Here is a 144,179-nt window from a genome sequence, read left to right as displayed (position 1 = left end):
AACTCATATAATACTCAATTGTTCAAACAAAAATGGAGCACATGGCTCGGACGCCAAATTAGAAAACATAGATAATACAACAAGAAAGATATAGAACAAAATAGTGGAAGAACTCAATGCAATACTATTGACTAAATAATGCTTATTTATATAGCAGTGAAGCCAAATAGCTTCCCTACAAATATGATAAATAAACTGACAACTAACTGCTGAATAATGACAGCTAACTAGAGAAAAGAGGATAGAAAACTAAGGTCTTTGAAATCAAATTGACCAAATCAACTATTATAGACACTCTAGTTTTATTGTTCAATTGGAGCATTATATTCTAACATTTGTCCCACTAGGTTTTCTCCTTTCCTCCATTTGTGAGAGATTGCATTGCATTTGTACATAGGTACCTAACATGGCCTAGTTGTCTTGATGCATATTGTATTGTTAGCCTTTGTGCACATCTCCCTAAGTTGCACTTAAGGGGGGGTGTTGGTGTAATTAAGGTATTTTACCTTGGTTATTTCTCACCTAGGTCCTAATTACACATCACTTAAGCTTACTTAGGGAACCACATTATAGTTGTTGGAACATCTCCACTTTAGGTGGACATATCACTTTATCACTTTATCATATCCACCTTTCATGGTTGCACTTTTCCACCTTTGGTGGGTGATCAACCTTTAGTGGTGTTATCATGTGATCACTTTTCCACTTTGAGTGAAACGATGGGTTGTAATTTTTAGTCCCATGTCACAATATTATGACACTTCTCATAATATTATGCACTTCTATGTTCTCACCTTGGCTATATAACCAAGGGATCTCTATTGCAAATTCATTGCATATCTATTGTATGAAATCCAATTGATTCTATTCGATTGCATCATTGATAGGAGTATAGTTTATATTTGCCACACTCTTTCTCTCTTGTTTATGTGCTTTCCATTTGGTCTCTAGATATTGGGTGGCTACCTTTATATCCAATTCTTACAAACAAAAATAACATGCATACCACAACACAATGATTTACGTGGGGAAAGCATTTTCAGAGGAAAAACCCCACACTTCGAAAGTCGCCCAATATATTCTTAAGAAATCAATAACAAATTACAATCTACTTGTAGAGAAATATTTTCATAGGAGTATCACCAACTAAAGATTCAGAGGTAACTCAATAGCTATAAGACTCTTACACCCAACCTCCATCTCACACACCTCATATATAGGAGATATAATACATGAAACCACCAAATGCTATTATAAAACCATGGGCTAAAACTACCTAATAAAATGGCACACATCTTATATAAATTCTTTGATTCCCTATAATGTGTCAAAACACACATCAAGATGTGTACTTCCCTTTTACCTCTCATTTATGTGTCGAACACATTATATGTTTCTTATTTCAGGAGACCCAACTTTTGGAGGCCATAACGTTTGAACCGGGTGTCCAATTGATGAACCGTTTGAAATGTTGAAAATATCTCTACATTCTCTATCAAGATATATCTTGCTATGTTGATTAAAAATACTTTAGGGATGTTTAGAAGCCTCTAAATCTCTCAAAATTGACTCAAAAACTTTTTTCCGCAACTTTCGAAAATAGAAACTAATATTTTCAAATTTAGACATGATATTGCAACTTAAATTTGCCAGCATGCTTACCTAGACAATTCAAATCTTTGGGTAAAATTTTAGACCAATCTATGCTCAAATGAAAACTTACTAAAAATAGTAACTTCATGTATACGCAAGGTTGAGACAACATTTTCTTAACAATATTTACTTGCATGTTTGATATGTGAGTTGCCCGCATAATTTTATCTTAACAATGATATCACAATGATAGGATGATAGCTTGATACTTGATACTTTACAAATGATAGAATACTTGATACTAATTATACTTTAGGGGAAATAAATGTTTAGGGTTTATTTATATGCTTCACTTAGCATTTGATCAATGGTGCGGATCAATTCAAAGATCAATGGATGAGAAAATTCAAGATAGGGTAAGACCTAAAACTAGCACACATATTAATTAGATGACATAATTAAGAGGGATCAAATGCATAGATCATGGTTAAAGAAATAAATAAAATAGTAATTTCATTTTGTAGAATGTGAAAAATGAACTGCTACAAAGAGTAACCAAACTCTTTGAAGATCCATGTCCAACTCTTCACTAAAAATAAATATAAGAAATTTATGTAGTGGAACAACATCCTACACTAACCTTGAGAGGAGGGTAATGCAAAACTATTAAAAATCCTTACAACAATAACAAAAACATAACATAAATATAAATAACATGCATACCACAACATAGTGATTCACGTGAAAATAGATGTAGCCCATTTTTTTTGTTCCAGACCAGTACTACTGAACATACTCCTAGCCTCCTCCATTAGTGACCTCTTCAGTCTTTCTGCAACTCCATTTGGTTTTGGAGAATATGAAGTTGTCTTTTATCCGTGAATGCCACAATCTTTACAAAATATATCAAAATCATTAGAGAAAAAATCACTTCCATTATCACTCCTCAAACATTTTATTTTCTTCCTAGTCAACAACTCAACCATTTCTTTAAATTCTTTAAATCGCCTAAAAAAATTATATTTTCTCTTTAGAAAATTGTTGGGCATAGTGACTATGTGTTGTCATTGATGTCAACACTATATCTCGGTTGGATTTGGTTCTTTCCCGGTTGGTTGCTGCTATCCTGGTTGGACTTGGTTTTAGCTAATTCTGATCTGGTATGATCAGATCCGTGGATTCAGTTTTGGATGGTTATTCAGGATGGTTACATGCTTGTCATATTCAGTTGGTTCATGATTTGGTGCTCCGAAAGCTATCATTTATGTTCTCGATTGATATTTCTTGGTACCGATTAGCTTTACCGGTTGGCCATATTTGATGATTTGGTTAAGTGATTTTGGTCTGGCTTACTGAATTGGTTCCTAATGCACTGAAGGTGCTTCTTGATCATGTCCTAATTGTTTGGTGGCTTTGCATTGGCTGGCGTGATGATTTGGTGGTCCTATTTGGATTCAGTTGGTTATTCTGTGTTATTTCACTCAGGGTTTCTACCGGTTGGTGAAATGTGTTGAAGATTGGTCTTAACGTGATTTTCAACAGATATAATTGTTTGGTAATTTGAATAAGGTCTGTGCTATGTAATGTAAATCATAATATTGATCCGGTGGTATCATGTGAAGTAATTTTTGTAATTATAGGTTTATGGGTTTAAGGTTTAGTCGACCTTGTTATCAAGGTTGATGATCTATATTTATAGGTGTCTTATTCATGTAATTTTGGCATCGATGGTTATGTCTGCATTATCAAAGAAAGGCTTATGTGTGAACAATGTTAGATCATTCAGCGAAGGTTGTGAAGGATTTGGTATTGTAGGGAAGACATTTGTGCTTAACCGGAACTGTATCAAGCATTAGGAGATGCTACTTTCACAATTCATTTTCTTTGGATTGAAGTCCGATGTTTATGTAAGTCAGTGAGACTTCTTTTTGTGATGAGAAGTGAGCTCCAGGCGGTTGACTTGATTGCAAGTGTAGTCCCCATTGTAATTATTTTAGATACTATTGCAGAAGTATTATCTGATTGTGGGTAGGGTTTCCCATCATGGTTTTTCCCTTTTTCGGGTTTTCCACATCAAAATATTGGTGTTGTGTGATATGTACTTTCATGTTTTATTTTTCACTATGTTGTTCTTATCTTGCTCTGGTAAGAGGTTTATAATTTTCTTTAACTGTTAAACTTGTGGAAAACTGATTCACCCCCCCTCTCAGTTTTCCTCTGGTATCCGAACATTCTAACAATTGGTATCAGAGAGCGGTCCTCTCTATAGAAGCTTAACCTCTTGAGGAGATCTGATGGCTTCAAATTCTACATTTAATTCACACCGGAAGGAGATTCCTAGATTTGATGGTACAAATTACAAATTATGGAAGGAGCGAATGAAGATTCATCTGAGATGTCTTGGAGCTGAAGTTTGGGAGATAGTGGAGAAAGGGTATACACCTCATGATCCTAATTCTGGAACATTGACACCTCCTGATGAGCAGAAGAGAGATGATAATGATGTTAGAGCGAAAGAAGCATTGTTGAGTGCTCTATCTGATGAGAAGCTATTGAATGTTATAGAATTGGAAAATTCAAAGCAAATCTGGTTGAAGCTTGAAACTCTTTATAAGGGTGACCAAGTAGTAAAGATTGCAAAACTTGAAGGTTTTTGGGTGAGATATGAAACTTTTAAGATGGAAGAAGATGAAAAGATAAGTTCTTTCATGGATAGAGTGAATGAGATTGTCATGGGAATTAAATGCTGCAGTGGAAATGTCACTGAGGATGAGGCCGTGTCAAGGATACTAAGAGTTCTACCTCCGGCCTACAAAATGAAGGCTATTGCAATTAATGAAATCCAAAAAATTTCAAGTACCCCTATTACCAAAGATACATTACTTGGGAAGTTGACTGCTTTTGAACTTGAAGAACTTGGAGATCAGAGCGCTACTAAAACTGAAACTGCATTTAAAGCATCTGCCTCCGGTAAGCAGAAGATAGACTGGAAGGAGTTATATGCTAAATATTTTGAAGACATTGAGAGAGAAGACAAAGAACTTGAAGAGTTGGAAGCCCTAATTGCTAGAAGAATCCCTAAAAGACTGAATGGAAGTATGAAGGAAAAGTTCTTTTTAAAATTGGTCATTTTTCTTCTAGATGTCTTGAAAGAGATGCTAGGAATCAAGAAAGATTTATGAAGAGTTATAAGCCTAATCCGAAATATCAGAGAAAACCCAGATTTAGAAGAAATAAGGATAAACCATGTTACTATGTTGGTGATGATGATTTTGGTATTACTGATGATGATGATGATGATGATAATGAACCTGTAAGTGGATCCAGGAATGGAAGCTCTCGTAAAGATTGGGTCTTTATTGCTATCAAGGATGATTCTCTAGAACTTGTCATTGATACAACTCATACTGAGGAGAAGGCTTTAGCTGCTAAAATTGAAGAGAAGGATGATTGGGTTATAGACAGTGGTTGCTCACATCACATGACTGGTGACAAGAGGAAATTCCCGACTCTGCAAGAATTTGATGGTGGACTAGTCAGATTTGGAGACAACAAGGCATGTAGGATCAAAGGAAAAGGAACTATATCCTTGGATGGTAAGACTAATACTGATAATGTTTATTACGTTGAAGGTTTGAAGCATAATCTGTTGAGTGTAGGTCAGATGGTGGATAGAGGATTTCATTTACAATTCAAAGATGAAAAGTGAAAGATTATCAATAGATCTGGATTGGAAATTGCCTCTGAAACTCAGACCAAAGGAAATATTTTTGATTTGAACTCCGGTGAGAAGGATTGCTTGATTTCTCAGATTGATGAAAGTTGGCTATGGAATAAGAGGACATGTCACGTTAATTTTGAATGCATAGTGAAGATCAGTTCAACACAAGATATTAGAGATTTGAGCAAGATTGTTAAGCCTCATAATCCGGTATTTAGAGAATGTCAAATGGGTAAGAAAGTTAGAACATCTTTCAAAAGAATAGATGATAAATCTAATGAAATTCTTGATCTTATTCATATTGATCTATGTGGATCGGCAATGACTAAAAGTTTTCAAGGTGATAGATACTTTATGTTTCTTATTGATGATTATTCTAGAATGATGTGGGTTGCATTTTTGAAAGAAAAATCAGAAGCTCTTGAGAAATTCAAAATTTTCAAAGCTATGGTTGAGACAAAAATAGGATTGAAGATAAAATGTTCAAGGTCAGATCAAGATGGCGAATTTACATGTGGTGAGTTTAACAACTTTTGTGAGAAGCATGGAATCAAAAGACAATTTGCTGCACCTAGAACCCCACAACAAAATGGAATAGTGGAAATGAAGAACATAACTATCTTAGATGTTGCAAGGTTAATGATGATGGAAGCCAAATTGCCTTATATCTATTGGAGAGAAGTTGTCAATACTGCGGTATATACTTTCAACAAAGTGCACATAAAAGGTGATACTGGTAAGACTCCTTATGAATTATGGTTTGGTCATACTCCCACTGCCAGATATTTTAGATTTTTTGGAAGTAAATACTATATTAGAAGAGATGATGCATTAGGGAAATTTGATCCTAGATGTGATGAAGGAATATTTTTGGGTTATTCTACTAAGAGTAAAGCATATAGATGTTATAACAAAAGATTGAGTAGGATAATGGAAAGCATAAATGTCAAGGTGGATGAGCAAGGTAACAATCATATCAGATCATATGACTATCAACCGGAAGATGAATTTTTTAGATTAGAACCGATAGTGCATGAATTAGTTTAGAACATAGATCTAGGTGCTCTGGTAACATAAAAAAATTCCATAGTGACTGTTGATGAACATAAAGAGTCAGAAAGTCAAGATGATCCAAAGACTCCCAAGTATGTAAAGTTGAATCATTCTGAAGATCAGATCATTGGAGATAAGAGGAAAGGTGTGATGACAAGAAGAAGGTTAGCTGCTGAAGAGGTATGTTTAATTTCTCAAATTGAACCAGAATCTCTTATTGAAGTTGTAGTCACATAAATATTTCCACTTAATTAAATGAATATTTACTATTTATTTGATTAATAAACCATCAGTCACCAGTTAATTAAATTGATATTTAATTAATTCATCCTCAACCTCTTCTCCTACTAATTAAATAAATTATTCAATTTATTTAAATTAATTCAATAGGCCACATTCTAAAACAATCAATTAAATGAATAAACATATTTATTTAATTTAACCCCCTTTCCTCTTTTAATAAATAATTACAACATTTATTTAAATCCCCTTCTAGACTCTTCTAACCACTTTCTAAATTCTTCTAATCATTCCTAATTAACCTAAATCCATCTCCTAATTATTGTCACATTCCTAAGCAATTTGAAGTCACTTCTCAAAGCCTCCAAAGTCTTTGAAAAGCATTCAATGCTTTGTGTCTCCAACAAGTTAACCCTCAAAGTCTTCTAAACCACTTATGGCTCTTACATGACCATTAATGGTTAACTCAACTCACCTACATAATTAGAGAATTTCCCTCTAGCTCAACCTCCTTTTAACTCATGGGTCTCTTCAAGAATTCATTTCTTTGACCATGGTTATCCTCACTAACTCTTGCACAAGATTTTATCCATTGGATAAAGGCATTATTCATTAGATAATGGTTTTATTCATTCAACTCAAGACTAACCTTACCTCCTAAGATAACCCTCATGTCATCTCAAGCATTTAATGATTATTCCCTCTCCTCTCAAGCCATCTCATGTTGACATTTGTCATCCTGGGATTGTGTTGAAAGCCCTCACATGGATCACAAACCCATCAATCCTGGCCCTTGTTGAGATTACTCAATCTCAATCATCCATTTCTCTTTTTTTCTTATAAATAGAGCCCATTCCTTCATTATCCACATCCAGAAATCTTGTATGCATCTAAGTTATAGTGAATTTAAGAGACAACATTTAGGAACATAGTTACTTTGTTCTTCTTTTAGTTAAAATTAACATAGCTCAAATTAACTCATTTCTCTTATATTAAGCTTGTATTTTCATAATCTCATAATCGTTTTCAATCTTGAATCTCCATAAGACTTCCATAGTAGTGCAAAGATGAGAGCTACAGTCATGTGGAAATTTGAGAGGAGAGGAACACGGGAGGAGCATCTATGAACATATTGGCTAGCATTTGGAGGAGTGTAGTGTATCTCTTTTGTATTTGCATGCTTTCCATTACATGTTTAATATCTCTCTTGATATGCTTGCTTGAGATAGTCTTTCATTTCTGACACTAACACTAACGTTTGAATCGCTTCTTGTCTCGTGTTGTGTGTGTCCCTAACAATCCTTTTTGCAGAGCATCAGAAGCAAGTAAAGATGAGAACTGGATGAAAGCTATGGAAGAGGAATTGAATCAGATAGAAAAGAATAAAACATGGGAATTGGTTCCTAGGCCTAAAGACAAAAACATTATTGGAACTAAATGGGTTTTCAGGAATAAATTAAATGAGGAAGGCCAGGTTGTAAGAAACAAGGATAGATTGGTTTGCAAAGGTTATTCATAGGAAGAAGGAGTTGATTATGATGAGACTTATGCTCTAGTTGCAAGAATTGAAGCGGTAAGACTATTTCTTGTCTATGTTGCACACAGGAACTACAAGGTATATCAGATGGATGTTAAATGTGTATTTCTGAATGGAGATCTTAAGGAGGAATTATATATTGGGTAGCCTGATGGATTTTATTTATCAGAGGACAAGGACATGGTATGCAGATTGAAGAAAGCTTTATATGAACTGAAACAAGCCCCTAGAGCATGGTATGCTAGATTAAATAAATATCTTTCAAAGCTCGATTTTAGCAAAGTTAATGTTGATAGTAACTTATATTATAAGATTTATCATGATGACATACTAATCATTGTAGTCTTTGTTGATGATATCATTTTTGGAGGAGAAGAAAGTTTATGCATGAAATTTGTTGATGATATGAAGAATGAATTTGAAATGTCTATGATTGGAGAGATGAAATTTTTCTTAGGTTTGTAGATTACTCAGACTAATAAAGGTATTTTCATTTGTTAAACTAAGTATGTGAAGGAATTGTTAAAGAAATTTGGTCTTGAAAATTCAAAACTTGTTGGTACTCCTATGATAACCGGTTGCAAATTTACTAAGGAAGATGAATCCCCTAGAGTGAATCCAAGTAGATACAAATCAATGATTGTTGGATTGTTGTACTTAACTTAGACCAGCCCTAATATAATTAATGTTGTTTGCATTGCTTCTAGATTTCAGTCTGATCCAAGAGGAAGTCATGATATTGTTGTTAAAAGAATATTCAGATATTTGGCAGGAACAATAGAGTATGGGTTATGGTATCCAAAGGATGACGATTTCAGATTATGTGCCTATATAGACTCTGATTGGGTAGGTGATGTTAATGGAAGGAAGAACACTATAGGTGGTGCATTATTTCTTGGGAAGAAGTTGGTCTCATGGCTTAGGAAGAAATAATCATGCACTTCATTATCTACTACTGAAGCTGAATATGTAGTTGTTGCAACAAATTGTACTAAGATTTTATGGATGAAGAAGATGTTGAAGGATATAAGGGTAAGTAATGATGAACCTATTGTTATTTACTATGATAATACTGCTTCTATTGATATCTTAAAGAATCCATTATTTCATTCAAAGTCAAAAACATTTCTATAAGGTACAATTTTTTGAAGGAAAAGGTTGAAGCAAAGGAAGTCAGATTGGTTTATGTGCCTACCAAGGAACATTTTGAAGATATTTTAACAGAACCATTTCCTAAAGATACTTTTGAATATCTCAGAGATCAGTTGGGGGTCACCACCCCTCTGATAGATACTTAGAGATGTAGGGATGCACCAATCTGGTGAGCTTATCAGACATATATTTTGATTTGGGTTGATGAGATGATGTTGTTGCTTAGGGGGTTAGTCAACTGTTTGGTTCAGTATTTTGGTTTGGCATCAACCCTTTGTTGTTGATGTCAAAGGGGAGATAGTATTCATGGGAAAAACTAATAATCTTAGGGGGGAGATATTTTGTTGGTTCTTGATTGTTTGGGGGAGATTGTTGGCATTCCTTGGCACTTGGATGTTTTTAACATTTAGTGTTTCCATTAATACCAAAGGGGGAGATTACTGGCCATAGTGACTATGTGTTGTCATTGATGTCAACACTGTATCCCGGTTGGATTTTGTTCTTTCCCAGTTGGTTGTTGCTATCTCGGTTGGTTCCTGGTCCTTATTGGACTTGGTTTTGGTTGATTCTGATCTGGTATGATCATATCCTTGGATTCGGTTTTGGATGGTTATTCAGGATGGTTATATGCTTGTCATATTCAGTTGGTTCATTATTTGGTTCTCTAGAAGCTATCATTTATGTTCCCAGTGTTAGATGCTAGGACAATCCCAAAGACACTGAGAGGGGGGTGAATCAATGTCTAACTGGTAGATGAAAGATTTAAATTTATTTGCAACTTTATAACCCAAATTAATATACCAGTAAGAAAATAATGCAATAAAGAGAAATAAAAGAATAAGCATCAATGCACACCATAACACAGATATTTTTGGCAAGGAAACCTGGTAGGGGAAAAACCTCGGTGGGATTTGTGACCCACAATATTTACTCATTGGCCAATATGAATAAATATTACTTATACAATAGGGGCCTGCACATGCAAGGAGGCCAACAACCTAGAGCTCACTGCTCAACACAAAATGGAGTCCCAATGACTACAAATGGATGAATAGATCCAATGATAATGTACTGCTCAAAATAGCATCTACAATGCTGGATTCAGTACCAGTTTAAGCTCTAACTGATACCTCTTCCATAAACCTTGCTTCGCTTTGTTCTTCTCTTATTTGCTCATAAGATAATTATATCAAAGTGCATATACAATTATTCGCTCTCATATACCACTTACATACATTCCTAATTATATTTCAAAATGACCTACAAGATCTCATACATATATGAGTCTTTACAATACATCATGTTGGCTATGCAAATATAATTACAATATAAAACAAAATTATTTCTAAGTCGGCTAGGAGTGTCGGTATGATCTACTGCCTGCGTAACTAGATGCCGGTGTGAATAACCTTTGTTGTAACTTCCGGTGCCGGTAGGTGATGTCTATTGCCGATATAGCCTATGAACCATGTTACCAGTTGGTTGCCATCAATGACAACATCAACTATTCTCATCTGAGTGTATAATGCTAACAATCTCCCCCTTTGGCATTGATGGCAACAATCATGAGAAAAATCCAAAAACTGGTATCCAAAATTGAAGTCTAAAAATGAGTGTGCTCCCCCTGAGCAAGTGATCTCCTTCTGTACATTTTTCTCATTATACCACTACTCCCCCTTTGACATCAATGAAAAAGGATGTCAAAAGAATCAAAGGAATTCAAAATTTACCTAGAAACCTGTAACCGGTTATGTACAATTTGAAAAATGTTTGCCAAAACTAAGTTAAGACCTTGCAAAAACTTAGTATAATCAGAAATTATGGTCTTAGTCTGTCAGATCATTCCAATCAGATAATGCATTTGTTTCTTCGGTGATCTTTGTCCTTGAATAGATGCCTTAGAAAACTCATTCCGGTGTGTTAATAAGTTGTCCAATCTAGGACCAAGCTTGTTCTTCAACTTCCGGGTTTTCATTCTTAGCCTTGCTTTCTCCCTTTCCAATTTCTCAATCTTCTCTTCATAGATTGTCATTTCGTGATCCAAAACTGAAGTGAGTTCTGAAGAACCAATCATATTATCAGCAATATCATCAATTTACTTATGTGTTTTCTTTATATGCTCATCAATATCCTCGGTTAAATGGTGTGGTTTACATGCTTCCCTGTACAACTCTTTGTATTCCAGAATGGTGGAATTAAGTGCCGGTAACAAAGAATCAATTTGTCTTGTACAGTCCTTAATTATTTTGTCAAAGAAATTAGCCTTCTCCTTATTTACCCTTTCCTAAATTTTCTCCTCATTTATCTTATCCATATTTTGAATATTTGAAGAAATGAATTTGGACAATGTGTCTAATTTACCTATAGATCCATCAATATGATCAAATTTACATGTTAGTGCAATCACTTGCAAAATTGGTAAAGAATCATCAATGGCCTTAAATGCTAAGGTATTGCATTTAGTAATCTTCTTTATTGAATCTAAAAGTACATCTGTAACATTCTTTGGTCTATAATACATAGTAGAAGTGCTAGGCGGAGTGCTTGGTTCTGCAATTTGTTTCTTTTCTTCTCTGGATATCTGTACAGTTGCCTTGACCACTTCTTCTGTCTTGTCCTCAACCTTACTTTCAGCCTTATCTATAACCTTATCTTTTTCCTTACTATCTGTCGGTTCAGATATATTCTGTTCTTGTTCCTTTTCTGCTTCTATCGGTATCTCAATGTTTTGCTAAGAGTCAACAGTGTTGACCAGTGACTCAAAGACCTCAACTTTTGTAGCTTCAACTTTCTTTACTTCTACAGTATCCTTATCCATCACAATATTGATATCCTGAGTGTCAACATTCATGGTAAAAAGAATGTTTGACTCCGGATCAACATTATCTTCTTTTACTTCCTCTGACTTGTCTTCTCCAAGCTCATTTTACATTTCTGTCGGTGCCTCTGTTACTACTAGTGGGGTGTCCTATGCCTGTGGTGGTAAGTTGTCCTTAACTGTAATATTTGGTATATTGCCAATCTTACTCTTACCCTTGTCTATCTTCTGATATACTTTAGTGAATGATTTATCCACCTTTTGTCTGTCTTTCTCTTCTTTCTTCTCTCTCTCAACAAAAAATATATCTCATTTATCAGTTGTTTCATCTGCAATTTCTTTCACTCTGCCAACCATAAGACTAACTTTTGGGTGACCACTCACAAAAATAGTTTTATTGGCTTTATATATAAGGTCGTCAATTTCCTGCATGGAACTAGCAGGATGCACAACTAATAGAGCTTCTACCTTCAATTTCGTATCAAGCTCCATAATAGACATTCTCTTTGCTTCTAGTATTAAGTACAAATCATTAGGTAGAACATCTATCACCTCAATAAGAACCTTCTTATATATGTCTAGATACAAAATAATACTTTCCTCTATAGTATCCTTATCTAAATCCTTGAAAGAATGGTAAAATTTATTTACATTACTAAGATTACCATCTTGAGTGATTTAATTGATTAACTCTTTTGGTGAAAGAGTATCCAATTCCTTTGGTTCAAATTTCTTCTTTGGAGTAACTTTCTTCTTTTGACCACTGGGCTCTCTTACAGCCCATTGCTTCTTTTTGAGTGTCCTTGATTTCTTTGGAGATGGAGCAGGTACCGGTGAGGGTTTTCTTTTCTTTCTATCCACTCTTTTGAATTCAATTGCCCTATCATTGTCAGAATCAGGCGAGGTAGCCATACGAGAGATATGTGCTATCGGTTGTTGTTCTGATTTTCTTTCTTGTCCAACAACATCCTTCATCGGATTGAGTTTCAATAAGCCCTTCTTATCAATTTCAACAAACTTTGAAGCATATTTCATTACCTTTTCTCTTATCTTCTTCTGATTCTTAACTTCAACACCTTTCTCAATAGTTTCAACATTACCAAATATCTCCTCTGTCGGTTCCGGTGGAGCATCTAGGAGTATTTTAGCATATGAATCCAAGATGTATGAATCTACCTCATAGCCCATCTCTGTTATCTAGACAGTTCTACATCTAACTGCCTCCATCCATACTTCATCTCTTTTGATCACAAAGCATATTTGTTTGTCATAATTATCAATAATGCTTTGGGGAATCCTTTCCATTTTCCTCATTTTTTCTTGAAAATCTTTGAAGTACTCTTTTACTAGTTTGTCACTATCTGAGCCCATGCTGGTAATTGCTTCCTTTATCTGTTTTCCAACAAAAACATCATAGGAAAATCCTTATGTCCGATACCGGGAATCTCCTTTGAGAAATATAGCATTAAGCACACAATTAGGTTCCCAAACTTGAAAGTTCCCTTCTTGTCACCTTTGATCTTGTGCAAATTTTCTAACAATTCATCTTTTAACCATTCACAGATGTCAATTTTACCATTATTCATAATCATCTCATAGGCACTACGAATGCATAAACTAGATACAAAATTCAATCTATTAGTATGAGAAACTCTATATCCAATGACCATACTTGAAAATTTAACATTGTTATCTGTTATATCATTAACCCTAAGTGATCTGTTGTCAAATGTTGCATCAGTTAAGCTCATAACCTTTTTGTTTGGAATTTTCTTTTTCTTGTCAGGCATAGTGCTAGTGAAGGGTAAACTAGTAACAACCCTTATAGCTTCCTTAGTGATCTTAAAAAATGAGTCTAACCACATAAATTCACCGTGAACTCTGCTAAGAACATAGCGTACAGTTTCATCTAAAAATTTCTAGCATATGAAGGATGTCAATGAACCCTAAATCCTCAACAATCTTGTGTTCCGGTTTCACTACACCTTGTTTGTTAGAAATAACATTCATGAACATATTGAACATTGAATATTCGGACCCTAAACTTTCAATGTAACAATGTATGTATGCCCTAGGGTCTTTAGCAAATGCAACTCCCTTCGGAATTTTAAAAAATTCACCAGTGGAGTCATCTGATTTTGCTATCTTAGAGATTATCTTGAAAATGGGTCTAGGTCGTTTTATGTTCTCCACAATAGTAGGGTTTGCAATGAGTTCAAGAAGGGAGGATGAAGAAGCCATTGCATAAGATAAATACCTTTTAGCTGAGAAATCCTTGAATGCTTTGAAAAACCTTTGCTGCTTCGCCTTTGGGATGTCTTTGCTCAATTTCACTCTTCTTTGAATGCCTGAATGCTTTGGTAAGTCGAAATGAGAAGTTACCGTGCTTTATGACCAAAAGGTTAACTTACAACCACAATAAATGCTTCGCCGGTGAAGTGAATTTCCATTGTAACTCAACATGTTTGTCGGTAAAGAAGAATTATAACTTCTTACCACCAACTGAGGGTAAATGCATATTTTTCAATTTGTTGCTTTACCCCTAAGGATTATTCCTTAGTTAGATGAAGAATCTCTTGTCAGTGCAGAGATAGATTATGCAATTCTCTGATCTCTCTTCCCGATCCATTGTTTAGAAAATTCTTGCTTGATTTCATTTACCTTTTCTTTGCCTTTGTCATTAGATCCTTTGTTGTTCGCTGGTACAGTCTTTCTTCTACAAAATTTTGCAATATGCCCAATCTTGTTACATGCATAACAAGTTACATTGTTCCTCTGAATAAATTTTCCATAACCTTGACCAGTTTGAGTTCTGCATTGATTAGATAAATGTCCAAATCTACCACAAACATAGAATTTCACATTCATTCTGCAATTTTCTGAGTTATGTCCATTTTTATTGCATTTGGAGCATTGACCTATGGATTAGTTTGTATTCTGATTATTCCTAAATCTGCATTGATTTTCTCTATGACCAAATTTGTTGCAATTAAAACATTTCCCATTGAATTTATAAGCATTAAGTTGCCTTACCGGTTTGTTGTGATCATGATCGTTTGCAGTCCCGTAACTTTCTCCATGTTCAAATCCAAGTCCAATTGTTTCTCCATCAGGTTTCTAAATTTTTAGCATATCATCAAGCTTATCTGAACTCTTCTTGAATTTTTCTTTGTATTGATTTGCAGTGACCAACTCACCTTCCAAAGTGCTAACTTGTCTCATAAGTTCTTCTTTGTCATGTTGCATGTGAATCAAATCTATTTTAAGCATATAATTTTTATAACTAAGCCTTAGAGATTCATCTGATCTTTCATTAAGTCTTCTGGCCAAATCTTCTTCATTCTTCTTTCTATCTTCAATATCCTTGCATAGTCTCATGGTTAAATCTTGCATCTCATTCTTCATGTTATTGTTCTCTTGTCTCAGTTTGTCTGCAATATCTCTGAGAGTTTCCTTTTCTTCATCATCTTGATTTTGCAATTGCACATTTAATTCTTTTCTCTTATTCTTTGCTATGTCCAGGTTTTCTTGAAGTGCTTGGATGAATTCTCAAGCAGTTCTGAGTTCATCTTCTAGTTTGATATTCTTCAACTTTTCAGCATCAAAATCTTCAAGAGCTCCTTCCAACTGTTGTCTCAAACTTTCCATCAGTACCGGTTTCAGAATCTTCCTCAAGCTGTTAGGCTTCTACAAATAGAGGACTAGGCTCTGATACCAATTGTTAGATGCTAGGATAGTCCCAAAGACATCGAGAGGGGGGGGGGGTGTAAATCAATGTCTAATCGGTAGATGAAAGATTTAAACTTGTTTGCAACTTTATAACCCAAATTAATATACCGGTAAGAAAATAATAATGCAGTAAAGAGAAATAAAATAATAAGCATCAATGCACACCATAACACACATATTTTTGGCGAGGAAACCTGGTAGGGGAAAAACCTCAGTGGGATTTGTGACCCACAATATTTAGTCACTAGCCAATATGAATAAATATTACTTATACAATATGGGCATTTTTTCTTGGTAGCCAACTAATTTCATGGTTGAGCAAGAAATAGAGTTGTACAAGTTTATCAACAGGACAATCAGAATATGTTGCAGCAGCAACCAACTGTACACAGGTATTATGGATCAAGCAAATGTTGAAGGACATAAAGGTGAATTGCAAAGAACCTATCACTATTTACTGTGACAATACAACAACAATTGATATATCAAAGAACCCGGTACTTCACTCTAAAACTAAACATGTTTCTATCAAACTGAACTTTCTAAAGGAGAATGTTGAAGCAAAATAAGTGAAATTGGTTTATGTGAATACTAAAGAGCAGATTGCAGATATTTTTACAAAGCCTTTGCCTAAGGAAATATTTGAGTATCTCAGAGAGCAACTTGGAGTCCTACCCCCACCGGTAGAGACTTAGACAGTTGATGTTTGTCATCAACCGACAAAATTAACAGAGAAATCTTTTATTCCGGCTTTGATGAGGAGAGCTACTTCTAAGGGGGAGTAGTTGGTATATTGAATGAATTGGTATTTTGTATTGCTTTGGCATTTGATGTCAAAGGGGAAGAGATTGATATGGAAAAACACGTGAATAACACATATTATTCCTAGGGGGGGAGACTTTATCCTTTGGGAAGAGATATTATGTATTTTTGATTTCTGGTTAATAATCTCTTTGGGAGATTGTTGGTTTTTGGTATTTGGCATTTATGTTTTCGCACCTTGATGGTTTTTCCATCTTGTGTTGCGATCAATGCCAAAGGGGGAGATTGTTGGTATTTTGGATATGTTGATATGGTTTTGTCATTGATGTCAACACTTGTCAAACTTGTTATCACTTGTCAACACTTATCAACACTTGGAGATTTTGCTTATGTTCACCGGCAAGACAAAGAATTATGCAAGAAACTGGTATTTGGTTCACTGGCAAATTATATTGTTCACCGACACTTGGAATGACTTGGAAACTACCTGGTTATGTCGAAGACATTATTCGATCACTTGGTTTTGGTGATTTGGTTATTTGTTTATTCGGGTTTGCATATTTGTTGTTACCGGCAAATAGGTCCAGGATAAGCACAGACAGACTTATCTATTCCAGATCAGCACGACACTTTATGGAAATGATTTATTATTGTTGTAAATGCATTTGAGCCGACATCATGCATCAGATATTGATTTTATTGTAATATCTTTTAGTGAGCCGACCTATTCAATTGGTCTTAGGTTATGGTATATATGTAAGATAGATATGTGATTGGGAAAAAGAATTTTAATAGAGTATATGCAAAAATAAGTAGAGCTATACACGCATACATCATTTGAAGGTTGGAAGAGGGTTTTGTGAAGGCAATTAGAACTACACCAATACTGAATCCAACATATGAAGATGTTATTTTATGCAGTACATTATCATTGGATTTAACCATCCAATTGTAGTCAGTGTGACTCTCATTTTGTGATTGAGCAGTGAGCTCTAGGCAGTTGGCCTTTCTGCATGTGCAAAATCTTTATTGTAAACACATACTATCTATAGTAGTATCATTTGATTGTGGGTAAGGCTTCCCACAATTGTTTTTCCCCTTACAGGGTTTCCACATACAAACATTGGTGTTATGTGTTGTGGATGTTGTTGTCTTTCTGTTTCATGCATTAATCTTTATCGATATTGCAATTAACAGTTAAGACTGTCTACCGACATAAAGTTTGGTTTACCGGTATTAAGCATTAAGTTTTGGTTAAGTTAATTTTGGTTGAATTTATTGGACAGCTGATTCACCCCCCCGCCCTCTCAATTGTCTCCGGGACCTAATATATACAATAGGGGAACCTAGAGCTCATTGCTCAACACAAAATGGAGTCCCACTGACTACAAATGGATGGTTAGATCCAATGATAATGTACTGCTCAAAATAGCATCTGCAATGCTGGATTCGGTACTGGTTTAAGCTCTAACTGATACCTCTACCATAAACCTTGCTTTTCTCTGTTCTGCTCTTATTCGCTCAGATAATTACATCAAAGTGCATATACAATTATTCGCTCTCATATACTGTTTACATACATTCCTATTTACATTTCAAAATAACCTACAAGATCTCATACATATATGAGTCTTTACAATACATCATGTCGGCCATGCAAATATAATTACAATACAAAATAATATTATTTCCAAGTCGGTTAGGAGTGTAGGTATGATGTGTTGCCAGTGTGAATAACCTTTGTTGTAATTGCCAGTGCCGGTAGGTGATGTCTATTGCTGGTATAGCCTGTGAACCATGTTGCTAGTTGGTTTCCATCAATGACAACATCAACTATTCTCATTTGAGTGTATAATGCCAACACCCGGTTGATATTTCTTGGTACCAGTTAGCTTTACCTATTGGCGATATTTGACGATTTGGTTAAGTGATTTTGGTCTGGCTTACTGAATTGGTTCCTAACATGCTGAAGGTGCTTCTTGATCATGTCCTAATTGTTTTCTAGCTTCACATTGGCTAGCGTGATGATTTGGTGGTCCTATTTGGATCCGGTTGGTTATTATGTGTTATTTCATTGAGGGTTTCTACCAGTTGGTGAAACGTATTGGAGATTGGTCTTAACATGATTTCCGATGGATATAATTGTTTGTGAATTTGAATTAGGTCCATGCTATGTAATGTAAATCATAATATTGATCTGGTGGTATCGTGTGATGTAATTTTTATAATTATAGGTTTATGGGTCTAGGGTTTAGCTAACCTTGTTATCAAGGTTGATGATCTGTATTTATAGGTGTCTTGCTCATGTAATTTCAATGTCGATGGTTATATCTTCATTATTAGAGAAAGGTTTATGTGCGAACAAGGTTAGATCATTCAGTGAAGGTTTTGAAGGATTTGGTGTTGCATGAAAGACATATGTGCTTAACCAAAATTGTATCAAGCATTAGGAGATGCTACTTTCACAATTCATTTTCTTCGGATTGTAATCCGATGTTTATGTAAGTCAGTGAGACTTTTTTTTTGTGATGAGCAGTGAGCTCTAGGTGTTTGGCCTAATTGCAAGTGCAATCCCCATTGTAATTATTTCACATACTACTGCAAAAGTATTATCTGATTGTGGGTAGGTTTTCCCACCATAGTTTTTCCTTTTATCGAGTTTTCCACTATTAGACATCTCAAATAACCAGAGGGCAACTGAGAAAGGGGGGGGGTGGATGAATCAGTTGTCACTGGATTACAAAACTTTAAGCATTTAAATCCTTATTAGCGGAACACATAAACTCAATACCGGAATGCATAAACCAAATATGAGAATAACTGATATAGCAATTAGACATAAATCACATCACAGTTACCATCCATCCAAAACACATGACACCAATATTTGTATGTGGAAAACCCAGTAAATGGAAAAACTACGATGGGAAGCCTACGCACAGTCAAATAATACTTCTGCAGTAAGTATGTGATTACAATATGAGGGGCCCGCACATGCAGGAAGGATAATATCCTAGAGTGCACTGCTCATGACAAAAAGGAGCCCCACTGAACTGTAAGTATAACATCTCCTATTCCTGAGTACAGTTCTGGTTAAGCTCAATACCAGAGGCCTTAAAACTCTCTTACACACCCAATTTGATCACCTATGATCGACCAAACCATCTGCATATGATTACAACTTTATTTGCACACAGATAAACCTATAACCTTGACCTGTATATCATAGATAGAGATCTTACATCATATTTATACCAGCCCGGGACCTAAACAATTAGGTAGGCCACCAAAAAGATAATACAATAAGTTCAAAACATAAACCCACAATCCAATGATCAAACAATTCATCTTAGGCCAAAAACAATATAAAACAATTATTAAATCCTGCCGATAATGCATCAGGAACATCCTCCAACACATTATAGAAACCGGTCCATAACCTAGATAACACCGGACCCAAAATAGGTTGGCAAAAACCAAATTCAACACCACCAAAGAAATGGAACATGAACATGAACATGATAACCAACAACATCTTGAAAGCCATCTAGAAGCCGTGCCAACACCACTTATCACGTGCATCAAAAGATCTTCAACAAAGCTTTGTCGATAAAACCATTATCGGTGACCAAAAGGCTTACTAGAACAAATGATAGCTCCTAAGTTATCAAATATCAAACCAACTAATCATGATACACATTGAAATAGCATGAATGACAGATCCAAATCAATTCCATGAACCAAAGCATACCGGATCCTATCGGATCAATAACATAAACAACCACTCAACCAAAATCAACCACTCTACCAAAATCAACCAGAAATTGGTAAACAACCAAAACAACTGGTGTTGCCACCAATGACAAAATATCAATGCAACACATAATCAATTCCTCCAAATTGCCAACAATCTCCCCCTTTGGTATTGATGGCAACACTAGATGTGAAAAACATCCAAGTGACAAGAAATGCCAAACAAGTCTCCCCCAATGGAAGACAACCAACAATCTCCCACAAAATGATATATCAATGAAATTCTGAACCAAACTCTCTTTTGACTGATATTTTATTATTCTCTATTTTTCACATATATCTCTCCCCCTTTGACATCAATGCTAAAAATATAGCATAAACATCAAATAAAGATGATAAATCCTCTGAATCTTATAAGTGACTACTCCCCCTAAGTAGTAGCACCACCACATCAATCCAGAATGAGTAATAACTCTGATAATGCATACCAGATTGATGCCAATCAGCATCACTCAGGTCTCTACCAGAGGAGCTGAAACCCCCAATCAGTCTCTTAAGTACTCAAATGATTCTTTAGGAAAAGGTTTAGTAAAAATGTCTACAATCTTCTCTTTAGTGTTCACATAAACAAGTTTGACTTCATTTTCTTCCACCTTCTCCTTCAGAAAGTTATACTTGATATATATGTGATGGCATTTTTGATGTTTATGATGTGATTGTCATTGATGGACACACACTTGCATTAAGATCATTTTTGTATGTATTAGTTAAAGCTCAACCGGTATATGTTCCAACCGGTATGATGCATTATAGTCCTTAGACTATTGGTGTTTTGCAGAAACTGTTTACCGATCTGAAGTGGTATGTTAACCCCAAGCGGTTCAAGGATCTCAAGCGACACGAAGGATCAAAGCGGCAGAACACATATTTCCCAGTCTTCAATTTTGTCAAACCGGCAACCGACATTTTGTTTGAACCGGTATTTTGTATGAACCAGTAATACTCTGTGATGAGTTACCATCCACCAATTGTTTGACAGTGCTGACACTTTAACGGTGCTTTTTGTGTCATGTTACCAAGTATGTCCAGGTTCATTGAACCTAGGTAATTGGATTATAATCCTATTGGACCGACATGAAATCAGATTCTTCTATAAGAACATCATGTCTAGGGTTTTAGGTTGTTGTTGCGAAAGTTAATGTTATTGCTAGGGTTTAAGGTGGTTGAGGAGTCAGAGAGAGTATGAATGTGTAGAAGACTGAAGTAATGTTGGAATGCATTAAAAAAGAGCTATTAAGGATCTAATCAAGCAATATGTGCTATTTGCTAGATCACTCACTTGTTGATTACTCACATCTTCAACAAGTCTGTAGCCCTTAACTGGGTAGGCCCAAAAGCCTCTTGTAAATCCTCTAACAAGGTGGTTCACATCTATGGATCTAAAATCCTCTTGCAAGGTAGTCTTTAATTGGACTTATCTCCTAACAGAGATTGAGATTCCTAATAGGATCTGTTATGGTAAAGAAGATTGTAAGACCTTAACCGGTCTGACCTTAACCGGCCTGGTTCCTATTCTGTAGATAGTTACTTATGAGTTCCATCTCACCGTGGTTTTTCCCATTTGGGTTTCCACGTCAAAATCTCATGTGTTATGGTGTTTGTGATTTTGTGGGTGAATGCATTATTTTCTATTTGGTTTGCATGTGTGCTAATCGGTTTGTCTGCTAAACTATTTTACCGGTTTACTGTTAGTCTTGCAAAGTGTTTAAGTGCAAATCTTTTTGGCATACTAATTCACCCCCCCTCTTAGTATTCATCAATTGGTATCAGAGCCTACCTTTCTATAAGTTTAACCACTTGGAAAGAGATATGGGGGAATACACATTGAGGGAACTTACTCATCGGCTCACTCAATCTGAGAAAGCCTATGATGATCTTATGGTCAAATACAAGGCATCTCAAGAAAAAAGGAGAGAACATGCAGAAAAGCTAATGGAGCTATCTGAAAATAGTTCCTCTGATGAAGCGAACATGGAAGCTTTGATTCAAGAAGTAGAAAAGATGAATGAATCCAATTCCAACCTGAGAAAAGAATTGTAAGGACTGACTATTTGAATGTGCCAAGAGCTTGAGAACCAGAGGAAAGCTGAAGATCTGGTCAAAGACAAGGATCATGAAATCTCCAAGCTGAAGCAAGAGATCAGTGCCCTAACTGCTCAACTCCATGTGAGCAAAGCGGGAAAGGAAGACATGCAAGGAGAACTGAACATTGCCATCTCTGAGAATGAAAACTTGATGGAAACAAATGCTGCTATTTCCAAAGAATTCTCTGAGTCAAAGGAAATACTTGCTAAGTTCAACAAGAGTACTGTCAAGCTAGAGCAAAAGCTTGAATCTGCCAAATTGGTTAAGAATACCAATGGACTTGGTTATTCCGGTCATGAGGAAGCCGAGACCTCTGGTACAAATGCTGGAACATGAAAGAAACAACTGACATCAAAGGATAAAGGTAAGCAAAAGTTTAAACCTATTTGCTTTAACTGTCTTAAAGAAGGACATACTGCAAATGTGTGTAGGAGTAAGGCTTACAACAATTTTCCTTATTTCCTAAATGATAAGTCTAGATCCTATAGATTTAATAGTAACTGTTATGCATGCAACAAGTATGGGCATAGAGCATCTAAATGCAAGTAAGTTATGAACAACATTGGTAGATATCCTTAGAGGACCCAAGGAGTTGGTCCTGAACCTTTTGTGAACTGAAATCACAACCGGTTTAATGCTTTCAATCATTAGTCAAGAAGCCGTGGCTATCAAGCGGCAACCAGATGGAGAGAAAACTGTATGGTCTGTCATGGTCATGGTCACACTGCTGCAACATGCAGAAGGAAGAATGACAACATGAATAATGGACCTTGGAGACCACCTGGATTGGTCTGCTATCATTGCAACAAACTGGGTCACATTGCCAGATTTTGTAGATCAAGAAAGAACATATCTGATGATATATTAGTCACTCCAGAAGGAAACTGTAGCGTCCTAAAATTGCGACACTTGCAATTTCGACTGCATTTCGGTCTTCACGATGGCGATGCAACACGCAACCTGAATGGAGACCCCGAAACCTGATTATGACACCAAAAACTGCATTTTCTTGCACCCCGGCCTGAACCTCCTTTGCACCCTGCTGTCCCGGGAGGTGGGACCAGAGCGCCCAGCACCCTGGTCCTTCAGGACCAGGGCGCCCAGTGCCCTGGTCCTCCAGGACCATGGTGCCCAGCGCCCTGGTCCCTGGGTCCTATTTTGGGCCCGGTCTCTTTTGGACTTCGGGTCTTTATGTTTGCAAATTGGAAAATTATCTTTCCTGGTCGGCCTAAGGTTGGGAAAATCAGTCTATCAGCCCTAAATGACAAGTATATAAACTACATTTTCCTCTCTCATTTGGATAGATACATACATGAGGGAAAAAGCGTGGAAACTATATTCAAGCATTCAAGCATTCAAGCATTCCTTCAAGCAATTGATCATTTCAAGTCTCCATTCAAGGCTAAGTGTTGCATTCAAGACAAGGATTCAACCATTGAAGAGGAGATCACTTACAACATACAACATCTATACCTTCGCACATAAGGATACAAACATCCTTACAACAAGGTATTAGTACTTGTTTTACATTATAGACATTTACATTTACAGCATTGCTCATTTCTTGGTTAATTCCAAAACTGGGGTTTGACCTAAAGGCAAACCCCTAATCCCTAACCCCCCAATCGTCTTCGCTTTTCTGTGTGTAGGTTGCAAGTACGCGACTGAAATTGAAGATCTGGAATCCTTGTGCAGAGACGAATAGATCCCCCTTCGTTTCGCGGATTTTTCGGAGGACCGTGGCGCTCGGGCGCCATCGTCCCGGCACCTTTCGCTCAAATTTGCAGGACAGCGCTGTATCGACATTTTACTACTAATTCCAGGTCCGCAGCTTCATACTATATTCCTATCTCAGTTTATAAGCGAATCTTTCTCACTTTCTATGCATTCCTAGCTTAATTCTTCTATGCACATTCTTTACAAAAGAGGGTAGCCTTGCTGTCATAACCCTTGAAACTCATTTAGCATCCAATCTTGCATTGCGTGGGATTGGATCTTGTGGGTTTCAACCCCTCTTTTGAATGTAAAGTCCCTCCTAAGTGAAAACCATCAACCCTAGTGAATCTCCCTTCTCTCTCCTTGGAGTTGGAAGAGGGGAGAGCAACTAGGGTTCGATCGCGATTTTCCGCTTTACATTTTGGTGAACCCGACGTGAACATCCTTTCTGATTATTCATGGTTAGATCTGAAAATTGGATTCCTTGATTACATTTCCATGTTGATCTTTTGGCAAAATTTTAGAGGTTGATTGCATGAAAACCCTAAATTTTCTTTTTAGTAATTAAGCTTGTGAAATGTCTAAATGTTAATGCTTGTTTCAGATCTACCCTTCTATTACAAATTATCAATTCATATCTATGCTTTAATTTTGAAAATTAAGTGGTTAAGTGTCAAAACCCTAATTTTTGAAACCCTCTTGATTCAACCTTTGTCCGACAATTTCACTGATCAAAACATCTCCAAATCAGCTGTAACTTTGGATTCCGCAATAAAATCACAATATCTTTCATCCCTGAAAATTTGGAAAAAAGTTGCGAGGACTGTGTGTACTCTGAGCGCCATCGTCCCCAACATTTTTTCTGAAATTTCGGGAGCGAGATCTTACTGTATTTTTCTGCTAAAATCCAGAATTTTGGCTGATTTTATCAATTATAACACTTTCAAAATTAAAGTCAAAGTTGGTCTAGGGATTGCTTGGATTAACGCTTCTAATCATTCAAAAATCATTGAAACTGAAATTTTGTGTCAAAATTGTGTTCTTACTGTCCTAAATCTGAAAAGTGTGTTTGCATTCATTAAAAATTTCAGTGCTTTATTTAAATTCTTGCAATTTGTGACTTTTGAAATTAAGTGCTTAATTACAACAACTTTTATTTCCGCTTCCAAAATCTAATTTTGCGTGAAATTGAATCAACCTTCAAATTTCGAAACTTACATTGCTTTTGGTATTCCCTCTAAAATCATAAAATTCAAAATTTCAATTTCCCTCTCTTTTTCAAAATTCAAATTTTGCATTTTTTGACAATCTTGGTAGGGTTCAATTTCGAGATTGCAACTTTAATTTGGCCTATCTACAAATCGTAAAATCACTCAATTTTTTCAGATTAGCTCTAAAATCATCATAACTTTCATCCCTGCAAATTTCGAAAAAAGTTGCCAGGACCGTGTGCACTCCGAAGCGCCACGGTCCCTGACATTTTTTCTGAAATTTTGGGAGATTGTCCTGATTATATTTAACAGCTTAAATCCAGAAGATTGGCTGATTTTACTGAAAATTGCTACCTCTAAAATTCAAAATCTTCTCTCTCTTTCTAGTGCATGAGTTTTACAACAATAAGCCCTACCTACACTATTCCCGTTAGACGAAGCCTTAGAATTAAGTCCTTCCAAGGTTTAATTACTGAGGAGATGGAACCTAATTTGAATGGCCTTTTTAACGAGGACATGGGTAATTCCTCTAATCCTCCTAATGATGAAGAAGCTCTCCATGAGGTTTCTGAAGAACAACTTTCGAAATTGGATAACCAATTTGACGATTTTCGACAATGGATGTCTCAAGAATACCCTGATAGTCAAGCTCTTCCTTTAATTGAGGGTCTAAAACGTATTCTTCAAAGTGATAAGAATGGATTTGATATTTTGCGTGGTATTGCACACATTGTGGATTCGAATGTGATGCCTATGAAGAGTTGTGCTGAAAATTTGGGTTATACACAACCTCCTACTCAAGTCAATCATTCTATTCCTTTGATGACTTCTATTGCTAGCATACCTACCTTTACATCAAACATAATGGCTACTTCAACACAAGACATTCCTCCTATGATCACCAGTCATGGGGGCAATCCTTCTTCTTCAATTAACTCTCTTCCTTCATTTAATCCGACTTCTTCATTCATTCCTTCAATGAGTGTCCCTATTATATCTCCACAAATGAACATGACGCAAGGGGGCAATTCGTTTAACCATTCCATTCCTCCTTGTAGTGTTCCTCCTGTCCAATCATCTCCTATGACTAATTATCATAGAGTCCCACCACCTTACTCTTTACCTTCTTTCAATAACATAACACCTCCATCTCAATCTAACACATCTAATATGAATTCTTCAACTGAAGTGACCATTAACAATCTTGCACAAACTGTCTCTTCTTTACAGCAACAAATTGCCTCTATGAATCAATCTAAGTTTAGTGTGCCCACATTTGGTGTTGCGAGCCCACTTTTTCTTGACATTGTTCGAGCTATTCCCCCTAAACATGTTGAAATTCCACATTTGGAGCTTTATAATGGTAAGGGTGATCCTCTAACACATGTTAAGACCTTTCAAACAATATGTACTGATTTTGCTTATGACCAAAGGTTGCTTGCAAAATTGTTTACTAGAACATTAAGAGACAAAGCCCTACAATGGTATTGCTCGTTGCCTTCCTATTCTATTACTTCTTTCGAACAACTTGCAAATGCTTTCATTCAACAATTTCAAAACAATATAAGTCCTAAAGTTACTTTGATTGATTTAATGCATTGTAAACAAGGTGTTAAAGAGAAAGTGACTGATTTCATTGGTAGATATAAGCATTTGTATGCTCAAATTTCTTTTCCAGTGCCTGACAATGATATTCAAAGAATCTTTATTTCTAATTTACAAAAAGATATTCGAGACAAACTTCTGTTTTCTGAGTTTACTTCTTTCCAACAGTTGTGTGCAACTCTTCACAATTATCAATTGACTGTGAGTCAAATGGGACAATCACATCCTATGGCTCTAAGTGATAAGGGTGATAGCAGTCAACAACCATTTGGGAAGTTTAAACCGAACAGAGATTCCATCAAATTCAATGAAAACATCATCAACAACAATGTGAATGCAGCATTAGGTGTGCCTCCTATTTCTAAATTTTTCAAGAAAGAAAGAAAGTATACTCCTTTGAATGAATCATTGCATAGTATTATGAATAATTTATTGGAACAAAATGTGCTTACTCTTCCTCCTATAAGGCAAATTGATCCTGCAAAGATTACTTCACCTTATTTTGATAACAAAGCTTTTTGTCAATTTCATCGTTAGCCTGGGCATGATACTGAAAAATGTTTTTCTTTAAAGGGTAAAATTCAAGATTTGATTGATAATAATACTATTTCAGTTTCTGGAGTGAATGATAAAGGCAATACATCTGTAGCTCCTCCTAATCAAAATCTTCAGATTTTCACTGATCCATTACCTTCTCATACCTCTAATGCGATTGAGACTAATGATTCCTCTCTTTCATCTGATGGTCTTGTGTCTATGACTCCGAATGTGATTAACTTTGTAGAGCAGCAAGAAAACCCTAAAGAACCTTCCATCACATTTGATTCCAGTGAAACCATTAGGGCACCTGATGGTCCTTTATACATAGTTGCAAAAGTCAAGAATACACCTTGTTGTGGAGTGCTTATTGATCCTTCGTGCATGGTTAATGTTATTACTGAAGAATTTCTTTTTACTTTGCAATTGAATCAAGTGATATATGACAAAACAGATGTGATTGTGAAACTATTTGATGCATTTTCTTCTCCTGCAATTGGTTCTATTACATTGCCTATTGAGGTCCATAACAAATCCCTTGATGTGAACTTTGCTATTATTCCATCTTCCGAACAATTTCGTGTGAAGCTTGGCTATCCTTGGCTATCTTCCATGAAAGCTATTGCTTCTCCTATTCATAAGTGTTTGAAATTTCCCCATAATGGTGAAGTTGTTACTGTCAATCATAGTCTCTTTAAACCAGCTGAAAGAACTTCTAGCGTTCCTATTGATTACTTTTGGCCTAAACAATTCCAATCTCTTCCTCCGCGAAGTGATCATCTTTTCAAATCTTATCAAAAGTGGAAAAAAGATATGATCCTATCTCTAAGTGAACCTAGAACACCCAAACTTGACATTCCTATCATTCTTGAGAAGGAAGTTCTTCCTTTGAAAGATAAAACTAATGTCTTTCCTCAAGAAGATTCCCAACCCATTCCTATGGATGTGACTATGTCTATGCCTAATAAACCTTCTAAAAGTAGACCTATACCTCCTCGTCATGATGGACTTGGTCTTCTTCCTAAACCAAAAATTCCTCCTTTATATGGAGCAGTTCCTCCTCCTTTCTTCTATAGAGAGAAGAGACCTTCTTCTTCTCCTATTATCCAGCCTAAGAAACCACAACCTAAACACCCAAGTGATAAGGATGAGAACATTCCTCCTCCTTAATCTTCTCCACTTCCTACTAAGACTAGACGAAATCATTCTGCACGTGAACGCCAACGAAAGCGTCGTCTTAGAGCTCAGGCAACTGCTTCTCAAACTTTGCAATCTCCAAAAACACCTTCAACAAGCATTATTCCATTTTCTCCTCAGCCGACGATTGAGCCGAAACCTCCTAAACATAAGATGCATGATGGTCTTGATCCTATGCGAGTTAAAGATCCTATTTTCATAAATCTTGATGATGATATGGATGAAAATGTTATTCATGATGCAAATGTTACTCCTGTTCATTCTGATAGTGAATATGAACTTGTTGATATTGATAACCATTTATCTAATGAATTTTCTAAAACACTTATCCTAGCTCCTAGACAAGAACAACGTGGCTTGGAACATGAACATAGCCCTTGTTTGGATCTTGTGATGGCTCCATCTGCTGTGTTGGATGTTCCTCCTCTAGCGTGTTTCCTACCTTCCCAAAATATTGATCAGCAAGATCGAGGGGTAGATGACATGCTAGACTAGTTCATTAGCATAGCAGATTCTCTCCTCCTCTCTTTTGTCACTTCTTCTATGTGTTATTCTCATTCTTCTATTTGATGTCCTTGGTGTTGTCTACTTGAGGACGATGCAAAGCATTGAGATCTCTTTTAGTCTCTCTCATGTTGACTCAAAAGACACATGTGTTCCCTTCTTCTAGGTGACCTTCCTTGATTGGGGAATGAAGAACAATTATGCATACATACATATGATACACATGAATTATCATACAGCATACTGACCCCGAGGAAAGCGAAGTCACCTTGTGCGTTGTGTTTTGTGTCTATTATCCTTGGGCTTATCTCACACTTGGGGGCTAAATCCTTGTGATAACGTACTCCTTTCCCTTCTCATTCCTTATATGTATCACTACCTTAAGGCAATCACCCCCGGTGAGGTGTGTGCGATCGCTTTAACGTAGGGGGGCATACATCCCGTTCATATCTTTTCAAGATACTTGAGAATTTCTTGGCAAATTTAGCCTTGCCTTGAAAATTTTTGATATCTTTCTTGCATGACTCATAGTGAGGGAACCTTACTACTGACAGTCATGGTTCTCCCTCGTGATCTTCCCGTTTACTTTATCAATCGAAGTCGTAAGATCCTTAGTCCACTGGGGGCTTGGTGTGTCTTGCCTCCTTGACGTGGTGAAAGTCTTTCAATATTATTTCCTTGTACTTTACCGGAAGTATGAGCATACATACTCCCGCTAAAGTGGGGGCTAAATGTAGCGTCCTAAAATTGCGACACTTGCAATTTCGACTGCATTTCGGTCTTCACAATGGCGACGCAACACGCAACTTGAATGGAGACGCCGAAACTTGATTGACACCAAAAACTGCATTTTCTTGCACCTTGGCCTGAACCTCCTTTGCACCCTGCTGTCCCGGGAGGTGGGACCAGAGCGCCCAGCGCCCTGGTCCCTGGGTCCTATTTTGGGCCCGGTCTCTTTTGGACTTCGGGTCTTTATGTTTGCAAATTGGAAAATTATCTTTCCTGGTCGGCCTAAGGTTGGGAAAATCAGTCTATCAGCCCTAAATGACAAGTATATAAACTACATTTTCCTCTCTCATTTGGATAGATACATACATGAGGGAAAAAGCGTGGAAACTATATTCAAGCATTCAAGCATTCAAGCATTCCTTCAAGCAATTGATCATTTCAAGTCTCCATTCAAGGCTAAGTGTTGCATTCAAGACAAGGATTCAACCATTGAAGGGGAGATCACTTACAACATACAACATCTATACCTTCGCACATAAGGATACAAACATCCTTACAACAAGGTATTAGTACTTGTTTTACATTACAAACATTTACATTTACAGCATTGCTCATTTCTTGGTTAATTCCAAAACCGGGGTTTGACCTAAAGGCAAACCCCTAATCCCTAACCCCCCAATCGTCTTCACTTTTCTGTGTGTAGGTTGCAGGTATGCGGCTGAAATAGAAGATCTGGAATCCTTGTGCAGAGACGAATAGATCCCCCTTCGTTTCGCGGATTTTTCGGAGGACCGTGGCGCTCGGGCGCCATCGTCCCGGCAACTTTCGCTCAAATTTGCAGGACAGTGCCGTATCGACATTTTACTGCCAATTCCAGGTCCGCAGCTTGATACTGTATTCCTATCTCAGTTTATAAGCGAATCTTTCTCACTTTCTATGCATTCCTAGCTTAATTCTTCTATGCACATTCTTTACAAAAGAGGGTAGCCTTGCTGTCATAACCCTTGAAACTCATTTAGCATCCAATCTTGCACTGCGTGGGATTGGATCTTGTGGGTTTCAACCCCTCTTTTGAATGTAAAGTCCCTCCTAAGTGAAAACCATCAACCCTAGAGTGAATCTCCCTTCTCTCTCCTTGGAGTTGGAAGAGGGGAGAGCAACTAGGGTTCGATCGCGATTTTCCGCTTTACAGAAACATTGATGTTAACACTGTTCAAGCAGACATGAACAAAACTTGGAAGAAGAGACCAACTGTGTTACAAGAGGAACCAGTTTCTGCACCTAGTGTGGAAATCACGGAACCGGCAAACTAAGCTTCATAAAAGCTTAGGGAGAGCAAACGGTGAAATGTTTCAAACCCCCGGTTTACACCAGTAAAAGACCTTAACTGGTATGTGATACCTATCAATAGGCAAAAGACCAGAAATGGTAAAAGGCAAATTAGGGTTTATGCCCTAATGGTGGAGCATTAATTGTGGTAGGTGAGGAATATGTTTAAAAGGATTTTTCAAATCATTTCTCACTATCAGTTTTTGAAGTGAAGGAGGTTTTCGAGTGCAGAGTGATGACAAAGTGATTTGTGCTACGATTATGAGAATTTAAGGAATCTTGAAGGAGATTCAAATTCAAATTGCAAACGGTCAAGTGAAGAACACAAAGCGGTGATTCTGCAACCAACAGAGTGTGAGGTGGAGAAGAATCTGAAAGCCCTAAATTCACGATTTTCGAAAGGTATTTTTTGAGTTTTGAGTTTCTATCATGGCTTCTGCATCCCATACTAGCTCTAGTACATCTGTAGATTCAACAAGCTTTATTCAATGCAAGTCTAGATATAATGCCCTATCACAAGTTCCAACCGGTGTGATAGTAGAAGAGGGAATCTCAGATTACATAGATTGTAAAATCGAAGACCTAGGGTCTCTAGCAATTCACTCGCAGCTAGGTTTATTTTGTGGGCAAGATAAAAAGATCAAACCGTAGTATAGTATCTTGGAGAAGAAGAAGCTCCACAATGCTATTTATTTCTTGAAGGATTTCACAGATGATCACATTAGGATCATTCTGAGCAGAGTTCATGGTGACAAGATGTACTTGGAAAGAACGCATGATATAACACCACAAGCAATTCATGTCGTCACCGGTTTTTGCAATACAAGGGAAGTGCTAGCCCTAAGGACGGTAAGCAAAACTGAAATGTCCAAGCTCACCGGTTTAGTGAGCGACTCACGAGGTATGATCATGAATTCTAGGAAGGACGATCTCGTGAAATATGCATGTATGGTGATTGGATACCGGATGTTCTTAGCCAGCAGAATTAACTCTGTATCTATTGTAGCAGTATCAAGGAGGATGCATCATTTGACCTATGCACCGGTATGCAAAGGCAACTCCTATTGAATCTTAAATCAATCAAACAGGATAATGCATTGAGGTTCAAGTTTGGACAACTACTGGTTGGGTTGTTCTTTTACTTCCAAGGCTACTTTCCAGGAGTAGGTGATGTCCAGTGGTTTGCTGACCAACTGGTAACCAAGCAAATCAAGGAAAGCATTCAAGTAGTTGGAACCAGTTACCCTGAAGTTCTGAACAAGTACTTTGATGATTTCAGATGCAAAATGAGTCAGAGGGTGAGAATATCAGGTGATATTGTCAAGAAATATGAAGATGATATCTGTTTCACTATTAAAGTGGATCAATGCATAATGGAGGCTGTTGAGCCCAGACATGAGGAAATGGAGTCTATGGGCTATGAGGTAATGAATGATATGCTAGAAGGATATGCCTCTACCCTTATTGCCTCATCGCTTGATCCAAAGGCAAAAAGAACCAACACCTACCTAGAAAGGATAACATCGGTTGAGGAACCCTCAGCAAAGAAAGGAAAAGAACCTTCAGTGAAGAAGGCAAAAACAGTGCCTTCAACATCCGCACCAACTACTACAGGCAGTCCTACAATGACCAAGTGGTCACCGACTAAAAATAAACCTGAAGCAGCACCTGCTAAAGTGTTCAAGAGAAAGAGGAAGACAAGGAATACCTCTCCAGACTCAGAAGAAACTGTGTCTGAGGAAAAACCAAAGAAGACACATCAAGCAAAGAAAAAGACAAAGAATGAACTGGCATCATCGACACCGATAAATATTGACATCTCTTCCTACAAACCTTTGACACATTGTCAAAGAACTATCAAAAACATTAGGAGAAAAGTGTTGAATGATTTGATTGATTGTTTTGATTACTTTAATGATGATGAAAAGGAAGCGGTTGAAAAAGAAATAATTCAGTATTTATGTGTTAATGACCAGTCACCTTCAGAAATTAGATCTGAGACACCAGTTTCTTTGTATAAATCTTTAGACAATAAATGGCGCATTGCCATAGAGCAGGATCAGGAAATGAGAGAAAAAAAATTTGCTGAACACTTTCCTGATGTATCAAATTCAGAACTATTTGATGTAATGAATAAATACAAAGGCCTCTTCTTCATGAGAAGAAGAAAACTCCTGTTACTGGAAAGGAAGGGTAAAGAAGTGCTCAAGAATACACACACCCTTGCTCTAGAAGCTCTGAAGATGCATAGAGTGGCTGAAGCCAACAAGAAGGCTGATCAAGAACCGACAATAACTAAACCGGATGAAGTGTTTGATGATGAAGGAAATCCGGTTGCCGAACTGATCGACACTATTGATGTCGATGCTCTGGATGGAGAAGAAGTTGCTCAGGTTACACCATCGGAAGTTACAGAATAGGAGAAGCAGGCAAAAAAGGAAGTAAAGCTAAAGGAAACAGAGGACAAAAAGGAGGAAGCGAAGAAGCAAGCGGAGGAGAAGAAAGATGAAGAGGAGAAGAAGAAGAAAGATGAAGAGGAGAAGAAGAAGAAGGATGAAGAGGAGAAGAAGAAGAAAGATGAAGAGGAGAAGAAGAAGAAGGATGAAGTAGAGAAGAAGAAAAAGGAAGAAGATGAGGAGAAACAAAAACAGGAAGAAAAGAGAAAAGAAGTAGAAAAGAAAAGAAAAGAAGAGGAAGAAGAGAAAATGAAACAAGAAGATGCAAGGAAGAAGAAAGAGGAAGAGGATGAGAAAAAGAGAAAAGGAAGAAAGAAGAGGAAGAGAAGGAAGAGGAAAAGAGAAGAGAAGCGACAAGGAAGAAAATAGAGGAGGACAAGGTAGGAGAAGCAGCAAAGAGCACGCAGATGGAGACACCTAAGACAACTGGTAGTCAAGCCAAACTGGCTGACCTCACCAGTCCCATTGACCTCCAGTCTGCAAGTGAAATGGAGCTACTCCAGAGCATCAAGGTTGCTCAAGAACGCCTTGAGGTGTTAAGGAGAAAGAAGGAGGAAGATGTGATCCAAGCTGTGGTGGACACTCTTATCAGTTTGTTACCTGGTACAAACCTTCCCAGTACCGACTCATCATTGGCACAACTAAAGCTCCTATGCACAATAGTAGATGATCAAGTGTAGAGCTTAGAAGAGGTAGCAGAGGCAAATTCTAAGAAAGAGCATCAAAAGGCTCTAAATATTGCTCTGGTGAAAAAGTTAAATGGGTTGCGGACTGAACTCCAAAAAGCACAAAAGGATATAAGGGACGCTCTAGATGAGGGGAATCTTCTACTCAGCAAGATTTACCAACCCCATCTATTCTGTGATGATGTGCTTGCACAGAAGCAAAAGCTTTAATCTAATTTGCAGTTGTATATGAGTAGCTTCAAGCCGCCATATGACTCTTTTACAACTTATGGGAAAACCGTTCACTGGTTTCACATCCAGACAGCAAAAATGGAGCATGAGATCAGCACCCGGTCTTGAGATTTACAGGACCTACAACTGGTTCTACTCCCATGTCTGCAAATTCTTCAGAAGTACTATCTAAATCTGGATGCTTTAACAGTGACACAGGAGATGAGCACAATTTACGCCATGGAAGAATAGGTCTCCCAGATGAAGATAGAGAAAGAAGTAGCCACCTCCCTACTTGAGTCCTGGTCTTTATCTATGAAACAATTCTTGCAGGACTTTAAATCTGTTTTTGACAAGTTTTATTCCTTATTGTCATAAACTTTTGTTATTTTAATACCAAATGAAAATAGGGGTTGTTCAGCTATACTTTGTCATTGTTGGCAAAGGGGGAGAAGTATTCTAAGGAGGAGAAGTATCTGGGTATTTAAAATATTGATGTATGCTCTGATATCTCTTTGTGCAAAATAGTTATACATTGTATTCTTAAAGGGATAGTGTATATGCTTAGGGGGATCAATTTTGCTAATGGCATGATTTTGCTGTAAAACACTTAGATGTCAAAATTTTATTTTCCTAAGTGTTGCCATCAATGCCAAAGGGGGAGATTGTTGGCATTTTTGATGTTTATGATGTGATTGTCATTGATAGACACACACTTGCATTAAGATCATTTTTGTATGTATTAGTTAAATCTCAACCGGTACATGTTCCAACCGGTATGATGCATTATAGTCCTTAGACAATTGGTGTTTTGCAGAAAGTGTTTACCGATCTGAAGCGGTATGTTAACCCCAAGCGGTTCGAGGATCTCAAGTGGCACGAAGGATCAAAGCAGCAGAACACATATTTCCCAGTCTTCAATTTTGTCAAACCGACAACCGACATTTTGCTTGAACTGGTATTTTGTATGAACCAGTAATACTCTATGATGAGTTACCATTCATCGATTGTTTGATGGTGCCGACACTTTAACGGTGCTTTGTGTCATGTTACCAAGTATGTCCAGGCTCATTGAACCTAGGGAATTGGATTGTAATCCTATTGGACTGACATGAAATCAGATTCTTCTATAAGGACATCATGTCTAGGGTTTTAGGTTGTTGTTGCGAAAGTTAATGTTGTCGCTAGGGTTTAAGGTGGTTGAGGAGTCAGAGAGAGTATGAATGTGTAGAAGACTGAAGTAATGCTAGAATGCATTAGAAAAGAGCTATCAAGGATCTAATCAAGCAATCTGTGCTATTTGCTAGATCACTCACTTGTTGATTACTCACATCTTTGACAAGTTTGTAGCCCTTAATCGGGTAGGCCCAAAAGCCTCTTGTAAATCCTCTAACAAGGTGGTTCACATTTGTGGATCTAAAATCCTCTAGCAAGGTAGTCTTTAATCAGACTTATCTCCTAACAGAGATTGAGATTCCTAACAGGATCTGTTCTGGTAAAGAACATTGTAAGACCTTAATCGGTTTGGTTCCTATTCTGTAGATAGTTACTTGTGAGTTCCATCTCACTGTGGTTTTTCCCATTTGGGTTTCCACGTCAAAATCTCACGTGTTATGGTGTTTGTGCTTTTGTGGGTGAATGCATTATTTTCTATTTGGTTTGCATGTGTGCTAACCGGTTTGTCTGCTAAACTGTTTTACCAGTTTACTGTTAGTCTTGCAAAGTGTTTAAGTGCAAAGATTTTTGGTATACTAATTCACCCCCCCTCTTGTATTCATCAATATGTGCTTTGTCTTAGAATGAAATACCGAATTTTTGATATATAGATAGAAGTAGAGTTGTCACAGTGAATAACTACTGGTTCATTACAATCCACCTTTATATCCTTCAACATTTGCTTCATCCATAGAACTTGTGTACAATTAATAGTAGCAGAAACATACTTAGCTTTAGTAGTAGATAAAAAAGTGCATGACTACTTCTTGTTGATCCATGATGCAAGTTTCTTTCCAAGAAAGAAATCTCCACCCGATGTGCTCTTCTGGTCATCAAAATCTCCAACCCAATCTACATCTGTATATGCATATAATGTAAAGTCATCATTTTTAGGATACCACAAACCATACTCAGTTGTTCCCTGCAAATACCTGGAAATCCTTTTCACCGCACTCTCATGATTTTCTCTAGGATCACTCTCATATCTTAAAATAATACAAATTGTATTCATTATATCTAGTCTAGTCTGAGTCTGATATAACAAACCACCAATCATATAATTATACCTAGTAGGATTTACCGATGTAGATGCATCATTCTTTGTCAATTTCTTACTTGTAACCATAGGGTTACTAACCGGTTTACACTTTTTCATACCAAATTTCTTCAACAACTCTCTAGCATACTTAGTTTGACAGATGAAAATACCTTTATCAGTTTGAGTAGTATGCAAACCTAAGAAAAAACTCGTTTCCCCAATCATAGACATCTCAAATTCATTCTTCATATTGTTAGATAATTGCATACACAACTTATCTTCACCTCCAAAAATGATATCATCAACAAAGAACTCAATAATTAAAATGTCATTGTCAGTGATCTTATAATATAAATTACTATCAGTATTACCTTTAGTGAAATCAAGCTTCAAAAGATACTTATCCAGTCTTGCATACCAAGTTCTAGGGGCTTGTTTCAATCCATAAAAAGCTTTCTTTAACCTGCAAACCTTGTTTTTATCATCTAAAAGTGAAAATCCATTAGGTTGCTCAATATAAACTTCCTCTTCAAGATATCCATTCAGAAATACAAACTTAACATCCATCTGATAAACCTTGTAATTTTTATGAGAAGCATAAGCAAGAAATATTCTCACAGCTTCAATCCTAGCTATTGGTGCAAAGGTTTCACCATTATCAATTCCCTCCTTCTGATAATATCCTTTACAAACTAATCTAGCTTTATTCTTCACAACTTGTCCATCCTCATTCAATTTATTCCTAAAAAACCCATTTAGTTCCAATAACATTTTTATTTTTTAGGCCGGGGAACTAAAGTCCATGTGTTATTCTTTTTTATCTAATCAAATTCTTGTTCCATAGCTTTCATCCAATATTCATCTTTACAAGATTCAATTACTAATGTCGGTTCAAATTGAGAAATAAAACATACCTCATTAGCTGCCAACCTTTTTATTGTCATCACTCCTTTGCTCTTGTCTCCAATGATCTGATCTTCAGAATGATTCAACCTTACATACCCAGGAGTCTTCTGATTTTTTGTTTCTTTGTCCTGATCTTTAGTTACTGTTGAATTTTTTGATACTGCCAGAGTAACTAGTTCAACATTTTGTTCAGGTATAGGTGCTATCGGTTCAGTTATAATAATTTCCACTGTCGGTTCTCTCTCATAAGTTCTGATTTGACTTTTGTTCTTCTCGTCCACTTTGACATTTGTGCTCTCCACAACTCTCTTCAATCTTTTTTTATAGGATCTATATGCTTTGCTTTCATTAGAATAACCAAGAAATATTCCTTCATCACATCTAGGATCAAACTTTCCAATGGAATAATCTCTTTTGATATAGAATTTACTACCAAAGATTCTAAAATACTTAACTGTTGGTGTATGACCAAACCATGACTCATGAGGTGTCATACCGATATCTCCTTTGATATAAAATTTGTTGAATGTGTATACTAGTATGCTTACAACTTCTCTCTATTAGATATGAGGCAAATTATCTTCCATCATCATGTTTGTAGTAGTATCCAAGATAGTTTTGTTCTTCCTTTCCACAAATCCATTCTGCCAAGGTGTCGGGGGTGAAGACAACAATCTCCTTATCCCATTCTTCTCACAATAGTTGTTAAATTCACTGGATATGAATTCTCCACCCTGATCTGACCTTAAACATTTAATCTTCAAACTTGTCTTAGTCTCAACTTTAGATTTAAATATTTTAAACTTCGTAAAAGCTTCAGACTTCTCCTTTAGAAAAGTAACCCACATCATTATAGAATAATTATCAATGATTAGCATGAAATATCTATCAACCTGGAAACTTTTGATTCTTGCAGGACCACACAAATCAGTATGAATAAGACCAAGAACACCATTAGATTCGTCTTGTATACTCTTAAAAGAAATTCTGACTTGCTTTCCCATTTGACATTCCTTACACACCAGATTATAACATTTTACAATCTTAGGTATATCTCTAACTACTTTAGTAGAACTGATCTTCACAATGCAATCAAAATTCACATGAAACGACCTCTTATGCCATAGCCAACTCTCATCAATTTGTGCAATCAAATTTATCTTCTCATCATAGTTCAAATGAAAAATATTACCTTTAGTCTATGTACCGGATGCAATTTCCAATCCAGATCTGTTTATAATCTTGCATTTTCCATCCTTGAACTGTAACTGAAATCCCTTATCCACCAATTGTCCTACACTCAAAATATCATGCCTTAAACCTTAAACATAATAAACATTATTAGTGTTATGCTTACCATCCAATGATATTGTTCATTTTCCCTTGATCATACATTCTTTGTCATCTCCAAATCTAACTAGACCACCATCAAACTCTTGCATAGATAAGAACTTCTTTTTATCTCCAGTCATATGATGTGAACATCCACTATCAATTACCTATTCATCCTTGTCTTCAATTTTAGTAGAAAGGGCCTTCTCTTCAGGTACTAGATCATCTTCCTTGATAGCCAAAAATACCCATTCCTTTCCATTGCCAGATCCACTAGCTGAATCCTGTGTTGGTTCATCATCAAAATCAGTCACACCTTCCTCATCCACATAGTAGCATGATTTGTCTTTGTTTCTCCTATACTTATACTTGTTCTGATAATCATGGTTAGGCCTAAAACATCTTCTAGCTCTTTCTTCAAATTTTGAATTCCTTTCAAGACATCTAGATGCAAAATGACCTATCTTATTACATTCAAAGCATTTAAAAGGTGTTTTTCCTTCATAAGGTCCTTTAGATACTCTTCTAGCAAATAATGCTTCAAGTTGCTCAAATTCTTCATCTTCTTTCTTCATATCCTCTAGTTGCTTCGCATATAAAGCTTTCCAATCACTCTTGCCAGTATATGATGTAGATGCATGAAAAGAAGGTTCAGATTTCATAGCTCCAGAAGGTCCAAATTCCTCAAGCTCAAAAGAAAATAATTTCCCAACCAAGGTATCCCTATTAACAGAGGTGTTTGCCATAGTTATCAACTCATTAATTGTAGTAGCCTTCATCTTATAAGATGGTGGCAAAGCTCTCTGTACTTTAGAAACTATTTCATCTTCCCTCAGAGATCCACCACAAAATTTAATTCCCAAAACAATCTCATCAACTCTCTCCATAAAACCAATAATCCTTTCATCTTCTTCCATTTCCAGGTTCTCATACCTTACCTGGTAACCATCAAGTTTAGCAATTGTAACAATAGGGTCATCTTCATTCAGAGTCTCCAATTTGTCCCATATACCCTTTGCAGTTGATTTTTTAGTTAGTCCCATTATTTGTTGATCAGAAAGTGCACACAGAAGGGCTTATCTAGCTCTACAATCATTCTCAATCTCTTTATCTAGACTCATCAGAGGAGGATTTCTAGATGTCGGATTAAATGATGTAACACCATTCATAGTTATCTCCCAAGTCTCCTTTCCAAGACATCTCAAATGAGTCTCCATCTGAATCTTCCATACCCTATAATTTGTTCCATCAAGCATAGGAATTTCTCTCTGAATAACAACAGATGAACTAGATGAACTTGAACCGCTAGATGCCATAGGATCTTCCTCAAGCAGTTAAGCTTCTAAAGAGAAGACCAAGCTTTGATACCAATTTTTAGACAACTGAAATAACCAGAGGACAACTATGAGGGGGGGGGAATCAGTTGTCACCGGATTATAGAACTTAAAGCATTTAAATCCTTATTATCAGAACACCTAAAATCAATACCAAAATGCATAAACCAAATACCGTAATAACTAATATAGCAATTAAACATAGACATAAATCCCAGAACAATTACCATCCATCCAAAACACATGACACCAATATTTGTATGTGGAAATCCGAGTAAAGGGAAAAACCATGGTGGGAAGCCTACCCACAGTCAAATAATACTTCTCCAATAAGTATGTGATTACAATATGAGGGGTCTACACATGAAGGAAGACCAACAACCTAGAGCACATTGTTCATGACAAAAAGTAGCCTCACTGACTATAAAAACATCGAACTACAATCTAGAAAGAAGAGTGAATTGTAAGTATAACATCTCCCATGCCTGAGCATAGTTCTGGTTAAGCTCAATACTAGAGGCCTTAAACCTCTCTTACAAACCCAATTCGATCACCTATGACTAACCAAACCATTTGCATATGATTACAACATTATCTGCACATAGATAAACCTATAACCTTGACCTGTATATCATACATACATATCTTACATCATATTTATACCAACCCGGGACCTAAACAATTAGTTCAGCCACCAAAAAGATAATACAATAAGTTCACAACATAAACCCACAATCCAATGATCAAGCAAGTCGGCTTAGGCTAGAAAAAATGTAAAACAATCATTAAATCCTGTCGGTAACGCATCAGGAATATCTTTCAACACATTACAGAAATCGGTTCATAACCTAGATAACACCAGACCCAAAATAGGTCACCATAAACCAAATCCAACACCACTGATGAACTGGAACACAAACATGATAACCAACAACATCCTAAAATCCATCTAGAAGCAGCACCAACACCACTTATCATGTGCATCAAAATATATTCAACAAAGCTTTGCCAGTAAAACCCTTACTGGTGACCAAAAGGTTTACTAGAACAAATGATAGCTCCTAAGTCATCATATCCCGAACCAACTGATTGTGATACACATTTGAATAGCATGATTGATAGATCCAAACTAATTCCACAAACCAAAGCATACTAGATCCTACTAGATCAATAACATAAACAACCACTCTACCAATCAACCGGAAATCGATAAACAACCAAAACAACCTGTGTTGCCATCAATGACAAAACATCAATGCAACACATAATAAATTCCTCCAAATTGCCAACATCCACGTCAAAATATTGGTATTGTGTGATCTATGCTTTCATGTTTTATCTTTCACTGTGTTGTTCTTATCTTGCTCTAGTAAGAGGTTTATAATTTTCTTTAACTGTTAAACTTGTGGAAAACTGATTCACCCCCCCTCTCAGTTTTCCTCTAGTATCAAAACATTCTAACAAAAATTACCCATGTCCATCTACTATAATCATCAATAAATGAAACATAATATGTGGATCATGGAATGGAAGAGACATCAACATGAACAAACACATCAAAATATATTAGATCCAACACACCATACGATTTATGTGAACTCCAGTAAAACTTAATGTAGTTTGGTTTTCTATAACTCCAATGCTCACAGAAATCAAAATCAAGATTACAATCATTCAAACCTTCAACAAGGTTTTTCTTTTTCAAGGTCCTTAGACCCTTTTCTCGAATGTGGCTAAGTGTCTATTTCCATTACATAGTTTTGGGTTGAAGCTATTGGCATTACTTGCTAGCTGATTAAGATGTCTCCTACATCAACTCTTGTTGAAAAAATTCCTATGTAGGCATGGTTAGGTCATAAGCCTTCAGTGGGACATCTTGGAGATTTTGGTTGTGATACATATGCACATTTGCCAAAGGAGTGTTGGAAACTTGAGTTATGTTGAGTTGTGTTGTCATTGATGTCACTATGTGTTCTAGATAGTTTATAAGTGAGTGTTCTAATTTTTTTGTAGATTGTAAAGTAAACTAGCTCAAAATCTATTGTTTGTGAGAAAAGTAATAGATGTGGGTGTGTAAGTAGTCTTTTTTGATGTAGGATGCAAAATGGTCAAAGGTGCTATGTGATTTCTAGAGGTGTCAGATTTGGTAAACTGTATAAGATAGATGCATACACTGTTGAGTGTAATAGTTCTTTTGTGAAAAGTAAATTTGTGAATACTTCATTGGAAGAGGCTTTTGGGTACCTCTAGTAATCACCATAACACCTCTAACCATTTTTCATCCTACATCAAAAATATTACTTTCACACCCTGATCTATTAGTTTGCCCATAGATAATAGATTTTGAGGTAGTCTAGGGATTTGCAACACACCACAAATCCTTTTTATTTTACCATCAAGGACCTTGATTCTAACTTTACCACAACCCAAAATATCTAAATGAGAATCATCACCAAGTACACCTTACCTTCATTAAATTCTTCATATTTAGAAAACCTTCTCTATTGGAAGTCATATGAAAGATAACTTAAGTCAATTAACCATGTATCATTACTTGCATGAGTGGTGAAAGCTTCAATCAATGCATCACCATCTTTCTTCTTGGACTCATAATCAAAATCAAACTTCTTATTTTACTTCTTTACTTATTTGCAATCCTTATAGTAGTGTCCTGATTTATCACAATTTTATCAAATGACATTAGACTTTCCATGAGATTTGGATCTCCCTCTAGACTTGGATTTGTCATGTTTTTCATTCTTTTTGCCTTTTTCCTTAGGTCTTCCACAAATATTTAGAGCTTCCTTTGAACTAATAGATACATTCCTCCACATCTCTTCATCAAGCAAGGCACTCATCACATCTTTAGACTTCAAAACAAAAAAAAGTACTACCGATAGCCATAATAAGAGAATCCCACAAATTAGGCAAAGAATGAAGCAAAATCGACCATTTCTCCTCCTCATCCGTCTTGACACTAACAAATGCCAATTAAGCCACTAATGTATTGAATGTTTCTAGGTGGTCTGTAATATGTTCACCCTCTTCCAATATCAATAAATACAATTTCTTTCTCAAGAAAATTTGATTTAATAAAGATTTTGCTTGATACATCTTACCAAGATTATTACATAGCTTTTTTGTAGATATCTCTTCATGGACATTGATTAGAAAGGAGTTTTCTAAGCACAATATGATTGTATGCTTAGCTTTACAATCTATAATATCATACTTAACAATCATAGTAGGATCCGAAGGTCTTGAGACATTCGCATCAACAACATCCCTTAGATTTTGATGTATTAGCTTATCCTCCATCTTCAATTTCCACATCTAAAAATTACTTCTAGAAAATTTCTCCATCTCTATTTTATCAATTGAAATTTCCATCTAAATTCTTTAGGAACAATATCAAAAAGTATTTTCTGCACAATTTCTCACTCAAATTTGGATTAGCTAAAAACACCCAACAACCAACAAATGAAACTAAAGGTTATTAGGCTTTGATGCCACTTGTAAGGAGGTTAAATAGTGAAACAACTTCCTACACTAACCTTAGAAGGAGAGTAATGCAAAAATTTTATAGATCTTTATAAAATTTACAAAAAATTAACTAAATATAAATGCCATGCATAACACAACACAATGAATTACATGGGGAAAACCTTTTTAGGAGAAAAATCCCACACTCCAAAAGCTGCTCAATATATTATTCAAAAATTAATAACGGTTACAATATACTTGCAAAACAATCTTTTCACAAGATTATCACCAACTAGAGATTAAGAGGTAACTCAATATCTATAACACTCTTACACACAACCTCCATCTCAAGCATCTCATATATAGAAGATATAATACATGAAATCATCAAATAGTATAAAAAACCTATGGGCTAAAACCATACAATAAATTGGTGCAAGTTTTATCTCCAATCCTATATGCCCTATTATGTGTCAAAACACACATCAACACATGTGCCTCCCTTTTATAGCTCATTTATGTGTGTGACTCATTTTTTATATTTCCTATTTGAGGAGACCCAACTTCTAGAGGCTATAACTTTTGAACTAAGTGTCTGATTGGCTAATTGTTTGAAGCACCGAGAAGCTAGTAATGTGCTCTATCAACTATAATACACAAACTCAACTAAAAACACTTTTGTAGCCTTTAAATCCCTCAAAATTGACTCCAAAAATTTTGGTTGCAACTTTAAAAAATAGAAACTTTAATATCTTCAAATCTACACTTGATCTTGCAGCGAAAACTTACTAGCATACTTCTCTAGACAATCCAAGGCTTTTGAGAAAATTTCGGACCAATTCATACTAAAAAAAAGATTACTATAAGTAGTAACCTTATGTAAATGTTGTTGGAATTATGCAATAATTGATTATGTGTTGTCATTGATGTCAACACTACTCTGGTTGGTTGTTGACTTGCTCCGGTTGAACATGGTTTTGGTAGAGGTTATCAAAGATTTTGCTCCGGTATGTTCGGGGTATTGGGTTCGATTTAGGTAGGATATTCATGATGATTCTGTGTATGTCATATTCAGTTGGTTCATTTTTTGGTTCTCCAGAAGCTATTGATTATGTTCTAGTTTGTTGGTTGATGTTTTTGGTCCCGGTTGATGATATTTGATGAAATGGTGAAGTGGTTTTGATCTGACTTCTAGAAATGGTTCTTAAAATTCTGAAGGTGTTCTTGATCATGTCCCAATTATTTGGTGGCTTTGCATTGGCTGGCATAAAGATTTGGTGATCCTATTTGGGTCTGATTGGATATTTTGTGTTATTAACACTGATGGTTTTTCCCAGTTGGTGTATCATGTTGCGATTCATCTTGGCGGGATTTTTGATGGATGTAATTGTTTGAGAATTTGAATTAGGTCCATGCTATGTAATGTAAATCATAATATTAGTGTCTGGTCGATCTTCGTATTAGGTGATGTAATTTTTGTAATTATGAGTTGAGGGTTGAGGGTTTAGACGACCTTATTATCAAGGTTGATGATTTGTATATATAGGTGATATGCTAAGGTAATTTTGTATGGGATGTCTTGTCTGCATTATCAAAGAGAGGTAAATGTGCGAACATGGATATATCATTCAGTGAAGTGTTGTGGAGATTTTGGTATTGCTGGGCAGACAAGACTGTGCTTAATCGAAACTGTAACCAAGCATTAGAGCTAGTATTTTCACAGTTCATTTCCTCTATTATAGTCCATTGATTATGTAAGTCAGTGAGACTTCCCTTTCGTGTTGAGGAGTGTCCTCTAGGTTGTTGGCCTGATTGCAAGTGCAATCCTCTTTGTAATATTTTCACATACTGCTGCAGAAGTATTATCTGACTATGGGTAGGGTTTCCCATCGTGGACCGGGTTTTCCACGTCAAAATATTGGTTTTGTGTGTTGTGTACTCTCATTCTTTATCTTTCATTGTGTTGTTCTTATTTTGCTTCAGTAGAAGGTTCATAATCTGCAATAATTGGCAAACTTGTGGAAAATTGATTCACCCCCCCCCCCCCCCTCTAAGTTTTCCTCTGGTTCATTCCAACAACTGAAATCAGTTATTGAAGCCTGTAAAGATGAGAATTGGATGAAAGCAATCAAAGAAGAATTAAATAAGATAGAAAAGAATAACACATGGGAATTGGTTCCTAGGTCTAAAAAATAAAAATGTTATTGGAACTAAATGGGTATCCATAAACAAATTAAATGAAGAAGGACAAGTTGTAAGAAACAATGCTAGATTGGTTTGCAAAGGATACTCACAACTAGAAGGAATTGATTATAATGAAACTTATACTCTGGTTGCAAGGATTGAAGCAGTAAGACTATTTCTTGCCTATGTTGCACACTGAATTACAAGGTATATCAAATGGATGTCAAATGTGCATTTCTAAATGGCGATCTTGAAGAAGAAGTCTACATTGAGAAACCTGATGAATTTTCACTGTTAGAGGACAAGGACATGGTTTGTAGATTGAGGAAAGCCTTATATGGATTGAAACTATTGGAAATTGACACTCTATTGGTTGGTTTCACTATGTTGTCACTGATGGAAACATGATTTTGTGTTTTGGCTTCATATGGTGTACTGACAGACACTTAACAGATTCTACATTGACACCGACAAGACAAAAGACTTCTTTGGTCATCGGCAATGCAGGCCGACATGGTATAGTAAAGGTCATCGGGATTGGAGGCCGACATATCTTAGATCCAGCATCGACAATTTGTTTTAATGTTTATACATGTATGTTATCTAGCCGACATGTAATTTGATATTAAATATATCTTTGTAAAAAGACATAAGGCATAAAAGTTGTATAGGGTATATAGGTCAGTTTGATTAGATCATTATGAATGGATGTAATGGATCATGATGCAAATGTAATATGATGCGAAATTATTCAGAGAGATTATATATGTGAGGAATTTATTGTAAGGGTTATTTTGGTAAAGGGGTTTAGGGTTTCAAACCAAAACAGACAGAGCTTAAACCAGAACTGTATTCTAGCATAGAAGATGCTATCTTACTAGTTCAGACTTCTGCGGATTGTTGTCTAGAATTTTGTGTAGTTAGTGAGGCTCCTTTTGTGATGAGCAGTGTGCTGCAGGCTGTAAGACTTCGTGCAAGTGAAGGCCCCTCATATTTTATAATATCTCTTCAAATGGCCAGTGGATTGATATTGTGGGTCACAAATCCCACTGTGGTTTTTCCTCTTTGAGGTTTTTCATATATAAATTTGTGTGTTATGGTTCTCATTTATGTGTTTGGCTTATTGGTTGCTTTACTTCTTTCAATTCTATTTATACCAATATAGTGGTTGGTGTATGAATGTTTTGTTAAAGCTAAAATATACTATTCTAGTATAACATTGATTCACCCCCCCCTCTCAATGTTATTGGTTTCCAACAATTGGTATCAAAGCCTTGTGCCTTGAAGGAAGTTTAACAGCTTGAGGAAGATCTTGAAACCAGAATCAATGAATATGGCTTTGGAGAAACAACTTGACATGGCACTTGAAGATTATGATGTTGAAAGGTTGAAGAACTTAAAGCTACAAGATGAATTGAATTTTGCTAAGGAATTCATTCTTGTCCTACAAGAGAGACTATCATCTGTTCAAGCTAAAAGGAAGGAAATTTTGCAAAATTAGGATGATGAAGAGAAAAATGCACTTAAGGAACAATGTTAGAAATTGAGTCAGGAGAACATGGTTATGAAGAATTAAATGCAAGTTATAACTATGAGGATGTCTAAGGAGATTGAGGACAAAAAGAAAAAGGAAGAAAATCTTGATGTATCCCTGAAGAACAAGTTTGAAGAATGTGGTAGGCTGGTTCATGAAAATGATATGTTGAGAACTAATTTGGTACAATCCCAGAGTAATGAGCAAGAGCCTGAGAGACAAATGATTATACAAAGAGAAGATTTAACTAGTGCAAGTGAGTACAAAGAAAAATTCAAGATCAACTCAGCATAGCTTGATGAGTTATTGAAGAGACAGAGGTAAATTGGAGATTCCAGTGGATTTGGATTTGAGCAAGGATAGAGTTACGGTACTGCTAATGAAGATAAAAACCATAAGGCACTGGTAAGACAATTCAATGCTTATAAATTCAATGGTAGATATTTTGTTTACAATAGATTTGGTCAAATGGCTAGGCAATGTATAAACAGAGCAAATCAAAACCCTGATTCTACTCTCGGTAAATGTTCTAAATGCAATAAAGTTGGTCATAAGATAAAAGATTGTAGAATGAATGTTAAATGCTATGCTTGTGGAAAATTTGGACATATGGCTAATCAGTGCAAGTCAAGCAATTTCACCGGTTTTAGCAAAGCAATTCAAAAGAACAATGTTACATGTTATGCATGTAATGAGGTTGGACATATTGCTAAGTTCTGTAGAAGAAGGAATCCACCGATTAGTAATGGAGGATCAAATGAAAAATAAAAAGAGAAGGTTAGTGAAATCTGGAAAGATCATACTCAGAGATGGGTCAGGAAGACTGAAGAACAATCATCAGATGGGAATGTCCTGGTTACTTATCTGATAGAAGAGGCTTCTCCTGCACTAACATTGAGCTCATCCGGTAACTAAGGTAGATGCCTTAGGGGTAGGAAAAATTCATGAAGATGGTGCATATGCCCCGGGAAGAGGTTTTGAAAGATGTTCCAGATATTGGAGAGGGTTATCTGGCATGGATATGTTCTGAGCGAGATCCGGTATCTTTCATCAGTAGTCATTTATGTCAATGGAAGATTAGGGTTTTTCTCGAAGAATAAAAGGTCGAATACACTTCATTGTTAATCACCCTACATTCAAAGTGATTTTAGAGTGATTCAGAGTGGCTAAGTGTGATAAAAGGCTATTCAGAGGCAATCAAATTTCTTCTTGAGCGATTTCATCGGCATCTAGAAAAATTTGTTGAAGGTTTTCACCGAGAGTGATCAAAAGGTATTTATCTTGAAACATTGAAGCAGGATCATCTTCTATTCCTATTTTTGTTGCAAACCCAACTGTAGTCAAGGTCAAGGACTACCCCATGCCATTTGTCAAGCGGTATCCACATGTGGCTACCTTGGAAGATTCTATTGGAGCATTTCTTGTGTTTCGAAGGGAGTTATGTATGTATAGGATGTCAGGGCATATATTCACTGTCATATCGAGGACTTAGGAACTTAAAAAATCAAGGGAATGTATATGAGTGAGCTAATGGGATAATCTGGAAAGATCAAACCGACATATAAACATATTGAAGAACTAGGGTTTATAGGCATTCTGGATATTCCAAAGTTTGAGGATGAGATAGTTAGATATGTACTGAGTAGAGTACATGGGGAATTCATATGGCTGGATAGACCTTACAAAATCACCAAGGAAGCCATCTAGGCAATTACTGGTTTGGCATCGGTAGGGAAACATCCAGACAAGAAAGTTTCAAACAACCTCATGAGGAAGATCACCGACGCTACATTTGAAAAAAGATCCATGAAAGTGAGCACTATCACTGACACCGACATCAAATAAGGTAGCATTAATATCATATATAAGGTAACTCAGTCAAACTGATTGAATTATGTTTCCAGTTTGTGCATTTTGGCTGCATACAAAATGATGAGAGATAATGTAAATTTAGATCTATGTGGTTGGATGCTTGATGAGTTGTTAATTAACTTAGGAAAGATTAAGGGTGAGAAGAATGACACTTTCCGGTATGGGAACTTGTTAGTTTGCCTAATGTTATATGTTTTGAATGATACACCCAATTCTGGTAAGAGACAATGTGCTTTTGACATTCCGGTATGAAGACAATTGAAGCAGTCAATTGTTGCATTAGGAAGCCAGAGAGATGATAAGATATGGGGGTATTTTAAGGAATTCCAAAAATCTATGAGGTCTAGGGTAAGAAAATACTCTACCGACATATGTTTCATGGTAAGAAGGATGAGACTCTGATGGAACCAGTTAAGCCCCAGAAGATTTGGATTGAAGAAATGGGCTATGAGGTAGATGCATAGATTCTTGATGCCTACGCAAAAATGCTAATTGATGCACCAATAGATGAGGTAGAGAAGCCTTGTGGTACTGCACAATAGAAGACTCAAGAGGTTGTAACAGAGTTCAACCGGAAGAAAAGGGAGAAACAAGAAGGAAAAGCAAGTAAATTTTTATAGAAGGTCTCAAAGGACATAAAGACACTAATTGATGTTGTCCCGGAGAAAGGTAGAAAGAGGAAGGATCTGAAAGTTCATATTGAACCTGTTATTGTAGAATCTAAATTAGAGGATGACACATTATTAGCATTTAAGAGGGTTGTTAGGAAGAAACCGGAAGAAACAAAGGTGGAAGCAAAGAAGCAACCAGTTAGGAAGGTCACAATCAAGCCACCGACACAGAAGAAAGCACCTAAAGCTATACCTATAGTTGCATCAGGTACTGCCAAGAGGAAGAAGAAGAGTGACATTGACTTAACACCTAAAACTAGTAATATAACTATCATACCACCTAAAACTTGTGCATAAATAGTAGATGAAATCACTAAAGATGGCATGTTGAAGAATTTTAAATTTTATTATGAAAAATTAGAGGATGATGTACAGAGAGAGGTAGAAGAAGCAGTCCTATTATACTTGGATATCTATAAGAAATCCTTAATAGAGATACAAAATCAAATACTAGCTGAGTTATATAACATGTTAGATGCTAGAAGATTATTTGCTATGCAAGAGGATAAACACATTAAAATGCAATAAATATTAGCTAGCTATGTTACTATAACTCTAGATGAAATGTATAAGACAATTGAGGTGACAGACAAAAAAGTCTTCAATAGCAAACATAGGAAAACTAGTCTGATGCTAGGGAGAGTGAATGAAGTAATAAAGGAAACTCAAAAAGCATGGATTAAATTTTTGGGAGAACACAAAGGATTATTTACTTCACCGAAAACCAAGACAAACATTATAGATACCCCAGTTGAAGGAAAAGGAAAGGGGATTATGCGTACTTCACCCCCAATTTTGAAAAATATCAAGATAGTGGAAATTGAGCCACCAGTAAATACAGATGTATAGACAAATACTGAGATACCAGTTAATACTGAGAATGAACAAGATAAAATTGTACAGGATACTAACATTGAGGATAATTGTCCTCCGTATACAAATGTATAGGTTACGGATACTGTTCCTATAGGGGAACCGACAGTTACATAGATTGCACCAAGTGGCGAAGCCACCGGTGTAAGTGAGGAGGTTATAAAGGATAAAACATCAGAGGAGAAAATAGGGGAATCAGACAGGGTACCAGTTGTTGGCCCATCATTATTGTCAATTGATACTTATCAGGTAGAAAAGAAAACCATCACAGGAATGAGTCCCACTGAACTAATGATGATGGCTGCTCAAAAACTAATGAAGGAGGGATCCATAGACAAGGGGATTATATATCAATCAATGACTATTCTACACAGATTGGTCCCAGAGTGTAAGATTGAAAATGAAGTGAGCCCTTCCGGCAAGCTTAAGGTAATCATTGAGCACATATCAAAAGATTTTCAATCCTTACAGTAAATCTGACACCGACAAGCATTAGAAAGATTTACTCAAGCTAAGAGAGCCGCTTTTGATCAAGTAATTGAAATAGAGAAGGAAAAGATTGAGGAGAAGCTAATCCTAATAGAAAATTCTTTAAAACAATGTACACACATATAGGGTATGCTATAACACTAAAATACTTACAACAAATGTAGATAAAAAGATAAAAGATATTCAAGAGAAAATTGCAAGTATTGCTAACTCTTTTGATGGATTAATTTCATTGACTACACCAAATGATGGTCAAATTTTGATTTTGGAGAACCAAATTTATGCTCTTGAGAAGGAAAGAGACAAAATAATTCAAAGAGCCAGAAGTCTGAGAGGTTTGGTGAGTCCCTGGTTAGATACACTCTATGTACACAAGAAAGAATGCATGGATATGGTGGGAAAACCCCCACCGACAAAGGTAAATGAGAAAATATCATTTGCACATTTATTGAGTGGAATTGTATCTATCTACGTGATAACTCAATGATGAACAATGAGTACCAAACCGGTAATGAGAGGGGGGGGTGAATTAGTACAGGCAAAAAAAACTTTTCCTAAACCGGTTTGACTGCAAATAGTGAACTTGACTGCCAATCACTAACATCGGTCATAAACCAAAATACTACCGGTTAAGCACAATGAGACTATGAAAGATATAAACCAAAAAACACTTATCTTACCACACAACCTACACCCTCATTTCCACATTATCCTTGTGCATAGACAGGTAATCTATCAACAAAAATATAATAACTTGCTAGATCAACATGATTCACCGCTTGACAGAAAACAACAAAGCATCACATGAAAAAGACATCACATATGACACACATATTTTTCACGTGGAAACCCAACTGGGAAAAGCCACAGTGGGGATGAATACCCATAATCTGTTTTTGAACTCTTTAGAAGTCTGCTCTGTTAGAAGCCTAGTCCGGTTAAAGACTATTACAACAGGTTCTGTTAGAACTGATCCTGTTAGGGATCACCCAGTTAAGGGATGGCTAGAATACTCGGTTAAGGGTTAAAAATTGTTAGAGGTTACCTTGTTAGAGGATTTTATGAACTCAATGGCTTTGAGTCACCCTGTTAAAGGATTTACAACAAGTTGGTTAAAGCTACCCTTTTAAGGGATTTTCCAACTGTTGAAGTGGTTAGAGAACAACAAGTATCACAATGATCTGGTAATAGCACTCAATGCCGAGGCAGATCTACTTTAGTTCCTTCCTTTTGCACACACACTATGAAGGTATTAATCCTCTCAACTAGTTTGGCAATAATCATGTATCTCTGCACATAGATACACACACAAGATTTGCCAACAACCTCAGCATGAAACACCACATCGACCTTATAGGAAACAGACAGGTCGGTAGCATAAACCCTAAGCCCTAAACTTTTAGGTTGAGAAATTTAGTCGGTTCAATCCTGACCATTGAACACTTTCAATTTGAATACGACGGTCTTGAACAGATCTCAAGACATTCTCCATCATTCGTTCTTCATCGCTTCTTGGAGGCAATAACCAATCACGCGTTCTCCACCGTTTGCAGAGACTTCGCACGTTCTTGAGGTAGATAGGATCAATCTCCTTCATGCAAGATCCTTCATGCGCACAAGGCTGACGTGGCGATACGATCTGATCTCCATTACAATGCTAACTCATCACACAATGCCATCGGTTGAATCACATAGGCTTGAAACACTTCAACCGAGAAGCTGAGACTACCAACCGGTAGTCATACCATATTAAACCGCTTCACCTTTAGCACATATACCGGTTCTCAACATTATATCGGTTCACTTTGCCAATTGCTTAACTTCAATAATCATGTTCACTCTTCATCATGTTACCGGTTCACTCTTCAACATATTACCAGTTCTCTTTCAGCATATTACCGATTCTCTCTTGAGTATATTACCGGTTCATTCTTTTAGCATATTGACATCAATGATAACACAATATCATCATGTCAACATATTCTGCACATATGCCAACAATCTCCCCCTTTGGCATTGATGGCAATATACAAAGATATCTCTCTTTCTACATCACATCTTCTCCTTAATAATGCAGATATCTTTTCCACTTCACATCTTCTCCCCCTTCGACAACAATGCCAAAGTGGAGGCACAAGCTTCCCTGTTCCACTATGTTGCTCCCCCTGAGGAGTAGCATCTTTCAACACATCAATCCTGAAAAGATATAGCAAAGTAAGAGCACAAACCTTCAAATTACCTCTTGAAGGGGCAACACCCCTAACTCACCTCTCAGATAGGTAAAAGTAGCCTTTGGTAGAGGCTTGGTGAATAAGTCTGCTAACTTCTCCTTACTGGAAACATGTTCCAATGCCACCTCTTTATTCTAAACCTTTTCCCTCAAGAAATGATACTTGAGTTCAAAGTGCTTGGTTCTAGCATGTAAAACTGGATTCTTGGAAATGTTAATTGCACTTGTATTGTCACAAAATATACTTACTAGTTTAGATATAGGAACTTTGAATCCATTCAATACATGCTTCATCCAAATAGTCTGGGTGCAGTTCATAAAAGCTGCAACATACTCTGCTTCTGTTGTTGACTAAGAGATACAACTCTATTTTTTACTCATCGATGAGACCAGTCTACCACCGAGAAAGAATGCACCACTGATTGTGCTCTTCCTGTCATCTACATTACCAACCCAATCAACATCTGTGAACACTTTTAGGTTGAAATCATTATTGTATGGATACCATTATCCATAGTCAATAGTTCCCTTCAGATATCTAAGAATCCACTTGACTGCTACCAGGTGAGATTCTCTTGGGCTTTTATGAAACCGAGCGGTAATACCCACTGCATGTGCAATGTCTGGTCTGCTATGCACTACATAATGCAACTTACCAATCATTGATCAGTATTCCTTCTCATTTACCAATGCTGAGTCATCTTCTTTTGATAGTTTACAACTAGTCACCATTGGTGTACCAACTGGTTTACTGTCTTCCATGCCAAAGGTCTTCAACACCTCTTTGACATACTTGGACTGAGTAATAAAGATTCCATTTTTCATTTGCTGAATCTATAGTCCAATGAAGAACTTAATCTCCCCTATGAGTGACATTTCAAACTCCTTTTTCATCTCATCTGCAAAGTCATGACTCATCTTGTCATCTCCACCAAAGATTATGTCATCAACAAATACTTCACAGATCAGAATTTGGTCTCCTTTTGATTTTAAGTAGATATTGCTATCTTCACTTGTTCTTTCAAATCCGATCTTCACAAGATGGGAATGTAAGCGTTCATACCATGCTCTTGGTGCCTACTTCAGTCCATATAGGGCTTTATGTAGCCTACACACCATTTCCTTGTCTTCTGATAGGGCAAACCCATCTGGTTGCTCTATATACACCTCCTCTTCAAGTATTCCATTTAAAAATGTAGATTTTACATCCATTTGGTATACCTTGAATCCTTTAAAAGTTGCATATCCAAGAAGCATACGAACTCCTTCAAATCTTGCTACTGGAGCAAAGGTTTCTCCATAGTCTTCTCCTTCTTCTTGGGCATATCCTTTACATACTAGTCTGGCTTTGTTCCTTACCACTGTGCCATCCTCATTTAGCTTATTTCTGAAAACCCATTTGGTTCCAATGACATTTTTATGCTCCGGTCTGGGTACCAAAGACCATGTACCATTCTTTTCTATCTAGTCAAGTTCCTCCTCCATTGCCTTGATCTAGTCTTTATCTTTATGTGCCTCTTTGAATGATTTAGGCTCAAATTCAGAGATCATACATGAGCTTTCTTTGACCTTTCTTCTTGTAAGAATTCCTGCATCTTTGTCTCCTATGATATGCTTTGGATCATGATTGAGTTTGACATACCTAGGTATGTTCTTAACAGCTTCCTCTTACTTTTCTTCATCATCCTCATCTTCATCAGTATCAACATCTACCGATGTAGGAGCACAATTACTGGTACTGGGCTGATTTGTAACTAGTTCCCAGAAAGTTACTACCGGCTCATCTCCTACTTGCTTACTATCGATTCCCTCGTATTTCTCAGAGTTTTCATCAACCCTAACATTGATTCTTTCAATGATTCTCTGAGTCCTATTATTGAAACATTTGAGAGCTTTAATTTTTGTGGAATATCCTAGGAATATTCCTTCATCACATTTTGCATTGAACTTGCTCTGATGTTCACTCCTCTTGATATAGCATTTGCTACCAAATACTCTAAAGTAGCTTACCACAAGTGTCTTACCAGTCCAGTACTCATAAGGAGTCTTATCCTTCCCTTTCTTGATGAGTACCCAGTTCATTGTGTAGACTGCAGTGCTCACCACTTCTCTCCAAAAGGTGTGAGTGACCTTTCCTTGGATCAACATAGTTCTAGCCACTTCAACCACAGTTCAGTTGTTTCTCTTTGCTAGGCCATTCTATTGTGGATTCCGAGGGGCAGACAGTTGCCTCTTGATGCCATTTTCTTCACAATATTTGTTGAATTCACCGGAAGTGAATTCCCCTCCTTCATTAGTTCTAAGGCATTTGATTATTCTACCACTTTCCTTTTCTACCAGTGCTCTGAAAGCTTTGAACTTTCCAAAGACTTCAGACTTGTCCTTCAAGAATGTGACCCACATCATTCTTGAGCAATCATCTGTAAGAATCATAAAATACCTATCTCCCTACACACTCCTAGTTTTTATAGGACCACATAAATCAGTATGCACAAGATCAAGTAAGTTGTCAGCAGTGAAAGATTTACCTTTGAAGGTTGAGGAAGGTATTTTCCCCAGTTGACATTCTCTGCACAAACGATTTTCCGGTTTGCTCAGCATCGACAGTCCTCTAACTACCTTGATCTTACTGGCCTTAACTATGTTATCAAAGTTTACATGGCAGAGTCTCCTATGCCATATCCAACTATCATCAAACTTAGCCATAAGACATGTACTTATATTTGCATTCAGCTAAAATAGGTTACCTTCGGTCTGCATACCGGTGGCCATCAGTTCACCATTCTTTCCTTTGATTTTGCAAACTCCATTTTTGAATTCTAGAGTGAGTCCACTGTCATTCAGCTGGGCAACACTCAATAGATTGTGTTTGAGACCTTCCACCCAGTACTCATTGTCAGCACTGCTCTTTCCATTTAGAGAGATGGACCCTCTGCCTTTGACCATACATGGTGCATCATTACCAAAATGAACCACACCACCATCATACTCTTCCAGAGATATAAACTTGCTCCGGTCACCGGTCATATGGTGAGAACAACCACTGTCAATAATCCACTCATTGGAATTATCAAAGTGGGAGACAAGAGCCTTCTTGTCTAACACATCCTTCTTGACTACAACAAACACAATATCTTCATTTTCTTCATCTTCTGATTCCTCATCTGTGACACCTTCATCAACTGCTACAAAATAGTTTCTCTGGTTTCCTCCATTGAATTTATTGAACCTTTCTGGGTTGTCCTTGTTTTCACCATTAGGACAGTTTATAGCGATGTGTCCTATCTAGTTACAAGAGAAGCATTTCAAAGGAATCTTACCTCTATATTTGTTGATTCCCTTAGGAAGTCTCTTGGCAAGAAGAGCTTCAAATTCCATCAGAATCTCCTCATCATCCATTTCTCTGCTCTATCTTGGTTCACCGCTGGTGCTTGCTTCCTTTCCTTTTCTAGATGGAGCAACTGATGCTCTAAAAGCTGATTCGGTCTTCTGAACATTGCCATCAAAACTATTTAGCTCATAGGCTGTTAATTTTGCAATGATGGAGTCTAGGGATACCTTAGTCTTGTCTATTGATCTCAACTCCTGAATAGCAACAACCCTTATTGCATAGACCGGTAATAAGGACCTCAGGACTTTACTAATAATAGTAGAATCTTCCATTTTCCCTCCTGCACTCTTGATGTCTCCAACAATAGTCTTGATTCTTATTCCATATTATTGAATGGTCTCACCTTCAACCATTCGCATGTCTTCAAACTTCCCTCTAAGGCTTTCTTCCTTAGCTTGTTTTACATGCTCATCACCGCCATAGATATTCTCAAGAGTATCCCATACTTGTTTGGGATTTTCTTTATCTTGGACATCGATAAAATCAATGTCAGATAAGCTGTTGATTAGGGCTTCCATGACTTGCCCATTCTCCTGGATCTCTCTCTTTTGATCATCGGTGAGAGTACCGGTAGGAATAGCATAGGCATTTTCAACATAGCTCCAGTGTTGAGCACCCATGCTTCTGATGTATATCTTCATTCTGTCTTTCCATATTTTAAAATTGTCTCTGTTGAACTTTGGACCTTCCCTCTTCATCATTACAATAGGATCTTTCCCTCAAGTGGTTAAGTTTACAACACAGAGGACCTGGAGGGTGCTCTGATACCAATTGATAACTCAATGATGAATAGTGAGTACCAAACCGGTACTGAGAGGGGGGGTGAATCAATACAGGCAAAAAAAACTTTTCCTAAACCGGTTTGACTGCAAACAGTGAACTTGACTGCCAATCACTAACATTGGTCATAAACCAAAATACTACCGGTTAAGTACAATGAGACTGTGAAAGATATAAACCGGAAAACACTTATCTTACCACACAACCTACACCCTCATTTCCACATTATCCTTGTGCATAGACAGGTAATCTATCAATAGAAATATAATAACTTGCTAGATCAACATGATTCATCGCTTGACAGAAAACAACAAAGCATCACATGAAAAAGACATCTCATATGACACACATATTTTTCATGTGGAAACCCAACTGGGAAAAACCACAGTGGGGATAAATACCCACAATCTATTTTTGAACTCTTTAGAAGTCCACTCTATTAGAAGCCTAGTCTGGTTAAAGACTGTTACAACAGGTTTTGTTAGAACTGATCCTATTAGGGATCACCCGGTTAAGGGTTAAACCCTGTTAGAGGTTACCTTGTTAGAGGATTTTATGAACTCAATGGCTTTGAGTCACCCTGTTAAAGGATTTACAACAAGCTAGTTAAAGCTACCCTTTTAAGGGATTTTCCAACTGTTGAAGTGGTTAGAGATCAACAAGTATCACAATGATTTGGTAATAACACTCAATGCCAAGGCGGATCCACTTTAGTTCCTTCCTTCTGCACACACACTATGCAGGTATTAATCCTCTCAACTGGTCTGGCAAGAATCACGTATCTCTGCACATAGATACACACACACAACATTTGCCAACAACCTCAGCATGAAACACCACATTGACCTTATAGGAAACAGATAGGTCGGTAGCATAAACCCTAAACCCTAAACACTTAGGTTGAGAAATTTAGTTGGTTCAATCCTGACCATTGAACACTTTGCATTTGAATACAATGGTTTTGAACAGATCTCAAGACATTCTCCATCGTTCGTTCTTCACTGCTTCTGGGAGACGATAACCCATCACGCATTCTCCACCATTTATAGAGACTTCGCACATTCCCAAGGTAGATAGGATCAATCTCCTTCATGCAAGATCCTTCACATACACAAGGCTGACGTGGCGACATGATCTGATCTCCATTACAATGCTAACTCATTACACAATGTCATCGGTTGAATCACACAGGCTCGAAACACTTCAACCAGAAACCCTGAAGTTGAGACTACCAACCGGTAGTCATACCATATTAAACTGCTTCACCTTTAGCACATATACCGATTCTCATCATTATACCAGTTCACTTTTTCAGTTGCTTAACTTCAATAATCCTGTTCACTCTTCATCATGTTACTGGTTCACTCTTCAACATATTACTGATTTTCTTTTAGCATATTACCGGTTCTCTTTTGAGTATATTACCGGTTCATTCTTTCAGCATATTGACATCAATGACAACACAATATCATCATGTCAACATATTCTGTAGATATGCCAACACTACGACACATTCAAAATTGGTTGGGATACTTATGTGGATTTACTGGAGAAAGCTTATCTAGAAATTTTGAAATTGGTCAAGCTCCAGTAAGACAATTTTGGGGATATTCGTTGTATAGTTCTTATTCTTTGACATTCTTTTTACAATCTTTTTTTGGGCATTGATGTCAAAGGGGGAGTAGTATAGATGTGAAAAAGAATAAAAGAGTTGCATACATTAGGGGGAGTTATAAAGTTTTGGAGTTTTTGGAGATATGGAGTATTTTGCATATTCAGCTCAGGGGGAGCATGGTAGGATGAAACCAACAGATGAAACCTTGAGCATTTTTCACATGAGTGTTGCCACCAATGCCAAAGGGGGAGATTATTGGCAATTGACACTCTATTGGCTGGTTTCACTATGTTTTCATTGATGGAAAAATGATTTTGCGTTCCGACTTCATATGGTGTACCAGACACTTCATAGATTCTACACCGACATCGACACCGGTAGGACAAAAGACTTCTTTTGTCATTGGTAATGCAGGCTGACATGGTATAGTAAAGGTCATTGGTATTGGAGGCTGACATATCTTAGATCTGACATCAACAATTTGTTTTAATGTTTATACATTTATGTTAACTAGCCGACATGTAATCTAATATTGTATATATCATTGTAAGCCGACATAAGGAATACAAGTTTTCTAGGGTATATAGGTCAATTTGATTAGATCAATATGAATGGATGTAATGGATCATGATGCAAAATTATTCAGAGCGATTATGTATGTGAGGAATTTATTGTAAGGATTATTCCGGTAAAGGGGTTTAGGGTTTCAAACTAGAATAGACAGAGCTTAAACCGGAGCTGTATTCTAGCATAGAAGATGCTATCTTAGCAGTTCACACTTCTCTGGATTGTTGTCTTGAATTTTGCATAGTCAGTGAGGCTCCTTTTGTGATGAGCAATGTGCTCTAGGCTATAAGCCTTTCGGCAAGTGCAGGCCCCTCATATTTTGTAATATCTCTTCATATGGACAGTGGATTGATATTGTGGGTCACAAATCCCATCGTGGTTTTTCCTCTTTGAGGTTTTCCACGTATAAATCTATGGGTTATGGTTCTTATTTATGCGTTTGACTTATTGGTTGATTTACTTCTTTCAATTCTGTTTATATTGGTATACCGATTGATGTATGAATGTTTTGTTAAAGCTAAAATATACTATTCTGGTATAACACTGATTCAGCCCCCCTCTCAGTGTTATTTGTTTCCAATAGAAATAAGCCCCTAGAGCCTGGTATGCTAGATTGGATAAAAATATTTTGAAGCTCGGATTTAGAAAAGGTAATGCTGATAACAACTTATATTATAAGATTGAGCATGATGACATATTAATCATTGAAGTCTTTGTTGATGATATCATTTTTGGAGGAGAAGAAAATTTGTGCATGACATTTGCTGTTGACATGAAGAATGAATTTGAAATGTCAATGATTGGTGAGATGAAATTTTTCTTAGGCTTGCAGATTACTAAGACTGATAAAGGTATTTTCATTTGTCAAACTAAATATGTGAAAGAACTGCTAAAGAAATTTGGACTTGAAAAGTCAAAACCAGTTGGAAATTGTCAAAGACTGATGAATCTCCTTAAGTGAACTCATCTAGATATAAATCAATGATTGGTGGACTACTGTACTTAACTTAGACCAGACCGGATATAATGAATGTTGTATGCATTGCTTCTAGATTCCAGTCTGATCTAAGAGAAAATCATGACATCATTGTTAAAATGATATTCAGATATTTGAAAGGAACAACAGATTATGGGTTATGGTATCCAAAGGATGATGATTTAAGATTATGTGCCTATACAGACTCAAATTAGGCAGGAGTTGTTGATGACCGAAAGAGTAATATAGGTGGTGCATTCTTTCTTGGGAAGAATTTAGCCTCATGGCTTAGCAAAAAATAATCATGCACTTCATTACTACTGTTGAAGCTGAATATATAGTTGCTGCAACAAATTGTACTAATATATTATGGATGAAGCAAATGTTGAAGGATATAAAGGTAACTTATGATGAGCCTATTGTTATTCACTGTGATAATACTACTTCTATTGATATGTCAAACAATTCGGTATTTCATTCCAGGTCAAAACACATATCTATAAGATACAATTTCTTGAAAGAAAAGGTTGAAGCAAAGGAATTAAAATTGGTATATGTGCCCACTCAAGAGGAAATTGTAGATATTATAATAAAACCATTACCTAAAGATACTTTTGAATATCTCAGAAATCAATTGGGGGTCACCACCCCTCCATAAGAGACTTAGAGATGCAAAGATGCATCAATTCGGTGAGCTTATCAAAAATATCTTCTAATCCAGGTTGATGAGATGGTGCTACTACTCAGGGGGAGTAGTTAGATGATTGGTTCAGCCCTTTGTCATTGATGTCAAAGGGGGAGAGATGTCCATGTGAAAAATAAATAATCTTATTCTAGTATGGGGGAGAGATCAGTCAGTTCTTTTGGAGAGAGGTTCTTGGAGATTGATGGCATTCCTTGGCACTTGGATGTTTTTCACATCTATTGTTTCCATCAACGCCAAAGGGGGGGATTGTTGGCATTATGTAGGAATTGATTATGCATTGTCATTGATGTCAACACTGCTCCGGTTGGTTTCTGACCTTCTTCGATTGAACATGGTTATGGCAGAGGTTATCAGAGATTCTGCTCTGGTATGTTCAAGTTGTTGGATTTGGTTTTGGTAGGATATTCATGATGATTATGTGTATGTCATATTCAGTTGGTTTGTGTTATGGTGCTCCGGAAGCTATTGATTATGTTCTAGTTTGTCGGTTGATGTTGTTGGTCCCGATTGATGATATTTGATGAAATGGTGAAGTGGTTTTGATTCGACTTCTAGAAATGGTTCTTATTGTACTGAAGGTGTTCTTGATCGTGTCCCCATTGTTTGGTGGCTTTGCATTGGCTGGTGTGAATATTTGGTGATCCTATTTGGGTCTGGTTGGATATTCTGTGTTATTGACACTGAGGGTTTTTCCCGGTCAGTGTAATGTGTTGCGATTCATCTTGGCAGGATTTTTGGTGGATGTAATTGTTTAGAAATTTGAATTAGGTCCATGCTATGTAATGTAAATCATAATATTGGTCCAGTGGTCGATCTTTGTATCGGGTGATGTAATTTTTGTAATTATGAGTTGATGGTTGAGGGTTTAGTATACCTTGTTATCATGGTCGATGATTTATATATAGGTGATATGCTTAGGTAAGTTTATATGGGATATTTGTTTGCATTATCAGAGAGAGGTAAATGTGTGAACATGGATATATCATTTAGCGAAGTGTTGTGGAGAGTTTAGTATTGCTTGGCAGACAACACTATGCTTATCCAAAACTGTAACCAAGCATTAGAGATGTTATTTTCACAGTTCATTTCCTCTAGATTGTTGTCTTTTGATTATGTAAGTTAGCGAGACTTCCGTTTTGCGTTGAGGAGTGTCCTCTAGGCTATTGGCCTGATTACAAGTGCAATCCCCTTTGTAATATTTTCACATAATGTTGTAGAAGTATTATCTGACTGTGGGTAGGGTTTCCCACTGTGGTTTTTCCCTTCATCAGGTTTTCCATGTTGAAATATTGATGTTGTGTATTGTGTACTCTCATGCTTTATCTTTCATTGTGTTGTTCTTATTTTTCTCTTGTAAAAGGTTCACAATCTATAATAATTGGCAAACTTGTGGTAAACTAATTCACCCCCCTCTCAGTTTTCCTCCTGTTCATTCTAACAAATGCATCATTGTGACACTATTTTCCTAACACTATCCCACTTTTCTAACACTTTGAAAGAGAAAAGGGAACTTATCTATACCATAAATTAATTGCTAGGGGCCATGAGGCCCATAAAAGCTAAACACCATTTTAAATTCTCTATGCTCTCAACCTTTGTTAAAGAATGTGAAACATTAAATTCTTTACCTTAACTAGTTTCACCCTTCCATGTTCAACCATATCTCTAACAAAATGATATTTAATATCAATGTTCTTGGTTTGGGCATGAAATGTCAGGTTCGTAGCTAGGAAGATCACACTTCGACTATCACAATAAATTATTACTACCCCTTATTTTATTCCAATATTTGAACACGGTCTATTAAGCCAAATGGCTTCTTTACAAGCATGAGTATCTATCATATACTTTTCTTCAATAGTGAACAAAGCAACCATAGATTTGTGCTTACTCATCCAATTATTGCACCACCGAATAATGTAAATTCATAAGCATTGGTGGATCATCTACTATCAATATCACATGTCCAATCTAAATCCACATAACCATGAATATCAAGGGGAATCTTGTCTCCTACCAAATTACCATGATAACAAAAAGAATTGTTTTGAAGTACCCTTCAAATATTTCAAGACCCATTTAATTACATCCCAATAAATTCTACTAGGATTAGAAATATATCTAGAAAGAACTCCCACTACTTGGGCAATGCCTAGTCTAGTGTAGACCATGACATATATCAAAGAACTATAGCACAGTCTAGGGAAAATATCAAAGAATTGTATGGGATTAGCAACACCTTGGCTAATGCCCTAAAAAAAATCAATTAGTTTCTTCTCTTGGGTCTGGCTGGTTTTGCTAGCTTTGTGGGGCTTTAGCCGGTTCTCTATGGTTTTTTGCTGGTTTTTCGTAGGTTTGTTCCTTTTTGTCTCTTTTTGCTATTTTTGTTAAGTTCCATTTGTAAAGGTTTTCGAGGCCCCTTCAAAACCTATTTTTACCTTAATCAAAAACATATATCAAACTTTAAATTACACTCCAGAAAGGACCTTTACTTATGTCTCGCATCCCTGGTGGGGATTTAGGACAATCTAAAATTGATAATTTTGCTCCAATTGTAAAAATAACACATAATAGTCTACAATCATGCATGTTGAACCTCCATAAAATTGAATTCACATATTACTTTGGCCTAGCCATAAATTTTGGTTCACTCCACCTTGTCTAATTTCCATTCTAAGAATTTATTTTGTTGCACCAAGATCTTCTATTTCAAATTTAGTAGTAAGATGAGACTTTAGTTCTTAGTTCATACCTTTCCCTTTACCAATCAATAACATATCATCAACATATAATGCAATGTACAAGAAAAGATCACCATTAGATTTATAATAAACATAGTTATATGACTTAGAACACTCAAATCCCAAACTCAGTACATATGTATTAAAATTTTGGTACCACATCGTAAGACTTTGTTTAAGGCCATACATAGATTTCTTCAATTTATAGACCAAATTACTTTTACCTTTTACTACATATTACTTTGGTTGTATCATATAACTATCCTCCTCCAAATCACCATGAAGGAAAGTTATTTTCAAATCCATTTTCTCAACCTCTAAATCATACGAAACAACAATAGAAAGAAAAAATCTAATGGATGTGATTTTTGCTATAACAAAATATCTCACCATAATCAACACTCTAAACCTAAGAGTATCCTTTCACAACCAACCTTTTTTTGTACTTATCAATATCTCAATTTGAACAAATCTTCTTCTTGAACACCCATTTGTAACCAATAGACTTACGTCCTTTAGCAAATGGTACAAGATCTCACGTATCATTCTTTTTTGAAGCTACCATTTCTTATACCATAGCAATCTTCCAAGAATCTACATCATTCATACCTAATGCCTCTTCTACAGATCTAGGTACATCCACATTAGTATTCAAAGAAAATATACATCTCCCATCATCAGCTGAATACCTTTCAGGTGGTTGTCTATGTCTTGTAGACCTTAGAACAAGCTAAGTTGGAGGTTATTCCTCCTCTTTTGAGGATATAGATCTAGATGATCTCTCATTAGCTTCTTTCCTATCTAGGGGCCTTGAATCAACTTTTAGGTGTAGAAGGAAATTGAATCACATCTTTTTATTTTGTCTATTCTGGCTACAATGTAATATGAGTCAGTTTCTCTAAAAATAACACTTCTACTATGTAATATGTTCTATGCAATAGGGTCCCAAAGCTTGTAACTTTCCACACCATAACTATATCCGATGAAGGTATATTTCACAACCTTATTATCCAACTTTCTTCAATTCTCCTTTGGCACATATGCATATGCTTCACAACCAAAATCTCTAAGATTGCCTCAATGAAATTTTATGACATGACCATGTCTAATGTGATGGTTGAAAATTATGGTTTCACCTTAAAATGTAATAAAACCACTAATTTTTCTTAATTACAATTACATTAGGGAAAGATATGAACTGGGTGGATCTAAGCCTAATAGACCAAGATTCTAATCATATTTAAGGCCTCCTAAAATGGGCTCTTCTTTCTCTTAAATTGAATTGAATTTTAATTATTTCAAGATTATGGTAAAATAATGAATTACTGAAGAGATTATGCATAAACAGTGAGCTACAATCATCGTACAGAGCCACAAATATAGATCTGAGTAAAAGATGAAGGCTCTAATTGTTGGCAATTGACACTCAACTGGTTGATTTCACTATGTTGTCATTGCTGGAAACATGGTATTTTGTTTTGGCTTCATGTTTTGGTTCAGTTGTGTACCGACAGGCATTTCACAAACACTGCACTGACAGGACAGAAGGATTTCTTTAGTTACCAGCAATTCAAGCCGATATGGTTTAGAATATGGTTATCGGTATTGGAGGCTGACATCTCTTGGATCCGACATTGGCAATTGTTTTTGATATTCATGTATTTATGTTATCTAGCCAACATGTAATTTGATACTGTAATTATCTTTGTAAGCTGACATAAGGCATGATAAGTTGTATAGGATATATAGGTCAATTGAATTAGATCATTTTGAAATAACAGAGATGGTGATGGATATGTGAATGTGATATAATGTGAAATATATCAGAGATTATGTATGTGAGGATATTTATGTAAGGGTTATTCCGGTAAAGGGTTTAGGGTTTCAGATTGGAACAGACAGAGCTTAAACCGGAACTGTATTCTGGCATAGAAGATGCTATCTTAGCAGTTCAACACTTCTCTAGATTGTAGTCTGGATTTATATGTGTGTGCGGGGAAATGTGGTGACGAAAAAGAATAACTCAAATCTAGAATATCAACATACCAATGAGACTCTTGGTGCAAGTATATGAACTGATTCAATTAATTCAACATCCCAAGGGATGTCCCATTGTTCTCTATCTCACAAGGTCCCTAAAGTCAATGTTTTTCTCTCAGATCATTGAGCAAAGTGACTTAGGAATGACAACTCCAAGAATGAGTGATGTTTGATTTATATGCATGAATGTGTTCTAAGATGTATGATATTGAAACTATGATGATTAAGCTAGCATAAAGATGATGATAAGATTAGAAAATTATCCTAGCAATGGTATACTATCCTAACATGAATATTCTATGATATATTAAAATGCTTCTAAATGCTATTATGATGATCTAACAAAGAGAGACTAAATGTTTAGAAATTTAGGCTATAGTGTAGATACATGAAAACTTGGAGATTATTAAAATGGGGAATGAGAGCTCTATTTATATGGAAAATAGGGCAATGGATGGTCAAGATTGGGTAAGCTTAACAAGGGCCAGGATTGAAAGTTAATCAATCCATGTTTACAATTCTCACCAATTAAATGGCGACAATTGTCAACAAGAGGTTGTTTGAGAGGAGATATAAGAACCATTAAATGCTTGAGAAGACATGAAGGTTACCTTAGGAGGTAAGGTTTAAGGTTAGGTTAGGGTTATACAATGGATAAAGCTTTTACCCAAGGGGTAAACTCTTGTGTAAGGGTTAAAGGGATAACTGAGGTTAAAGGCATGGATGCTTGATGAGACTGTAGACATCTAAAAATGGTCAATGCTTGTGGAGTCATACTTTAACATTCGCGCATTGCCTTATTTTAGTGTTCTTGCGTTGCATTAACATTTCTTCTATGTTGCGCACTTGGTCTTTGTCATTTGTGAGCATCGAGTCCTTCTTCTACATTCCTCATTTTTCTTGCTTTCGAATTAGGTCTTGTCGATAACAATCTTCAGTTATGATTTTGGTCGATCTTATCCTGTCGCATCAATGTGCATGTTCATTTATCATTATTTTGGACATCGTCAATCCTAATCGATGATAGAATTAGGGTTTTGTCCTCTTGTCAATCTTGTCATTTTGCGATCAATTCGTCATCGATCCTTGTCCTCTTGTCAATCTCGTCATTTTGCAATCGATTTGTCATTGATCCTTATCAACTTGTCAATCTTGTCATTTTGCGATCGATTTGTCATTGATCCTTATCAACTTGTCAATCTTGTCATTTTGCGATTTATTCGTCATCGATCATTGTCCTTTTCAATCGTGTCAATTTGGATCAATTAGTCATTGTTCCTCATCAATTGGCGCTTATCAATTTGATCTCTTTATCAATCTTGGTCAATTTGTCAATCAATCTCAATCATTTATCAGCATTGGTCCTTTTTCAATCAAAATCATGATCGAATCGACATTGATTTCTTGTTGTCTTGACCTAATTACTTGTCCTCTTATTTCTAGGGTTTTATGATTCATTCATTTAATCCTTTTCTTCTTCTTGGTGGGTTAAATAAATTCATTTATTTAGTCCTAGGTCTCTTTCATGAATTAATTAATGGATGAAAACCTATTAATTAATTCACCTAATTTCTATTTCATCTTTTTCTTCAATTTTTCTAATTTACTAATTTCTCCTAATTCCTAATTTCTATTTCTCCTATTTTCTTTATTTATTTTTTAATATTTCCTCTAAATTCATTCCTTAATTCTCTCCTATGTTTATGCTTCCATTTGTTGCAATCATGGAGGCTATTTTCTCTCTTCCCTTTTGTCATGGGAATGACATTTCAATTTTGTCATAAATTGTCATAATTGTGTCAATCAATCAATCTTGCATAGAAAATGTCAATCTTGTCATAATTTGTCATATTTGTCATCCTTGATTTGAAATTTCCTTTCAAATCTCTTCATGCTAATCTTGTCATCTCTCCAATTTGTCTATAAATTGGATGATTTTTCTTCAATCGAAAAAAAAATAAAATCAATCACGCTTCTAGTATCCTTACGCTGCCATTTCATCTTGTCAATCTTGCTTTCATACTATGCTTTTGCACTTGTAAGTGAGATCCACAAACAAAGTAATTTGAAGGAGAAAGAAGGACAATGGAGAATTCTGGAGGAGATATTCATGTTTGTAATGGTTTGCATTTGGTTTGATTATCTTGTCTTCATATCTCTATTGAGTGTAATTAGGATTTCTTATCATTGCAATCTAGTTTTTGTGATTGAGCTAGTTTAATATCTATTGCTTTGATGGTTTCCAAATTCCTGATCTACATTTTTGGGGGCCATTTCAATGGTCTGAGTCTAGCTAAAAATTTGATTCGTGCTAGGTATTATTGGCCCACTATGGAAAAGGATGTTCATGATTTTGTCAAGAAATGCTACAAATGCCAAATCCATGGAAATTACATTCATGCACCAACCCAAGAGCTTCATTCTGTCATATCTCCATGGCCCTTTTCTCAATGGGGATTGGATCTTATTGGCAAGATTCACCCGACATCTGCAAATGGACACAAGTTTATCATCACAGCCACTGAGTATTTTACAAAATGGATCGAGGCTATCCCTATGACCTATATCACTGGTGTGCAAATTTCAAAATTTCTACTGAATTATATCATCTGCAGATATGGGGTTCCTCTTGCAATAGTCACAGATAATGGTCGTCCATTCAAGAATAAAGATGTCAAGGAACTCTATGAAAAGTTTCACATCCAACACCGTTTCTCCAGTCCCTACTATCCACAAGGTAATGGTCAAGCCGAAGCATCAAATAAAACCATCATTAAGATCCTGAAAAAGGTTGTCAATAACACTGGTTGAGATTGGCATGTGAAGTTGAATCTAGCACTATGGGCTTATCGTACTTCCATCCGCACACCTACTGGCGCAACACTGTATTCCTTGGTGTATGGTGCGGAAGCTATTTTACCTTTGGAGGTGGAAATCCCTTCTTTGCGTGTTTCCTTGCAATATTTGATTGATGATGAGATGCATAGAGTCTCTCGGTTGCATCAACTTGAGATGTTAGATGAGAAACGTTAGACAACCCTAACACATTTGTAGGCATATCAAAACTATCTCCGTCGCTCTTATAATAAGAAGGTCAAAGGGCGACACTTCGAAGTGGGAGATTTGGTCTTAAAGGCGAACTCGAAGAATGCACAATCTACTGATATCATCAAAGGAAAGTTTGAGCCTAACTGGGTTGGGCCTTTCATAGTTACTGCAGCCTATGGCTCGGGGGCATATCAGCTTGCAACCCTAGAAGGTGAACCTTTGTCAGATCCTGTAAATAGCATGCACCTTTGAAAGTACTGGACATAATTTTCTGTTAGCAGTTCTTCAAATATGATCCTGCAAAAATACAAAAAAAAAAATACAAAAAAATCAAAAGTGAAAGAAAAAAATCAAATAAAAAGTGAAAAATTGAAAAGAACAAAAGTAAAGAAAAATAATTCGCCCTCTAGTGAAAACCTAGCAAACAGGCGCTTTGGGCAAGTACCATGGTGAAAACCTGGCAAATAGGCGCCATGTGTAAAAGATTATTGCTCCGTCATCTATCATGACCCCTAGCTATACTTTCTCCCCGTAGGTTTATCATGCTTATCCTTGCCCTGACCCAATGTTCAGTTCCAGGCTTGTGATTGGTCAACATCATTGTTTTGCATACTCAGGTTTCCAGTCCTTGTGCATATGTTTCGGTCCTGGTCACTGTATATATTTTTCAAATGTTCATTGGGTGTGCGCCTCTTGTCATGATCAATTACTAGAGCTTTCAAATCAAATAAAGTCCTGAAATAATCCAAAAAAATCAAATAAAGCCCTGAAATAATCCAAAAAGATCAAATAAAGTCCAAAAATAATCCAAAAAAATCAAATGATGTCCTGAAAAAATCCCTAAAAATCAAATAATGTCCTAAAAAAAAATCCCTAAAAAGTCAAATAAAGTCTTGAAAAACGAACAAAAAATTTCAAAACATCAAAATCCAAAAACAATTTCTTTGGCATTTTGCATTTTGTCAATAAATGGTACCCTCTGTGTATAGACAGATCGCTGAGCATACATCCAATGACAAATCGATCAAACATTTGTGTAGACAACAAATAGATAACATGTTACAACACTGCGCTTTACTAAAATCATGCATTAACACATGAATTTTTCAATTAAACCAGACATTCAGACTGATCAAAATTGTCATATCAATCAAAATAGCATCAATATCATTTGTCCTTGTCATTATTATCATGGATCTTATACAGGATGTGGTATACTCGAAACCAGACTGTGTCTTGTCTTAGACGGGGTACTGCATTCCCTGAAACCAGACAGCATGATCATTCTTGTTTTTCACTTTTGACAATGACGATCAGATTGTTTGTTTGACTTGGTTGAATTTGTGCGTCTTATCTTTTTACTGATTTATCATGTTCCTATGTTGCTCGAGGATGTCACTGAGTGATTTAGAGTGACTAAGATGGTTCATGGTCCCTTTTTTGTTTTTGGTTATGTTTGTTGTTTGTGGAATGTTTGTCACAAACTGGGGCAACTATATCATTGGGTGTCTATGATAAGTACATTCACTTTGTGAACGCCGCACATACCTTGACCCTTGATGTATGCACCCTAGGATGATTCACTCATTCCTTGTGTGCGATGTGTTTGTCTTTTGCAAAAGGGGTTGCGTTTCAGCTTTGGCCTTCAATGCCATGATGCTCTGCATCCGCTTTGCTACATTAAATAAAGGTTCTCACCTACTTATGTGCATTTGTGAAAGCAAGTTTTCCTTCATCTCTAATTGTCCTTTGTCTAATTTCTTCTTGCTAACATTTCTTCCGTCAGTCTTGGCAATCCGTTTGATCCATTCGAACCTATCATCTTCTATCATTCTTATCGATCACTTGGCCTCTTTTCTGGATTTTTCCGGCCAATTCCTTGAGGGGGCATGCATATGTCATTGTTATTGTCTGGGGCATTTTCATTATTGTTCTTTGAAACAATGCTTAAAATCGCATTGTCTCAAAGAGGGGCAAAATGTAGACATCTAAAAATGGTCAACGCTTGTGGAGTCATACTTTAACATTTGCGCATTGCCTTATTTTAGGGTTCTTGTGTTGCATTAACATTTCTTCAGTGTTGCGCACTTGGTCTTTATCATTTGCAAGCATCGAGTCCTTCTTCTGCATTCCTCATTTTTCTCGCTTTCAAATTAGGTCTTGTCGATAACAATCTTCAGTTATGATTTTGGTCAATCTTATCCTGTAGCATCAATGTGCGTGTTCATTTATCATTATTTTGGACATCGTCAATCCTAATCGATGATAGAATTAGGGTTTTGTCCTCTTGTCAATCTTGTTATTTTGCGATCGATTCGTCATTGATCCTTGTCCTCTTGTCAATCTTGTCATTTTGCGATCGATTTGTCATTGATCCTTATGAACTTGTCAATCTTGTCATTTTGCAATCGATTTGTCATTGATCCTTATCAACTTGTCAATCTTGTCATTTTGTGATCGATTCGTCATCGATCGTTGTTCTTTTCAATTGTGTCAATTTGGATCAATTAGTCATTGTTCCTCGTCAATTGGCGCCTATCAATTTGATCTCTTTTTCAATCTTGGTCAATTTGTCAATCAATCTCAATCATTTATCAGCATTGGTCCTTTTTCAATCAAAATCATGATCTAATTGACATTGATTTATTGTTGTCTTGACCTAATTACTTGTCCTCTTATTTCTAGGGTTTTATGATTCATTCATTTAATCCTTTTCTTCTTCTTGGTGGGTTAAATAAATTCATTTATTTAGTCCTAGGTCTCTTTCATGAATTAATTAATGGATGAAAACCTATTAATTAATTCACCTAATTTCTATTTCATCTTTTTCTTCAATTTTTCTAATTTACTAATTTCTCCTAATTCCTAATTTCTATTTCTCCTATTTTCTTTATTTATTTTTTAATATTTCCTCTAAATTCATTCCTTAATTCTCTCCTATGTTTATGCTTCCATTTGTTGCAATCATGGAGGCTATTTTCTCTCTTCCCTTTTGTCATGGGAATGACATTTCAATTTTGTCATAAATTGTCATAATTGTGTCAATCAATCAATCTTGCATAGAAAATGTCAATCTTGTCATAATTTGTCATATTTGTCATCCTTGATTTGAAATTTCCTTTCAAATCTCTTCATGCTAATCTTGTCATCTCTCCAATTTGTCTATAAATTGGATGATTTTTCTTCAATCGAAAAAAAAATAAAATCAATCACGCTTCTAGTATCCTTACGCTGCCATTTCATCTTGTCAATCTTGCTTTCATACTATGCTTTTGCACTTGTAAGTGAGATCCACAAACAAAGTAATTTGAAGGAGAAAGAAGGACAATGGAGAATTCTGGAGGAGATATTCATGTTTGTAATGGTTTGCATTTGGTTTGATTATCTTGTCTTCATATCTCTATTGAGTGTAATTAGGATTTCTTATCATTGCAATCTAGTTTTTGTGATTGAGCTAGTTTAATATCTATTGCTTTGATGGTTTCCAAATTTTTGATCTACAGAGACCCTTGGGTTAGATGAGGGTTAAGTTAGAGAGAAAGCCTCTAACCAAAGGTCAAAGATGAGTTAACCATAAATGGTTATGTAAGAGCGTTTAATGGTTTGGAAGACTTTAGATGTTAACCATTTGAAGACACAAAGCCTTTAATGGTTATTAAAGATGTTGGAGGCTTTGAGAAGTGACTTCTCTTTGCTTAAGAATGTGACAATAATTAGGAGCTGAATTAGGCTAGATTGGAAGGGATTAGAAGAATCTAGAAGGGGTTTAGGAGGGAAGTGGAAGATGTAGGAAAATGCAAGTGGGTGGAGGAGGATTTTAATTAAAATAAAATTACTTTATTTTAACAAAATAGATGTAATCTTGCATAAATACAAGTGGGGGGATTCAATAAATAAATTAGATTTATTTATTTGCAAGGATTGATTTAATTAAATGTAACTTTAATTAAAAAGGGAAAAAGGGGAATTAATTAAATAAAATGATTTATTTAATTAAAGGCTAGAAAACATTTATGTGAACTTAATTAAATAAATTGAGTAATTTATTTAATCAAATAGATGAATATGAAGAAATTAATTAAATAAGATTTCATTAATAGGGGGAATGGGGTTAAAATAAATATTAAATATTTATTTAGGAAAGTGGTCAAATTTACACATCTACAATATGTAGTTAGTGAGGCTCCATTTGTGATTGAGCAGTAGGCTCTAGGTTGTAAGTCTGCTCTAGGCCCCTTATATTTTGTAATATCTCTTCATATGGCTAGTGGATTGATATTGTGGGTCACAAATCCCACTGTGGTTTTTCCTCTTTGAGGTTTTCCACGTATAATTATGTGTGTTATGATTCTCATTTATGTGATTGGCTTATCGGTTGCTTTACTTCTTTGAATTTTGTATGTATCCATATACCGGTTGGTGTATGTATATTTTAATAAGGCTAAAATTGATCATTCTGGTATAACACTAATTCACCCCCCCTCTTAGTGTTATTGGATTCCAACACTAATATGTTCCTAGACCTATTTTGTCAAGACTGTGATGGTGGTTACCCTGGTCCTCTGAACTTTCTATCATTGAAATGTGGACCTTCTCATCTTAGTGAGCCCTATTGATCCTTTGAAATACAACTCTGTATTTGTTCCTGCACACAGTGAAAAGGGGAAATTTTTTGGGAATAGGGGTTTGCCTAAGGTCAAACCTTGGTTTTGAAATTAACCATGAAATTGAATTGAAAAGGTAAATTAAGTACTATAGTAAAATGTTTTCCTTTTGAGGGAAAGGCTAAAACACAACACCAATATTTTTGATGTGGAAAACCCGGTTAAGGAAAAAACCACAATGGGAACTTACCCATAATAAGATGATACTCTTCAATAGTATGCGTAAATATTATAATGGGGGATGCACATGCATTTAGGCACACTGCCTAGAGCTCATTGCTCAAAATATAATGAACTAGAAGGCTCCAACCCTCAGGGAAGGTTCACTACCTTACAATAATATTTAGACTACAATATGGATTACATGAACTGCAAAGATAGCATTTGCTAATGCCTAATGGCAGTTCCAGTTAAGCTCATGTGTCTGCCCTGCAACAATATTTTCTCAATACATCATACCGAAGGATAAATTCACTTATGCACACATACACCACTCTCTGATAATGCAGATACACTATTGACACCCAAATTACATGAGTATAACACCTATTTATACAATTAATAAACCTTGACTACAAGGTCGGCCAAACCCTCAACCCTCAATTACAAAATTACATACATGATACATAAATCAACCACCGAACCAATACAATGTCATAGGTGACATAGAGTGGACGTAAATCAAATCCTCAAACATGCATCATCATTGAAAATCTTGCCAATATCATCCGCAACACGTTACACCACCAAAAATACTGTATAACACGAAGAATATCACTGAATCAAAAAAATGACCAATACTGCAGACAAGGATCAATGCCGACCACCAAAAAAAATAGGACATGATTAGGAAACACCAACAAGCACATTATAACCATCCACAATAGCTGCACCAAAACCACTTATTCAAATCTTCACTGATCAACATGCTAACAGTCAAGAACACTTAACCGTAACAATTCAGACTAGAAAGATAACTTGCAGAGCACCAAATCATGAACCATGTGAAATGTGGATACACATGAACATCCAAAACACTCTCCCAAATCCACAACCAAAGATATAATCATACCGTATCCCAATGGATCAAATACCAGGCTCTGCCAACCACTGAACATAGAAGAACAATCTTCATACCGGAATCCACAACTCAACTAAATCACCACATAGCATCATGAAATCAATAGAGAATGAAGTAGAAATACTAGAGATACTTCATTACTGAACAACAAATCCTTATCAGCAAACCAAACCAAATCAATTCTCTGCAATCACCAAAACACCAAACACAGGCATATGTTGACATCAATGACAACAACATATCCTAGCTCAAAAGAAATATCCAACACTTCTATCCCCCTTTATTCTTACTTCCCCTGCACCACACTTTGCACAAGATTTGGACCCATGTGGGGTAAGGAATGCCTTATCTACCACCATATCCCACTATCCCATGAGAGTCATCATTTGTGGCTCTTTGTTCCTTGCGGGATAACATTGGAAAAGAATTTATTCTTTCCTTGCTATCCCGCACCCATATTTGCGTTGTTAGGTCCCAGAGACAACTGAGAGGGGGGGTGAATTAGTTGTCCAATAAATTCAATCAAAATTAACTTAACCAAAACTTAATGCTTAATGCCAGTAAACCAAAATTTATGTCGGTAGATAGTTTTATCAGTTAATTGCAGTACCATTAAAGATTAATGCATGAAATAGAAAGACAATAACATCCACAACACCTCACACAAATATTTGTACATGGAAACCCTGTAAGGGGAAAAACCACAGTGGGAAGCCTTAACGACAATCAGATGATACTACTGCAGATAGTATGTGTGTACAATATGGATTTTGCACATGTAGAAAGGCTAGCTGCCTAGAGCTCACTGCTCAATCACAAAATGAGAGTCACACTGACTACAATTGGATGGTTAAATCCAATGATAATGTACTGCATAAAATAGCATCTTCATATGCTGGATTCAGTACCGGTTTAGTTTTGATTGCCTTTACAAAAACCTTCCTTCAACCTTCAAATGATGTCTTCTTGTATAGCTCTCCTTATTTTTGCATATTCCTTATTACAATTCTTTTTCCATCACATATCAATCTTACAAATGAGATCTTACATTTATACCATAACCTAAGACCAATTGAATAGGTTGGATCACTAAAAGATATTACAATAAAATCAATTAAAAATTAGTCATTATGCGATGCATGATGTCAGCTCAATGCATTTACAATAATAATAAATCATCTCCATAACTTGTCGTACTGATCTGGAATAGATATGCCTACTGGTGTATATCCTGGACCTATTTGTTGGTAACAACAAATATGCAAACCCGAATAAAAAAATAACCAAATCGGCAAAATCAAGTGATCAGATAATGTCTTCGACATAACCAAGTAGTCTCCAAGTCATTCCAAGTGTCGGTGAACACATGTTATTGACACCCCACTAGCATAACCCTTGTGTTATGCCCCACCTATCACCTATCGCTTGTCGTAGTATAATAATCTATGTGTTATGTGTTGCCCCTATAACATTTGCATGACTAACACCACCTGTGACTGCAAGAGACTAACATGGTATGTTATTGAGAATTGTAGCAAAGTGTGAATAACATGATGTGTTAGTCAAACAATATCCATACTTTTCCTGGATCAAAGCAGCTCGCCCAATGCAATTCTGGCTCAATGGCCTATGTCATCTCCGTCCAATTACTGGTTAGCTATCCCAGTAGCTTATCCCATGCTTTCCGTCCATAACTTCATGTGTGACTAACACACTATTCTCTGATTAGTTATATGTTAAAGTTGTAATACAACACAACGTGTTATCTTGGAAAGGATTCTAAGTGTCAAAAATCAAAATTTTGAACTAGGGTTCTCAAAATTAGGCAAATTTTTTGTTGTCCCAACAAGATGGACCATTATTGATCACCCTATTTTTGCATTGACTAGCCATATGACCAAATTTATTTCAAACAAAATAGTTGCTATTTAATTTTTGAGCATTAGGCTACCTTACTAGAGGCTTTCTTGAGTTGTTCTTCTGCTGTGTTGATTTGGAGCTTTCACCTTTCTCAAATCCAATATCTTGTGTATCATTAGGACTCTTTTAACTTGAAAGCATCTCATATAGTCTGGCTGAGCTGATCCAGAACTTCTCCTTCTACTCATATGCAGCTTCAAGATCAACCTTAAGAACTAGGATTTTCTTTAAGATCTTCCTCATGTTCTCTAGCATCTTGAAGGTCACTTATCAACTGTCAATTCTCATTCTCAAGTCTGTAACATTCTTCAGATTTGTCTTTCAAGGATTGAGCAAGCTTCTCCTCATTCTTATTCCTTTCTTCAATCTCTTTTTGTCAATCTCATCATAGTGGCTTCCATCTCATTCTTCTAAACTATATTAGCTCTAGAAAGTCTCTCACACTCTTTTGTCTTTTCCTTTAGGGCTTCTTCATCAATACTTTGACTTTCTTTCTCCTTCACCTTATAAACAAGTTCCTTTCTCTTATCCCTTGACTTGCTCAACTAATCTTTCAATGATTCAATGAAGTTCTCAACATCCCCAAGGCTTGCTTTCACCTGTTAGACCTCAGCTTGTGAATGATCAAGATCTTCAAGAGCAACAACAAGTTGCTATTTGAGACTACCGAAATCCATTAATTCACTTTCCTAGATCCTCCTCAAGCTGTTAGACTTCTTCTGAGGAACTAGGCTCTGATACCAATTGTTGGAATCAAGGAACACTAAGAGGGGGGGTGAATCAATGTTATGCAATTTTTAATCTTTTTAATCTGTCCTTTAAACCACTTAATGCAAATGAATAAAAGTAGAGTGCAGAAAATCAAAGCAAATAACAATAACACAATAACACCAAGATTTTTACGTGGAAATTGGGTTAAGGGAAAAACCATGGTGGGAACCTACCCATAATGAGATAATGCCTTGTTAGGAGTAAGTGAAATATTACAATGGGGAATGCACATGTATTCAGGCTCACTTCCTAGAGCTCATTGCTCAAATTACAATAAGGGCTACAACCCCAAAAGGGTCACTACCTTAAAAAATGATTACAAATAATAATTGTAATCCTTGAATTGATAAACAACATCTACAAATGCCAAAAACAGTTTCGGTTAAGCACAAAATACTTTTCTCTGCAACACTACTCTAAACTATTGTTCTGCTAAATTCTAAAGCACAAATCCTTTGGTAGCACACATGAAACTATGCACAGTCGCTCATACAAACTTCACACATAACCACCAATACCAAAAATGATCATATGAATTGCTCTTAAATATTTGCATCAACAAATTAAATCTATTTCATGTCGGCCCAAAACACATAACACACAAATGAAACATGTTATCCAAATCGGCTCAATCCAATCTCCAATGCATATGCAGACCAAAACAAATGTCCACACACTTTCCATATGTTGGCTCACTAACCTCAAACATGCAAACAACTATCAAAATCTATTTGCAAAATATGCACAAAGATTCTTCACACATTATTGCTAATAAGCACTGTTCTACTCAAAAACTTGTCGACTAGATCTTCCAATTTACACAAGACTCATCACCAGAGGTCACAAACCTAGAATAAGGCATATTTCATGTCCATAATGCATCTCTAAGATCTGCAACACCAAATACTCAACACAACTAAACCACCAATTAAAATATTGTACACTTTGTCAGATGACCTATTCTTCTCATCGGACCTCAATCAATCTTTTGGTATGGATGAATTATGAACTGCGGATGGCATATCTGAGATTGGTTGCCATCAATGACAATATCTAAACATCAATTCATTATCGCTTTCCAACAATAATATCTTGGTTTGCGGATTTGATAGAGTGTTTGGGACATTCTGGTTTGTCCTCAATTTAGATGGTTCATGATTTGGAGGTCCGCATGTGAATCTTTTAGTTTGTTAGTTATTTCGGTTAGTGTTCTTGAAGTTTGATATAGTGTTGATGGAGATTGTAGTAAGTGGTGTTGTTGCAGTTGTTTTTGTGGTAATTGATAATGCTTGTGGATGTTTCTAGATCATGTTCTATTTGTGTTGGTAGTCTACATTGATCGGTGTGCTTGTTGTTGATTATTTCTTCGCTATGTTCGTGTTATGCGACAATCTTGGTGACTGGATGATTGTAGTGTGTTGTGAATGTCCAAGGCGCAATTCTTGGAGGTGTTTCATGTTTGAGGTGTTGATTTAGGTCCATACTTTGTCTTAGTTGACATTGTTTTGGTCTACATATAATGTTGTAGCATGTATGACTATGTCTTTGTAGTTTGTGATGTGTGTTGAGCTAACCATGAAAGATAGGTTGATGATATGTATAAATAAGTGTAATAATCATGTGAGAGAGTGTTTGTGTGTGCAGATAATACCTTGATCTTTTGGAAGTAGTGAAGTAGTGCAAAGAAGTGTGAAGAAGTGCAAAAGAGCAGTATATGTGTTATGTGCCTAACCGGAACTATAACCAGGCATGAGGAGATGTTATTCTATCAATTCATGATCCTTCAGATGTAATCTGAATGTGTTTGTAAGATAGTGAGTCTTGTCATGGTTTTTGCCCTATGTTGTTTTTGAGCAATGAGCTCTAGGTAGTGTGCCTGAATGCATGTGCATTCTCATTGTAATATTTCATATACTTCTAATAGGGTATCATTATTGGCATTGCACACTCCAATGAGAATTGTAGATGATTGAAGGTATTGTCATTGATGACAACCTTGTAATCCTATGGCACTAGTAGGTACCGGCATCGACAGACTCTACACCGACAGATAGTTCACCGACAGCGACAAAGATGATTACTGACATCCCAGCCGACAAGATTTTGATTATTGTATACTATATTTAATTATAATATTTTTTTGTAAGCCGACATGGTATAATGTAATTAGACTCATATATAAGTATGAGATCTTGAAGACAATTTTGGATATACACATAGGATGGATATGATGAGCAAATATTAAGGCAGATTTTGGAGTAAGGTTTATGGTTGCTATAAGAGCTTAAACCGGTACTGAACCTAGCATAGGAGATTCTTTTTATAGCAGTACATCACATTGGATTTCCATAATCTATTTTGTAAGTCAGTGAGACTTCCTTTTGTAATTGAGCAGTGAGCTCTAGGCAGTTGGCCTTCCTGCATGTGCAGACACCACTATTGTAAGTAGTATCCATTCATTGGCCAGTGAGTGAATATTGTGGGTCACAAATCCCACCGAGGTTTTTCCCACACCGGGTTTCCTCGCCAAAAATCTTGTGTTATGGTGTTCTTTCTATGTTGTGTTTATTGTTCATATTTACTGCATTAATTCTTGTTTACCGGTACACTGTTTTGGAATGCAATTTATTTAATAAGGTCAAAAAATCTATTAACCAGTTAGATACTGATTCACCCCCCTCTCAGTATCTTTGGGAATCCTAAAAGTCATCATATTGTGGGTAGGTTCCCATCATAGTTTTTCCCTTGATCGGGTTTTCCACATGAAAAATCTTGGTGTTATGTGTTATTGATGTGGTGTTGATTTATGCTTTCACTGTTAATTATCAAATATGAAATTGTGTTTGAGTTAAGTAAAGATTTTAAGAAAACTAATTCACCCTTGCCCCCCTTTTAGTTTTCTGCCTTGTTGCCAACATATACATGATATCTGGTTTGGTAGCAGTCAAATATAACATCCTCCAATCATTAATCTGTACTGACTTGCATTGTCTTTAGTGAATTTATCATCTTTTTTTTACTTGCATCTAGTGGTCATAGGTGTACACATTGGTTTGGGATTCTCCAACCCAAACTTCTTCAACAACTCTTTAATGCATTTAGACAAAGAAATTAAAATTTCTTTGCTATTCTGATTCACTTGCAAACCAAGAAAGAAATTTAACTCACCAATCATGGACATCTCAAATTCCTTCTGCATCTCATTAGCAAAATTTTTGCACATGCCTTCATTTCCTCCAAATATTATGTCATCAACATACACTACAACAATCAAGATTTTTCCTTTCTTTGTAGAGAGTGTAACAGAGAACCTGATAAAATGGGTGGTGCAAGAAAAAGAATTGATCCGCCTAGTTGTGTGCAGTTGAAGAATGAAAAGAAGCTATGGTAGATTTTGGAGAAAGGTGGGTTAACTCCCTACATTGAGAGGCTACAAGGGTGAAATCAAGATGTCACGAGCTATTTTTCTCAAAACTGGAAGGATGGAACAATTGTTCTCCATGGTGAAAAGGTCTTGGTTGATGAATCCCTTATTGCATAGTTCACTGGGTTATCCATGGAGGGTATGAAGTATTATAGAGATAGAGTATATACAAAGCAAGTTGTGCATAACTTCCCCAAGAAGGAGGCAAATCGGGCCAAAATTGTTAAAAAGATGGCCAACTACTATGACATTGCAGTCATTAAGTCTTTCTGGCAGAAGCTTCTCAAGGTAATTATGAATTACCTTACTTTGGATGGTCATTATACCAGGTAGTATGGTCACCACTTTGTTATTTTGAAACATTTCCACCATGGTGTGAAGATGTGTTTCCCTTTCTATGTCATGCTAGCTCTTAGGGGTATCTTTAGTGACCACTGCAAGAACCCTTCCAAGTTTCTCATCTTGCATGAAGGCCTGCTTGTCCTTATTGATGCCCATTTTTGTTCTCTTCCTCCCCCTAATGATTATATCCATATTATTTCTAAGAATGATGAGACTAGTACGGGAGACTCTAATAATGAAGCTTGTGGGTCTGGGTCTAAAGAGATTTCCCCTCCCTTGAAAAAAGATAAAATGAAAATTCCTTCGAGCTCAAAACCTATGATGAGGAAGGGTATCAAAGGTCAAAAGAACATTGTTATGTCCTCCCCCTCTACTTTTGCTGAGAATGGATTCCCCTCTTCTAGAGAGAAGGCAGAAGATGATAAGAACCCTGATTTCCCTAATGTCTTGACCTCTCCTCCTTCCTATAAGGAGACTGGTAATGTGGGTGTGGTTGGTATTGCAGACCTTCATCCCAAAAGTGATGAGCTTAACGATAAGAGGGAGGATTATAAAAATGCGTTGGGTATGGCTCACGAACATGCTATTGATACTTTCAGCTTGTTCAAGTGGTTGTTTCATGAACTTTAAGAGATAAGGATTAACCAAAGAGCCCTAGGAAGCAAAATGGATTCTTTCCCTACTGGTTCTACTCATGGTAATCTGAATAATTAAGGGAATTGGACTGAGTCTGAGAAGAATTTGGTCATGGATTGTATCAAGAAGATAGAGGAAGGGGTTGATCAACTGAAGAAAACATTGGAGGAACACATTACCCGCGTTGAGGAAGGCTACAACAAGATCCAAGACACCCTCAAGACTATTATGGTTAGTAGTCACAAAATTGTCAAACAGTCTGCAATGGTTATGAATACCATGGTGAATAGTCTGGAACAACCGGATAAGGCTGTTGTTATTATTGATGATGATGCTGAGGTGGGTCAAGGTGGTGAAGGACCCTGCACAAGGACCCAAGGGAACTTGAAGAAAAAGGTGGCTATTCAGAATTTGGATCATGAAGCTATGAAGGTTGCTGCTGATACCATGAATGCCCTTGAGGATGAGGTCGCTAAGACCCTCAAAGCCTAATGTAATTGGGTAGTTTTTTTTGTTGGTTCTGTCTGTGTCTGGGTTTGGTCTTTTTGCTATCTTTTTGTTCCCGACTGGGCTTTGATGTCTCTTTGGCTATTGTTTCTTATGCTTATCCTTGTAGCATGTTTTGTTTTGGATGTCTCTTTCTGATTCTATACCTCTTAGAATCATTTTGTAAAGGGTTTCGAGGACTCTTCAAAACCTATTTTTTCCTTAATCCAAAACAATCAAGATTTTCCCTCAGTCAGTTTTGAAATAAATATTACTATCAATAGATCCCTTTTGAGAACTTTGATCAATCAAATACTTGTCTAGCCTTCCATACTAAGCTCTAGAAGCCTATTTTAATTCATACCGAGCCTTCTTCTATCTACAAACAATGTTAAGATCATCTCTCAACTTCAATCCTTTTGGTCATTCAATGTAAACTTCTTCTTTCAACTCTCCATTCAAAAATGTTGACTTTACATCCATCTGGTAAACCTATAAATCCTTAAAAGCTGCAAAAGCAAGAAGCATCCTGATTACCTCCATCCAGGCAATAGGGGCATATGTCTCCTCAAAGTCAATGCCTTCAACTTGTGTATAGCCTTTGCAAACCAACCTTGCTTTATTTCTCACCACTTTTCCATTTTTGTCCAACTTGTTTCGAAATACCCATTTTGTTCCAATTATATTCTTGTCTTCTAGTCTATGGACTAGCTCCCATGTTTGATTTTTCTCAATCTAGTCTAACTCTTCTCTCATTTCTTTTATCCAAATTTGATCATTACAAGCTTCTTCTATTGTTTTTAGTTCAATCTCGTACAATAAACATAATAGAACTTGTTCTTGAGTTACTTTGCTTCTTGTGATAATTCCTTTATTCTTATTTCCAATCATCTAATCCACTGAATGATTCTTTTGTACATACCTTGGAGTTTTAGATGTAGATACCAGAGCATCTTGAGTTTCTTTTTCTTTCTCTTCTTCTTTAGTTCCTCTTCCCTTTAATTTGTCAGTGGAATCATTAGATTCATAACTTGCCAGATTGTCAGTCTTTAGAAATGTGTTCATCAACCTTCACATTTGCACTTTTCAACAATCTTGTTCAATCTTTTGTTGTAACACCGATATGCCTTGCTCTTTGTAGAATATCCTAGGAACATGCGTTCACCTACTCTGCTATCAAAATTTCCAATATTATCCTCATCTCTTTAAATATAACATTTGCTTCCAAATACCTTGAAATATTTTACTATCAAAGTTTCTACCATTCCATAGTTCATATGATGTCATTCCATATCTCTTCAAGTATATAATTTAGATAATAGTGTAGATTGTTGTGTGAATTACTTCTCTCTAGTAGACTTCTGGTAGTTCTTCTCCTTTGATCATTGTTCTAGCTACCTCTTGTATAGTTTGATTCATCCTTTCCACTACACCATTTTGGTGCGATGTTGTAGGGGTAGATAGTTGCCTTCTAATACCATGTTCCTCACAAAAGTTGTTAAACTCATCAGAAATAAATTATCCTCCTATGTCAGACCTCAAACACTTAATCTTTCTATTAACTTTATTCTCAACTCTTGCTTTGAATATCTTGAATTTTTCTAATGCTTATAACTTCTCTCTTAAAAATGTAACCCATGACATTCTATAATGATCATCAATTAACAACATGAAATATCTCTCACCTTGTATACTCCTTGTTCTGGTAGGACTACATAAGTATGTGTGCACCAAGTCCAATAATCTACTGGATGACTGTTCCTTTCCTTTAAAAGTTACTTTCCTCTTCTTTCCTACTTGACATTCCTTGCAAATATTGTTATCTTGCTTGGTCAGCCTTGGCAAATCTCTCACTACACTTGATGAACTAATCTTAACCCAATTATCAAAGTTGATATGACACATCCTCCAATGCCAGAGCCAACTATCGTTGAATTGAGATAACCAGAACCATCATCTTGAAAAACAACATTGTAACCATTTTTGCATATTTTTCAAAGACTCAAGAGATTATGATACAAACCCTTTACATAGTAAACATTGTCAATATTATTTTTTTCATTAAAAGTAATAGAGCCAATTCCTACAATTTGTGTTGTCTGATCATCTCCAAACCTAACAGAACCTCCATCATATTTCTCAAGTTTTATGAACTTACTCTTATCACCAGTCATATGATTTGAGCATCCACTATCAATTAACTGTTCATTTATCTCTCCTAGTATGTAAGTAGTAGCAACAACATTAGAAACATCAATCTTAGGTACAACCTTTTCTACCAAAAAATAAACAATCACCATCTTCATAGTTTGATTCATCATTTGAAATACCAACATCATCTCTAACATAATAGGATTTCTTATTAAAATTCCCTTTATTCTCCCTGAATTTTTGTCTTGTTCCTTTTTCTAGACATCTAGTAGCTATATGACAAATTTTCCCACATCTAAAGCATTTAAGAGGTAACATACCTTTATATTTGTCGATAACTTTATTCAATCTTCTTGCAAATTTTGCTTCCATCTCATCCAAGATTTCATCTTTTGGATCTTCCTCAAAGGATTTAAAGATAGTCTCAGCTTTAGCTTTGTCTTTTGTCTTTTCCAAACTTCATTATCTCAAAAGGAGACAAGGTTCCATATAGTTGTTCCCTAGTAAACGTCTTTGGATCATAAGTTTCTTCAATAACAAAGATCTTATCACTATAGCTTTCTGGTAGAGACATCAAAATGTTCTCAATTATGACTTCATTTGTCAAGGTGCTACTAAGTTCTTTGATTTCATTTACTACACCATCAACCTTTTGGAAATATTTTGTTATATCTTCTCTTTCTTCCATTTTCAATTTCTCATATATGCGCTTAGCTGTTGGCTTCTTTGATAACTTAACTTTATCATTTCCTTCATATATCCCTCAACTTTTCCCAAACCTCATAAGTAGTATTTAATGAAATAGCCTTTGTTAATTCAGTCTTTTATGAAGCACTAAAGATAACATACCTCACCTTTTCATTTTCTTCATAGGCTTGAATCTCATCCGGAGTGGTAAGACAGTTTGTTGGCTGTACATACTTAGTTTCTACTCCTTTCCAAGTTCTGTAGCCCAAGGAGACCAGGAAACCTCTCATCTTCACTTTCTAGAAGCTATAGTCGGATCCATCAAAGATAGGAATAGATAGTTTATGTGCCATCAAATTGGGATCTACCTCAGGTAGTTAATATCTTTTCTAAGGAAACAAGGTTCTGGTACCAATTGTTACATATCCGAGCAATTGAGAGGGGACGGTGAATTAGCTGACAACTAAAAAATTTCTTCAATTATTTCATAGATCAAGAATAATCAATAGAATTAATTAATAAAAACATATGATGAAAGAACATACACAAAATATATCACACAATGAACACCAGATATGATGTGGAAATACCAAGGAGGGAAAAACCACAGAGAATGTTAGTTCTCATTATATAACACCAGTTAAGGTGATCTTTATAATAGGTGGGTCATTGCCAGAAAGACTCATTGTTGTAGGTCTCACTGCCTGGAGAGGCTCACTATCAGATGGCTCACTACTTAGAGAGGCTCACTACCTAGAGAGGCTCATTGCTGAAGGAACAAGAAAGAAAAAAGAATCCACCACTATAACATAATTTGTAGTGTTGAAACTACTTTCAGTGTTGCTCAACAACAAAATGCTTCACATATCAACATCACTTAGATTTATCCTTTTCAGTCTTGCACATCTTTTATATATTAGTTTCCTCTATATATTATTCATTCAAATCATCCCCTTACTTATACTATCTTTGAACAACATAATCTTCTAAGTCAGCTAAACAAAGATTCAAAAATAGGTCAGTACTAAACATTCTGATGGTTGGAAGGAATGAGAAGTAGACCATTCCACAATGCACATAATTGATTAGATCAACGTGTTACATCCATTACAAATATCAAACCCGTCATGACTCTCGGTAAAGTATAAATTTTAACATTAAAAAGCTTTCATCAAGTCATCAAAGAGGCAAGATACACCAAGCCCCTAGAGGACTTTAGGATCTTACTACTTCAATATCAAGATAAAAGGGACATCATAAAAGAGAAAGAATCATGAATACCAACCTAGTAAAGATTGCTTACTATGAGTCATGAAAAAGAAAAATACCAAAACTATAAAAGAAAAAGGCTAAGTTTGCAAAGTAACTTGAGTATTCAGATATGCAAAGATTAAAATATTGAGCTGGGTATATGCCCCCACATTAAACCAATTGCATATGCTACAACGAGTATAATTGATTTAAGGTAGCATATATGCATTGAAAAAATAAGCACGTTATCACAATGATATGCCCCCAAGAAAGGACAAATGAAAGGATAATGATCACAGAACACAAAGCACATAAGGGTTCTATTTAACTCTAGGGTTAGTATGCCCTTATGATAAATAATGTATATCATAAAATATATTTGCATTGAATTGACCTCATCCCCCAAAGATGTTGCAGATTGTTGCAGTTGTGATGGTGATGTTAAGTAGTTGTCATTGATGTCAACATATTGGTTGGCATTGATGTCTCTATTGTTCTTGTTGTTGATGATTTGGAATATGTGTTCCTATAATCTTGGTGCTCCAAAAGATGTGTTGGTGATCAGGATATTTTAGGTTATTGGATATGGTATTGATTGATGGTATTCATGTGTATCTTGGTTCTATTCTTATTTTTGGTTTTTTGGGTGATGATGTTTGGATCCAGATTCAATTTGGAATTCAAGGATGAGTAGTGGCTTGTGGTGTAGCATGTGTATCATGGTTTATGCATCCAAAATTAGTAATGATAGTAACATGTTGATATGACTGTTGATGTGTGTTGTGGTATGGTCTCCTACTCATTCCTTCTCACCACTAGAATGTTTAGTGCTGACCAATTTTAGATCTCTATCTTGGCCAACTTGAAATATTATGCTTCTTGAAAGACAACATATATATGAGGATGATCTGATTGTGTTAGATATAGAAAAAGTGTGACATTATTTTGAAGATATGCAAGATTGGAAAGGAAAGATTTGACTGTTGGTAATGTAAGTGAGTGTGTTGGTTTTGAGGCATTGGAAGTAGTCCGGTTTCTGTAGATTGTGTTTCAGTGGTGGATTCTTTCTTTCTTTCTTTCTCTCTTTCTTTGGTAGTGAGCCTTTCCCCAAGCAGTGAGCCCACCTACATTGAGAATTATGGTAGTGAGCCACCCTTTGTAAAAATCACCTTAACCGGTGTTTATATTGAGAGCTAACATTCTTCATAGTTTTTCCATTATTGAGTTTTCCATGTCACATCCGATGTTCATTGTGTGATCTATTGTATGTCTATATTTTCATGCTATATCTATGTTAATTAATTTTGTTGGTTATGATCCAGAGGTGAGAATAATAAAATAAATTGTTTTTAAGATATCAACCGATTCAACCCCCCTCTCGTTGCTCAGATATTCAACAATTGATATTAGAGCTTTGGTTACTTGGAGAAGAGCTTAAATGCTTGAGGTAGATCCTGATCAAATGGCATATAAATTGAATATTCCTATCTTTGAAGGATTCGAATGTAGTTTTTGGAAAGTGAATATGAGAGGCTACCTGATCTCTTTACGATACAACACTTGGAAAGCAATGGAAACAAAGAATGCTCAACCAGCAAATGGTCTTACCACTCTAGATGAGATTCAAGCTTATGAAGAGAATGAAAAGGCAAGGTATGCTATCTTTAATGATTTATCTAAGATTGAATTGACAAAGGTTATTTCATTGAATACTGCTTATGGGGCTTGGGAAAAGTTGAGAGATATCTATGAAGGAAATGACAAAGTGAAATTATCAAAGAAGCTAACAGCTAAGCACAGATATGAGAACTTGAAAATGGAAGAAGGAGAAGACATAACTATCTACTTTTAGAAGGTTTATAGTGTGGTAAATGAAATTAGAGAGCTTGGTGGGGAGAAGACATAACTATCTACTTTTGAAGGTTTATAGTGCAGTAAATGAAATTAGAGATCTTGGTGGCACTTTGTCAGATGAATATATAATTGAGAAGATCTTGATGTCCCACTAGAAAGTTATAGTGACAAGATCTCGACCATTGAAGAAACCTATGATCCAAAAAACTTAACTAGAGAACAATTGTACGATACTCTATTAGCATTTGAGATAAGGAAGTTTGAAAAAGACAAAGCTAAGACCGAGTCAGTATTTAAAGAGCCTAAGGAAGATCTGGAATATGAAAGTCTAGATGAGATGGAAGCAAAATTTGTGAGGAAACTGAAGAAAGGCACCGACAAATACAAAGATATGTTACCCCTTAAATGTTTTAGATGTGGAAAAGGTTTTCATATTGCTCCGAAGTGTCCAGAAAAGAATTCAAGACAAAAATATAGATAAAATAAAGGAAAATTCAATAAGAGAGCCTATTATGTCAAAGATGATGTTGGCATTTTAGATGATGACTCAGATTATGAAGATGGTGATTGTTTATTTTTGGTAGAAAGAGATATACCTAAGATTGATATCCCTAGGACAATTTCTACTGCTTTACATTATAGAAGAGATAGAAATGAATGGTTGATTGATAATGGATGTTAAAATCATATGATTGGTGACAAAAGTAAGTTTGTGAAACTTGATAAGTATGATGGTGGTTCTGTTAGGTTTGAAGATGACCAAACAATACAAATTGTGGGAATTGGTTTTGTTTCTTTTCATGGAAAGCATAATACTGACAATGTTTACTGTGCGAAGGGTTTGCACCATAATCTTTTGAGTGTTGGATAGATGTGCAAAAATGTCTTCAATGTTGTCTTTCAGGATGATGGTTGTGCAAGATCCAAAGAGGATCTGGAATTGTTTTTGCAACAGGAAAGACATAACTATCTAAGAAGGAGAAGACATAACTATCTACTTTTAGAAGGTTTATAGTGCGGTAAATGAAATTAGAGAGCTTGGTGGGGAGAAGACATAACTATATACTTTTAGAAGGTTTATAGTGTGGTAAATGAAATTAGAGAGCTTGGTGGCGCTTTGTCAGATGAGTATATAATTGAGAAGATCTTGATGTCCCACTAGAAAGTTATAGTGACAAGATCTCGACCATTGAAGAAACCTATGATCCAAAAAAGTTAACTAGAGAACAATTGTATGATACTCTATTAGCATTTGAGATAAAGAAGTTTGAAAAAGACAAAGCTAAGATTGAGTCAGTATTTAAAGCACCCAAGGAAGATCTAGAATATGAAAGTCTAGATGAGATGGAAGCAAACTTTGTGAGGAAACTGAAGAAAGGCATCGACAAATACAAAGGTATGTTACCCCTTAAATGTTTTAGATGTGGAAAAGGTTTTCATATTGCTACTAGGTGTCCAGAAAAGAATTCAAGACAAGAATATAGATAAAATAAAGGAAAATTCAATAAGAGAGCCTATTATGTCAAAGATGATGTTGGCATTTCAGATGATGACTCAGATTATGAAGATGGTGATAGTTTATTTTTGGAAGAAAGAGATATACCTAAGATTGATATCCCTAGGACAATTTCTACTGCTTTACATTATAGAAGAGATAGAAATGAATGGTTGATTGATAGTGGATGTTAAAATCATATGATTGGTGACAAAAGTAAGTTTGTGAAACTTGATAAGTATGGTGGTGGTTCTGTTAGGTTTGAAGATGATCAAACAATACAAATTGTGGGAATTGGTTTTGTTTCTTTTCATGGAAAGCATAATACTGACAATGTTTACTGTGTGAAGGGTTTGCACCATAATCTTTTGAGTGTCAGATAGATGTGCGAAAATGTCTTCAATGTTGTCTTTCAGGATGATGGTTGTGCAAGATCCGAAGAGGATCTGGAATTATTTTTGCAGCAAGAAAGACATAACTATCTAAGGAGAAGACATAACTATCTACTTTTAGAAGGTTTATAGTGCGGTAAATGAAATTATAGAGCTTGGTGGGGAGAAGACATAAATATCTACTTTTAGAAGGTTTATAATGCGCTAAATGAAATTAGAGAGCTTGGTGGCACTTTGTCAGATGAATATATAATTGAGAAGATCTTGATGTCCCACCAGAAAGTTATAGTGACAAGATCTCGACCATTGAAGAAACCTATGATCCAAAAAAGTTAACTAGAGAACAATTGTACGATACTCTATTAGCATTTGAGATAAGGAAGTTTGAAAAAGACAAAGCTAAGACTGAGTCAGTATTTAAAGTGCCAAAGGAAGATCTAGAATATGAAAGTCTAGATGAGATGGAAGCAAACTTTGTGAGGAAATTGAAGAAAGGCACCGACAAATACAAAGGTATGTTACCCCTTAAATGTTTTAGATGTGGAAAAGGTTTTCATATTGCTACTAGGTGTCTAGAAAATAATTCAAGACAAGAATATAGATAAAATAAAGGAAAATTCAATAAGAGAGCCTATTATGTCAAAGATGATGTTGGCATTTTAGATGATGACTCAAATTATGAAGATGGTGATTGTTTATTTTTGGTAGAAAGAGATATACCTAAGATTAATATCCCTAGGACAATTTCTACTGCTTTACATTATAGAAGAGATAGAAATGAATGGTTGATTGATAGTGGATGTTAAAATCATATGATTGGTGACAAAAGTAAGTTTGTGAAACTTGATAAGTATGGTGGTGGTTCTATTAGGTTTGAAGATGATCAAACAATACAAATTGCGGGAATTGGTTTTGTTTCTTTTCATGGAAATCATAATACTAACAATGTTTACTGTGCGAAGGGTTTGCACCATAATCTTTTGAGTGTCGGATAGATATGCAAAAATGTCTTCAATGTTGTCTTTCAGGATGATGGTTGTGCAAGATCTGAAGAGGATCTGGAATTGTTTTTGCAGCAGGAAAGAGGACCGATAGAAACATATATCTACTAGAAGGACCTTCGAAGCACTGTTTGTTGTCTCATATCAATGATATCTAGATCTGGCATCGGGGAATGTGTCATATCAATTTTGACAACTTAGTGAATATCAGTTCATCAAGTACAATGAGAGATTTACTGAGACTAAACAAACCGGATAACAACATGTGCAAAGAATGTCAAGTTGGAAAGTAGACAAGATGAAATTATAAAGGAAAGGAACATTCATCCACTAGATTGTTGGATTTAGTGCATACAAACCTATGTGGTCTGACCAAAACAAGGAGTACACAAGGTGAGAGGTATTTCATGTTATTGATTGATGATTACTCTAGAATGTCATGGGTTTCATTTTTGAGAGAGAAGTCAGAACCATTTGAGAAATTCAAAAATTCAAGGCTAAAGTTGAAAATGAAGTTGATAAAAAGATTAAGTGTTTGAGGTCTGACAGAGGAGGAGCATTTAATTTTGATGAGTTTAACAACTTTTTTGAGAAACATGGTATTAGAAGACAATTATTTGCCCCTAAAACACCTCATCAAAACGGTGTAGTAGAAAGGATGAACCAGACAATCCCAAAAGCAGCTAGAATAATGATCAAGGGAGCAGATTTTTGGAAATATATTGGAGAGAAGCAATTTATATTGCATTTTATGCTCTTAGCAAAGTTCTATATTGAAAAAGACATGGGAAGACATCTTATGTGGTATGGCATGGTAGAACTCTGACAGTGAAGTATTTCAAGGTATTTGGAAGAAAGTGCTACATCCAAAGAGATGAGGATAATCTTGGAAAGTTTGATAGTAGAGATAATAAAGACATATTCCTAGGATATTATACAAGGAGCAAGGTATACTAGAGTTATAACAAAAAGGCTGAACACGATTGTTAAAAGTGAAAATGTGAAGGTTGATGAAGACACTTCTAAAGAGTTTGAAAAATTGGCAGGTTATGAGTCTAATCAAAAGGATGGCAGAAAAAGGGAAGGGAAGACTAGAGAGGGAGAAGAAGAAAAGAAGCCTAGAAAGTTTTGGCATCTACGTCTAAGACCCCAAGATATATTCAGAAGAATCACTTAGTGGATCGGACTATTGGACATAAGAGCAAAGGTATCATCACAAGAAGCAAAGTAGCTCAAGAACAAGTTCTATTATGTTTACTTTCAAAGACTCAATCGAAAATAGTGGAAGAAGCTTGCAACGATTAGAATTAGATGAAGGAAATGAAAGAACTTGATCAGATAGAGAAGAATTAGACATGGGAATTAGTTAACATATTGAAAGATAAGATTGTGATTGGAACTAAGTGGGTATTCCAGAACAAGCTTGATGAAGATGGAAAGGCTGTGAGAAGTAAAGCAATGTTGGTTTGCAAAGGTTACACTCAGCTTGAAGACATTGATTTTGATGAGACATAAGCCCCAATTGCTCAGATGGAAGAAATCAAGATGTTTGTGGCTTTGCAACTTTTAAGGATTTCAACGTTTATCAGATGGATGTGAAATTAGCATTCTTGAATGGAGAGTTGAAAGAAGTTTATATTGAACAACCAGAAGGATTCAAATTGAAAGATGATCTGAACATTGTTTTCAGATTGAAGAAGGTCTTGTATGGACTAAAACAAGCCCCTAGAGCTTGGTATGGAAGGCTAGATAAGTACTTAACTGATCAAGGATTTTAGAAGGGTTTGGTTGATAGCAATTTATATTTCAAAATAGATTCAAGTAAAATCCTAATTGTTGTGGTGTATGTTGATGATATAATTTTTGGAGGAAATGAAGGTATGTGTAGAAAATTTGCTAATGAGATGTAGAAGGAATTTGAGATGTACATAATTGGTGAGTTAAATTTATTCCTCATTTTGCAAGTTAATCATAGTGACAAAGGAATTTTCATTTCTTAGTCTAAATAAATTAAGGAATTGTTGAAAATTTTTGCGTTACAGAACTCCAAACCAGTGTGTACACCTATGACCATCATATGCAAATTGACAAAAGATTATAAGCCCCCTAAAGCAAATGTGAGTTAGTACAAATCAATGATTGGAGGATTGTTATATTTGACTGCTACAAGACTAGATATCATGTATTGAGTCTATTTGGTAGCTATATTTTAGCAAGAGCCAAAGGAGTCTCATGTTATGGCAATGAAAAGAATTTTTAGATATCTAAGGGGAATAGAGGAGTTTGGTTTGTGGTACTCTAGAAGTTTAGATTTTACTCTAATAGCATATATTGATGCAAATTGGGTCAAAAGTGTTGATGAAAGGTTAAGTACAAGTGGTAGAGCATTCTTTCTAGGCTCCCTATTAGTGGCTTGGTTAAGTAAGAAGAAAGATTTGATCTCTTTATCTACAACTAAAGCAAAATATATTGCATCATCTTCATGTTGCACATAAATTTTATGGATGAAATAGACTTTGAAGGATATTGGTGTAAAATTCAATGAACCTATCTCTATTATGTGTGATAACACTAGTGCAATAAACATTTCTAAGAATCTGGTACAACATTCCATAACAAAGCATATATCCATTCGATATCACTTCTTGAGGGAAAAGGTATTGGACAATGAAGTAAAGCTTGAGTATGTACCTATAAAGGAACATATTGCAAATATCTTCATGAAGGAACTGTGTAAAGATACTTTTGATTATCTCTGGTAGAGGTTAGGGGCATTACCCCTTTCTAGTTTGAACTAATATGCATTTGGATGTGCATTGATCCAGTGAGAAGATTGCATATTTTAATCTGGACTGATGCTTGGGTTCTTCCTCTTAGGGGGAGTGAGAGTGGGTTTCATAGGGGGAGTTAATCCCACCTTTATCATTGTTGTCATAGGGGAGAGATCTTGAGAGTTTTAGTTGTTTCAATTGCAGAGTTGTGCAAAGATTTTTTTGTGTTTGTTGTTGATGGATGTTACCATCAATGATAGAGGGGGATATTGTTACAAATTGTTGCAGTTGTGATGGCGATGTTGTTAAGTGGTTGTCGATGATGTCAACATATTGGTTGACATTGATGTCTCTATTGTTCCTGGTATTGGTGATGCGAAATATGTGTTCCCAAAATTTTTGATACTCTATAAGATGTGTTGGTGATCTGGATATTTCAAGTTATTAGATATGGTGTTGATCAATGGTATTCATGTGTATCTTGGTTTTATTCTTATTTTTGTTGATTTGGGTAATGGTGATTGGGTTCAAATTAAGTTTGAAATTTGAAGATGAGCAATGACTTCTGGTGTAGCATGTGTATCATGGTTTTTGGGTCTAGAATTTGTAATGATTGTAACATGTTGATTTAACCATTGATTTGTGTCGTGGTATGGTCTACTACTCATTCCTTCCCACCACCAAAATTTTTAGTGTTGACCTATTTTAGATCTCTATCTTGGCCGACTTGGAAGATTATGCTTCCCACATATTAGGGTGGCCAATTAGTAAATTGTCTTGGACCAATTTATCAGATGATGATATCCTCGATCGACTTGATCAAATTTGGATAAATATTTTTCATTACTACAATGTATCAACCAATCAAGATGGTTTACATCATATAAAATATATACTTCTACTTTCATGTGCTAAAACTTTTCCCTATAAATATAAAAGTATGATACATGTAGTTCGGGAACAATTAGATTCAAAACTCTTTATAAAATCATTTTTAAAAGAAAAAAACATTTCTTCGTCCTTTTCAAAAACTCATTCACAGAGAGAATGAATTTGGAATTTAGAAATTAGCCAGATATACCAACAGTCATATCTTTCCTTTCCAATCTCGCATATCTTCAAAACAATGTCACACTTTTTCTATATCAAACACAATCAAATTATCCTCATATATATATATATATATATATATATATATATGAGGATAATTTGATTGTGTTTGATATAGAAAAAGTGTGACATTGTTTTGAAGATATGCGAGATTGGAAAGGAAAGATATGACTGTTGGTAATGTGAGTGAGTGTGTTGGTTTTGAGGCACTATAATTAGTCCAGTTTGTGCAGATTCTATTTCAATGTTGAACTCTTTCTTTCTCTCTCTATTTCTTTGGCAGTGAGCCCACCTACAATGAGAATTCTAGTTGTGAGACACCCTTTGTAAAAATCACCTTAACCAGTGTTTATATTGAGAACTAACATTCTTCGTGGTTTTTTCCTTCTTGGGTTTTCCATGTCATATCTAGTGTTCATTGTGTGATATGTCGTATGTCTATATTTTTATGCTATATCTATGTTAATTAATTATATTGTTTAGGATCTAGAGGTGAGAAGAATAAAAGAAATTGTTTTAAGTTATCAATTGATTCACTCCCCCTCTCAATTGCCCAAATATTTAACAAAAGAAAGTAGAACTACAATGGAAGAAGGGCACATGTGTGTTTTAAGTCAACATGGGAGAGACCAAAAGAGATCTCAATTTTTTGTATCATCCTTAAGTAGACAGCACTAGGGACAACAAATAGAATAATTGAGAAACAAATAGAGGAAAGTCATGAACAAGCAAGAGTGGAGAGAGAAAGAGAATCTACGACATGAGTGAAGCTAATCAAGAAAATCATCTACCTCCCAATCTTTTTGAACATTGTTTTGGGAAAGTGGACAAGATGCAAGAGGAAAAAATTCAAGCACAGTAGATGGAGCTACCACAAGTTCCAAACAAGAACCATTCTCTAATGATGAGTCACTTTGTCTGTTACTAGGAGCTAGGATTAATGCTTTTGATAATTGTTTAGATAAATCATTATCAACATCAACAAGTTCATATTCATCATTGGAATCATTAGCATCAACATTATTACCATGAACATCATTTTCATCCATCTCTTCATCAAGATTAATAGAATTAAGATCTTTAATGCGAATAGAACATGAACCATCATATTTCTTAAGCATCTTTAATCTTGTATATTTAGGTTGAACTTCCTCCCTAGGGTTAGGTAAAGGTTGGAAAAATCGGATCATGTTAGCATTTGGTGTCTTCAAGGAGGAAATGGGTTGAGAAGCAAGTTCATGAGCCCTAGCATGACGTCTCCATTGACATTCTCTCGCACAACGGTTTCATTTAGTTTTGGTAGAGGGTTGTGAATGTTTAGGATTAATAAACATAGGCTTCTTCTCTTCCTTTAAAGAAGGAGGAATAGGAGAAGGTCTACTAGGTTGAAAAATAGGAGATGTCGAACTCTTCCCTTTGTAAGATGTAGAAGGTGTAGGAAGGAGACTGGGTCCATCATGAGGAGGAGGAATAGGTCTAGGATCTCTAGGCTTACTCAAAGATAAGATAATATCATTTTTCCACTTTTGATAAGATTGAAAAAGAGAATCAATGTGAGGCTTAATAGGTTCAAATTGTTTAGACCAAAAGTAATCAAGATTATCATCTCCATGCCTCACCGTGGGTTGGTAGATGCTATGATTAATTGTTATGATTTTGTCATTATGAGGAAATTTTAAATATTTATCAACGGTAGAAGGAATCACTTTCATGGAAGAGAGCCAAGGATGTCCCAACTTCACACAAAATTGATCCAACATAAAAATGATAGCAAAAATAACATTTAAGCACTTAGTACCAACCTCAATAGGGAGAGTAATATAACCAATAGTAGGACAAGTGAAACCATCAAAGACTTTAACCACTACATCAAATTTATCATATGTTACTTGATGTAATTGTACAGTATAAAGATATTCTTCAATTATCACATTTACTAAACACGTTGGATCAATGAGCACCCCTCGTGAGAGTTTGTCTTTGATCATAACAATGATATATAGTGGACCATCGGGTACGTCAATAGTCTCCCTTGGATAAAAGGTAATGCATAGGTCCTTAGGAGGTATATGTTTATCAACAAGATTCACCACATTGTTAGACTCAAGACCAAGTTCATTGGGAGAAAATACAAGATGCTCAGACTCAACCACATTAGTAGAATGGGAAGGAAATGGATTAGTAAATATTTGAAGATTTTGATTAAAAGGAGCTACAAATTTGTTTCCTTTGTCATTCACACTAGCTACAGATATGGTATTGTTATCAATAAAGTCCTGAATTCTACTCCTTAAGGAATAACACTTTTCAGTATCATGTCTGGGTTGACGATGATACTGGAAAAAGGCTTTGGGATCATGATAAGGTGGAAAAGGTTTCAAAGTATCTATTGGCTTGATGGATGGAAGTTTCAACATATTTGTTTTAACAATTATCTCATGATGCTATGCAAAGATTCAGAAAGAGGAGAAAATTCTTTTCTAAAATACTTGGATAAAGGAGGCACACCTATTGTTGTAGCTGCTACTTGGGTGTTGTTGTTGTCATTAAACTTGATGTGTCCCTTGTTCGGTTTAAAATTCACAAAATATTGTTGAGCACTTTCATTCTTATCAATCGGATCTATTGAAAGAGATGATTCAAATTGACTTACTTGAAGCTAATAATTATGAAGTGTTGAATGTCCAAACAACTAAGAGGGGGATGAATCAATTGTCAATTAAACTTTTAATTCTTTTATAGATCCAAAATAACCAATATTTAATATGAACAAATGTAAACATGAAGCACACATATAGACAAAGAAATCATACACGACAAACACCAAATATGACATGGAAAACCAAAGGAGGGAAAAACCATGGAGAATGTTAGTTCTCAATATATAACACCTATTAGGGTGACACCGGTTAAGGTGTTTTTTAAAAGGTGGATCAACATGCCAAAATGCCCACTATAGGAGGGCTCACTTCCCAGAAAGGCTCATTGCTGGAAGAGAAAGAAAGAAAAGAAAATCCACCATTGTGATACAACTACCACAAACAACAATTTGAGAACAATATTTGGTACCTAACAAAACACTACACACCTTCACACAACTTCGCACACTCGCACAACTTCTCACATCAGTCATCAGTTGGATTTATCTTTTCAATCTCGCATATCTTCCATACATCATTCATTCTAATCAACCTTTACTTATAATGTCCTCCTGACTACATAACCTTCCAAGTCAGCCAAACATAATTTGAAATAGGTTTTCACTAAACAATCCTATGGTGGAACATAATGAGAAGTGGACCACACCACAACACACTTTATCGGTTAGATCAACACATTACACATCCATCACAAATACTGGAGCCAAAACAAAACTCATATGCTACACAAATACCATTACATGGTTTCCAATTCTGGATATTACCGGACTAAAAAATAACACTTCTCAACTTAGCAAAACAATAAAGGAACCAAGATAAACATTAATCCAAGCAATCAACACCTATCTATAAAATAGATAATTCTGGATCACAACCAACACTATCAATTACCAGTCAACACTAAACATTATCTAGAGCACAACTTCCAGAGCACCAAACAGTTCGGGAAATATATTCTGAATCACCAACTCAAAAAAACCAATACCAATATAGTATGTTAACATCAATGACAACCACAATAATCATATTAGCACCATTAACATCACATTTACAACAATCTCCCTTTGTCATTGATGGCAACATCCATCAACAACAAACAAGAAAACAAGAAAATTCACTTATCAACTTTGCATCATCATTTCACTGCATCTTTCCCTCTTTGACATCAAGGACAAAGGCAGGCATAATCCCCCTATGAAACTTACTCCGCTCCCCCTAAGAGGAAGCTCCCAAGAATTAGTCCACACAAAAATGATCATGCAATTTACTAGACCGATGCATAACCAAATGCACATTAGTTAAAACTAGGAAGGGGTAATACCACTAACTTATGTCGAAGATACTCAAAAGTATCTTTACACAACACCTTTGTGAAGATATTTGTAATATGCTCTTTTGTAGGTACATACTCAAGCCTTACTTCATTATCCAACACCTTTTCCCTTAAGAAGTGATACCGAATAGATATATGTTTTGTTCTAGAATATTGTATCAAATTATTTGAAATGTTTATTGCATTGGTGTTATCACACATAATTGAGATGGGTTCATCAAAAAACAAACTAATATCCTTCAAAGTCTATTTCATCCAAAGTACTTATGAGTAGCATGAAGATACTGCAATATATTCAGCTTCAACAGTGGATAGGGACACAAAATCCTACTTCTTACTTGACCAAGCAACTAACCAAGAGCCAAAGAAAAATGCTCCACCACTTGTATTTTTTCTTTCATCAACACTTTGTGCCCAATCTGCATCTATATAAGTTGTCAAAGGGAAATCTGAATCTCTGAGATACAATAATCCAAATTCTTCTATTCCCTTTAAATATCTAAAAATTCTTTTTATTGCAACAACATATGATTCTTTTGGTTCTTGCTAAAATCTAGCTACTAAACAAATAACATACATGATATCTGGTCTAGTCACAGTCAGATATAACAATCCTCCAATCGTTGATCTGTACCTACTTGCATTAGCCTTAGGAGATTTATCATTTTTTGTTCACTTGCATTCAGTGCTCATAGGTGTACACACTAGTTTAGAATTATCCAACCCAAACTTATTCAACAATTCTTAGACATATTTAGATTGAGAAATAAAAATTCCTTTGCAATTTTGATTCACTTGCAATCCAAGAAATAAATTCAACTCACTGATTATGGACATCTCAAATTCCTTCTACATCTCACTAGCAAACCTTCTAAACATACCATCATTTCCTCCAAATATTATGTCATCAACTTACACTACAACAATTAAGATTTTACTTGAAGCAACTTTGAAATAGAGATTACTATCAACAGATCCCTTTTGAAAACCGTGACCAATCAAATACTTGTCTAGCCTTCCATACCAAGCTCTAGGAGCTTGTTTCAATCCATACAAAGCCTTCTTCAACCTACAAACAATATCCAGATCATCTCTCAGCTTAAATCCTTCTGGTTGTTCAATATAAACTTCTTTCAATTTTCCATTTAAAAATGTTGATTTTACATCCATCTAATAAACTTTGAAATCCTTAAAAGCTGCAAAGGCTAAGAAAATCTTAATAGCTTCCATCCGAGAAATTGGATCATACGTGTAGTCACACAAATCTGTCTAGCTTAATTAAATAAATAAATGCTATTTATTTGATTAAAAATCCACTAGCCACTAGTTAATTAAATTAATATTTAATTAATTCATCCCCAAACATTCTTCTATTAATTAAATAAATTATTCAATTTATTTTAATTAATTCATTAAATCAAATTCCAATCAATTAAATAAATAAAATCTATTTATTTAATTAAATCCCCCTATTCCTCTTTTAAATAAATTAAATAAAACATTTATTTAAATCATTATCCCCACCCCACTTGCATTTTCCTACAAATGCAACTTGCACACATTTATTGAAATAAATGAATTTTTATTTTAATAAAATCCTATTTTCCCTCACCCACCAAATCCACTTGCAAAATCTAATCCCCTTCTAGATTCTTCTAACCCCTTCCTAATTAGCCCAATCCATCCCCTAATTATTGTCACATTCCTAAGCAAAATGGAGTCACTTCTCAAACACTCCAAAGTCTTTGAAAAGCATTTAATGTTTTGTGTGTTCAACAAATTAACCCCCAAAGTCTTCCAAGACCACTAATGGCTCTTACATGACCATTTATGGCTCTTACATAACCATTTATGGTTATTTCAAACTTGTCCCCCCAAACATTTATTGTTTTGACCATATTCATCCATTTCACATTTGCACAAGAGTTTATCCATTGGATAAAAGCTTTATTCTTTGAATAAAGAGTTTATTCATTCAACCAACCTGGACTCTAAAATCCCAAAGTCATGTCAGACATTTAATGCTTATTCCCTCTCCTCTCAACCTATCTCACATTGACACTTGTCATCCTGGGATTGGGTTGAAAGCCCTCACATGGATTTGAAATCATTCAATCCTAACCCTTGTTGAGATTACTCAATCTCAACCATCCATTGCTCCATTTTTCCTATAAATAGAGCCCATTTCTTCATAATCCAGATCCTGAAAACTTGTATGCATTTAAGCTATAGGCATTTTAAGAGAGCATTTTAGCATAGGCAATCTAATATCTTGTCATTTTGGTTAAAATAAATCATTTTAATATTATCATAGCATTAGCTTTTCATTTCACATTTTGAAGCACAATACTACAATCTCAATCCTCCATAAGCATCCATAGTGCAAAAAGCTGCTGAGAGCTACACTATTTTGGAACTTGGAGAGGAGAGGAACAAGGGAGAAAGGAGCCAAGACCATGCTAAGAGGCATTTGGAGATGTCTCATTATCTTTGCTTCTTTAGTTAGATATATTAGCATTTTTTTTAGTGTCTCTCTTGGTATGCCTTTTTAGATTAGTTTTTGATTGACTAACACTAACGGTTTCGTGTCTTTTGTGTTATTTATCATTTGCTAACCTTTTCCATTTAGGAAGGCATCAATACGTTTCCTCAAATTCAATGCCTTCAACCTGAGTGTAACCCTTGCAAACCAACCTTGCTTTATTTCTTACAATCTTTCCATCTTCATCCAGCTTGTTTTGAAATACTCATTTTGTTCCAATTACATTTTTATGTGTCGGTCTGTGTACAAGTTCCCATGTCTGATTTTTCTCAATTTAGTCTAGTTCTTCTCTCATTGCCTTCATCCAATTTTGATCATTGCAAACTTCTTCTACTAACTTCGGTTCAGTTTCAGAAAGTAAACATAACAAAACTTGTTCTTGAGTTTCCTTACTTCTTGTGATAATTCCTTTGTTATTGTTTCCAATAATTTGATCCTTAGAGTGATTCCTTTGTACATACCTTGAGGTTTTTGATGTAGTTGCCGAAGCATCTTGAGTTTCATTTTCCTTTTCTTCTTCTTTATTTTCTTCTTCCCTTCTTCTATCAAAGGACACATCTTATTCATGTCCTACTAATCTATTAGAGTATTTGGAGATATCTTCATCAACCTTCACATTTGTACTTTCAACAATTTTGTTGTCTTTTGTTGTAACATCGATATGCCTTGCTTCTTGTGGAGTATCCTAGGAATATGCCTTCATCTGCTCTGCTGTCAAATTTTCCAAGATTATCCTCATCTCTCAAGATATAACATCTGCTTCTAAATACCTTGAAATACTTCAGTGTTGTATGTATAGCTTCTCTCCAGTAAACCTCTGGTAGTCCTACTCCTTTGATCACGATTTTGGCTGCCTCTTGTATAGTTCTATTCATTCTTTCCACTACACCATTCTATTGTGGTGTCCTCAAGATAGATAATTGTCTTATAATTTCATGTTTCTCATAGAAATTGTTAAACACATCAAAAATAAATTATCCTCCTCTATTAGATCTCAAACACTTAATTCTTTTATCAACTTCATTCTCAACTCTTTCCTTGAATATATCTTAAATTTTTCTAATGCTTCTGATTTCTCTTTTAAAAATGCAACCCATGTCATTCTAGAGTGATCATCAATTAATAGCATGAAATACCTCTCAACTTGTATAATCCTTGTTCTGGTAGGACCACATAAGTCTGTGTGAACCAAGTCTAACAATCTAATAGAAGATTGTTCCTTTCCTCTAAATGTTCTTTTTGTTTTCTTTCCTTCTTGACATTCTTTACAAATATTGTTATCTGGTTTGGTCAGGCTTGGTAAATCTCTTACTGCACATGTTGAACTAATCTTTACCAAATTGTCAAAGTTGATGTGACACATCCTCTTGTGCTAGAGACAACTATCATTGAATTGCGATAACAAACAATGTATTGTATCTCCTTCTAGTAGATATATGTTTCCATTGGTACTTTTTCTTACTGCAATAACAGTTATGGATCTCTTTCAGATCTCACAACCACCATCTCGAAACACAAAATTGTAGCCATTTTCACACATTTGTCCAACACTTACTGGATTATGATGCAAACCCTTCACATAGTAAACATTCTCAGTATTATGTTTTCCATCAAAGGTAATAGAGCCAATTCCCACAATTTGTGTTGTCTGGTCATCTCCGAACCTAATAGAACCTCCATCATATTTCTCAAGTTTTACAAACTTACTCTTATCACTGGTCATATGATTTGAGCATCCACTATCAATCAACCATTCATTTACTCTTCTAGCATGTAAAGAAGTAGCAATAGTTTTAACAGTCTGCAGAGATAACACATTAAAAACATCAGTCTTAGGTACACCCTTTTCTACCAAAAAAGAAACAGTCACCTGCTTCATACTCTGATTCATCATCTATAATATCGGCATCATATTTAACATAACATGATTTCTTATTAAACTTTCCTTTACCTTATCTAAACTTTTGTCTTGTTCCTTTTTCCAAACATCTAGTAGCCAAGTGACCATTATTTCCACATCTAAAACATTTAAGAGGTAACATACCTTTATATTTGCGAGTGCCTTTCTTCAACTTCCTCACAAAATTTGCTTCCATCATCTAGGCATTCCTCAGTAGCTTTAAAGGTTGTTTCAGATTTAGTTTTGTCTTTTCTAAACTTCCTCATCTCAAACGCGGTCAAAGTGCCATATAGTTGTTCCCTAGTGAATTTCTTTAGATCATAAATTTCTTCAATAGCAAAGATCTTATCACTATAGCTTTCTGGTAGGGTCATCAAGATCTTCTCCATTATGTCATCAGTTAAGGTGCTACCAAGTTCTCTAATTTTATTTACTACAATATCAACCCTCTAAACATAACTTGTTATATCATCTCCTTCTTCCATTCTTAAGTTCTCATATCTGTGCTTAGCAGTCAGCTTATTTGATAATTTAACTCTGTCATTTCCCTCATAGATTTCCCTTAACTTTTCCCAAACTTGATGGGCCCAGTATTTAATGAAATAGCCTTTGTTAATTCAGTTTTTGATAAAGCACTAAAGATGGCATATCTTTCTTTTTCATTTTCTTCATAAGCCTGAATCTCATTTCAAGTATTAGGACCATTTGTGGGAAATACATACTCTCCACCACTTTCCAAGTGTTGTAACCCAAGGAGATTAGGTAACCTCCCATATTCACTTTCTGGAAGCCATAGTCAAATCCCTTAAGATATGAATAGTTAGTTTATGTGCCCTCAGATCTACGTCAAGCGGTTAAGCTCTTTTCCAAGGAACCAAAGCTTTGATACCAATTATTGAATGTCCAGACAACCGAGAGGGGGGTGAATTAGTTATCAATTAAACTTTTAATTTCTTTCACAAATCCGAAATAACCAATATTTAATATGAACAAATGTAAACATGAAAGCACACATATATACACAAAGAAATCATACTAAACGAACACTAGATATGACGTGAAAAAACCAATGAGAGCAAAACCACGAAGAATGTTGATTCTCAATATATAACACTTATTAGGGTGACACCAATTAAGGTGACTTTTACAAAGGTGGCTCACTGCAAGAGGGCTCATTGCCTAGAAAGGCTCACTGCTGGAAGAGGAAGAAAGAAAATAAAATCCACCACTGTGATACAATTGCCACAACACAACAATGTCGGAACAACCTCCAATACCTAATGATACACTACACACCTTTGCACAACTTCTCACATTAATCATCAGTCAGATTTAGCTTTTCAATCTCGCATATCCTGCATACCTTATTCATTCTAATCAAACTTTACTTATATTGTTCTCCTAACTAAATAACCTTCCAAGTCGGCCAAACATAATTTGAAATAGGTCTACACCGAAAATTCCCATGGTGGAGCATAATGAGAAGTGGACCACACCACAACATACTTCATCAATCAAATCAACATGTTGCACATCCATCACAAATACTGTAGCTAAAAAAACTCACACACTACACAAATGTCGTTACAGAGTCTCCAATTTTGGATATGACTAGACCCAAAAATAACACTTCTCAACTTAGCAAAACAATAATGTAACCAAGATAAACATGAATCCAAGTGCAATCAACACCTATCCAGAAAACGGAGAAATTTGGATCACAACTAACACTATCAATTACTAGTCAACACTGAACATCATCCAGAGCACAACTTCTAGAGCACCAAACAGTTCAAGAAACATATTCTGGATCACCAACTTAGAAAACCAATACCAGTATAATATGTTGACATCAATAACAACCATGACAATCATATCAACACCATCAACATCACATTTGCAACATGAAGCATGGTGCACAACTACGTAAAGGAAGTAAACTTAGGAAAGAGAAGCTTATCTCTAATATTTTTTTGTAAATTAGAAATAAAAATTATTTGCACATCTTGATTAGGCATAGGATAAGCAATTTGAGAATACAAATGTTTATATCTACCAATAAAATCAAACACTTTTTCTTTAACACCTTGCTTACAATGAATCAAATCAGTCAAAGTAATCTTAGGACCAATATTATTGTGTGAAATTGTTGAATTAAAGCATTAACCAATTGTTGAAATGATGTAATAGAATAAAGAGGCAAAGAACAATATCATTGTAATGCTTTGTCCCTAAATGTTTTAGTAAACAATTTAGCCAAACGTTTTTTTATCATGAGCAAAATCACTACACAAACTTTGAAATGTTTTCACATGAGTCAAGCGATCACCTTTTCCATTATAAAGCTCCAATTGAAGGACTTCAATATGTTTAGGAGACAACATGAATAATATCATTAGATAATGGGCTTGCTACATCAAATGTGGGCACATTAAACTTGGATTTGTTCATAGAAGTTATTTGTTGTTGTAAGGATGAGACGGTTTGGGCTAGGTTATTGATGGTTCCTTCGGTGGATGGATTAAAATTAGACATGTTGGATTGTGATGGATGGGTAACATTGTTGAATGAATGTAGAGGTTTAGAGTAAGGAGGTGTAACACTATGATATGTAGGTATGGGAGATGATTGGGTTACAAATGGAAGACTCACAAAAGGAGGTATGAAAGAATTTTGATTAACAATATTTCCCCCTTGACTAACATTTATAGGATTAAAATTTTGTGTGGAAGTATCCTTGATAGTGGATGTGAATGTAGGCACACTAGGCATAGATGTAGTCATAGAATGATTAAATTCACTAGGTTCTTGAGTATATCCAAGGACTTCAACACAAAGTTTTATAGGCATGATATTAGTGTCAACAATACGAGAAAGGCCATGCAACAAATCAATACCAATTTTATCACTTTGAACCATCCTTTTTAATCCTTCAATCAATGGGATAGCCTCACTTTCTAGGTATTGTTGACTTATCCATTGGTGAAGATTTTTATTTATTCATTGCCAATCTTCTCCAATTGATCAACAAAAACCATATTTAGTGATTCACCCTCATCATGAGAATTATGTAAAGAATGAGGATAAATGACATCAATTGTTGGAATAGAAGATCCACCGACATTCTCTTTAAACAAGGTATCCAAATTGGGCTCCATATCCTTAGTAATTAAACCTGGATAAGCCTTAGTTATATATCTTCTCATGAGAATATTATAGGTAGGACTAATGGTAGTAAAACTCATGCACAAAGGAGGGACATTTGAATTTGAAATTGAAAATTGATTAAACAATGCAAAATTTTGTAAAAGTGATTGATTAACCAATTAATTAAGGAATTTGATTTGTGATTTTGAAAGATAAATGCAATTAGATCTTAGCATAATATATCATAAAAATCAGATTTGAAAAATTATGCAACTCACATGTAAATTTAGAATTATAAATTAGGGTTTTTGTGAATTCAACCACTAAATTTATGTAATTCAATTTGAAAATGAGTTCTAGGAGGGAAAATTTGAATTTGAATTTGAATTTAAATGAATAATCAAATCTGAATTAATAAATTCAAATTAGACAACCCACAAACTCAATGTAGAATAAAAAATTAGGGTTTTAATGAATTTAACCTCTAAATTTTTTAAACTCAATGGAAAATTAAACTTGTAAATGTAAATTTTGAATTTGAAATGCATAAACATTCAGATCTAAGAACATAAATTAGAAAATTAAAGTGTAAGATGCCAGGTTCACCAAAATGTAATGGTGAACAATATTAGGGTTTTCACAATTAGATATATCAAAATTGCTAATATTTGAGCTTAGGGACCATCACATTGAAAGAGGCATTGAAATTCACTTTGGGGCGATCCTCTTTTAAATTGAATTATAAAATGTTGAAATTAGGGTAAATGTGCTGGAATTGAAGTAAAAATGCATAAATAGTGAGTTACAATCATTGGATCGAGCCACAACACTAGATCTAAGCAATGCAAGAGTGTTTGCATATGTTCCTAGAAGGATCTCCTAAAATGTTGAGACCAAAATACCGGTCGCTCTCGTCCTCCACACTTTTCACCGTCTAAAGGTGAACCTATTCGTCTCTATAAATAAAGCCAAATCTGAAGATCACAACTTTGTACTTGTTCTTGTGCATACTAGAGAAGGGAAATAGGTTGGGAATAGGGGTTTTCCTTAGGTCAAACCTAGGTTTTGGAATTAACCATGAAATATAAATGAAGTGTAATTGAATTACAATAATAGAATGATCTCCTTTTGAGGGAAATATTGAATAATGCCTGAAATACTAATGTTGTACCTTTTAATGGAGTTTTGTTTGTCTCCACAAGGAATTAGGGTTTCATGAAGTCTTCATAAACATAAAACATGAATGTGAACTCCAATGCTTGAACCTTGACCTTACTTTTACTCCAATGCTTGAAAGAAGATTGATTTCTTGCTCACTTGAACTTGAGTGCTTGATTGCTTTAATTGATTGCATGAATATCTTATGTGGTCTTTAAAATGTAGGGGTAGACCTCCTTTTATGTATGCTCATTGAAAAACTATTTAATTTTCCAACATAAGCTGACATGGGATCTAGGTCCTTGCCAAAATAATGTTACTATTGACAGGCCCCAAAATAGGTCTTGATTGGGAGGACCAAAGCAATTGGCGCTTTGATACCTGAGGACTAGAGCACTAGTGCTATGGTCCTGACCAATTAGGGACACAAGAAATTGGGCAAGAAAGTGTGCATTCTAAAAAAGATGAATTATTTGCATGGTGTGAGCAGAACCAGGGCTCTGATCAAGCCTTGGGATAGGAACACCAATGCAAGGGCCCAAATGAGGACAAAATTGTAAGGGAAGTACAATATAGGATGCTACAACTGTTGTTCACATTCTTAATAGGGTACAAATAAGAGTAAATTTTACTAAGATATCATATGAGTTGTGAAATGGAAGACCTCCTACTGTGAAGTATTTTGAAATCTTTGGAAGTAAATGCTACATTGGAAGAGATGAAGATGATCTTGAAAATTTTGATACCAGAGTAGATGAAATAATATTTCTGGGATATGCTACAAACAATAAGGCTTACCGATGTTACAACAAGAGACTGAATAAGATAGTGAAAAGTACAAATGTGAAAGTATGTGAAGAATCAGATCAGGTTGCTCCTAAACATGTATAAGAGGTCAATTTTTAGATTATTCTAGTTGTTGCAAAAGAAAATAGTATCTAGAAGATGGAAAAGAGGAAGAGACTGAAGAAGAAGAGGAAGAAGAAGAACCTAAGCAAGTAACTAAAAACTCAGCTAGATATGTACAAAAGAAACATTCAAAAGATTAGATAATTAGAGACAAAAATTAAGGTGTTTAGATAAGAAGAAGAGTTTAGAAGCAAGTGAGCGAGGGAAATACTATTTTCTTTCACTAGTGGAACCTAAATCATATGTGGAAGGAAGCAAAGAAGAAAGTTTGGTAAAAGCAATGGAAGAAGGATTGAATCAAATTTAGAAGACTTAGACTTGAGAATGGATACCTAGACCAGTAGATAAAAATGTGATAGGAACTAAGTGGGTTTCTAAAACAATTTAAATGAATAAGGACAAGTTACAAGGAGAAAAGTGAGATTGGTATGTAAAGGCCATTCACAAGTTAAAGGTATTGATTTTGAGGAAACATTTTCTCTAGTAGCTAGGATGGAAGCTATGAGAATGTTTCTTGATTTTTCAACTTATAAAATTCTCTAAATAGATAACTTGAGGAAGAAGTGTATATTGAATAGGCAAATGGATTCATATTGTCAAAAGATTTGGATATGGTTTGTAGGTTAAAGAAAGTATTGTATGGACTCAAACAAGCACCTAGAGCTTGGTATGCTAGTTTGGATAGATATTTGTTATAAATTTTTTTTAGGAAAGGTACTACTAATAGAAATCTTTATTTTAAGGTTGAAGGTAACAATTTATTGATTGTTGTTGTCTATGTTGATGATATTATAAATTTGGAGGAAGTGATGGTCTATGTAAAGAATATGCAAAAGAGATGCAGAAGGAATTGGAATGTTAATGACTGGTGAGTTGCCATTATTTCTTGGTCTACAAGTTACTCAGTCGGAGGATGGAATTTGTATTTCCCAAGATAAATATGTCGAAGAAATGTTAAAGAATTTTGAAATGGAGAATTGTTTAAACCGGTTGCTGCCCCTCTAATTTTTGGTTGTAAATTGAGTAAAGATGATGTATTTTGAGATGTTGATCAAAAGAAGTATGGATCTATGATTGGAGGAATATTATACTTAACTGCCTCTAGACCAGATATCATGTACATATTTCAAGCTAATCTGAAGTAGTCACACGAACAAGTTGTAAAGAGAATTTTTGATGATTTGATGCACTCAAGTATCACCATTCAAGTGTTACCATCAATGATAAAGGGGAATATTGTTGGAAGTATTTTGTGTGATTATCATTGATGTCAAACTTGGTTGTTTGGAAGGATTATGGTTTGGATATGCTCTTGATTTTTGTAGTTGTGTTATGGGTTGCTGATTGAGTTTGATATTTTGGTGTTGGTTGTGGTATTTTGATTCTAGTTTACAAAAGCTAGTTATTTTTCCTTTCTGCCAATATGAGTGTTTGTTAGACTAGTTCAAAAAGTCTTCGATGGCCTCTAGATATGTTGCAATTTGAATTGCAATTTAGTGGATGTCATCTTATGTCTCATATAGTATTCTCAATGCACTTCATTGGTGGATTATCTATTCCACAAGAGAGCTATGTTGATTTGTGTTTGGGATATTCAGTCATGTTATAGTTTAGTGTGTTCGATTAGGCCATCTTGATTGGATCATGTTCTTTGGTTTGGATATGCTTTGGAGAATGAGGTTGTATGAGTTGTGTGTGAATTGATGAGAAGTGTATGTGAATGATATGCAAGAAGATTTGATTTTGTGAATATGTAAATGTCAGTTTGTGAAGAGACTCGAAGAAGATATATTCAAGAAGATAGTGAGCAGAGACAGTGATAGAGTTTAGAGATGTTTACCATGATATTGATCGCTTGATCTTGATGTTCAAGGACAATTTCATGTTCAAGAGAGATCCTTCTCATATTGGTTTTTCTATTTCTTTTGTTGCTAGATGACAATGGATCTTTTAGCAGCATTTTGTATCTTGTCATGAAGCAGTGTGGCTCAGTTGTGCAAGTCCATGTATCTTGCCCTAAGGTAGTATGCCTTAGCTTGCAAGTCCTTTAGGTGTTGTTTCTTACTATGGTTTATCCTTGTTTGGGGTTTCCACTTAAATTTGGTGTTCTTGTGTTGACGGTTGATGTGTTTTCAGTATTATTGTTGAATTATTAAATGATGTTTATAATTTATCTATTTTGAAGTTCCGAAATGATTCACCCCCCAGTCCTATCTTGGGTTCAACAATGGCATCCCAAATGATTACCAGTTTGTTGCCCTAGTTTACATATCATCCCGTGGTGCTCACCATTCTTTTATGGTCAATAATTAACCAAAGAACGATTTAATATGCATAAATGACATGGATATTGTAGACACCTAAAATTGTCCTCTTTAATTAAATAATTTTTTTATTTATTTAATTATTTTACCCTAAGTCTTCTATTAAATAAATAAATCTTTATTTATTTAATTAATTCATTTATCTTCTTCTAAGCCTTTTCTAGTTTAAATAAATACTTTTTTATTTAAATTATTGTCCTTTTCCTAATTTAAATAAATATTTTATTTATTTAATTGATCCCACTTCCTCTATTAATTAAATAAATCTTTATTTATTTAATTAATTCATTAGCTTTTTCTTCTATGACACATGTCACTTATCTCTTAATTCTTTTCTTACCTACTCCTTTTATCATTTTATTATTTCTTCTACCTACCATTTAATCATAGCTGACCATTTAGCCTCTTCACCTTTTAATCTTATCCCTCCATTTCCTATAGTATTCTCTATATAAGAGGATACACTCCTTCATTATCAACCCTAACAACTGTGTCAATCAAGCATTCTTGCGATCAAGCTATCAACCACAATCTGTTCTTTATTGAGCTCTTGTGCACACATAAAATCTGAGAGCAAATATATTAAACAAGATCAATGGAGATAGGAGACAATAGAGATTGAAACCCTACTTGACATGTGAATTGTAATATTGCTTTATTTTGATGATTTGCATGATCTTAGGTATCTCTATTGGTGTATGGTGGATGTTTCATTGTAGGACTTAGATTATTTGTGGTTGGACCTTTATGGTTTTACAATAGGTTTTCATCATCATATTTTCACCGTATACAAATATATTTAAAACTATAGTCATCTTCATGCACCTATCCAAAATTATGCATATGAGTAGCAAAATAATGTGTTTAAACTTGAAAGTAATATCACAACTAAATATAAGCTTGTCGTCCCTAGTTAATTATCATACATCATTGCATATCAAATTGATCCTCATGTTTCTTGTCAATAGTGTACTACCATTATTGACTATGTGGATGATGCATAGGATTTGTATAACATGTGGAGGTATGAGGGAGAGTCAAGATGTTCTTTGTTTGCAATATTCCTTGATGTTTTGCCCAAAATTCCCCAATGATTTCAAGCGCCAAGAGTATTTATTGGTTTATCAAAATATTTGATTTAGATTTGAGATTGTTACATGATGGATTGAAGTTCACATCCTTGAGTGGATATCCATTGTTGAGAATGTGAGATGTCATGGTGCATCAACATGTGAGATAAATGAAACTATTGGGATTGATAGTTGCCTTAAGGGTAGTGACAATTTACAATTTCAGATCAAGCTCTTAGAGATGTCATTGTTAGTGAAGGGATGCATTTGATATTGAATGAATATGAATTAATTAATGTTGATCATGTTTGTAATAGTACTATAAATCATGTCAATAATGATTACAATGGCATTGAAACTTCTTATGCACCTTCACCTTATGATTTGAATCAAGTTGCTTACCACCCTATTGCCCATAGTAGCTCATATGAGGTAGATATAGAATCATGTGCAACATGTGAATATGGTAATGATTTGCATAATATTGATAGCCTAACTAATGGTGATTATGAAAGTGCTAGGACTTTTCACATTTCTTATTTTTATGGGGTTGAATGTGATAATTATAACTTTGTTGCACAAAATGATTTGAATGAAGTGGAGATGGAGTCATTTGTTAAATCTGAAGATGATATTGATATGTAGATTTTTGACACTATATGTTAATCAACAAGTAACTCAAATATGCATGTTTCTCATTGTGGAGATCCAAAATCAATATCTTTGTCATTTGAAGGATTTAGTGATTTTGAAGGAGCTTTAAGATGTGAATTTCTAGATGTGGGTGAAGACAAGTCAATTAATAAAATGATAAGCAATGTTGAATATGGTTGTTTTCTTGTTGACATAGAAGAGGACTGCATTTGTGAATCTAATAACATAAGTGTTGTTGGTAATTTGGAGATATTGTTTGATCAAGTGGAGACCAATGCCATGGATGAAGTCCTTTGCGATAATGATTCAGACCAAAATAATGTTCATGATAAAGGAGGTCTTCATGAAGATGTGCATAGTAGACTGTCTCCAAATTGTTTGAACCAATGCTTGAAGTCATTTACATGGATTCAAATGAAAGTTGGAATAGTAAGGATGATTACATCTTTGCACTAGATCTGAATGTGTTTTTGCATGATGTGAGTGTTAATGGTATGGGTGTGTTTCACATGCAAGCTGTTGAAATATGCAGTGAAATAGTCGGAATTGTGTTCTTTCAAGTTTGATACAATGCAAGTACAAAATGAACTCATGTATGATTGCTCTTCTTTTGATACATCTGAGGGTTGTTTGACAGGTTTGCAATGAAACACATGAAAATTTTATGTTTGGTCTGCAAGCTAACATTGAAATTAGTGATGAAATTGATTGTATGATTGTTTCTACTTTTCATCTAATTTGGAAGATTATTTAGTGAAACATGAAAATCGGCTGGAATAACCAACATGTACCAGGTAGGCCACCATTCTTATCCTTTTAGTAAAGGAAATAAATGACTAATTTCTCTATCTCTTACTCTTTTTGAAATACTTTGATAAATCTACAAAGGAATATTTTTACTATTTCTTGAAATTTTTTAATAGAGCTACCAAAGAATCTCTTACTCTTTTGAATTTGTTTCTATAAATTTATGGATCTCTCTTTTGGAATACTTAAATTTGAAATATTTAGTTAGGTTTACAATATTTTAAAAAAGATTTCTCAATAAATTAATTTAAATTTAAAGAGGAAGAAATATTTTATTACAAATAAAAGTTAGAAATAAAAAATCATTATTTACAAATCATTTTATTTCCTTTAGTCTAAATATAAATATGAAAATTATTTAATAATGTTACTATTTTTATTTACAAAAATTTAAATCTAAATTTTAGAGATTATCTAATAACCTTATTACTTTATTAAAATTATCTTAGAATTAGTCTACAAAATTTTATTGGTATATTAGAAATAAAATAAATTTCTTATGCAATTTTTGTGTAGAATTTAAATTAGATCTTTATTTTAAAAAAATAAAATTTGAAGATTAATATTAAAAGAAACTTAAGAAATATATCAATAAATTCATAATTTATTTAATATATAAATGTATAGAAACTATTAATAATTTTAAAATATAAATTTAATATTTATTAAGCAAATAAATATAATAATTAGTATAATAGCTATTTATGTATGCATCTCATAATAAATTTTAGGTACCCAATAAATATATATGTGTATATCTATTCATAAAATCTATCTAAATAATATTTATTCTAATGTCCATTTAATAATGTCAAAATTTCATATTAGACATTAGAAAATATGATATCAAATATTGTAGGCTAAAGAAAAAAATATAGCATTCTTTTAAATATTGTTACTTTAATATTTTTTTATTTAATATCTATATGTTATTTATTTAAATATTATTTAATCTAATATTTATTTAAATTTAAGATTTAATATTGTTAATTAACATATAGAAAAATACATATAATTTTTATATTGAGTTGGGATAATGATTACAAATTTTAGTGTGAAATATTTTTCTTTTCAAATAGAATAAAAAGTAACATATAAAGGATGCAATTCTTATAAAAGGAGTATCCCACCCATCTAAAAAATCTAGACCATCAAAAGTAGGCTTCTAACTTATAATGGTATCACCTCTATAAAAAGTACTTGAATAAAGTAACATATAAAGGGGGGCAAATCTTATCAAGGGAGCACCCCGCCCATCTAAGAAATCTAGACAATCAAACATACGCTTCTAACTTGTAATAGTATCATCTCTATAAAAAGTACTTGAATAAGAGAGCACCCCACCCATCTAAGAAATCTAGACCATCAAATGTCGGCTTCTAATTTGTAATGGTATCATCTCTATTTTGATCTTCCTCTTGAACAAGATTAGCATGCAAGAATCTTTAAGATACAAACAAGAAAAAATTTCACTATCAAAGTCAACCAACATGACTACATTGAAAACTAGAGAAATATCCATATGGTGGAGGTGATGCCAGAGAGAAAGTCTCGCCATACACTCATAGTACTCCCTAGTTGGTTTGATGATGGAAAACTTATATTCTTGTAAGACATAGGACATGTATCTTGATGGTAGCATAATTAGATAGGTAGGTGCCTTGTATGAAAAAGGGGAGTCCCATATACTATAAAGTATACAAAGACCCAACAACATTACTTGATCTGTTTCTTGCATCTTGATGATGGATCATGAAATCTGATCTCAAACGTTGATGATTAAAAATTGCTCACACAATCAAAATCAAATCTAGAAACTATAAACACTATTAACTAAAAGCTATAAACAATATTAACATAGATGATAGAAATCTTGTAACATAGATTACTAAACAATATTAACATAGATAGTAGAAATCTTGTAACATAGTTTACTAAACAATATTAACCAGAATCTATAAACAATATTAACATAGATTGCAAAGATTAGTTAGATATAGTTAACCCTAAAAAATCCTCATTTAAACGGCTGAGGGACAGGGTTGACAGTCGATTTGAACCTCGCCCGCATTCAGGAAGGTTGCTAGATAAATCCATTTTTGGGAGGTTCAGTTTATCTGATATGGGAAGAATTGACGGCCAAATTTACCCCTGCTCCCGAGCAATGCTTTAATCCACTGATATGGGATTAATTACCCAGTTGTACTTGCATTTTGGTAACGCAGGGCCAAAATTTTCGAATCTGTAGTTTATACGGATCTGCACGGCCGTGCCCAATAGTTATCTGAGGCACATATGGAACGAATAATTGGAATTTGGAAATTATAAAAAGCAGATGTAGTACAAGCGCAACCTCAGCCTCTCTGCCATTACTGTCATGTCAAGCTCATCACAGATCTAGACTAGCCCGCAATTACTGGGGTGCGCGGGCAAATCAAATCTTTGACAGTAAACCCAAAAAGGAAAAAATGCTGTCAATAATCACTCTCGTAAAAAGTGGGGTGGATAGACGTTCAGATGAGATTCGATGTCAGATTTCAAGTTTTGGGAAAAGAAAATGAAAGCAGAAATCGAGAGAGTGGAAAAAACCAGCCTGGTATGATTTAATGTCATCATCGTCTAGTGCCATTTTGAGAAGAGTTAATGGATTGAACGGCGCATGCGAGAAACTGTGATTATTGCAGTGACGTACATGGAAGATTTCATGGCCAAAGATGAATGAAACCTGTGGCGGTGCAGTCTAAACGAGGGTGCTTACGTATTAATGAAATCTAATTCAGATCTTCTGAGATTGACGTTAGATTTACTGTGGTATCTTGCAGCAGCTCACACGAGATAAGCACACCACGTGGTTTGCTTATGTCTCTGCTGATATATTGTCCATGGCAGATTGACTGCATTGTACCTACTGTTGTTTGCAGTGCCCTCTGATTCACATTTCTTGTTTGAAAACTTTTCTGCATTGATATTGAGGTGTTCCCAACTTGCATTAAATGGGCTGTTGCTCTGCCATAGTTGTCGAACCTGAAACTAGAAGCAATTATGCATACTAAATTCAACTGCAAGATTACTCATATGTTTGATTTTGTTTTAATGGTGAAAGAATTTGTCTTTTTAAAAGAGGTCGTAAGTTTAGTTAGGTATGTATTTCATCATTTTTTTGGTGAAGAATTTGTGTTTTTAAAAGAGGTCATAAGTTTAGATAGGGTATGTGTTTCATTTATTTTAAATGTATGTAGACAAATAAAGCATGTGGATTATAAGACGATCCATTGTTTCTTTTCAATCATTATGTTTCTTGTTTAATCTATAGCAAGTAATATCATGAATTGTAAAAAGATTTTTCTGTTCAATCTTTTTGTTGCAAGATTATTGTCAAACCCGTACCTTGACAATGTCCACACTACATAAGGACCTTAACTTTCCTTTTAATCATCTTGTTGAAAGGTTTTTGTCTTGCCTATAATGACATTTGGTTGTCATTATTACACTTTAATATTTTCTACTAAGTTCTTTGAGGATTCCTTCTTGTTGGTCGTTTATATACTTTTGTAGTGGAAAATATTGTATATTTGATTTTTTACTATTATAAGGGTAGAAATTGCATACCATGTAAGTTTTCCCTTCATTTTGGATTCACATTAAAGAGGTTGTCCTTGATGCAATGACAAGAGTAGGAGTGGCTTGTTTTGAAATAAAAGCTAGAAAATAATCAAAACCTAACATGATTAAATGTACCTTCACACATCTCTAGGGATTGGTCTTGAATTTCAATTTAGGATCCATTGTTTCACTCAAGTCAAATTTATAGGTACACAAATGAATATACTTTTTTAACTTTAAGCCCAAGCCAACGGTCTCTCCATTAGAAATTACTTGTCAACTTGCATGTTAGGTGTTATATAAAAGGACAAATCCCAATTCACCTTTACAATTTGGCATATGAGCTCCATTCAACATTGTCGTATCTACAAAGTACAACATTAACATGACATCAACATACACATGTCCTAAGTATATTGCATGATTATTGACATGTCTTTGATACAAACACCATTAAACTAGATCCAAGGGTTTAATATAAGAAGATCCCTATTTACCTTAAGGCAAGCAAATTCCAAGCATCTAGAAGTGCATAGCTTGATACCATGAATATAATATGAATATATGGTATAGGTTCATTTTTATATACACAGAGATCAATTTCGTAAGGATTCATTTGACCTAAAGAAAAAAATTAACCATATTTTTGTTTGTCAAAAATCATCCATCTTAGAACTTAGTACACAATATTAGTTTGAATGATCATAATAATTTTTAGCAAAAACCATTCAATTCACACAAAAAACTAACTAGTATTTCTTCTCCATTCTTTTGAAAAGTGTGATTTGTATATCAATTATTATCTCAAGTAATTAATCTAGGGTAAAATTTTTTGGCAAAATAAATTCTTATTCAATAAAGCTTCAATGTAGAGGAAACAACATCATAACTACACACAAAAGAAAGATGATCCACCAGGGAATCTTGCAAAACCAACAACCAATACCCATAGGGAAAACAAAGGGCCTTTTGATCCCTCTCCATCTCTAATCCAATAATTTAGTCATAAAAGTTGTTATCATGATGAATAATTTTGAGAAACTATTATACTTTGTCATGGTCTAGATCATCCCAATTAGTAGCATTTCAACTACCACCCCCTTCAGAGGCCCATTCAACCAGATGGTTTTCCACCCTATTCCATTCTCTAGGAATATGTATAAAAGATTTAGAATCAAAATTTGTGGTCAAATGTAGAGAATTTTCTTGACACCCATAGTGAATTTTCATGATGCCTCATAGAAGTTTCTTTCATTAAGCAAGGAGATAAAAAATAATGGATTCAATTTCACAAATAATCTTTCTCCATTCTTTTTCATAGGCTATTTCTATATCTTATAGAATTGTCCAAGCATCCATGTAATTATTTGAGTGAACACCCAAATAAATAGAGAAGAGAAATTGTATTGAACCTCACTATCTCTACTAACACCACCAATTTCTACAACACCAATATTGCCTAATATTAATTGTAAAAAAACCATCAAGAGGCATCACCTATTTTCTAGATCTACTGACCTTCCTAAAAATGTGGACCCTAATTTTAGATCTATCCAGAGAGGAAGGAGGGAGAGACAAATCCAATAATCTAACCAATTGAAGATCAAAATAGGGGAGGAACTCATCTAATCTAAATGCAACTTCAAGTCTCTTTGATCATTCTTTTGATTTTGAACTTACCTTGTTTGGCACTACAATGACATTCTGTAATGCCTGCTGAAATACCCTAATGCAACCATACAATTACTATGCATATGCAATAAATATCCATTAATCAAATAACATTTAAAGCCATCTTAACATAATCGCAAAAAACACATAACGCAAGCAGAAATAATCATAATACATCTTAGAGTTCCCTAGGGTATCTCAACGCCATTACCTAAACTAACCATAAGCAATAACATAACATCATATGCATGATAACACATTGCATACTATCTCTAACATGATTTATTTTTCCATGCATACATGATCATTGACTATCCTATAACATGAATATATCCATCTACTAGGCATACATTAACCATCCCCTTTTTAAGTTCATTTTAAAACACCAATACCAAATGTTCCTATTCACTATCACTTATACAATTGTATCAACATTATAAACTAATCTCAAGATAATCTATCATATTTCCACTATTACATGAGACTATATGCATATTCATAGATCCATTTCCATTAATAAACCAATGTTACAAGTTACTTAATTTATTCTCCTAAAATGCTATCCACCATTTACATGAATACAATATCCTTACACAATTAGGAACATGGAACTCAATCACATTATATTTGCATCATGAATCAATACATATGTCATAAGAATCATTTACATGAATCTGCTACAAGTATCAATCCATAGTTGAGAAGACAAGATATCCACATCCATGCAAGACTAGCCAACGAAGAACATACCAATGGCAGAAGGCATCAAGCCACCCCTCGTGCTAGGAGATGACAAAAGATCCCACTCATACTCTAGATCTAGGCTGACACCTAACAACCAAAGGAAAGGCCAATACAAACAAGTACAATAATGCATAACATATAATCCATTCTCAAAACCTCCAAACACATCCTAAATAAGGCTCAAGGCACTAGGACCTACATGTAGGGAAAAAGTGTCATCACATGTGATAAATGGGAACCTGGGCACGCGTCCCGACCATCCTAGATGCACATGTGGAGCCATCACAACCTTAATGGGGTAAGGGAGATTAACTTACCTAGGTTGCCAAGGCCTTCCCAATCCTATCCCGGATCTCCACCACTGGGCAAGGCAGAGGGGCCACCATCCATTTCTTATCTTATTAAGATGAACTATTCTACCCAACCCCAAAAGTTATTATATTAAGATATCACTTGATTACAATGTCAAACTCCCAATGAGATATCTGGCGATCTAGATCCCAGGTAACCCGGTTGTCCTCCCCCTTGCAATCCCAGTCACTCACTTGGAAGCCCACTCCCCCTAGCATGCACCTAGACCTTCGGGTGGAGCATACAATAAGATAACATCATAACCACAATAATGAATGTTCACAAGAGATAAAAAAAAGTTCTCATAACATCATAAAGAACATGTTGCATGAAATAGGATACGTAAGGCCTCGTACACGACAATAGCCTTCACCAATGCATTACAATTAAAGAGCCAATCATGAACATAAATCAAAGATGAATCCAAATCCTTTCCAATTCATAAAAAATGAGGCAAAACACATCCCATTGGAGTCATGAGAACAATCCTCAACAACAAGAAATTCTCCCTCTTGCTAGAGCAACTCATTGCATAAGAAACACCTCAACGGTAAGGCTCAAACTCTTTCATCGGAGCACAAAAGAAATCACAAAAGATCAAATTACATCAAATAAAACTTAGATAATCTCAACACAAACCACCCATGCCTCTGGAAAATGCACAAAACCCAAACAAACACTCACATTGCTCAAATTTGACTTTTTAGGACCTTCGAAGCAGTCTAGCTCTCCCGACATGTAGCTCAATGCTCCTGTAATGTAGTGCAATGGTTCTAGTATGTATAGTAGCATTTCTGGTACATTTTCTAATGTTCTAGGTATGTATGGTAGCGTTTTGGGTCCATTTGGCAGAGTTATGAGTCCATAACTCAACATTCTGAGTATATGTCTCAGCTCTCTTAGAATGCACTCCAGCACCCCTAGTTTCTAGAATAGTGTTCCTGGTTCATTTACTAGCGCTCCTAGTATTTTTAGTAGCATTTTTTGTCAATGTGCCCAGAAATGACCAAAAGTGACAAATAAGGTATCGATACTTGTCTAGGTCCGCACAGGGGTCAAAACCGGAACTCAAACTTGACTCAGAGGGACTAAAAGGTGTAAAAATACAAATGAAAAACCAAAAAAATGAGAATGCAAACTCACATAGACTCACAAACCAAAAATTGCATAATAAACTTCCTCCTAGAATGCTCAAAATGTCACCTAAAACACATAACATCAAAGGAGAGACCTAATAGCTCAACAAAAACCTCAAAGAGACATCATAAATTCTATTCAAAGCCCAATTAAAACCACAAAAGATGATTAACAACCATTCATAGTGAAAAGACAGAAAATGCATTCTCGGCAAGCAATATCTCAGGCTTGAAAATTTTCTTTCTTTCCAAGTACAATTTTCAATATCTAGAAACCATTCTAAAACCCAAAGAAATCTTTTAATTAGACACGGAGCATACAAGCTTTCAAAATGAAATTTGCAGAGAAGTGAACAAAAACTCCAACTTGGAAATCGCACTTCAAATCAATAGGAAATCTGACAAAGAGAAAGAGAAAACAACCAACAATCCAAGCAATCAAAATCCTCAATCCAAGCTCCAAGCAATTCAAAAGCCAATCCTAGAATTCTGTCGAATGGTAACCCGACAACATTCTCATAAATCCCAAATAAATAAAAATTAAACTTCAACTATAGGAAACTCTTTGCCAATGAAAAAATTTGAAGAAACCATATAATATACCTACCATTCCAAATATCAATGCAGAAATAATATTTATCTAACTTACCAAGCTACTGACCAATAGTAAAACATGGTAAGTAGGATAAATAACAAAATTAAATAACCAAGAGTATAAATAGGAATTAAAATAATATGATTATCCAATATAAATAAAAACCATGGGCAAAATTAATTAAATAATCAAAAGAATATAATTAAATAACCTCAATTAATAAAATTAATAATAATTAATTAATTAATCCTTGATAAGTTACTATAATGATATTAAATCATTAATCTAAATGTAATACCAAAGGACAAAATAATAATTATTCCCAAATAATAATACACATTTAAATATTTACATCAACTATTATTTAATTTATTATTATAAACTATATTAATTCATTAATTTAATTTAACATTATTAAACTATATAAATCAATTAATTAATTTAATAATTAAATCAATCAATAAACACAACTCTACACCACAAGAATAACCCAAAGAATCACGAGATGCTAAACAACAACTCGCACCAAGACTATAAACCAACAAGGCAATCAACCTAGACCTAGAGTATAGAATGGGTTCTTGTGTCATCTCCAATCAACTTGCCATTAGGATAAGACACCCTCAGACCTATGAAGCCAAGTAGAGTCGATGTGTGATACTTGTAAACCTGTCATCACCAACACGTAAACAACAACACATCAATATTATTTCATAAAAAAAACAGACAAGTGAAAGGAAATCACAACATCATATCATGCTCACGAATGAGTGATATGACATCATTCCTTATCACAAATGCAGTAGAAGACACTTGCAAACATCAAGCAATATCATAGTCATCCTCATCATAAGATAGGGTTAGTACATAATATAATGTCATCGAATCAATCTAAGAAAACATGAAACACACATATAACACAAGTACATATCAAACATCAAAGAGTAATCCATCATCACAATAATCTAGGAATATCATCGTCTCAAGTAATCATGATGTCAAGCACAGTATAATATGTCTAATATCCATAATAAATAATCTAAATCATAAGATAAATCCATAAGCATTTTATCAAAACATCACAAAATAGTCTAAGCTATGCCGATATAGTCTAATGATGCATAAAAATGAATGATGAATCAGGGAGGGGCACTACACATTCTAGGAAAATACAATGATTTCACTCTTGCCAAATCTACCAAAGAACAAAAGAATGATCAACATCCCAAGTACCCAAAAGGAAGGAAGAAAAGGTAGGGACAACATAAACTATTCTAGAAAATAGAAAAGGAAGTAGCTAGAACAACATATCTGTTCCAAAGATTGCACTATAAATTTCAAGTTTTTAGAAAAAGGACATTGAAAAAATATGGCTAGTGCATTCCTCATTATTTCTATAGAGAAATCAAAAGGGAAGCCCTTGAAAATTCCTAATATTTTCCCGAATTAAGCATTTATTATGAATCAAAATCCAAAGAAAGAAATTACATATGGGATAACCAAATATGTTCTAAATTCTTTTCCACTAAGGAACCTCCAATGTCCTATTCTCTTCACTTCAAGGGCTTGGTATTCTTGAGAAACTAAATAATCTACTTTTGAGCCATGATTACAAGTAGGAACATCTAAACCCCATAAGGAAGAACTTGGTATCTTTGTTAGAACTGAAGCTAACATATCAAATTCTTCCAACGAGCCTCCATTTAGCCATTTCCAAGGCACCTTCCATATTTAGATTGAGTATCTTCATTAGACCAACCAGCCTCCAAAAAAATGTTATAAAGAGGTTCCAGCTGGGGGGAGGAAGAGAGGATAGGGGTAATTATCCTAAGATTCATTCCAAAATAAGGCATTACTACCTTTGTGTAGACACCTAAATTTGATTAATTTAATTAATTGAATTTAACTATCCCGAATGCCTTTAATTAAATAATTACGTATTATTTAATGAATCGGTGTTCCCACTTTCTAGCTAATTAATTTTATTAATTATGCTCCAGTCTTCCTTTAATTAATTATTTGACAATTACAAATCATTTAATTAATTAAATACACCTCCTTTTTCTATTAAATAAATCAAATACATAATTTCACTATTTAATTCATTTTGTCCTTTCCTCCTAATTCTCTCATAGACTTAATTAATTAAATTAACTAATTCTATTTTCCCCACATGTCTCCTAACTCTAATCCCCATCTAATCCTTCCTCTAAACCTTACCCATTTGGCTAACCATAGGTTTTATTCAACCTTATCATCTCTCCCTCTCCATATGTTTGCACGTTCCCAAATATCTCGAATTTCAGGTAATATTTGGGGAAATTTCCTAAAATTTGTGAAAATATCTTAAACATCCCAATATTGGGAATGGAACCTTCCTATTTGGGCCCCTATCCCAAATAGGCATGTGTCCTCAAGGACACATGTCATTCCTTGGGTTTTAGTCAACCTTATCCCTTCTAACCTCTTTCCTTCCCCATATGTGTGCATTCCTAAATATCCTAATCTTTGGAAATATCCTAATATTTGGAAATGAATCATTTTATGTTGGTGTTTCTCTCCCTTTTAGTCAACCTTTCATAAATCATTTAATTAATTAAATTCATATCCTTCTTCTATTAAATAAATAAAATGCAAAATTTGACTATTTAATTCATCTTTTGTCCCTTTCCTCCTTTTTTTCATTAATTAATTAAATTAATTCTATTTTGTTGCAAGGTGTATGCCCTTGGTCTCCTTGTGTTGTGCAGTGCAACGCTCAGGTTTGTGACATGGCTTAACTACCTCTTGTGTATTCTATAAGTCTAGTGGTTGTATCGGGCATGAACAGGTCAATCTTTTGGTGCAACGACAACCACACTTGTAACAAGTGGTATCAGAGCTTGGTCACGTGTTCAAACCCCTCACTTGCACTGGGGGGGAATGTTGCAAGGTGTGCGCCCTTGGTCTCCTTGTGTTGTGTAGTGCAATACTCAGGTTTGTGACATGGCTTAACCGCCTCTTGTGGATTCTATAAGTCTAGTGGTTGTATTGGGCATTAACAGGTCGATCTTTTGGTGCAGCGGTAACCGCACTTGTAACATATTTCCTCACATGTCTCCTAACTTTAACCCTCATCTACCTCATCTAACTCTTCTTCTAACCTAACCCACCTAGCTAACCATGGGTTCTAGTCAACCTTTTATCCTCTTTCCCTCCCCATATGTGTGCACATTCCCAAATATCTTGAATTTTCTAATATTTGATAAAATTTCCTAAAATTTGGGGAAATATCCTAATTATCTTGATATTTGGAAATATCTTCATATTTGGAATGGAAATATCTTGAATTTCCTAATATTTGGGGAAATTTCCTAAATTTTGGGGAAATATCCTAATTATCTTGATATTTGGAAATATCTTCATATTTGGAATGAAACTTTCTTATTTGGGTGTGTCTCTTCCAAATAGGAATGTGTCCTCAAGGACACTTGTCATTCTTTTCCATGACACTTGCCCTTCTCAAGGACACTTTTCATTTCCATCCATGATACTTGGCCTTCTCAAGGACAGGTGTCTCATTTTCATGTCTCTTCTTCTCCCAACTTGGCCCATTTAATCGTTTCATTTTCCTTCACAATCTAGCCCATTTCATGCTTTCATATCATCGCAATGCTGAATTATTCACTCATCCTTTGTATAACCATGTCGGACATGGGTGTCCTTATGCTGTGATGAAGGAATTCCATTACTCTTGGATTTTCCATACCTAATCCAATTTGCCACCCTATCCAAGACTTGGGAGTTATTTCACTTGCTACATGCAGATCATATGTGTGCACATTCCCAAATATCTTAAATTTTCTAATATTTGAGGAAATTTCCTAAAATTTGGGGAAATATCCTAATTATCTTGATATTTAGAAATATCTTCATATTTGGAGTGGAAATATCTTGAATTTCCTAATATTTGGAGAAATTTTGGGGAAATATCATAATTATCTTGATATTTGGAAATATCCAGCTCAAACACACAAACAATTGCTAAAATCACTCCGCAAAATGCGCACAACACATTTTCACCGTTATCACTGAAGAATACTGTTCTAGCTGAAAAAATTGAATATCGGATCTTCAATAATGCACAAAGCTTATCACCGGAGGCTAAGATCTTGAAATGGGTTACTCCAAACATCCAACCAACTGCCTGTATCACTGTAAAGAAAAATGTGCAACAAAAATGAAGTTCTTCCCAAAATATTCTCATTCTGTCAAGCACTGTGTTCCACTTTCCAGTCTTAAGCAGAGTCTAACTTCAGACTTCTTGTAGGATGAATCCATATAGTCCAGATAAAATATTTGTGCTGGGTTGCCATCAATAATAATCCTAAGTCCTGTTTGTCGGTTCATTGATAAACTATCTCCTCTACCAGTTATGCTTTACTAGTTGGCCTAAAAGACTTAGATGACTATCAAAACATAGTTACCATCAATGACAACATAAAACAAGTCATCAATCAACTTATTACATCAAAACATCATCATCAAGCCAACACATGGTACTTGGCCTTCTCAAGGACAAGTGTCTCATTTTCATGTCTCGTCATCTCCAATTTGGCACCCTATCCAAGACTTGGGCATTATTTCACTTGCTACTTGCTGATGCTAATGAAAAATTTGCAAATCTTAACAAGAGCTCTACTATGCTTGATGAGAAAATCCAGTCACAAAGGCAGAATGGAGATACACGTGGCTTGGGATACACTACTTTTGAGAAAGGCGAGCCTTCCGGTACAAAGGACAACATTGAAGAAGGTAAATCTACACCTAAGATCCAGAAATCCACTGGTAAGGAACCCTACAAACCAGTATGCTTTAAGTTTCATAAGCCAAGATATACTACTAATATATGTAGATCTAATTCTTTTGATGGTTATAGACCTAATGCCTATCAAGGATACAAACCTAGAACCTTTAATGGATATTGTTACACTTGCAACTTGTATGGGCATAGAGCTATTGAATGCAGGTATGGAGCAAATAATCCAACACCCCACATGAATTAGAGATCTGGTGGAGATTGGCAAAGAACTTTTAATGACCGAAGAAATGCAAATTGGTAGAGACCCTATTCTAACCGGTCTAGTCCCTATGAGATGGAAAAGAGAATGAATGTGATTTGCACATCTGTCATAACTATGGTCATGTAGCTATGAATTGCAGAAGAAGGATTGGTAGAGGCAATGCTAGACCCTAGAGAGCATTTGGTATGACATGTTTTCATTGTCACCAACTGGGACACCTTGCAAATTTTTGCAGAGATAAAATAAGTCAACTAGTAAATCAATTTGTTGGCCAGAAAGGGAAGAAGAAAGTTGATGTGGAAGAGACCAGAGAAGAGATGAACAAGATCTGGAAAAAGAAGAGTGATGAGAAACCATCAGAAGATCCTAATTCTTCACCTAGTATGGAGAACTCATCACTGGCAAACTAAGTTGTTAAAAGGCTTAGGGGGAGCTTAATGTTAGATCCATTTCCAGACCCCCCTATTGTTGGCATTATGGATGAATTGATTATGTGTTGCATTGATTTTTTGTCATTAATGTCAAAACTAGCTGTTATGGTTGGTTACCGACAGACAGGTTTTGGTTACTGGTAGAAGATCTAGTGTTACCGATAGAAGAGACTATCCATTGGACACTTCCGGCATGTCTAGATCAATGGAGTATGTTTGATTTTATGTGTTACATATTCCTGGAGCATGTTTTGGTCAGTTGGTATTGACTTGGTAATCGAATGCTATCATACACTCTTGTAAACCCTTATCGACATTGGTTTAAGGTTTAATTGACAGAGTTTTCACTGAGAAATCTTGACCGGATGCATAAGTGGTGTTGGTGCGGTTTCTAGATGGATTTCAAGATGCTGAAGATGTTCTTTGATCATGCTTCAACTTCTTGAAGACATTGCTTTGGCATGGTGGACCTAGAATAGGTCTGGTGCCTATCTAGGTTATGGACCGGTATCATGTTAACGTGTACTCTACACATTACTAGGATGTTTCAAGATGTTCTATGGATTGGTTATTGTTGTTTTGGTCTTAAGCTGACATGGCATATCATTGTAATATGGATTTATGTAATGATCTTATTGTAATATCTTTTAGGTGGCTGACCTAATTGGTTTAGGCCTTAGGGTTGCTATAAAATGATGTAAGATCCCATTGTAGATCATGGGGAATAAGTATCATGGTCTTGAAATGCATTATTATATGCGAAGGAGATTTGGTTGATCATAGGTGATCGAATTGGGATTAAGGAAGAGGTCAAAGGCCTATGGTATTGAGCTTAACCAGGACTATAATCAGGCATGGTAGATGCTATCTCTGGGAGTTCATTATTCTGGATTGTTGTCCATTTATCTTGAGGTGGTTATAACCTCTTTGTAGTCAGTGAGAATATTTTGTAATGAGTAGTACGCTCTAGGCAGTGTGCCTTCCTGCATGTGCAGGCCCCTCATTGTATCACATAATTTCTGTAGAAGTATCATCTGATTGTGGGTAGGCTTCCCACCATGGTTTTCCCTTTCTAGGTTTGCCACGTACAAATAATGATGTTATGTGGTATGGTTGCATTGTGTTGATTATTCATTTCATTGTTAAGTTTTATTGCTTACCGGTATCTGTTTCTACTTTAACAGTACTTAATCTAGTTAAAGGTTATTAAGTGGATTAAATGATATAATTTGTTAACAAATGATTCACCCCCCCTCTCAATTGTTCACCGGTTATCCTAACAATTGGTATCAGAGATTTGGTCCTTTTTTGCAGAAGCTTAACCATTTGAGGTAGATCATATGGAAGCTAACACTTCAAATCCACCAACAACTATTTTCAGAAGAGAAATCCCTAAGCTTGATGAAACAAATTATGGGATATGGAAAATCCAAATGGAGACTCATCTTAGATGTCTTAGCAAGGATATTTGGGAGATCACTGAGAAAGGATATGCACCTTATGATCCGACATCTGGAAATCCTGCTCCTATAGACTTGGACAAGAATATTGAAAATGATTGCAGAGCTAGAGAAGCCCTCTTGCATGCACTTACTGATTAGAAAATCATGGGATTGACTAATAAATCATTGGCAAAGGTTATGTGGGATAAATTGCAAACTCTAAATGAAGGTGATCCTACTGTCAAAATTGCTAAACTTGATGGTTATTGGGTAAGATATGAAAACTTAAAGACAAAATATAATGAAAGAATTGTTGTGTTTATGAAAAGAGTAAATGAGATTGTTATGTGAATTCAATGTTGTGGAGGATTTATGAGTGAAAATGAAATAGTTTCCAAAGTCTTGAGAGCCCTTCCACTGGCTTACAAGATGAAGCCAACTGTAATTAATGAGTTGAGAACAATAGCAAACACTTCAGTTAACAGAGACATTTTGATTGGGAAATTATCCGCTTTTGAGCTTGAAGAATTTGGATCTTCTGGAGCTATAATTTTTGAACCTACTTTTCATGTATCATCATCATCATCTACCAGCAAAAGTGATTGGAAAGCCCTATATGCAAAATAATTAGAAGATATGAGGAAAGAGGATGAATAATTTGAGCAACTTGAAGCCTTATTTGCTATAAGAGTACCTAAAGGACCGACAAGAAGTAAGTATGAAGGAAAAACACCTTTTAAATGTTTTGCATGTAATAAGATTGGTCATTTTGCATCTAGATGTCCTAAAAGGAATGCAAGATCTGAGGAAAGAGTTAAGAAATCATTTAAGCCTAACTAGAACATATATAGATTCAAGAAAAGTAAACAATGCTACATTGCGGATGAGGAAGGAGTAAGTGATGACTCTGGAGATGAACTGACATAAGACTCTACTAGTGGATCCAACAATGGAAAGGAATGGGTGTTCTATTCTTTAAAGGAAGATCAACTAGAATTGGCAGTGGAAATGATCATAGTTGAACTGACAATGCCTCAACTAGTACTAGAAATTGAGACAGTTACACCGACACAATCAGAAAATTCAACTGTGACTGATGATCATAGTAGTGAACCTGAAGGTCAGAAGACACCAAGGTATGTAAGGTTAAATCATTCCGAAGATCAAATCATTGTAGATAGGAAGAAGGGAGTTATGACAAGAAGAAGACTGGCAAATGAAGAGGTATGTCTTATTTCTCAAATTAAACCAGCATCTGTTATTGAAGCTTGTAAAGATAAACATTGGTTAAAAGCTATGGAAGATGAATTAGATCAAATAGAGAAGAATGAGACTTGGACTTTAGTTCCCCGTACTAAAAATAAGAATGTTATTGGAACTAAATGGGTTTTTAGGAATAAACTGAATGAGGATGGTCAAGTTGTAAGAAACAAGGCTAGATTGGTTTGTAAAGGATATTCTCAAATGGAAGGTATTGATTATGGTGAGACATTTGCACCTGTAGCTAGAATTGAAGCTGTTAATCTATTTCTTGCCTATGTAGCTTATAAGAACTATAAGGTTTATCAAATGGATGTTAAATGTGCATTTTTGAATGGTGAACTTGAGGAAGAAGTATACATTGAGAAACCTCATGGATTTCTACTGACAAATGATAAAGATATGGTTTGCAGATTGAAGAAATATTTATATGGATTGAAACAAGCTCCTAGAGCTTGGTATACAAGGTTGGATAAATATCTTTTGAAGCTTGGTTTTACTAAAGGCAGTGCTGATAGTAATTTATATTATAAGATCATTGATGATGATATTCTGATTATTGAAGTATTTGTTGATGATATCATTTTTGGAGGAGAAGATAAATTATGCATGGAATTTTCTAATAATATGAAGAATGAATTTGAAATGTCCATGATTGGTGAGATGAGATTTTTCTTAGGTTTGCAGATTACTCACACTGACAAAGGCATTTTTATCTATCAAACTAAGTATCTGAGGGAATTGTTGAAGAAGTTTGGTATGGATAATTCCGAACCAATAAGTACTCCTATGGTGACAAGTGAGAAATTATCTATCAAGGATACTTCTACACTGGTAAATCCAACAAGGTATAAGTCTATGATTGGTGATTTGTTATGTCTAACTTAGACTAGACCGGATATTATGAATACAGTAAGTATTGTTTCAAGATATCAAAGTAATCCTACAGAAAATCATGAATGTGCAGTAAAGAGGATATTCTGGTATTTGCAAGGAATAATAGAATATGGCTTATGGTATTATATAAATGATTATTTCACTTTATGTGCATATATAGATTCAGATTGGGCAGGTGATACTAATGACAGTGATGCAGAGCCCTGATATAGGTATAGGATAGGTTCCCCTAATCCAAGAGCACACCAAGGACCCTATCAATCACTCAACACTACAAGGGGTTAAGGAATATCAGTTTGAAAATTCGCACATCCCTTTCTTCCAAAAAAGACTTCCTCACAAGGTCTCTTTCATTGAACATCCCATAAGGTGTTCTAGAGGATCCTAAGGACCCTATGGCCAATAAAGGATTGGTCCCTTCTCCAATACAAAAATGGCTATTCAATGTTTTATTTGAATTCCCTTAGTTTATTGAGGCCTTCTTCATTCAATACATTTGGGTTCCCTCTACCGGTTTGGGTAATTGCTGCAACAAGGCCTACTAATCCAAGTAGCCCTGCTAGGCCGGTTTTCCGCACTTAACTCCTTATTTCCAAAAAGACTCAGAAAAAAATTCCTAGATTTGGATACCCTTTTTGGAGCTACTAAACATATCCTAAGGGTTTTGACCGGTTGGGAACGCAAGAATCCAAACCCTATTCTAGTTAGGACTTAGGAGACCTAATAACCCCAATTAGGCCTATTTTACAAAGGAGTGTGTAGACACAAACCTTAACTCACCAGACCAACTCAAGGAACACTCTTAGGACATGGAAAATACACCAATTACTAAGTCTAGGGTCATGATCAGACCTCTAACCCCTAGTGTGAGACATGTTTGTTTACACTTGCACGGTGGCCACATGGAGTTGCCCACCTTAATACATCAAACCCTCTCCTCCAACTAGTCCTAACCTGCAAAAGGCCTTCAAAATACTAAAATACATTGGCCATAATTTCATCCCCTCCAAAGACGTGAACCACCAATGAAGGATCAACAAGATGAGGCCATTTCTTTGCAAAACCCTAGGCAAAAATGTCAAGTCTAGACCACTTCCGGGAAATTGTAGGTTTCTTCCTTGTCTTGGAGAATTAGGACATCAGACTTGATGCATATGAAAGGTTATTGGCCACTCTAAAACATCCCAATGGCTTCCTAATCCCAAAACATCCATACAGTATCATACACTATGCAGAATAACAAAATTGTAGGAAATTCTCAGAATTGTATTACTTCAATGATGCCAAATGTTTACAAAATCATCCTCTCTCTAATGATGATTGGGAATGAAATTTGATACCTTCCTCAATGTTTATCAACCACCTTTTGAACCGAGGTGACCATTGGAAAGAAGACGCTACTTGCAACCAAAAGTTGTCTTTAAAAGTTGCCAACAAAAGTTGTCAAGTTTGAGCAACTTTTGACATATGTTAAATCCACCTATCTAGAGATGTTTCAACATGTCCTAAACCTTCCAAAGACATCTCCAACACATAAACACATATAAAATACACAACTAAATACCCATAGGCCCATATACCCATGGTGGCTCATCAATTTGACAAATCCATGTCATTGGGTGACAAGGTGGGGCTTATTACAAAAATCAAACAAACAAGACTATCCTATTACATTGATTGGAAGGTCACATTCCCATGTGTGACCTTTAGCCTTTATTTATCTTATCATCTTAGTCAGGAGGTTCTCCCGCACCATACTCTTGGGGTGAATTAATCTCAAGTCCACTTGAGATGAGGTCATGTAATGTAGTGCCATGCTTCTTGATCTAATCTTCATCCAACCAAATGGCTTCAGAGTCTGGTTTTCTTTCCATTTGACCAAGTATTGTTTGTGCTCACTGTTCCTGGTCTTCTTTACAAGCTTGGTGTCCAACACTATCTCAAGTCTAGGTGGTTCATGTTTGGGAATTTCTATATCTGCTACATCTTCGAGGACCTGTTATGAGTTACCTGCATTAGAGTCACCTTTAAAAGGAGTTAAATCACAAACATTAAAAATAGGAGATATGCTAAGGTCTGATGGTAATTGAATTTCATAAGCATTGGTGTCAAACTTATTCAAGATTTGACATGGTCCTACTTTCCTTTGCATGAGCTTAGTATGTTTGCCCTTGGGTAACCTTTCCTTCTTCAAATTTGCCCAAACCAAATCTCCAACTTGAAACTCTACCTCTCTCCTTTTCTAATTTGCATGTTCTTTGTATTTTTCTAATGACTTTTGAAGTTGTATTTTGACCCGCTCATGTACTTCATTTATAGCTTCAACAAACCTCTCACCATCTGCACTTATGGGATCCATATGGGGCAGTCTTCTCAACTCCAACACCCCTCTTGGATGCAACCCATACACAATCTGAAATGGTGACTTCCCTATGCTTCTGTTTACAATGTCATTGTAGGCAAACTTAGCCTGAGGTAAGATTGAATCCCACTTTTCACCATGCTGCCTTGTAAGACATCTCAAAAAAATCCCTAATGACCAGTTTACTACTTCTGTTTGCCCATTTGTTTGTGGTTGATAGGTTGACAAGAAGGATAGATTGTTGCCAAGTTTCCTCCATAGCGTTCTCCAAAAATGGCCAACAAATTTGACATCCCTATCAGACACTATGTTCAATGGAAGTCCATGAATCCTTGCTACTTCTATGAAAAATAGATCCGCTATATAAGATGCATCACTAGTGGACTTACATGGCAAGAAATGTGCCATTTTTCTAAACCTATCCACTATCACAAATACATTTTCAAACCCCTTTTGGGTCCTAGGTAAACCCATTACAAATTCCATTGATACACTTTCCCAAGGTCTTGAGGAAATGGGTAAGGGTTGATAGAGACCAACATTGGTGCTTCTTCCTTTTTCATTTTGGCAAATGGTGTATGCACCTACAAACTTTCTTACATCAACCTGCAATTTGGGCCAAAAGTAGTGCCTTATTACCAATTCAAGTGTCTTGTCCAAACCAAAATGACCCGCCATAGCCCCACTGTGCTTTTCCTTGATGATATTAGTCCTCATTGAGAACTTTGGTATGCACAATTGCCCACCTTTTAAAAGAAGTCCATCTTGGATCAAAAAACTCCACATGGTACCTTTCACCAAATTTAGTACATTCCTTGTAAATCTCCTTAAAGTCCTCATCTGTAGCATACATATCTTTCATTGCATCAATCCCAATGTTTTCTAACTGGATTTCAGATATGGTTAGCACTTTCCTATTCAGTGCATCAACCACTTTGTTGGCTACTCCTTTCTTGTGTTTTATGGAAAAGGTATAGGCTTGTAGGGATTCTACCCACTTCATATGCCTATGGTTTAGCTTTTCTTGGCTATTAACGAAACTCAAGGCTTGGTTATCAGTATAGACTACAAATTCCTTTGGTAGCAGATAGTGCCTCTATTTTTTCAAAGCTTGAACTAGTGCATACATTTCTAGGTCATAAGAAGAATATTTTCTCTTTGCCTCATTGATATTTTCACTAAAGAATGCTATAGGTCTACCTTCTTGGTTTATGACTACTCCTATGGCCACATGAGTAGCATCACATTCAATCTGAAACACTTTGTTAAAATCAGGTAAAGCAAGTACTGGTTGTTGAGCTACCTTTTTCTTGAGAGTTTCAAATTCCTCATCCGCCTCCTTTGTCCAAGAGAACCTACACTTTTGACTACCTTTTATGGTTTCCAATATTGGAGAACACAGCTGACTGAAACCTCTTATGAACTTTCTATAAAATGTGGCTAATCCATGAAAACTTCTAACTTCACCAATAGTCTTAGGAGTAGGCCAAGAAAGAATTACATTTACATTATCCTAATCCATCTTCAAGTGACCTTTGGAGATCACAAATCCAAGGTAGATGAGCTCTTCCTGCATGAACAAACACTTCTCCATATTGATCATCAATTCCTCCACTCAACTTTTCAAAACCATGTCTAGATGCCTCAAGTGTTCTTTCTTAGTCCTGCTAAATACTAAGATGTCATCCAAATACACTATTACAAATTTACCTGTGAATTCTTTCAAAACTTCATTCATGAGTCTCATGAATGTACTTGGGGCGTTAGACAAACCAAATGGCATAACCTTCCACTCATACAAACCTTCATTTGTTTTGAGGGCTGTTTTCCACTGATCACCAGGCCTAATCCTAATTTGGTGGTATCCACTCTTCAAATCAATTTTATAAAAATATTTTGCACCCCCCAAACAATCAAGCAAATCCTCTATCCTAGGCATTGGAAATCTATACCTTATGGTGATCTTGTTGAGAGCTCTTGAGTTAGTAGAAAGCCTCCATGTTCCATCCTTTTTGGGTGCCAAAATTGCAGGTACTGCACATGGGCTTACACTCTTTCCAATCAAATTAGAATCTAGAAACTCTTGAATTTGCCTTGCTATCTCCTCATTTTGTTGTGGTGTGAGTTTGTATGCAGCTTTGTTAGACAGAGTAGCCTTTGGGATCAAGTCAATATAGTGACTGATCTCTCTCATTGGTGGCAAACTCCTTGGCACTCCATCTGCAACTATTCCTTGGTATCTACCAATGATCTCCTTCACTTCCAGACTAAGATCCTTGTCCTTTCTTTCTACTCTGTCATTTGCAGTAGGCTTCTCCTTTGAGGTTGGTATTGAAAGCAATGCGAAGAATATTCCTTCTTCCATCTTTATCTCCTTGAGGAATGGTTTTCCCTCCATCATTATCACCTTGGACTTAGTTTCTTTCTGCTCTTCATTGTTTTCAGTCAAGGGCAGTAGCTCTATGACATTTCCATTCTTTGTGATGGAGTATGTATTCCTAAATCCATCATGGTGTGCTTTGAGATCATACTACCATGGTCTTCCAAACAAGAGGTGACAAGCATCCATGTTAACAATATCAGACAAAATCTTATCTTTATATGTACTTATTTGGAATTCTACTCATGACTGCTCTTCTACAAGTGTTTGTTGCCCCTTTGTGAGCCAAGAAACCTTATAGGGGTATGAATGGAGTATCCTCCTCAATTTCAACTTCTCTACCATTTCTATTGACACAAAATTCTTAGTAGACCTTGAGTCAATCAGAACTTTACATACCTTTCCTCCTGATTGGCAAGTGGTGCGGAGGATAGACTTCCTCTGAGGTGGCTCCATAGGTGTTGGTACTTTCAAGAGGGTTATTCTCAACATTAGTGCATGTCTGGTCTCTAGATAACCATATGAATCAGGTTTACTACTGCCTTGGTAATCTGATTCTTGGGTTAGGTTGGCTCTCCTCTTTCCTTGGGAACTAGACCCCATCTTCTCTAGGTGTCTGCTGGCAATATGTCCCTCTTTGTTGCGGTTAAAACATTTTATTGGTCCTTCTCCTCTTCCTGATGTTCTACCTCTAAAATTAGGTCTTCTCCCTCTAAAGTTGCCTTTGTTGTTGTTGTTGTCATTCCTTGAGGAGCCTTGACTGCTCTCTCCTTGAAACTCAAAATTTGATCCTCTTCCTCTGAAGTTACTCCTTCCTCTTGGTTGCTTACCCCTTCCTCTATTGCTTTGCTCTTGTCTTCTTTTGAGCTTCTCCTCCACATTTAATGCTAATTGATAGCATCTATGAATAGTGTCAGGGAACAAGAGGTTCAACTCTTCTTGTATGTTCCACCTTAGGCTGTTTACATACCTTGTCAGTCTTTCACTTTCATCTTCAACCTTCTTAGACTTTATACTCAGTTTCTAAAGTTCTTCAGTATAGGCACACACATCCATCTCTTTCTATCTGAGATTTTGCCTTCTCTTGTGTAATTGGACTTCATAGTCCTTAGGTACATATACTCCCTTGATCTCTGCAATCATCATCTTCCAAGAGGTGATCATTCCTCTTCCCTCTTTTACTCTTTCTCCCTGCACAAAGTTCCGCCATGTCAGGGTTGTTCCCTGCATTTTTGACTTTGCAATCATCATCCTTTTGTTGTCAACAATGTCTTCACATTCAAAGAAATTGTTTAAGGACTTTATCCAGTCCATCACTCCATCAACATCCATCTTCCCACTAAAAATATGAAGCTTTGATTTATGGTCCATGGTTCTCCTCTCCACAGACTTCAAGCCATTGACTAGGTACCTATGCTCTGTAGGAACTTCCTCTTCTTCTTGCCCTTGTGGGTTCTCCTCTTCTTCTCCCACTTCCTCTGAGCCGTTATGTCTCTCTAGCCTTCCCTCCAAGTTCTCAATCAACTTTCTAAGTCGATCATTGTCTTCTCTGTTCTCTTGCACCATACTAGCAAGTTCCACATTTGTCACCTTTGGAGACATTCTTCTAGCCTCACCCTCTGATTCTTCTGATGACATGTACTATTCTTCTTCCCAAAAGGATTCCTCCTTTTCTCTGATACCAATTTGATGAAAAGCCCTGGTATAGGTATAGGATAGGTTCCCCTAATCCAAGAGAACACCAAGGAGCCTAGAAATCAATCAACACTAGAAGGGGTTAAGGAATATCAGTTTGACAATTCCCACATCCCTTTCTTCCAAAAAAGACTTCCTCAAAAGGTCTCTTTGATTGAGCATCTCATAAGGTCTTCTAGAGGCTCCTAAGGACCCTATGGCCAACAAAGGATTGGTCCCTTTTACAATGCAACTATTAGGATTCCCATAGATACTTAGAGCGGGGGGGGGTGAATCAGTATCTAACCGGTATTTAGAATTTCTTAACTTAAAACATGTAGAGCATATTAAAATTGTGTACCGGTAAGCACAAAATAATGCAATAAACAGAAATAAAAGCAACCACATAAGAGACCCACCATAACACAATATTTTAACGAGGAAACCCGGTGTGGGAAAAACCTCGATGGGATTTGTGACCCACAATATTCACTTACTGGCCAATAAGAGAATATTACTGCTACAAGAGGGGCCTGCACATGCAGGAAGGCCAAGTTTCTAGAGCACACTACTCAAAATAGAAGTCTCACTGACTTACTAAATGGATTGTATAAATCCAGTGTCTTGTACTACTTCAGAATAGCATCTATCATGCTAGATCCAGTACCGGTTTCTGCTCTGCTTCTTACATAAACCCTTAACCTATATTTCGCATAATAGGTCTGCCTAATTACATTCCATATCTCGCATCTCTTAGTTCTATCTACCTTACAATGTTCTATAATAATCTCTCTTTATATAGGAGTCATTTTACATCATGCCAAGTCAGCTTACAATGATTTTACAATAATAAATAAAATGTATTACAACAAAAATCATGTCTGCCTCTGTGTCGGTATGCTTCCTTTCACTGCTGGTGGCGGTAGTCTATGTGTCGGTGTAGAGTCTGCTTTGCTAGTGCTAGTGTAATGTCTTTCCGATGTCATAGGATTGTAAGGTTGCCATCAATGACAAAACCTTCAATCACCTACAATGTCTCATTGGAGTGTGCATATGCCAACAATCTCCTCCTTTAGCATTGATGGCAACTCTCATGAGAAAATCCAAAAAATGTGTCATCCAAAAAGTGTCCAAAAAATATGTGATCCAAAAATGTGTGAACTCCCTCTAAGCAGATGAGTTTTTACCTGATTATTTTCTCATACCACTACTCCCCCTTTGGCATCAATGACAAAGGTTGTCAAGATGTCAATAGAGTATGGTTTCATTACTCAACCCTATAGCTAGGTGGTTACAATTTGAAAAATATTTGCCAAAACCAAATTTATGCTTTCCATAAATTTATTACTATCTTTCAATGCTACCTTTGTTCTTTGAACTATACCGGTGAGTTGCTGCATATGCTCTGCCGGTGTTTTCTGTCCTTGTATTAATGCCTCAGAAATTTCTTTCCTCAAAGATGCTAGATAATCCAGTCTGGGACTCAGTCTTAGTCTCAGATTCTTAACCTTATTTATTATTGTCTCCTTTTCTCTTTGTAACTTAAGTAATTCATCCTCAAAACCTATTACCTTTTGCTCAAAAACTGATAATGTATTAGGTGAGTTAACAAAATTGTCAGCAAGTTTATTGATTTCATCCTGTACCTTGCTCATTTTCTTATCTATGTCAACTGTCAAAAATTTTGTCTTACACATGTCTCTGTATAGAGTTTTAAATTCCTTCAATGAGCTGCATAGTTTTGGTAGAAGTGTGTCCAATTCTCTGGTACACTTCTTTATTTGATTTTCAAAGAATTTCTGTTTTTCTTTTTCCAACTTCTCTTTGAGTGCATCTTCCTTTATTTGGTCAACCGTTACTGTGTGGTCAGTAATGTACTTTGATAATGTGTCAAGTTGACTTAAAGAATCCTTGTTATCTATATTACAGTTAGGAGCTATCAATTTCAAAACTAGGATTGTGTCATCTATAGCTTTATAAGCTTGTGAACTACAATCTGTTATTTTCTTCAAAGAATCCAAAAGAACTTCAGTTACATTTATTGATTTGTAACCTGCTAAGGAGGAACCAACATTCTGAATTCCGCCGGTGGAGGAGTAACCATGCTTGTAGTGACCTCTGGTAGGTCAGTCTGTGTTTCCATTTCCTTAAGCAAAGGTTTTTGTTTCTCTCCTGTTGCCGGTGGCTTTGTTTCCTTATGAACCTGTTCCTGTTCCGGAGCCTGTTGCTCTGCTTGACTCTCTATTTGTTGACCTGTCTCTATCTCTGTCTGATTCTTTGTCAATTTCTATGTGTTATCAGCTTTGTCAGTTACCAGTGGCTCACTAAGCATGTCAGTCTTACCGGTTGAGTCCTTGTCTACTACAATGTTGACTGTTTGAGTATCAACATTTACTGTGTATAGTACCTCGGGATTAGGATTTGTATCCTTTATACCCATACTTTCATCTGCCAGATTATCTTCTGTTGTTGTTACCGGTGGAGTAATCAGAGGTGGTGGGGATAAGTTATGTTTTGTTTTTAGACTTGGGGGACCACCAACCTTTCCTTTACCCTTGTCTTTGTCCTTTTGATAGACTTTGATAGGCTTGGGGTTCCGATACTCTTCCTGCTTTTCCTTCTCCACAAGGAATATATTCCATGCATTTTCTGTTTCTTCTGTAACCTCATTCACTCTTCCTACCATGAGTGCAATATGCCGGTGTGTAGTAGAGAATACTGACCAGTTGGCTTCTGCAATTAAATCATCTGTCTCCTTTGGTGAGTTTATTGGGTAAACAACAAGTAATTTTTCAATTTTTATCTTTTTATCAAGCTCTACAACAGCTTGTCTCCTTGCTTCCAATCTCTTATAAAGTTCACTTGGTATTTCATCTACAACTTCCATTAAAAACTTCTTATACATATCTAAGTGTAAGATAACACTATTTTCAACTTGCTCTTTCTCATCAACCGATAGTGAGTCATATAGTCTGTTGATATTTTTGAGATTCCCTTCTTCAGCGATCTCATCTAGCAGTTTGTCAATCAGAGCAATATTTTGTTGAGTCCTTTTCTTCTTAGGTGTCAGCTTTTTCTTTGGGGTTGTCTTCTTTACCGGTGTGGATGCCGATGAAGGATCCCTTTTCCTTACAACTCTTTTGAATGCGGTAGGCATATCACTTTTAGAGGAAGTGGCTACTGGTGTTAGGTGAGTTTCAGGTTGTAATGCCTCCAACTCATCTTCAGTGATACCAGTTCGCTTTAGTACATCTTATTTGATGGCCTTTGCCTATCTTGTGCCTCTCCTCACAACTGCTTCAACTTTCTTTACTCTTTTCTTAGATTGAATTTGGCTTTCAATCATCTCAACACTACCGAATACTTCTTCCTTTGGTTCCTTAGGTACTTCCAGAAGGGCTTTAGCATAAGTCTCAATGATATGACCATCAGTCTCATAACCCATCTCAGTTACCCAGATTGTTCTTGGGATAACTGCTTCCATCCAGATCTCTTCCTTTTTAATCACAAAACATATATCATCCTTACACTTATCAACAATTTTCTGTGACAGTCTGATTCTTTTGTTCATACTGGCCTTGAGTGCTTGAAAATACTCACTGATGTTCTTTTCCTTGCTTTCACCCATGTTGTTGAATAGGTTGGATAACTGTTTCCCTACCGGTATATCAAATCCAAGGCTTTTGTGGCCTATACCGAGAACCTGTTTGGTTATGTGTAGCATCAAGCATACAAGCAGATTACCAAATCTAAAAGTTCCTTTCTTATCCTTCTTGATTTTTCCTAAATTATCAATTAACTCATCCTTTAGCCATTCACATACATCAATTTTTACATTGTCCTTAACCATGTCATAAGCACTCTTAATGCATAAACTTGAAACTGAATTGAGTCTGTTGGCATGAGTTTCTTTGTACCCAAGAATCATGCTAATGAATCTTACATTTATATCAGTTACATCATTAACCCTCAATGATCTCTTGTCAGATGTGGCACCAGTTAGTTTTGTTACTAGGTCATTTGAGACCTTCTTTGTTTTGTCTGGCCTGTTACCAGTGGAAGGTAACCTTGGTATAGCTTTCACAACTTCCTTTGTGATTTTGTGGACTAAATCTAGCCAAAAGAAAGCACCATGAACCCTGCTCAATACTATCCTAATAACATCTTTAGGAAAGTCCAGAATGCTAAGGATCTCAGTGAATCCTAGGGTTTCAACAATTTTATGTTCAGTCTTCACATTTCTGAAATCATCACAAATAACTATTTTGTACATGTCCTTGATTTCTTCATCTTCTAGTTCTTCTATGTGACAGTGGATATAGATTCTCGGGTCTTCTGCATAAACAACACCTTTGGGAATTTGGGAGAATGCACCTATATTATCATCCTTTTTAGCTATCTCGAGAACTAGCTGAAACACGGGCCTAGGGCATGTGATAACCTCGACTATAGTAGGGTTAGCTATAAATTCAGGTGTAGAGGAGGATGCCATGATAAATACCTTTATCTTCCTTTGGAAAGATGAATGCTAAAAATCCTTTGCTTCTTCGCTCGAATTGCCTTTGCTCTGGAGATTTTGCACTCTTTGAGTATTTGAATTCACAATGAAGTGAAATGGAGCCAAAACCACTAATTTATAATGTCAATTTTGCCAACTACCATAATTAATGCTCGTTGGTTAAGTAATCACTTAACTTCATTTGCCAGTATAGAAGTAATTTCTACTTTTTGCCATCAACTGAGGGAATAATAACATATGTCTCATTTGATTGCCAAACCCTCAAGGAAACTTTCTTCAATTTGATGAAGAGCTTCCTGCTGGTGGAGTACTACTCTGTTATGCCAGTGGAGTGTTGATTGGTTCTACCGGTGGAGGAGTATTTCCAACATTGTTTATGTCTGACTTTCTAATCCATTATTTTGAAAATTCATGCTTAACCTCTTCAACCTTTTCTTTTCCTTTCAAGCTGGGACCATTGTTGTTTGCTAGTGAGGACTTGCTTCTACAAAATTTAGCAATATGCCCAATTTTGTTACATGCATAACAAGTCACATTATTCTTTTGAATAGCTTTCCCATAACCTATGGCGGTTTGTGTTCTACATTGATTAGATAGGTGTCCAAATCTTCCACAAACATAACATCTAACATTCATTCTATAGTTTTCAGAGTTATGACCAACTTTGTTGCATTTTGAACATTGACCGATGGGTGAATTGGTGTTTTGATAACTTCTAGATCTACATTGATTTTCTCTATGACCATACTTACTACAGTTAAAGCATTTTCCATTAAATTTGTAAGCATTAGGTTGTCTTACTAGTTTAATGTGATCCTATGTGTTTGCAGTACCGGAGCTTTCTCCAACTTCAAAGCCATTTCCACAAGTGTCACCTTTGGGTTTCTGGTTCTTCACCAAGTTACCAAGTTCTTCTGAGCTTTTCTTGAATTTTTCTTTATGTTGGTTTGCAACATCCATTTCTCTTTATAAGATCTCTTTCTTCCTCATCAGTTCATTGGAGTCATTCTGTGTATGCATCAGATCTATCTTCAACAAATCATTTTCATAGCTAAGTCTGGTGTTCTCATTAGCTGCATCACTTAGTCTTCTGGTCAAATCTTCTTCATTCTTCTTTCTATCTTCAATTTCCTTACAAAATCTCATATTCTTATCCTGCATCTCATTCTTTGTTGTCATGTTCTCTTGTTTTAGTTTGCATATCTGCTCATTAAGACTTTCTTTTTCATCATCCTCAATTTGCATCTTTTCACAGAGTTCTCTTCTCTTGTTTCTTGCAATGGTAAGGTTTTCTTGAAGTGCTTGAATGATTTCCTGAGCTGCCTTTAGATCATCTTCAAGTTTGATATTCTTCAACTTTTCTGAATCAAAATCTCAAAGAGCTGCTTCCAACTGCTTCATCAAGTTTTCCATGTCTACCGGTGTCAAAATCTTCTTCAAGTTGTTAGGCTTCTGAAAATAGAGGACCAGCCTCTGATACCAATTGTTAGGATTCCCACAGATACTAAGAGGGGGGGGTGAATCAGTATCTAACCTGTATTTAGATTTTCTTAACTTAAAACATGTAGAGCATATTAAAATTGTGTACTGGTAAGCAGAGAATAATGCAATAAACAGAAATAAAAGCAACCACATAAGAGACACTCCATAACACAATATTTTAACGAGGAAACCCGATGTGGGAAAAACCTCAGTGGGATTTGTGAACCACAATATTCACTTACTAGCCAATAAGAGAATATTACTGCTACAAGAGGGGCCTGCACATGCAGGAAGGCCAAGTGCCTAGAGCACACTACTCA

This window comes from Cryptomeria japonica, chromosome 5 (genome assembly GCF_030272615.1).
Source record: "Cryptomeria japonica chromosome 5, Sugi_1.0, whole genome shotgun sequence".
NCBI lineage: Eukaryota > Viridiplantae > Streptophyta > Pinopsida > Cupressales > Cupressaceae > Cryptomeria > Cryptomeria japonica.
The sequence above is the reverse complement of the archived record's forward strand: the minus strand, read 5'-3'. Positions refer to the sequence as shown.